Below are 144,179 nucleotides of genomic sequence, written 5' to 3' on the forward strand. Positions count from 1 at the left end.
CACACTGCATATCCCGTTCTTTTCCCAATATATTAACTAGTATCAGTTTCACTCTAGCTTTAGGATATCTTAACTTTAGATCCACCGTGGTTTAATAACAAAATTCAGAAAAAGCTGGGGAAACGGAAATTGTTGCACTCTCGGTTCAGAAAAGGACGCAGAAATGCCGACTGGCAAAATTTAGTAGAAGGTGGGCTGTCTATGAAGATATCTATGTGCGAAGCATACGGTAACTTCCACAGTCATACATTGTCGAAAACCTCGAAAATTTTGGTCTTACGTAAAATCGCTAGAGGATCGAGGGCTTCTATCCAGTCACCTGTCGACCAGTATGATTTCGCAATAGAAAACATCAAATGGAATGCTGTATCTTCAATTTTTGCGTTTAAAATAAACATCCACACATTAGGATCGTATAGAAGTGCCATCGTCTAACCGTCGCACGGGCTACCGTATGGAGGACATAGAAATAGGCATCCCAGGCATTGAGAAGCAACTGAAAGAGTTGAAAATAAGTAAACTGCCAGGTCAATACAGAATCCCAATTCGGTTTTACAGAGAGAACTCTTCGGCTTTGGCCCCTTACGTAGCTTGCAATTATCGCGAATCTCCCGCCCAGCGCCACGTTCGAAGCGACTGGTAAAAAGCGCAGGTAACTGCCCGATATAAGAAGGGTAAAAGAACTGATCCACAGAATTACAGACCAATATTCCTTAAGACATCGGACAGAAGCATGTCTTACTGTGGATGGACCACTGAACATCTCCTTTAGCAACGTGTCGCAAGTGCAGGTTGCATTAAAAGCTCTGCTATTTGACAGTAGCAGAGAAATACGTTCTCACTTATTTACTGCATTCCTTAGGTCGTTCGTAACAGCAAAGAGGAGTAGAAGAGATGTGTTTCACAGTAGCGAAGAGAAAAAAGTGCTTGTAGCTTTTAAGGTACGCATTTTAGAGTCCATATCTGCTGGACGTTTTTTTTTTCTTTTTTTGGTCCATACGACCACCTTTAAAAATATGGAACGCTTTTATTTAACATCCTGTATACATAAAAGATCTGACGAATAAGGTGAGCAGCACTCTGCGACTGTTTGCTGATACAGGTGTAGGGTACGGGAAAGTGTCGTTGTTGAATTATTGAAGGAGGACACATGATGATTAAACAGAATTTTTGTTTGGTGGATGAATGGCAGTTTGTTCTAAGGTAAAAAAATGCAAGTTAACGCAAATGAGTTGCAAAAATGTTCGAACAGTGGTGCGCTGCTTGTTACAGTCACGTTGATTAAAAATCTAGGCGTAACGTTGCAAAGCGATATGAAATGAAAAGAGCACGTAAGGTCAGTAGTAGGGAAGCGAACAGTCGACTTCGGTTTGTTGGGGGTATTACAGCAAAGTGTAATTCAAGTATAAAGTAGAAGGCGTACAGAACACTTGTGCTACCCGCCCTTGAGTACTGTTCGGTTGTTTGGGATCCCCACTACGTCAGATTGAAGGAAGACATAGACGCAATTCAGAGGCGCGCTGCTACATTTGTTACCTGTAGGTTCGATCAAAAAGCGAGTAGCGCGGAAGTGTTCCTTGAACTCAAATTAGAATCACTGGAGGGAATACTACATTATTTTCACGAAACGTTAGTGTGAAATTAAATTCTTCATTTGTGTGGTCATATTGTCTGTAGTTGCTTTAAAATTCCTGAGGATAGTTTCGTTCTGTCGTTGCAACTACAAGAAAATGCTTGTGAGTATTTTTTTTTTTTTTTACCAGATGCGTTTAGATTTATTGAGGTAAAGCATCATCAGGGGACTGTAATTACAGATATTTACAATCTGATTTGTTTTTAACATCGAAAAACAGTTCGTTAACAATATGTTGCTTTTTATTTACAGTGATTTGCGCTTGTTTTTTCGCCTATATTGGGGAAATGCCGTCTGCTAGCACATCTATGGTGTGTTTCTACATTAGACTCTGATACGTGTAGACTAAGTTTTAGTTTGTCTGCAGAACTATGCACTTCTTATGTGTTACACAGCGCACTTATTCACACACCACTGTTTTCTGTTTATTTTCATACTTATATGTGTGTATTGTGGTTTGTGTTTTGCAGTGTTGCCAACATAGCACTGTCACTAGTTTGTGTTTGACCTATACCGTTTCTTATTTTAGTTAATTTTATTCTACTTAACTATGTTGCTGTGTTGTCATATGCAGTGTAAGAGTAGAGACGGAATACTGATGGATTGTTTCTTTTTTTTTTTCCAAGTTGAGGAGGGAGAAACCACGATGAGTGGTCATATATATACAATTGAAGAAATAAAATGAAAAAGAAAAGAGCCTATTCCATCCATCACCCTCTCCCACCCGACTTCCCGCTATCCCAATTCCAAGTCACTTCTTGCTCCTCACCATCTCCTCCAACTCACGTTCCATCATGCGTCACACTACTATACACTTACAAGCGGTGCGGTTGAAGGCGCCATGTCACCGGATGTTCGAGTTCTCCCTCGGGCATGTGTGTGTGTGTGTGTGTGTGTGTGTGTGTGTGTGTGTGTGTGTGTTGTCCTTAGCGTAAGTTAGTTGAAGATAAATTAAGTAGTGTGTAAGACTAGGGACCGATGACGTCAGTAGTTTGGTCCGTTAGGATTTAACACACATTTGAACATTGATACACTTATGACCAGTCATCTTGGCTTCGCCTTCTCCAACCTAAAAAAAAACACTCCATCACTGTTCCTTCCCCACCCTTAAATTTTGTATAAACACACAGCTACATAGTCAAACACATACAATTAACTAAATTAAAAAAGTGTAGGTCAAGCACAAACTAATGGCAATGTTATGTTGGCATCACTACAAAACGCAAACCACAATGCACACTTATAAATTAAAAATAAACAGAAAACAGTGGTGTGCGAAAAAATGTGCTGTGTAAAACATAAGAAATGCGTAGTTCTGCAGAGAAACTAAGAATTAGACAAGAAGTATGTGTGTCTAATGATAAAAAAAAAACACCAAAGATGTGCTAGCGGACAGCATTTCCCGATGTAGGCGAGAAAGCAAGCACAAATCACAGTAAGTAAAAAGCAACATATTATTAACGAACTGTTTTTCGATATTAAAAACAAATGAAATTGTAAATATCTTTAATTACAAGTTACTGATGACGCTCTACCTCAATAAAGCGGCTGGTGAAAAAAAAAAAAAAACACGCATTTTCTTCTGCTTGCAACGAGAAAACGAAAATGCCCACAGGAGTTATTAAGAAAGTTTAAATTGGCATTTGCGGCTAACTGCAGAACGATTCTACCGGCACCAATGTACATTTCGCGTAAGGTCCACGAAGAAAAGATAAGATAAATCAGGCCTCGTACAGAGGCATATAACCTGGAGGTAGCCAACAGGAATATTCTCTGAATATTAAAATTTGTTCATCATCTGCAGATAACTAGAGTCAATCACATTACAGATCAGAACAAGGTATTTAGATTGTTATGTAGTCGAGAGAACGATTCTGTAACAAAGCTGTTAATACAGCATATATCTTTCTTCGAAATGAGTTCACAGGCTGTATTAAATTACTGAATGACATCATTTTCTTTTATTTGACTGTAATTCTTAGATAAAAGTCTATGCGTCTAACACAAACAGCTGATTTCGTCCCCTTTGGCCATTTTCGATTGATTGAAACGTACAGGTATCTTAGAAAAACACAGGAGAGTCAAAACTACCTATGGATTTTTAGGGAAATGTATCAACTGCCCACACACATTTTAAGGTATTTGATTGAGAATGAAAATGCTCTGTTTGCTGCAAAATTGATTTCAGGTTATGTACCGGTATCTGACATTTGTGTTCAAATGAGTGTGCGATTTGGATTTCACACCTGTTTTTCATACAAATTCGTACCTACTGATCACTTGTTGATGGCCGTGTATGAAGAAATCAGCTGGTTGTGTAAGACGGATAGATTTATCTTATAATTACAGAACCGAACGAGATGGTACAGTGGTTAGCACACTGGACTCGCATTCGGGAGGATGACGGTTCAAAGCCGCGTCCGGCCATCCTTGATTTACGTTTCCCGTGATTTCCCTTAACCGCTTCAGGCAAATGCCGGGATGGTTCCTTTCAAAGGGCACGGCCGACTTCCTTCCCCATCCTTCCCTTATCCGACGACCTCGCTGTTTGAACCCCTCCCACCAATCAACCAGCCACAATTACAGATAAATAAAAATAACTTCAGTTATTAAAATTAATTACATGTACTATATTAAGAGATGGTACAGTAACAGAAAACAATCATAAAATAAAGGGAGAGGAATGATCTTGTAGTCGTAGTTCTCGTAATTGCAATACTCTTGCGTCATTAACATAACTGTGCAATCATAGTCAGTATCTGCTGAATAATAATAATTATAATTATACTAATAATTGTTATACTAACTACATTATTGTTAATACTCTAAATAATAATTGTTTTTCAACTCAATAATAATAAAAGTAGAGTTCGGCTTTAGGGCTACATATGAATGAAGAATGACTCCAAATGGGCGATACACATCTTCAACATCTGTGACTTGATACCCTGATGCTTGAGCGTCAAGAAAAATCGAGCCATTTTCAGAACAGCTGTAATGATGTTCTGGGTTTTCAGAGACGAGGAACGGAAAACTGGAGTCAAATGGTCTGATAAACGACGTGTTACACGCATTTCATTGATGACAAACATTCAGTGTCAATCAAACAACCAAACATTAGTGCAACTGTCTTAGTGATTATAAGGTTATCGTGACTCTTAAATGACTAGTGTGATAAACATCACCATCATCATTATTATTACTATATTTTGGCCCTTTGCAACAGTATGTGCTCCTTCTTACAGCTACTGCGTCGTCATATTCATTTCTTATTTTATAGCGTATCAGCGTAGGTAGTATACTGAAAAAAATGCAACAGAAACAAGAACTCGAAACAGCAAGCAAAATTCTCATTTCTCAAGAGACCTAACCCTTAACGTAACCGTGGTACACGAAAGGTATATTGTACAGTCTTACTCCTGATGGTGATGTTTGATCTGTGGGGCGCTCAACTGCGCTGTTATCAGCGCCCGTACAAAGTCCCAATTTTTACACAGTCCAATTTTTACACAGTCCAATCTAGCCAATGTCACTAATGGTTATTATGATGAAATGATGAGGACAACACATACACCCAGTCCCCGGGCAGAGAAAATCCCTACCCGGCCGGGAATCGAACCCGGGATCCCGTGATTCAGAGGCCGCAGTCTCACTCTTAAAGAAAGCCATGTCGTGCTATTATTACGCCACAATGCGTTACAAAGAGTTACCTAAAGTGCTTATCTATAATTTTACTTTCCTAACTCTGGAAATGAATTCATCGACAGTAACCAACGCTTAAAGGTAGACAGCATTTGTTTCATCTTCGTTTAAGAGCGTATTGTTCAAATATAGAAGAAGAGATACAAGAAGTGTCATTTTAGCAGTTCCTGAATACCGACAGTATTTACCGAAAAATGTATTCCTTTGAGCCATACAGAATACTTCTGTAATGTACTCACCTTTGTTTGCCTGTGGTATTCTGCAAGTATTTCCCCCAAGAAGAGTAGCCATTATGTTTGCAGACTTCCAGCTACTAACAGGTTGGCCTGCAGGTTATTGTTGGAGAAACTATAAAAGTCGGCATAAATTTCTCGTTTCTCGAGTAATTATGGCTCACAGGAGAGTCGGCATATCTTCCGAAAACAAAACTTCCTTCACGTATAAGCAACGCTAAACCGAATTTAGGTGAGTTATTAAGCGTAAATCTCTAGCTTGAGAGCTTTCAACAAAGTGCAGATAATAAAAGCGATAGGCAGAAATTGGTCTCGTCCTTTTATGAAGCATATTTCTGTCTCAACAGCACCAGTCTGATGCGTGCTTTGATTTAAGTAAAGTTTATGCTGGCAATTTTCCCGAATACGCGACTCGAGCGTGAATATACAAGTTCCTATCTTTAGATCGTGTGTGCCATAATTTTCTGTGGACGCTGAAGGTAAAGACAAAACTAGACGAAAAGCATTACTTGAGGGAACGCTGAAATATCGTTTTGCTAAAACTTCTTTTGAAGTAAAATATATCGGCTGCCTTCCCGACATGAGACCTTTACAGCTTCGTTGCAGTACGGTGGGTTTACGGCTGAATTGTGCGTACTTGAAAGACGTTCCTCACGGAAAGGCTGACATTAAAATTAAATACCGGCGAGACAATTACTGGGAACATCGGTATGCGCATAATTCACTGTCGAACAATCGGAGTACGTGCTGGTCTCGGGGGAGAGCCCTCCGCCGACTATTCCACAAATACTCAGCGAGCGTAGGCCATATGCGCAACATTTCTGTTTTAATGCACGCTAAATCTCTTCGCAACATTTATGCCTCATCTTTAAGGCTTCCATAACGCAAGTTAAAGTACAGTCCGTTCCAGCTTAAATTCTTAGCTGTGTTTCGGCATCAGTGAACAGCGACAAATTATAGCGAATGAAGTCGTAAAATTGATTTAAGTAAGGGATGTAGTTATCATCAGCACTATATGAAGTTGTCCTATAGTTTTAAGCACTTGTCGACAGCGCTGTCCCGTAGATCATTTACTGAATAAGGTTTTGTTGTAGTGATGAAAACCAGACAATTTTATCTCTTTGTACCTTATTTGAATCGGAATTTGTCAAGGGAACTTCGAACGAAGATAGTTTTAAAAATGTGCTTAATTATCGGCACATTTTGTTGAAAGATTGGAGTAGAGGATTTCTGGAGAAAGATACTCTTGCCAAACAACTGCAACAGTGCGAGAGAGCTCAATCCATTTTCAATTTCGTAACAGTGTACTTCTCTGTTAGTGCAGAATGTTGCATGTGCAAGGATGCATCGAGCAGACGGCGAGAGTCGTAAAAAGAGCCCGAGCGCGCTCGTCTTTTTCGCTTTCTCTGCCCCTTTTAAACGCGCGGTTTTTGATTGATTTACAAGACTTTTATAGAGGAATTTACTGCGCGTGTACGCGGGTGAGTGGCTGTTTTGTTATTTTCTTGCGCAGCCCGCGGCCCACGCTGCGTGCAGTACGCGCCGCCGGCGGACAGCCGGTGCAGCAGCCGTAAAACCTGCCTGCACGCACGCCGCGTCCACACCTACTCTGCAAAAATTCACAAAATTCACCAACCATGGCTGCAACTTCTCCGTAGTCTAGACACTCATCTGATAATCCGGTTATTCTCGTGTAGTCTCCAGTCACTGAAACCACTTTACGAGGGCACGACGGAAAGTAAGCCTCCGAATTTTTTATTCTGTTCTCAATATCGGTTGAGGCAGTATATGTCATACATATTACTCTGTCACTTTCTCACTTCGATGACACAAGTTTTAACCCTGTGCAGCTAGTTGTTGTTGTTGTGGTCTTCAGTCCTGACACTGGTTTGATGCAGCTCTCCACGCTACTGTATCCGGTGCAAGGTTCTTCATCTCCCAGTACCTAATGCAGCCTACATCCTTCTGAATCTACTAAGTGTATTCATCTCTTGGTCTCCCTCTACGATTTTTACCCTCCACGCTGCCCTCCAATACTAAATTTGTGATCCCTTGATGCCTCAGAACATGTCCTACCAACCGATCGCGTCTTCTAGTCAAGTTGTTCCACAAGCTCCTCTTCTCCCCAATTCCATTCAATACCTCCTCATTAGTTATGTGATCTACACATCTAATCTTCAGCATTCTTCTGTAGCACCACATTTCGAAAGCTTCTATTTTCTTCTTGTCCAAACTAGTTATCTTCCACGTTTCACTTCCATACATGGCTACACTCCATACATATACTTTCAGAAACGACTTCCTGACACTTACATATATACTCGATGTTAACAAATTTCTCTTCTTCAGAAACGCTTTCCTTGCCATTGCCAGTCTACATTTCATATCCTCTCTACTTCGACCATCATCAGTTATTTTGCTCCCCAAATAGCAAAACTCCTTTACTACTTTAAGTGTCTCATTTCCTAATCTAATTCCCTCAGCATCACCCGACTTAATTCGACTGCATTCCATTATCCTCGTTTTGCTTTAGTTGATGTTCATCTTACGAGGGCTATCTACAAAGTACATTACGTTTTGGAATTAAAAATAAATAAAGTATTGGAAATTTTTTTTATTATATACAGATGAAAGCCACACTTAAATACTACTTTTCTACATAGTTGCCATTTAAATTAAGGCACTTATCGTAGCGATGGACGAGATTGGAAATTACTTCAACCACGTGGCGGCTGTCTTTCTGGACAGAAAAGGTGTGATTTTTGTGGATTTCCTGGAAAGAGGCACTACAATAAACTCTCAAAGGTATTTCCAAACTCTGCACAACCTCAGAAGAGCAATACAAAATAAGCGCAGGGGAAAGTTGGGCCCAAAGATCTTGCTGATTCACGACAACGCCCGGGCCCACACGGCAAATGCCACTCGTGAAGTTCTCGAATCTTTTAAGTGGGAGTTGTTTCCTCATCCGCCGTACAGTCCCGACCTGGCACCGAGCGACTTCCACTTATTCCCAGCAATGAAGAAGCGGTTGGCTATGCAGCGTTTTGATGACGACGCACAGCTTCAAGAAGAGGTAACCACGTGGTTGAAGGCGCAGGCGGCCGAATTTTACGAGGAAGGAATTTCCAAGCTCGTCCATCGCTACGATAAGTGCCTTGATTTAAATGCCAACTATGTAGAAAAGTATTATTTGAGTGTGGCTTTCATCTGTATATAATAAAAAAAATTTCCAATACTTTATTTATTTTTAATTCCAAAACGTAATGTACTTTGTGGATAGCCCTCGTATATCCACCTTTCAAGGCACTGTCCATTCCGTTCAACTGCTCTTCCAAGTCCTTTGCTGTCTCTGACAGAATTACAATGTCATCGGCGAACCTCAAAGTTTTTATTTCTTCTCCATGGATTTTAATACCTATTCCGAATTTTTCTTTTGTTTCCTTTACTGCTTGCTCAATATACATATTGAACAACATCGGGGAGAGGCTGCAACCCTGTCTCACTCCCTTCCCAACCACTGCTTCCCTTTCGTGTTCCTCGACTCTTATAAGTGCCATCTGGTTTCTGTACAAATTGTAAATAGCCTTTCGCTCCCTGTATTTTACTCCTGCCACCTTCAGAATTTGAAGGAGAGTATTCCAGTCAACATTGTCAAAAGCTATCTCTAAGTCTACAATTATATTCTTCTTGAAGTGTGAGGGTATTTCGCCTGTCTCATACGTCTTGCTGACCAGATGTTAGAGTTTTGTCAGGACTGGCTCTACCAAGGCTGTCAGTAGTTCTAATGGAATGTTGTCTATTTCCGGGGCCTTGTTTCGACTTAGGTCTTTCAGTGCTCTGTCAAACTCTTCACGCAGTATCATATCTCCCATTTCATCTTCATCTACATCCTCTTCCATTTCCATAATATTGTCCTCAAGTACATCGCCCTTGTATAGACCCTCTATATACTCCTTCCACCTTTCTGCTTTCCCTTCTTTGCTTAGAACTGGGTTTCCATCTGAGCTCTTGATATTCATACAAGTGGCTCTCTTTTCTCCAAAGGTCTCTTTAAATTTCCTGTAGGCAGTATCTATCTTACCCCTAGTGAGATAAGCCTCTACATCCTTACATTTGTCCTCTAGCCATGTCTGCTTAGCCGTTTTGCACTTCCTGTTGATATCATTTTTGAGACGTTTGTATTCCTTTCTGCCTGCTTCATTTACTGCATTTTTATATTTTCTCCTTTCGTCAATTAGATTCAATATTTCTTCTGTCACCCAAGGATTTCTATTAGCCCTCGTCTTTTTACCTACTTGATCCTCTGCTGTCTTCACTACTTCATCCCTCAAAGCTACCCATTCTTCTGCTAATGTATTATTTTCCCCAATTATTGTCAATTGTTCCCTTATGGTCTCCCTGAAACTCTGTACAACCTCTGGTTTAGTCAGTTTATCCAGGTCCCATCCCCTTAAATTCCCACCTAGAGCTAGAGATCTCCTAATTGTAGTGTGTAACCGCGTGTTGTAATCGACTTTGGAATTCAAAGAGTTCGTTCACACACGGAGCACCCCATGCTTCATAATGAAGATGCCACACCGCACACGAGTGCTGCGACAGCAACCCGACGCCTTAGGTTCACTGTCATCGATCATCCTTCATGCAGTCTCGACTTGGTTCAAATGGCTCTGAGCACTATGGGATTTAACATCTGAGGTCATCAGTCCCCTAGAACTTAGAACTACTTAAACCTAACTAACCTAAGGACATCACACACATCCATGCCCGAGGCAGGATTCGAACCTGCGACCATAGCGGTCGCGCGATTCCAGACTGTAGCGCCTAGAACCGCTCGGCCACACCAGCCGGCGGTCTCGATTTGGCTCCATTCGATATTTACCTCTTTCTGAAACTTAAATAGGATCGTCTAGGATCTCACTTTTACGACGATGAATCGGTGCAAGCAGAAGTGAGTTTGTGGCTGCGTCAACAAAGTCAAACATTGTACAGTAACGGTGTCAACAAACTGGTCTCTCGTTTGGAGAAATGTGTTAGTGGCCATTGTGACTACGTTGAGATATAAATATATCGATCAGAAGAATAAAAATGTAGAATGTTAGTAACGTTTCAACATAGGATTAAGCCAACCGGTTTCAAATAACTGTTAGGTACACTGACCTAGATTTCAACTCCTACTAATGGTGTCTTCACCAGAATGAAATTTTGATGAATCGTAAAATTACATTGCTAAAAAGCAATGGGCAGAATTTAGAGCAGCTATGCTCAAGTCAAAAGACTGGGCCGATCAGTCTAATGTTACTCCCAGCTGGGCACCCGTGGCAGAGGTTGGAACGTTTTATTTCACTTCTGACTTGAGCATAGCTCTCTAAATTCTGACCATTGCTTTTTAGCAGTGTAGTTTTACGATTTATGAAAATTTCGTTCTGATGAAGACGCGCTTAGTAGGTGTCGAAACTAAGGTCATTGTACCTAACAGTTGTTTGAAACCGGTCGGCTCTATAGTCCTATGTTGAAACTAGTATACGACTGCTGAATAACACGCATGTTCAAAACGGTTAGTAACGTTTGTTTTACTAATTAAAAGGATTTAAAAGTTTTGAAGCAAAAAGTTTCGGAGGGATCTTTTTTAGCACGACCTCGTGAGTTCCGTTAAACTGGACAATTTTGTGACACACTGAGCACTTTTTCTAACGTAGCCTTATATAATTACCTACTGCGACATTTACATTCAACATATACAGAATTTTATAACCTTTATCCTTTAATTTTGATAATAATAATTTTTTATATTTAATGAGGTACTCAGAATATGCCACAAAGGTATCTCCCAGCTCAGGACAAACCTTTGACATACTGTCTAAGACAAAGGAAGAAGGGTTAAATTCAAACGTCAAAGACTGCCTGACCTAGTGTTTCTTTATAGCACGCTGTTATAACTTTGTTCATTTTGTGTTTTGTCTTATCAGTACAAAGAACAATATTTCTTCGAACATAGTTAAGTAATATTTATTTTTCTAATTTTCTTAAAATCCAAATAATTATAGGCTTGTCCTCACTGAAAAATGTAAGAATGGAAAAAGAGTAAAATGCATTAAGCAACATAATTAAACAAAATCTTTATTCATGTATTTGCCCATCTGTTCAGTGGAACCGTGTGAAAAAAATAATAAATCACTGCACGTATATTTGACACAATATCCTCTAAGCAAAGTAATTACTCCAGACTGTTAGACACTTACAAGGTCAGTGATATCGCAAAAACAAAGCCTTAAAAAATGTTCAAATGCGTGTGAAATCTTATGAGACTTAACTGCTAAGGTCATCAGTCCCTAAGCTTACACACTACTTAACCTAAATTATCCTAAGGACAAACACACACACCCATGCCCGAGGGAGGACTCGAACCTCCGCCGGGACCAGCCGCGAACAAAGCCTTAGATTTGTGGCGTAAATCTGCTAAAGAGTTGTCTGTCGTCTTGTGGAGTACATTGAGCGTTACCAGATATGATTGACAGAAGACTTGGAAAAAGTTCAAAGAAGGGCTGTTCATTTTGTGTTGTTGCGAAGTAGGTTAATGAGTTTCACGTGTATGATAAGTGAGCTGTGCTGGCAATCATTAAAACAAATGCGTTTTTCGTTGCGGCGAGATCTTTTCAGGGAATTTCAATCGCCACCTTTCGCATCTAATTGCCAAAACATTTTATTGACTACCAACTACACGGGGAGAATTTACCATCGTAACAAAATCTGTGCTCACCTATTACGGAGCGCAGAGTTCGCTCGTAAATATTTAGGTGTTAATTTTTCCCGCGAACTATTCGAAAGTGGAACGGTCGAGTAATAGTCCGAAAGTGGTTCTGCGAAAGACTGAAGCGTGCACTGCGGAGAAGTAACGTAGATGTTGATGGTTTACAAGTTTTTGGATTTTCAGCCGAGATATCATTCTGTTACCTAAGTACTCTGTTTGGACTTCAAACAGTAAACGGAACACGATGCGCTCTGTCGTGTCGATTGTTTCCAGGCGCCACCAAACAGTAATACGATCTCACAGGAATTTAAGACACGCCAACAAAGACTTTTTAAGTGCTGAAAATTTCGCAAGACAATTCCCTTCACCGAAAAGGTCTGAACAGGTACTTGCACATGAGAAGAGGGAGAGCACTGATATTGTTCCGAAGTGGTTCGAACGAACTAATCGCCGAATCCCGGGCCTCACTTCAATTTAAGCTTGTGGCGTTATCGATTAAATTATCAACCACTCAAATATCGATAGCCTGCTTCATTGCATTGTCTCAGAACCTCGTCACCTCCACCACAATTCTGGTATCTTCAAATGTCATTTCACGTTTGGAGATGAGCCAGTGTTCGGAGACAACTGATTTTATTGGTGCTTGAGGCTGGTACAACTCTTGTGTTCTTTGCACCTTCGTCCTATAGTTCTTACAGTATGCCCAACACGGGACATTCCACATACGCAAGGTGCCAAACACCCGATATTCGGCGTCCTGGTTTATCTTTCACACTACGTGGTAGAATTAATTTCATGCGACTAATCGGTATAAAGGATAGTTATAATTCAACTTTTGGTACCTCAAAAGGCCCACATGAAAAACGAATGATCGTATAGCAGGGAAACTTCGTGTAAACATTTGTAACGACGTGCAGAAGACAAATAACGAGTAAGCCATTGAAAGAAACGTATTTTAAAATCCAAATGCGATGGTAACATTTGTTATTTGCGTACCATATTTACGTTCCAGGTTACAAAGGTTGCTCAGTGTTAAGACCAACTGCATTTATGACAGCTTGGAAGTTTGCACTGATACCATTTCACAACTGTTCGTGGCACTTTTCGAGTGGTGGACCAAGGAATGTCCCGATGTCGTGACACAGCTCGTCCACTGTCCGAAGATCGCATATTGCGTCCAGCGTTCTCAACCATGGCAACAGTACTTCTCTAAAATTTTGTGTCGCCATTGGTCGTCGGCCTCTACCAGGAGCAGTCCCCAAATATCAAGTTAATTCGATCTTCCAAGGCATGTTCATCAACTCCGGTGCGCAAATAGGACTTCTCCGTATTCCTTTAATCCGTCGATACTGGAAAAGAGCAGTAGTACTACTGCTGTTGTTTTCATAAAACAGCTTTACGAGTAAAGCACTGCTCACCATGTCAAGACCTATGTTGACTGTCTACAACTGTAATGCACACTGATACACGTGTTTCAGTACCGGACAGCGCTAGGAGAGACAGATGGATAAAGACTGGTGAAAATTTAAACTTCAGTCATTCCAGCAGGAAGGCATGGTCACTGTTACGGAAACTAGATTCTGCTTCCATACCATCGAAGAAGACCACACCTGTCAATGTTAATGCAGTATCTAACCATCCTGTTGATACCTCTAGAACGCCAAACGATAAGAAGCTCAACAGACTAGTAGAATCCGAACTCAGGCAAACCAAGCAGACAACTCAACCTCACGACGTATATTCACGACCTTTCTCCGTACAAGAAGTTGAACAAGGTTTACACTCCCTTCAGAATGGAAAAGTAGCAGGATCAGATGGGATTTATCGGGAACTACTAAAGAACTGCGGCCCGGCTACAAAACAATGGTTTGCATTGTTTTTTAGTAGCATATTGGAATCAAGAAAGTTACCCGCAATATTCAAGAAGACCAAAATCATTGCTATCTTGAAGCTACGAAAAGATCCAGGCTTACCTCAAAGTTATCGACCAGTAGCCTTGCTTTCTGTCACGTACAAGCTTTTGGAAAGGCTGATACTGAATAGAATAGCACCAGCAGTCGAAGAGTTAGTTCCAGTTGAACAAGCGGGATTCCGCCCCTGTCGTGATTGCAGTGCTCAAGTCCTCTCACTGACCACTTTTGTGGAAGCTGGTGTTGAGAAGAAGTTGAAGAGCGTCTCTGTCTTTCTTGATTTCATGGCAGCTTACGACACCACTTGGAAGGAAGGTCTTTTACTAAAACTGATCAAGTTGGCCACCTCTGTGAAGATATCAACTTTAATCGAAAATATGCTAAGTAACGCCGGCCGGTGTGGCCGAGCGGTTCTAGGCGCTTCAGTCTGGAACCGCGCGACCGCTACGGTCGCAGGTTCGAATCGTGCCTCGGGCATGGATGTGTGTGATGTCCTTAGGTTAGTTAGGTTTAAGTAGTTCTAAGTTCTAGGGGACTGATGACCTCAGATGTTAAGTCCCATAGCGCTCAGAGCCATTTGAAACTTTGTTTGTTTTTTTTCCTACGTAACAGACTAATTCAAGTTTACTCAGAAAACACTAGAAGCCGATTCCGTAAATTGAGTAATGGTTTACCGCAAGGTTCGGTCCTCTCTCCAGCACTTTTCAATTTATACACTCATGATCTGCCTAACACACTCTCCCGCAAATTTATATATGCGGATGATATCAACCTCACTGTTCAACGCACTAATTTTGCAGAAGCAGAGAATGTCCTCAACCAAGACCTTGTACTCCTGGATGAATACTTTAAGAAATGGCATTTGAAACCGAACCCTCACAAAAGTGAGGTATCTGCTTTCCACCTGGACAATAGGCTCTCAAATTACCAACCAAGTGTCAGTTTTAGAGGGGAAGTATTACGGTTCAATGGCACGCCTACATATCTGGGTATGACTTTGGAAAGGACCTTAACATAAAAAGCCCAATTACGTAAATCTACTGCAAAACTGAAGAGCCGCAATAACCTTCTTCAGCGGCTACCTGGTACATCATGGGGAGCTGACGCCAACACAATGAGAACATCTGCTCTAGCACTCGTCTATTCCTCAGCAGAGTACTGCTCTGCAGTATGGTTTAATAGCTGCCATACCCACCTCGTGGACACTCAACTTCCTCACACTATGCGTATCATATCTGGAACATTACTTGCTACTCCAGTCCAATGGCTGCCGGTGTTGTGTAACATACCACCTCCTCACATCAGAAGACAAAAACATCTTGGTCATCTGTGGTCAAGAATACTGAATAACTCGTCACTCCCAATTCTCGAAGACGTGAGACAGCTAGAATCATCCAGGTTGAAGTCCCATGTAAAACGGCCATGGAACTGTTAAGCAACTATTTCGACCCCAAAGACAGCTGGCGGAAAGAATGGACTTCTAGTCCACAGGGCATCTTGAAAGTTGAAGATCCAACAGTAAGGCTCAATGGTTTCAGCTTGCCAAGATACACTTGGAGCAGTCTTAACGCTTTCAGATATGGTGTGGGAAGAAGTGCTTCGATTCTTCATAAATGGGGTTGGGTGGACACCCCATACTGTGACTCTGATGACGTTCCACAAAACAATGAAGCATATAACAGTGGAATACCCCCTCCGTGCCTTCCCTGGAAATCTAGTGAATTCGAACCTGGTTACTTCCGAAGTGGTGGATTGGATCAATGGCTTAGATATAAAGATCTAAACTGTATTTTAATGTGTCTGTGGTACTGTATTTAATGTGTTATTGTGATTTTTATGTATAATATGCTAAATAAATAAGAACTATGTCGCACCGAGCGAGGTGGCCCAGTGGTTAGCATACCGACCTCGCATTCGGGAGGACGACGCTTCAAACCCGAACCCGGCCATCCTGATTTAGGTTTCCCGTGATTTCCCTAAATCGTTTCAGGCAAATGCCGGGATGGTTACTCTGAAAGGGCACTACCGACTTCCTTCCCCATCCTTTCCTAATCTGATGACCTCGCTGTTTGGACCCCTCCCCGAAATCACCCAACTGACCCATGTCACCGTATCAGTTATACACTACCACTACTAGCAAGGCAATTTCTGCAGCGAACAGTCTGAAACATCATTCCTATGTGTATAATTTCAGGTTGACATGAATGTTAAACAGATCGTGCGCTACAGGAATACCAGGAAACATGTATATAAAGTTTGAGAATGAAAAGAATGTTAAATAGACCGTGCCCTACAGAAATTCCAGGAGAACAGACTGGGACTCATAGAGAAATATCTCAATTCCTGCTTATATGAAGTCAGAACTTCGGTAAGAAAAACCAGCAGATTTCGTGTGACATCTGCCATTATGACCTCGTATTTAGAAAACTACCCAATCACCAAGAAGTGCACAAACAGGAACGTACCTTGGTGGAACAATAATGTGGGATGACAAAGAAAGCGGTTAAGAAGACTGTTCAACGTTGCGAGAAGGAAAGAACAATGGATATAGTATCGAGACGCCCCTGCCATACACAAACTTGCGATTAAGCAAGCTAAACAGTCATGCTGGAAGGTATTGTGTGAGGAAGTGGAAGGAACAGCTACTTGCGCCAGGCTCCACAAAATCCTCACCAGAATAACAACTAATTCAGGAGCTATTCTAAGGAAAGAGGATAGTGAGTACACAAGGACAGAGAATGAGAGGCTGGATGTGCTCCTCAAGACTCACGTCGCTCATTGCACTCTGGTAGACAAAATAGACGAAGATTGAGTCCCTGAAAGGCGCTTGTTTACAGGAACTTAGAGGGAGAACTGGGAATCTGCCGCAGATGGAGTCAATTAAAAAAAAAAAAAAAAAAAAAAAAAAAAAAAAAAAAAAAAAAAAAAAAAAGAAGAAGAAGGAAAAGTCCAGTGGGCGGTGGGAACGTTTCAGCCGCCCAAGTCACTAGGCCCAGATAGAATCTTTCCAGCCTTATTGCAACAAGCAGGAAAGAGTTTAATTAGACTCCTACGTAGGCTGTTTACGGTTAGCCTAGCAGCAGGACTCATTCGCAATGCTTGGAGAACAGCGAGAGTTGTTTTCATTCCGAAGCCAGGGAGAATAGATCATACCACAGTGAAGGCTATGAGACCGATCTGTCTGTCCTCCTTTCTTCCGTGGATATTAGAAACACTGGTTAATATGCACTTTAGAAACAGGAGGCTAACTAAGGTTCTTCTACATGTAAACCTACACATATACCAAACGGGCAAATCATGTGAAACAGTACTTCACGTACTTGTTGGGAAGCTTGAGAAAGCTCTACACTTTCAGAAAATCACTCTCTGCAGCTTCCCGGATATCGAGGGGGCTTTTAGCAAACATGCCCTTCGAATCCATGGTTAGAACAGCTGAAGACCAGGGCAATTAGACCACCATATTCAGGTGGATTAAGCCTATGCTGCGTAGAAGAAATGTAGAAGCCACCATGACTGATGAGAAAATGGTAATCAACGCCACCACAGAGTGTCCGCAAGGAGGGGGTTTTTCCCCCACTGCTGTGGCATCTAGTGGCTAAAAAACTCAGTGAAGAGCTAAATACTAGAGGCTAAGTATGCCAAGGGTACTCAGACGTCTTAGTTATAGTAATTCTTGGCAAATTTGCTAGTACTGGTAGCACAATGGCACAAAGTGCACTGAATATTTTGAAAAACTGGTGCAGGAAACAAAATCTAAGGGTCAGTCCCATGAAAACTGTTGTAGTGCCGTTTACGATGAAGCATTTCCAGCACCTTTCGTGGAATCATATGCTTCTCAATGTAACTCTACCTATACAGGGGTAATGAAGTATTTACGGATAACCCCGCATGCGGAATTATTATGGACCCCTCACATCAGGAATATATGTTCCAAGGCGAAAGATACTCTTACGAGCACTAGAAGAGCCTTTGGAAAAAACTGGCTTCTAAACCTCAAGAGTATGTACTGGATATACGTCGCTGCAATAAGACCTAAGATAATTTACGGGGCTTCAGCATGGTGGAGAAAAGTAGAACAGAAGGTGGCTCCGAAGGAGCTTGGTGAGGCTTAGAGACCGGCCTGCTTAGCCATAACAGCCGTCATTTGAAGCACACTCACTGCCAGGATGCAGACCATATGCTCCTTATTACACCTGTGCGTTAAAATGGAGGCAGCGGCGGGGGTACACAGGCTAAAAACTGGAAATAACTGGATACCTTTAAGATATCCCGAATCACACAGCAGAATATGAGACTGGTCGGGGAAATGCCGGCTGGCCATACAATAACTTCCAGCTGTTTCAATAAAACTTTCAGTGTAACAATTGGAAGTTGGGAGGAGTGAAAGAACGAACCACGACACCATGCAGAAACGATAATCTGGTTTACTGACGGGCCGAAAACAGGCAAAGGCGCTCGGGTTGGGATGTACGGTGTACAGCCTAGACTAGAGAGCGCAGTCTCTCTAGGTAAGCTGGCCACGGTATTCCAGGCGGAAGTATCCGCTTTCAGAAAGTGCGCAGAGGGGAATTTGTGCAGGCACAACAAAGATCGTAGTATCTACATACACTCAGGCATCCAAGCAGCTCTGAACTCTCCATGAGCCCGTGCAACGAAATCAATGATGGTTGCAGAATCCCACGAAGCCTTTGTGGGACTAGGGGATAGCAACAAGGTAAATCTGATGTGGGTCAATGGTCACTCAGGAACCTGGTGAGGACACGTGCGATGACTCCGTTTATTAGACCGTAATCTGTCCTAACCATAACACCTATACACGAGAGGTATAGAGAAAGAAGCCCCTAGGTGTAGACTAATCTTCCAGTGCCAAGCGTTGGAGATCGAAAAGCACAGATGATTCAGGTCATCAAGTCCTGAAGAAATTGTGTCCAATAAGTAACTAGTAAACGGCCTTCTACTGCTATTTAAGGGTACTGGTAGGGTTTAGTAGAATCACAAGGAGTGAAACCGCACAATAAACCCCGTTTTTATGTGACTACGACCGCTGTTGTTTTTATCTCCCTGCTCAAATCAAATCACATCAAATCCTATCATTACAATACGTCTCATGTAGCTACTCGCTGTCGGTGTCTGTGAATTGCACCTTATAAGTGTAACTCGTGCGATGAAAATGTGTTTGCACTCTATATCCTACAATATCTCTTAAACTGAACATATTTAAGCCAGTTTGATAGCAAAGTATCTAAGACTCCGTCGCTGGAACTACGTGTCTTGAAGTTCTACTACATCTACATCTACATCTACTTGGATAGTCTGCAAATAACATTTAAGTGCCTGCCAGAAGGGTCATCGAAACACCTTAACAATTCTCTATTATTCCAATCTGTTACAGCGCGGAAAGAACGAACGCCTATAGCTTTCCGTACGAGCTCTGATTTCCCTTATTTTATCATGGTGATCGTTTCTCCTTATGTATGTCGGCGTCAACAAAATATTTTCGCATTCGGAGGAGAAAGTGGGTGATTGGATTTTCGAGAGAAGATTGTTCAGCAACGAAAAACGCCTTTGTTTTAATGTTGCCCATCCCAAATCCTATATCATTTCACTGTCACTCTCTCCCTTACTTTGCGATAATACAAAACGTGCTGCCCTTCTTTGAACTTTTTTGATGTACTCCGTCAATAATATCTGGTAAGGATCCCACACTGCGCAGCAGTATTCTAAAAGTGGACGGCAGTCTTCTTAGTAGATCTGTTACATTTTCTAAGTGTCCTGCCAATAATACACAGTCTTCAGTTAGCTTCCCCATAATATATTTTTTGTGTTCCTTCCAATTTAAGTTGTTCGTAATTTTAATTCCTAAGTATATAGATGAATTTACCGCCTTTAGATTTGGCTGATTTATCGTGTAACCGAAGTTTAACTGATTCCTTTTAGCACTAATGTGGATGACCTCACACCTTTCGTTATTTAAGGTCAATTGTCAATTTTCACACCACACAAATTACTTTTCTAAATCGTTTTGCGATTTGTTTTGATCTTCTGATGACTTTATCTGTCGATAAACGACAACGTCATCTGCAAAACAACTTAAGACGGCTGCTCAGATTGTCTCTCAAATCGTTTATATAGATAAGGAATAGCAAAGGGTCTATAACACTACCTTGAGGAATTACAGAAATCACTTCTGTTTTACTCAATGATTTTCCGTCAGTTACTACGAACTTTGACTTCTCTGGCAGGAAATCACGAATCCAGTAACATAACTGAGACGATATTCCATAAGCACGCAATTTCACTACAAGCCGCTTGTGTGGTACAGTATCAAAAGCCTTGCGGAAATCCAGAAATTCTGATTCAATTTGCAATCCCTTGTCGATAGCACTCAACACTTCGTGCTAGTAAAGAGCTATTTGTGTTTCAGAAGAGCGATGTTTTCTAAATCTGTGTTGCCTGTGTGTCAATAGACCGATTTCTTCGAGGTAAATCATAATGTTCGAACACAATACATGTTCCAAAATCCTGCTGCATATCGGCGTTAATGACATGGGCCTGTAATTTAGCAGATTACTCTTACTACCGTTCGTGAATACTGGAGTGATCTGTGCAACTTTCCAGTCTTTGGGTATGGATCTTTCGTGGAGCGAAAGGTTGCACATGATTGTACTGCAGCACGAACTTACCTGGATAGCTGGAAATTTCATGTGAAAATAAGACAATGCCATCACTGCTGAAGACAGTTTCTTCTTCCTGTAATTGAAATACAGTAAAAGCGAAATCCAGTTGTTAAGTGAGCATACGTAAAGATTTGCACAAAGCTCAGAGGAGTGAAAAGTAAGTCCGAAATAATCCCAAATTATATGGATGTTGAATACATATTATTCAGAAAATGAATACAAGATCTCATGTTTCACATACAAGTGCCCTTCAACAGACTCGTGACTTCTCTCGTGCATGACCATACATACAAGTACACAAAAGAAAAGGTAAATCGGTCTATTTTCGTATCAACGTCCGTGATGTTATTTAATGAGTGGAAAAGCAATGAGATAATAAAACTGCCAGTTCATATGACTGAACAGAAACTGGATATTTAGTCCAATGTGCTCTAAAGAAACTATGAGCTCGAATGAAGAACCAATATTGCCCACGCTCAATACAGCTGCAAAACAACTCTCGTAAATACATTCTGATGTTCCACAAAGCACGACTGCGCAAAGACAGAGCAAGCAAGCAGCTAGCTCGCCATAATCTCGAACTCTGTCGCTTCAACATTACCATTTCTTTGTAACAATACAAAGCGTCTGCCCAAAACAGATCGGCACTTTCTCACAGACCAAGTGGAAAAACAACGTTCGTCGTTTAGTCCACTGACCATACGGCCCTGGCTAACAGATTCTGCCTGCTAAGTATTTCTATTGGCTGGTTCACCTCAGAGTTTAGGCGACTTGCTTAAGACATGCCTTGCAGTTCTTATCAAAAGATAAGCTACTCAGCGTACGGATAAGTGACTAGCGTTCCTTGAGACGGACAAGTGCTTATTTACATGTATAAGACTACTCTGCAATTCACTCTTACGTGTCTGATAGAGGGTTCAGCGAGCCATTTTCACATTATTTCTCTACCGTTCCACTCTATAATGGCGCGCGGGAAAAATGAACACTTAAACCTTTCCGTGCGATCTCTGATTTCTCTCATTTTATCACTATGATCATTTCTCCCCACGTAGGCGAGTGTCAATAAAATATTTTCGCCTTCAGAGGAGAAAGTTGGAGATTGAAATTTCGTGAAAAGATCTCACCGCAACGAAAAACGCCTTTGTCAAAATGACTGCCACCGTAACTCCCGTATTTTATTCCTGACACCCTCTTCTCGATTTCGCAACAATACAAAACAAGCTCCCTTCTTTGGAACTTTCCGATGTCCTCCCCCAATCCCATCTGTAAGGATCCCGAAGCGCACCGCAATAGTCTAGCAGAGGATGGACAAGCGTAGTGTAGGCGGCCTCTTTTGTGGATCTGTTGCATCTTTTAAGTGTTCTGCCAATAAATCTCAGTCTTTGATTCACCTTCCCCACAACGCAAACAGTCTAAGGTGGCTGCTCAAATTGTCTCCTGTACCATTTATATAGATGAGAGCGGAGGGCCTGTAACACTTCCATCGGAAGGCAAAATATCACTTTTGTTTTAGACGATATTTCAGTGCGTTTGTTGTTAAGTAATACGATGCAATGTACCTTCGGACACGCATGCATGTCCGAAGGATCATTGCTTAATACTTCTTAACAACACAGGCACTGCAATATAGTATTTATCCGTCGATATAATGATATAAACGTTTCTACATTATTAATGGAAAGTAAACAAATTTACTTGTATAATAATATTTGGTTCTCTGGATGTTCTGGAAAACTATTGCAGATACGCGTCTGGGACATGTTTTACTGAGAAATGTTCAATTGTGTGTGAAATCTTATGGGACTTAACTGCTAAGGTCATCAGTCCCTAAGCTTACACACTACTTAACCGAAATTATCCTAAGGACAAACACACACGCCCATGTCCGAGGGAGGACTCGAACCTCCGCCGGGACCAGCCGCCCAGTCCTTGACTGCAGCGCCTAAGACCGCTCGGCTAATCCCGCGCGGCATGTTTTACTATATTTACCAGACCAATAACAACTAAATAATTCGAAATCGTGCTTTACTTTAACCTCGTACAGTTTTGTGATGGCTTCGTATTAGCGAAATTGCTAATTTCAGGCAAAATCTTTTCTTAGCCGTAACTCTGTAGCTAAACATTTGCGGACCAATGTTTATATGAACTTTATTCTTTAGTTTTACTTTTAGAATAATATATTAAAATACTTGCATATCTTTGTGGATCACCCTGTACATGTGTTTGCGGTATCACACAAATAAATTTCAAATACTGTAAGTAATTTCGCAACAATAGCTGCAGGGCTGTGCTGCACTGAGGCCTGCCAGCGATGTTGCCAGATTTCCTTCTCCCCTTCCCCCCTGTGCGTCATGCAACATCGCCAGATTTCCTACTCCACCACAGACCACACTTTTGGGGGTCAGTCTCCCTCCCCCAGACACCTTGTAAGGTTCACTAGTACATACTTTAATTTTTAGCAATTAAATTTCACAAAGTTTTTGTGCTTCTACTAATTAACTAATAAGTCCAACAACAGCTGAAAAGTATTTGAACTGCTAAGTCTCCCACTCTCTCTGACACTGCATCAGTCAAAATGTTCAGTTTCATCTCGTGTAAAAATGTGCCAAGTCTCTTTGGCATATCAATAACTGGACTGTAAAGTCATGTTCCCTGATATCAAGAACTGTTCCACCAGATTCGTATGTATCCTGTGTATGAACAATTATTCATCAGATTTGAGTTACAGTTCTTCTAATGCTCTGAACCATAAGTAAATATTTCCAGTTCAGCATTGAGATATCTCTCAACTACTTCTTTATCTAGATTACTGAACATGTAAAACATTCTAGTTGCAGTCTGCACTATAGTAATCTTAGCTACATATTCTATTCAACATGTTTGAGGTATTTGGTGAAATGAAACACAGTTTAGAGACATAAATATTCATTTATTTTCAATTTTTTGATTTGAGCTAATGTAGTATGGTACACAGATAAGTACAAATGTGAACATAATTCTGCACCACTGTCAGGTAATGATGCTGAAGCATCATCATTATTGTGCACTGAAGTACAACATGCATCAAAATTCATAGTAAACTCTTCTGAAGTTATCTAATGGGTAATATTTATCAACACATGCCATACGTTTTCATAAAAAGCACACACATAAGACCACCACCCAAACCCTCATACACCACACACTGGATGGCTGACCTAGCACACATCAAATTTCTGCATATAGGTTCTTTTAAGTCATGACACAGCGTGGAATTCTTCTTGTATATTTCCACTGTTCTTGTGTAGTCCCCAACATATTGATTATGCGATCCAGTAATACTTCAGGCATTTGAGCATGTGATTTGAGAATGAGCCTACAATAACACGTTTACTGTCACTTGCATTCAGCCTGTATGTTGCAGAGAGTAACACCACATTCATATGTGCACTATGAAATCCTAGCAGCTTGTTGAGTGGTGCATATGTTGGTGATAGTGGAAACTCAAAGTCTGGAAACAATTCTGTATGCTGACTTCATTTCTGCTCCAATGTCTCAGGTGCCCTATGCGATGCTGGTGGTTTGATGAACAGTACAACTCGAAGTCGGGAAACCGTTTTGTGTCCTGCACCAATATATCAGACATTGCATGAAATAGTCAGTCTGCATGCTGAGCTGACTTGTGCTGCCGTTCAAATGAGTCATTCACTGTATCATCCACATCAAGGGACTTTCACGGCAAGGGAAAAATTATAAATGAAAAGCATGAAACGTATATACAGGGCTATGACAAATGATTGAAGCGATTTCATAAATTCACTGTAGCTCCATTCATTGACATATGGTCACGACACACTACAGATACCTAGAAAAACTCATAAAGTTTTGTTCGGCTGAAGCCGCACTTCAGGTTTCTGCCGCCAGAGCGCTCGAGAGCGCAGTGAGACAAAATGGCGACAGGAGACGAGAAAGCGTATGTCGTGATTGAATTGCACTCACATCAGTCAGTCATAACAGTGCAACGACACTTCAGGACGAAGTTCAACAAAGATCCACCAACTGCTAACTCCATTCGGCGATGGTATGCGCAGTTAAAAGCATCTGGATGCCTCTGTAAGGCGAAATCAACGGGTCGGCCTGCAGTGAGCGAAGAAACGGTTGAACGCGTGAGGGCAAGTTTCACGCGTAGCCCGCGGAATTCGACGAATAAAGCAAGCAGGGAGCTAAAGGTACCACAGCCGACGGTTTGGAAAATCTTACGGAAAAGGCTAAAGCAGAAGCCTTACCGTTTCGAACTCATTGATGGGGACATGCTGCGCCGAGTGTGGGAGGAACTTGATTATCGGCTTGATGTCTGCCGAATCACTAAAGGGGCACATATCGAACATTTGTGAATGCCTAAAAAAACTTTTTGAGTTTTTGTATGTGTGTGCAAAGCATTGTGAAAATATCTCAAATAATAAAGTTATTGTAGAGCTGTGAAATCGCTTCAATCATTTGTAATAACCCTGTACATAGATACATTGAATAATAATAATAAACATTGAGAGTGGTTAATACTCACATTTCACTGTGTGATCCTGTTCTACATTCGATCTTGAGGGCTGTGGATCTCTGACGACTCACTGAGATAATTAACCAAAAAATGGTTCAAATGGCTATGAGCACTATGGGACTTATCTTCTGAGGTCATCAGTCCCCTAGAACTTAGAACTACTTAAACCTAACAAACCTAAGGACATCACACACATCCATGCCCGAGGCATGATTCGAACCTGCGACGATAGCGGTCGCGCGGTTCCAGACTGTAGCGCCTAGAACCGCTCGGCCACCTCGGCCGACAATAATTAACCTTTCACTGTGGTGGAAAGAGCGTGAGTGTCGAGTCCACCTGATGGCTACTAAGCCTTGAGGCTGCAAATGAGAGGTGGGGTGTTCCATTGAAACGTCACGGTTATTGGAACAATTGTTTTCGAATGGTAACGATGGAACCTGGGCCCGTGTCCTCAGTTCAGCTAATATGGATCGCCTTCTGGGGCTATGATCTCACTGATGATGTTCTGGATGGCCATCTTGTTGTGACTTTATATGGCTATTCTAAGATCAGGCTTCTTAGATTGCCATCTTGGAAATTTACAAGTGTACGCTTGGATTCTGTAGTTAGCATGTGTGACTTATTTCCACTGTGACATCATGGGGAAACCCAGCAGCACAAGTGAGATCTGTCAAGCACGCAGACTTACAGAATTTCCCAAAGTCCGCACGCATGATTATTTCACTGCTCATATCCTGACACTTGTAGCTTCGATCGGCAGAAGATACCTTGCACAAGCATCCTCGTTGAAGGAACCATGCAGATATTCATCAGAAAATTGTTTAGAAATACTGCGGAAAAGTGTAAGCTCAAGAAGAAACAACTTGATGTCAAACAGAGGTCCCATTCCTCCCAATAATTGATTATGATCACGAAAACTTTAGCAAATCGGTTCCGCTTTTAGATTCCTCAACTGTCTCCACTTGGCAAGACGCTGAAAATGGTAGATGTTATATGTAAAACGCTTACAGTTTATGTGTAAAAATGAATTAAAAATACAATCCTAGCCTGAACATTAGATCGCTTTCTTTTTATAAACTGGATGACTGGGTTTTGGAATCTCTAATTTAGGGGAGTTTGCAAGGTTTTATATGGACTCAGATGTATGCGTACTTGCATCCATTTTCGAACGATTCCAGAGTGTATGTTTCGTATCATACACCCTGCACACTGTATTCTCCTACTCCGTACCATGGCTGTCGTGGGATGCCATGTTCAAACTCACACGTGACAAAATTGAACCCTTAACTCATGTTGACGTGCTGTTGTTTTTCGAGGGACGGTTTTAAATGGTTCAGATGGCTCTGAGCACTATGGGACTTAACATCTGAGGTCATCAGTCCCCTAGAACTCAGAACTACTTAAATCTAACTAATCTAAGGACACCACACACATCCATGCCCGAGGCAGGATTCGAACCTGCGCCCGTAGCGGTCGCGTGGTTCCAGAGGGACGGTTTCATGTGGGACTTTCTCAGTGTACCCGTAGGCTTGGCAAGGCAAATAACCTGCGAATGTGTGAACAGTTCTGTAAAAAATCCGACGATCTACATTACATCATGTACTTGGATGTCACAAACTTGCAGCAACCTACTGTAGGGTTTTGATGGCTGTCTCATGATGTGATCGTCGGATTGGGTAATTTCTCATCTATGGCTGCAGACTCTGAAATGGGATACGTTTTAGAGGTAGATTTATCGTATCCTAACAGTTTGCATGATGATCATAGCGATTTGCCATTATATCAAGAGCGCCAGGTTCTGTGAAACGCTTCCCACCCCAAGCTGCTGACAATGCTGGAGGTAAGAAAAGATACTATGCATTAAAGTACTATCTCAAGTTGAGATTGAAAGTGAATGAAGTCGTCCACGATATTTCCTTCGAGCAGCGCTCCTGATACAAGGAATGTGGCCGTGAGGTTCTAGGCGCTGCAGTCTGGAGCCGAACGACCGCTACGGTCGCAGGTTCGAATCCCGCCTCGGGCATGGATGTGTGTGATGTCCTTAGGTTAGTTAGGTTTAAGTAGTTCTACGTTATAGGCGACTGATGACCTCAGAAGATAAGTCGCATAGTGGTCAGAGCCATTTGAACCATTCGATACAAGGAATACATTGACGTAAACAGCGAAAAATGGTTTCTGTGACGTGTTCATTTAAGAAAGATAATTATAAACTTACGAATAATGCAATTTTTGGAAAAACTATGGAGAATATTAGAGACCACAGTGAAATTCATTTAGTCACGCACTGGGAGGAGATTTATGGCAAAGAAAATTATATCGGAAGGTCAAAACTTTAACCATTCCAGAATCTTCAATAATGCATTAGTCGCTCTGGACATGACGAAGATTTCAGTAGAGTTCAGGAAACCGTTTATTTAGGTATGTATGTATTAGACCCATCTCAACTCCACATGCACCATTTCCATTACGAGTTTGCAAAAAACCATTTAGCAGACCATAAGTTACTCTACATAGAAACAGACAGATTCATCTGTTGTGTGAAGGATTGTGATCTGTATGAAGTGATAATGTGCCACCCCAATGCATTCGACATATATGCATATGTAGCTGATTATCCCCATGGCATAACGCTAGCTAACAATAACGTTATAGGTTTAATGGTATAGAAGTGCCTGTGCGATGGCATTGGCAATGCTCCACCTCCTCTTCCACATATGGTACACAGAGTTAGTATTTAGCCACGAAGACATGATTTACACAGTGTATCGCAACTGTGATTAAGTCTATTGCGTCATGACAATAAGTATATCATTTGTGCTAATGTAACGAGAACGATGGTTCACACACTATTCATTTAAGTGATACAGTGTATGCATGTACATTGAGTAACAAGTCATGTGATAGCGATATGCACATGTACAGATGGTGGGAGTATCGCGTACACAAGCTATAGAAGTGCGGTACATTGGCAGAGTTGTCATTTGCATCCATGTGTTTCATGTGGAAAGGTTTCCGACGTGATTATGGCCACTCGACAAGAATTAACAGACTCTAAACGCAGAATGGTAGTAGGAGCTAGACACATGGGACATTCCATTTCGTAAATCGTTAGGGAATTCAGTATTCCGAGATCCACAATGTCAAGAGTGTGTCAAGAATGGCAAATTACAGGTATTACTTCTCACCATGGACAACTCATTGGGCGTCGGCCTTCACTTAACAACTGAGAGCATCCGAGTTTGCGTAGATTTGGCAGTGCTAACAGACAAGCAACATTACTTGGAATGACCGTAAAAATCAACTTGGAACGTACGACGAATGTATCCGTTAGGACAGTGCGGCGAAATATGGCGTTCATGGGCTATGGCAGCAGACACCGACGTGTCTTAACTAACAGCACGACATTAACTGTGGAGCCTGTCCTGGGCTCGTGAACATATTTGTTGGACACTAGACGACTGCAAAACTATGGCCTGGTCTGCTGAGTCCCGATTTCAGTTGGTCAGAGCTGATGGAAAGCTTCAAGTATGCCGCAGACCGCACGAAGGCGTGTACCCTAGTTATCAACAAGACGTTGTGCAAGCTGGTGGTGGCTTCATAATGGTGAGGGCTATGTTTACATGGAATGGACTGGATCCTCTAGTCCATCAAACCGATGGTTGACTGGAAATGGTATGTTCGGCTACCTGAATACCATTTTCAACTATTCATGGGCTTCATGTCCTGAAACAACGATGAATTTTATATGGATGACAATGCCCATTTCACCGGACCACAATGATTCTGGACAATTCGTGTGAATGATTTCTCCAATCAGATCGCCCGGCATGAATAATGTTGAACATTTATGGGACATAATCGAGAGTTCAATTTGGGCACAAAATCTTGCACTGGCTACACTTCCGCAATTATGGGCAGCTGTAGAGACAGCATGCAGGGGACTTCCATCGACTTGCTGAGTCCACGTCACATCGACTTGCTACACCATGCTGGGCAAAAGGAGGTCCGACACGACGTTAGAAGGTGTCCCATGACTCTTGTCGCCTCGGTGTATGTATGAGTTGTATATATAGCAAAAATGTGTTTATGTGTGTTGAATAGTATGGCCCACCTACCATAGTGTATTTGTATATATGCATGTATGTTCCGGTACATGTGTGAGGAGTACATATGTGTGTATGTGAAAGTGTGTGCTGTACACACCATCCATGCAGATTATATTATTTTCACAGCGTGTGTGTGAGTTAGGTTGTACATATTGTTTGCACAAACCATGATTGTATTCCGTTTATTTTAATGTCATGTTCCACAGGCGAACTGTAAACACGCAGTATGAAGTTTGGTTTAAGTGTCAACTTTTGGAGAACGTGAACTACATTTTAAATTGTGCAACAACTATTCCAAGTTGTTGAGAACCACGTAAGTGCTTCGACATCAATTGTAAAGTGTATTCTGAAAACGTATACAGGGAGTTACAAAAAGGTACGGCCAAACTTTCAGGGAACATTCCTCACACACAAAGAAAGAAAATATGTTATGTGGACATGCGTCCGGAAACGCTTACTTTCCATGTTAGAGCTCATTTTATTACTTCTCTTCAAATCACATTAATCGTGGAACGGAAACACACAGCAACAGAACGTACCAGCGTGACTTCAAGCACTTTGTTACAGGAAATGTTCAAAATGTCCTCCGTTAGCGAGGATACAGGCATCCACCCTCCGTCGCATGGAATCCCTGATGCGCTGATGCAGCCCTGGAGAATGGCGTATTGTATCACAGCCGTCCACAATACGAGCACAAAGAGTCTCTACATTTTGTACCGGGATTGCGTAGACAAGAGCTTTCAAATGCCCCCATAAATGAAAGTCAAGAGGGTTGAGGTCAGGAGAGCGTGGAGGCCATGGAATTGGTCCGCCTCTACCTATCCATCGGTCACCGAATCTATTGTTGAGAAGCGTACGAACACTTCGACTGAAATGTGCGGGAGCTCCATCGTGCATGAACCACGTGTTGTGTCGTACTTGTAAAGGCACATGTTCTAACAGCACAGGTAGAGTATCCCGTATGAAATCATGATGAAACGTCCCCTTTGAAAAATTGTACCTGACTGTGGTTAAACTGACACACAATATTTTGTTAGCGCAACGCAATCTGACTTTCAAAATTCCCTACAAAAGAATGGCCCTAACTAACATTAAACTATACCTTTCACAAATCACTTACCTCACAAAAATCTTCGCTGCTCAAGCTACTGCAATACAGCGAGCGCCACTACTGCCAGCTAAATAAAAGATTCAAACTATGGAAGGCACTAACTACTGATAGGGATGGTTAGCAAATGAAAGATATTAATAGAGAACAAACAATGTATTTACCTTGATATCATCATATATAAATATAGCAGTTCATGACATATTTCAAAACTCCGCCATCTCTCTCCCCATATCCACCACTGCTGGCGGCTCACCTCCAACTGCGCAACGCCGCGCGCTGTTCGCATCCAGCTGCCCAACACTACAATGGCAGACAACAATGCAAACTAGCCACAGACTGCACACAGCACAGCCAGTGACTTTCATACAGAGCGCTACGTAACGTTACCAATAAGAAAACATAAACAGCCTACTTACATAGCCCCCATGCTCCCCACAAAAAAATTTACAAATTGTTTTGGGCAGTGACCAATAATGATTTGATAAAATTTTTCGTAATTACAATAACAAAGATATCAAATGCACACACTTATTGATACAATGTTGGTCAAAAGCTAACATTTTCTCACAGTCCATAAAGACAGTCCTGATCATTCATCACAGTAAAATTGCAGTTTCTCAAAGTCTGAGCAGTAAAAGAAAATGCACATGGAAGTAGTGGATTTCCATGCAGTCTTGAAGAAGTAGTGTTGTCCTTCCAACGGAAAGACAGTGCTGACTCTCGACAAGCAGACAGGTAATGGACCACAACAGAGCAAACCCACAGCAGAGTCAATCGAAGTTGAAGAATATTGGTAGGTAAGTCATCACAGAGTAGACCCACTGTAGTCCTGGTAGAGATTACAGTATTGGTGGGCCATCAGAGGTGCAGACCCACTGCAGTCCTGGTAGAGATTGTGGTATTGGTGGGCCACCAGAGGTGCAGACCCACTGCCGTCCTTGTAGAGATGCCAGCAGCCATCTGTTGCGACTGTGCAGATGCACAATCACCATCGAAGAGTCTTGCGGAGAATATAGCAAGTCCATAACCACCACTTGGGCACTCACAAAGTTTTTGGAATTGTCCTTAGAACCAGCAATGCTGTTATCCAGTCCCTTGCTGAATTATTAACACACGTGCAAACACTAACAGTCCCTACTTCTCACATATTGTCCATATACTATGACCAACAGAAACGTGTGCAGTGAAATGGAACTTACAAGTTAATAATATGATGAACTGGTGTCAATTACCATTTTATAACATAAGAATACAATTACAAAGGTACAAAATACATCATTAAAGAACATAACAATACAGATAACATTTGTAGTAAAACAGGCGTTACAAAAGAATAGAAATAAACATATACATCAGTGTTACAGGAATTATGGCATAAGTAAATACATAAAGATCACAAGAACTTTTGAAACATCACCATCACATGTGAGCAACAAACCAGAATAAATAATGTCTAAGCATATTTACAAGGTAAATAACATATTATTAATGCAAATTATATTTGAGGATAACAGTATTCCTCATCATAGTGAATGTAGCTTAATATTAAAAGAAGAAAAAATTCTATGAAACTACACAGAGACAGGAAGAAAACAAATACACAAGGGTACACAAACATATAGTGGGATAACACAAAAGGAAAGGACAGGGTTTGTTGTACTGCAGTATTTTGCAAACAAAACTTTCTTTACTTCTTGGAGATCTCCCTTCATTCATCATTATTCCCAAAAAGTCCTATCTATACATGCTTTCTGCATTCTATTCATATTTCTTTCAATATAATTATTTCTCAGTGTACAATACTCATTTTGGCCCAAATCTTTTTCATATTGTCCATAGTCAGTTTCTTATATAGTCTACCTCCTCTTAAGCTAACTTAAATCTACTGAGCTCAGATGCTAAACTAAGGAACGAGGCAATGCAGCGGCGCATAAAACACTAACCACTGTGTCGTCTGTTCACTATAACAATGCATTCGTAATTTCTGTTTAAAAATGTTCCCTAGGTTCTAGACTGGATATTTAACTTCAAACATTGTTGCATGTTAACAGTTTCTTAAGTCTGACACAGCATCCTAGTAATGTAAAGTGAAAAGTTATATGGCAAAGACAAAGTTAAAAAGCAGATTATCTTTCAATAAACGGTTTTGCATGTGAAATGTGGTGTAAACCTTTACTCTTCCTAGTGCACAGAGTTTCAACTTCAACGCAATTATCATGTTGTATACATCGGTAAAGAATGCTAAAATTTTTCTCAAGGCTAGCGTCTTATGTTATTTTTCTCGGAACCAGCGGGAGCACGCGGCTGCCTGCTGTGCGAGTCATTGTCTGTCTCTTTGTTGGCGCGCGTTGTTATTGGGATTAGGAGACCTAACTTCTACAAATTCACCTCCTCGAGAGGGCCCTGCTCTGTTTGAATCCCGCCAGTTCTGATGCAATTCAGGTCTGTCGTTACGAATATATCGTCTGTCGTCATGTCGGTGGATTCCGTAGTTTCTTCCTTGTCCGTCACGTGGTGGAGAGTTTCTCCCTGAATCGTAACTGTGCGCCGAACTGTTGCGTCTGAAGTTATTCTGCCTCCCTTGATAATAATTGTTTTGGTTCCCATATTGTCTGTTTCTCTGATTGTCTCTGTGATAGTCATTACTACGGAAATGCGATCTTTCTCTGTAACTATTATTACTCTGCCAGCGGTTGTCATATGGGTGGTGTCTGTTTTGGTCACGATTTGCGTTGTAAGAATAGCCTTTTCGTGTGCAGTTATTGTTTCTGTCGTAACGGAATTGTGACGTATGTGACCTGTAGTGATTGTGCTCCTGTTCCCGCGTTCCCCGATTGTCAGTGTCAATTTCCAGTTCTTGTAACAGTCCCTGAAAAGCTTCAATGTCGTCTTTGCAACGTCCTGCCAAAATAATATGCCGTAAATGTTCAGGTAATTTGATTAAGCAAATGCGGATGAGTTCTGAAGGGCTGTATGGGTTTGAAAGATATTGATTCTTGTGCAACATGTCTTCAAAATATTTCACAAGACTGGAGAATTCAGATTGTTCGAAATGTTTCATCATTATGATGCCATGTTTTACTCGGCCTTGTGTGGCTTGAGACCAATATGCTGAGAGGAAGGCATGGTAAAACTCTCCTTCACTGTGGCAATCGTGAATTACCGATCGCATTCTTACAGCTGGTTCATTCTCCAAGTAGCCACACATAAATTCTAATCTGTGTTCTAACGACCAGTTGGGAGGAAAACAATGCGAGAATTGATGGAGCCATGCTTGTGGATGAATGTCGTTGCCAGAATTCTTAAATGTTTTGAATTTACGTGTAGTAATGAACAGCTTATAGTCAAAATCATCATGTCGGCGAGTCGCATATCGGTCATTGTTAGGTTGTGTCGGCCGTTCCATCTCAAAATTCGGTGCACATTGCCAATTTCTTTCATAACTTCCGAAATGCCCTGTGTTATTATTTTGTGGCTGTTCCGTATTTTTGTGTCCCTCTTCCCGTATTGGGGCGCGAGTATCCTCTGAAATACGTAATTCTTGTATTACCTGTATCAGCTGATCTTGTACTTCCCGGATTTCTCTTTTGTACTGTGTATTGATTTGATTTTGATTCTGTTTGAATTTTCTAATTTGTTCATACTCTTCTGTGTCAGTGAAGGTTACAGGTCTTGTGTCATTCAGATCATCATCTACCTTTGTAGATAAGTTAGTAACCTGATCCGAAAGTTCGGCTACTTTCTCCGATAGTGAACACATTTCCTCAGTGTGTTTTTCTGAACCAAGTTTCAGAGTGTCCATTTGTGTTGAAATCGTATCTACTGTGTCCTTTAAGTTTTCTTGACTTTTTGCAAGTTGCGTAACCGAATCGGTAGATGCAACTGCGTCAATTTTAGCTTGCAAGGTGTTGTGATTTTCATGAACAATAGTTTGCAGTTCTTTTATGGCTGCTTCGTGATTCTGTAATGCATTTTCATGACGCGAAAAAATAGGTTGCAAGTGCTCACAAATTTGAGTTTTTACATCATTACAGACTTTTTGACATTTCGATTCAATGTTATGTAACTCAGTAGTTAAATCTTCACGCGTTTGTTCAAGAGTTTGTTCCAATGAGTCTAACTTTTGAAGCTGTTGCTGTGTTTGTCTCTGATTTTGTTCCAGTGTGTCTAACTTTTTAAGATTTTGTTCCACTGTGTCTAATTTTTGAAGCTTTTGCTGTGTTTGTCCCATTTGTTGTATTAATTGTAATAACAATGCATTGGTGTCTGAAACGTGATCCTCAGTGCTTTTCGGCAGTGAATTTGCACCGGCAACATTCACATTTTGACAAGCAGAAAATGTGTCTTGACTTATTTGAGAAAACGGTGATGACCCAAAACCTGAATCTACAGTATTTGCGAAATTGTGTCCTGTTATTTCGGATTCCTGAGGCGATCTGTTGCCGACCGATCGATCGATAATGCTTCCCTGTTCACTACATGTTTCATTGTCTACACCATTGTTTGCAGCCCGCTCCATTTCCCTATGCACAATTACCAAATTACTACTTTGAACATCAGTTAATTCATTACGCGGTGGCGCTAACACACTGCTTTCATTTTCACTGTCATTTCTCAGTTTACTTTGGAGCCTAGTATTACGTTTTTCACACGCCATTATTGTCACAGTATTTCACACGACAACACAGAAAAACACAATTTGAAGTTCAAAAATAAGAGAACACATTAACATAGCACTGAAAATAATATCTAGTTAATTGCAGCTGCGAAATACTTGGTGCAAATCTACATGCATGCCACACCTGTTTTACTGTACAACAATGAAAAACTACAACTACAAAGGAAATTCTCTCTATAATTACGCGCTAGCAATAAACAATAGCTACACTATTTACACAAACTACAAGAAAAAAATCAGAAGATTCCAGTGAGGTATCCTCGGCTAAGGGTCGACATATGAAACGTCCCCTTTGAAAAATTGTACCTGACTGTGCTTAAACTGACACACAATATTTTGTTAGCGCAACGCAATCTGACTTTCAAAATTCCCTACAAAAGAATGGCCCTGACTAACATTAAACTATACCTTTCACAAATCACTTACCTCACAAAAATCTTCGCTGCTCAAGCTACTGCAATACAGCGAGCGCCACTACTGCCAGCTAAATAAAAGATTCAAACTATGGAAGGCACTAACTACTGATAGGGATAGTTAGCAAATGAAAGATATTAATAGAGAACAAACAATGTATTTACCATGATATCATCATATATAAATATAGCAGTTCATGACAAATTTCAAAACTCCGCCATCTCTCTCCTCATATCCACCACTGCTGGCGGCTCACCTCCAACTGCGCAACGCCGCGCGCTGTTCGCATCCAGCTGCCCAACACTACAATGGCAGACAACAATGCAAACTAGCCACAGACTGCACACAGCACAGCCAGTGATTTTCATACAGAGCGCTACGTAACGTTACCAATAAGAAAACATAAACAGCCTACTTACAATGATAACGTGCTCCATTGAGCGTAGGTGGACGAAACTAAAATGAGCTCTAACATGGAAATTAAGCGTTTCCGGACACATGTCCACGTAACATCTTTTCTTTATTTGTGTGTGAGGAATGTTTCCTGAAAGTTTGGCCGTACCTTTTGTAACACCCTGTATAAGTGTGTCAACCTGTGAGACTCACCTTTAATATATATTTCTTTCGGTGCACTGTTAAATTATCTTTTTAAATGTTCTATTACAATTTCTGTTCCTTGCTTTTTCTATAAAAATCATATTACTACCTGAAATGCAAAATTATGCTTCCTGTATTGTTTGATATGTAGAGTGTATGAACTTGTGGGAAGTATATCTGACTGATTCTGAAAATTTTTTTTTGAATGCATATAATACTATTCTTTTAAACTCTAGCCGCTCGTTTTCTTTCTTTCTTCCTAAACCCCTCAAACATAATTGTCTACAAAGCGAAGTTACATCTGCATTGCACACGCGTTTTCTATAAGAACAGATGCATTTACACTTCATTAACAGTGTTCAGTTTTACAGTGGGCTGGCGTATCTGCATTGCTTGCATCTTTTCTGTAAGAGACGTATTTACACTACACTTAAAAGCAGTCATGTAGTGGCAGCTGTCCTGGTCAGTGCTTGGGCATGCCCTACCTGGTTGGCGGCTGGAGTTTTTGCAGTAGTTGGTTGCACTGGCAGATGGCACTCACAATTGCGAATACATCATAGAAAGGACTTGGCATGTGGACCACTGAAGGTACTCACCTTGCGTTTTTTATTTAAATAAATACATAAACATAACTATCCTATTCTTACCATAAGTGATTAAACTTAGGGTGAGTCAGCTCCAAACATTGGTGGTATATGTTTCAACAGGAAGAGTGGGGTGGGGGTAAATTGTTAAGCTGTGATGTCAGTGGGATGGTGGAAATTTTTTAAACTTCGGATAACTGGGCTGTCATCATTTTTAACTTAGGGCAAGCAGCATGTGATGTCATGGGAAAACCCAGTGACCACCTTGGATCACCATTTTGTATTCTTCTTATATACCCACATCCACCATCTCACATGTAAGTGACCTGGCAACCATGCAGATTGTTCCCATATCTCCATCTCACCGTCTTGGTGTGTCATGTTGAACTGTGGCATGATAGAAACTGTCCTCATATCTCCTGGTCATCTTGGATTATGATGATATAGAGGCTGTACATTATACTATTATTTCCATGTAGTCATCTTGGATTTTTTAATTTCATACCAACAGGACAAATGCCCATCTTGCATTTTTTTTTAATTTCCCATCATTTTATACATGAGGAAACTGGGTATGTCAGAGTGGTGTGGTGAGAGGAGACCTGGCAACAACGCAGGCTGGCCTCAGAGCAGCAGAGCAACACTACTAGCACTTACAGACACCATGGCTACACATGTGAAGAATTTTAAAAATTACTTGATTGGCAGCTACGACTCCACTTATCTGTGGTATTACCTTACCACACATTAATGATTAATGTGTTAGATTAATTTCTTCGTTTAATATTTTTATTATTCTTATTTTATTTCTTTACTTTTATCGTTAAGCATCAATTCACGTCATCGCCAACAATATATATTTTGATGTACTAGCTGTTATTTTAGTTCAATTTACTTCAATAGATTTTTAAAGGAGCTGTATTTTTTGTATATTATCAAGTTAATATTGTAATTGTAACACAGTAAGAGCGGCTATAGGACACTAGAGGATGTGCCAAAACAATAAAAGGAACTTAAAGTTCAACATGGACTCCAAACCATGGTAAAACCTCGCATTTCGCACATTAACGATTCTTCGTCAATGGTGGAAGAAGAGATAATTGACAGAAAAAATTACAGGGTCACTGCAGACTTAACACCCGCCCCCTTGGTTGGTAGCCTGACGCTAACGCACTTAGCCATGAAGCCATACGTATTACAGATAGACGGAAAATTAGTTCAATTTCAGCTGCGCAAAGGACATTTATTCTTCAGCTCCGTCTTTCATGTGCACCGTGATTGGATGCCGATACGAATCAGAAAATGCAGGTGAGCAAAACTACGTTGAGAGATGGAGCAAGATCTCTTCTTTCTGTTCTTCTCGCCACGCAGCATCAAACATGCGAATACTATTTTTTTAAGTTGTCGTTGACTCAACAGTGACACACGATCGGATCGTTCGCTGCGGGGCAGCCCCTGATCTACGATATTTCCCCGAACCGGGGTACAAACTTGACAGTGCCCCCCCCCCTCCCTCCCTCTCGAGCTTTCGAGATAGGACGTCAAAAATTTTAAGAAAATCGATTTTTCAAAAAATGTTCATTTTGTAGCGGACATCTTTTTGAAGAGTTTGATGTATAAAAGGTATATGTTCGAGGAAGTGTAAGACATGTTATTTAGTCTTAAGTGTGCCAAAGTTTAATGCCATGCCTCTTCACCCAGCATTCTTCTCTATCGCACGTCACTGTGTTTCGCTCTGTGAAATTCAAAATTGTATATTTTGCAATGGAAGCCGTCAAACCTATATTCAGGACAGTGGAAATTAAAATGTCCTATGCTACCTTTCCTGATCCCAGTCGGCCGATTTAAAAATAAATAAATAAACTGGGTGCTATTAGCTAATAACTTTCTATTTTGCGTGACAAAATTAAATATAGGAAACATAAAAGCAGTAAAGACAAGAGACAAGCAAGACAGTACACATTTCCTCAGTCTTTAGGTCCAAGCATTTTTTTCTCCCCAATCTTGCTACAGCTTTACACGCCGCGCTTTCCTTTCTGCGAAAGAACCTATTGCCTCATCAAAGTTGGTCAAACGTTCTGCCACATGAAAAATCAAAATGTCGTTGTCTAATACTGAAAAATCTGTCAATACGGCTGGTGCGGTTTTGCGATTTGATTACATTTGTTTTGTCACTGTCTGCTAGATAAAACGAAACAGGCCTTTCTAATATTCCAGCAATTGTAACACTTGTCAAATAAGCGAGACCGTTTTGGCACAAATGGTCATTTTTATCTACATCATTTACATGAATAACACGACAGAATATAATTCACGAAGTATCAATGTCAAATGCTTATCTGGCCTACTACAAACAAAAAGCTTTATGTTTTACTTTTCATTTATATGCTCCAGGTTCTCAAGCATGAGACCGGAAAGTAGTAGTAGTACGAAATTTTATATAAATTTGGAATCGTAACTGTTCCTGCCATTGTCAAAACTTATTCGTCGTTAACTTCACTAACGCTGCCAGAACCACCGGTTCACTTAGCCCGCCTTTGTTCTCCGGTTACGCGTTATTATGCGTTCGAAAAACGCGTTTTCCGCGCTATTCCGAGAATAGAATTAAGCGGCAGCTAACTGGGGACTGTACAACAAGCCCTTAGTAGTGTAGCTATCTGGCAAAAATTTTCTCTCAAAATTTCATTTCCTTTGATACATCGAGAAAGTTATATGTAATCTTTCTTACCTATTATTCCTGTTAGCCGTTTATTTCCACTCTGTTGATCAGAATCTATCGATTTTGCTTGTAATTATAACAACGCTTATCATCCGCACACCCAGTCAACCACAAAAACAAACAGCGATTGACATTCACCCGTTCGGGTTTATTCAGCTCAGCTCGTATAGCCCCGTCCCCTTTTATCTGCGGGAAAGTTTTTTATTTCTAGATGCGACGGGGATTCCCCTGGTAGAGACATCACGTACATTATGTACGGATTCAAAAATCGACTTATGGTTCCTTCAGAAATCAACTCAGAATGTGTTCAAAAATGTTCAAAACTTAACAAGGATGCGTTTCAAAATCATTTGAGCAATCGGTAGACCAACGTGCGCTTTGTGATACAAGGTTTTTTTCTTCAAGAATATGAATTCGGCACCCCCTGGATACGGTGCGTTCCGGAACCTCAGTGCCTTCTTCACCATTTTACGCTATGAATGTGGCCGCCTAGTACAGGGCACTGCGGCATCGCACTGCCTTATGTTAGAATGTGTACCGATGACAGCAACACGTGAATGTGTATACAACGTTGATTTCTTTCTACGCCCCACATTTGATTCACCCAGTTCCTACGTCAAGTAAGGGTGTCGTTTTTAACGGCAAACTACTGGTTATAACAGTCATTCTTCTATGAGAATAGTTCTGTTATGATTGCAACTGAATGTAAATTTGTAACTGGCCATAATCCTAGTACATTAAATTCTGTTGTCAAAAATGCATGTATATACAAAACATCCTTTCAGATTAAGAACTGCACTAATCACACGTACAATTGAAGCTTCCTGGCAGATTAAAACTGTGTGCCCGACCGAGACTCGAACTCGGGAACTTTGCCTTTCGCGGGTAAGTGGTCTACCATCTGAGCTACCGAAGCACGACTCACGCCCGGTCCTCACAGCTGTACTTCTGCAGTATCTCGTCTCCTACCTTTCAAACTTTACAGAAGCTCTCCTGCGATACTGGCAGAAGTAAAGCTGTGAGGACCGGACGTGCTTCGGTAGCTCAGATGGTAGAGCACTTTCCCGCGAAAGGCAAAGGTCCCGAGTTCGAGTCTCGGTCGGGCACACAGTTTTAATCTGTCAGGAAGTTTCATATCAGCGTACACTCCGCTGCAGAGTGAAAATCTCATTCTGGAAACATGTACAATTCTTCATCAAGCTACTACATATTAACAACACCTTTACACACAGTAATATCTTCCTGAAGTTCGAAAGGAAAATTTGCTGGCTCCGTTTGCATTATCTCCGTGGTGGTCCTTAACGAAAGTTGTGAGGGTGTTCTATCTTGGATTGTAGCGTAGTTGTAATATGTGGGTTAGTTTAGCCTTTTATACTCATGAAGAAACCAAAAACGGGGCAAATTCACAAAACACAATAGACACAATCTTACTTTAGATTCGTGCAATGTTAGAAATAGGAAAAAGTAAAACTGTTTTGAGTAGGTACACGTTGATTCAATACATAGACCTGAAAACTGAAGCAAGCGACATAAGACTTCCTGGAAATGCATCAGTAACCTTCTCACTAACTCTGATTTGAGAGGTATCAAAGATAAATGAAACGTGATTCGTGGGGCTGAAGTGCGACCCTGAAACGGGCCAAAGGGTGGCAACGTGCTGTTGTTACGCTTCGATGGGAAGAATACCTCCCACGTCGTCATGGCAGTGGCGTTCTACGACGAAACATCCAGGACATATCTTTCCAGCCTATCGACTATGAAGTACTTACGGTTGTCCAAATGAAGATCAGGCCATTACACCAAACCGAGGAGATTTCCATTTGTGACAACTCTTCCGTCACCACATTATTTGGTACATACATTATTTGTTACATACACAGACTTTTGCGTATCTACGTCTTTTTAACCTCTTTCGATGATCAATAGACCATGTCCAAATATTATTTACGAAAGGCGTTGAGCAAACTATGGAACACATTTTCTCTCTCGGCCAATTTCGGATGACAAAATGCGGCATATATTGTGGGACATCGTGGAATATTCCCTTTTCAGCTACTATAGTTTCATTAAGTATCGATAGGAGCATCAACAAAAGTAAAACGAGGATAATGGAATGTAGTCGAGTTAAGTCGGGTGATGCTGAGGGAATTATATTAGGAAATGAGACACTTAAAGTAGTAAAGGAGTTTTGCTATTTGGGGAGCAAAGTAACTGATGATGGTCGAAGTAGAGAGGACATAAAATGTAGACTGGCAATGGCAAGGAAAGCGTTTCTGAAGAAGAGGAATTTGTTAACATTGAGTATTGATTTAAGTGTCAGGAAGTCGTTTCTGAAAGTATTTATATGGAGTGTAGCCATGTATGGAAGTGAGACATGGGCGATAAATAGTTTGGACAAGAAGAGAATAGAAGCTTTCGAAATGTGGTGCTACAGAAGAATGCTGAAGATTAGATGGGTAGATCACATAACTAATGAGGAGGTATTGAATAGAATTGGGGAGAAGAGGAGTTTGTCGCACAACTTGACTAGAAGAAGGGATCGGTTAGTAGGACATGTTCTGAGGCATCAAGGGATCACCAATTTAGTATTGGAGGGCAGCGTGTAGGGTAAAAATCTTAGAGGGAGACCAAGAGAAGAATACACTAAGCAGATTCAGAAGGATATAGGCTGCAGTACGTACTGGGATATGGAGCAGCTTGCAGAGGATAGAGTAGTATGGAGAGCTGCATCAAACCAGTCTCAGGACTGTTGACCACAATAACAACAGATGGCGGCGCTATCGATACAAGTAGCGCATGTAACGGAGGTGCGTTTTAAGCAGAGAGCTGTCACTGGCGGGAAACCAGAGCATCGCAGGTATTCATAGGCGCTTGCAAAATGCCTACGGAGACCTGGAAGTCAACAAAAGCACGGCGAGTCGTTGGCTGTCATCACTGCAGCAACATCGCGCAAACCTTTTCGATCTCCGGTGTGCCGGCCGGCCGCATACAGCCGCGACTCCTGCATGTTGGAACGTGCGGTCACTCATTGGAGGTGATCGACGGATCACAATCAAAGTACTTGCTGCACAGCTAGACGGCTCTGTTGGTGGTGCTGACACGCTCGCCCACCATTTGGGGGTACTCAAAGGTGTGTGCTCGCTGTGTTCCTCGCCGACTAACAGAAGACCATGAAGAGCAACGAAGGACCATCTATGAGGAACTGCTTGCACGTTACGAGGCTGATCGTGACAATTTTCTGTCGAATATCGTCACAGGCGATGAAAAACGGGTTCATCACTTCAAACCGGAAGCGAAACCACCTTTCCTCCGAATAAATGTTCAAAGCCGCACCCTCAGCCGGTAAAGTCCAGGCGACGGTCCTCTGGGACTCACAAGAGGTTATTCATTTTCATTTCCCTCTTGGTGCAGCGATCTACTCGGAAGTGTATTGTACTTCCCTCAGGAAATTGAAGGAACGGCTTCAGCATGTTCGTCGTCACAAAAATGCAAACGAACTTTCCCTTCTCCACGACAACGCAAGGCCTCACACAAGTCTGCGCACCCTAGAGGAGCTCAAAAATCTTTGCTGGACTGTTCTTCCTCGTCCACCCTTCAGGCCGGATCTCGCATTTTCCGACTTCCATCTGTTTTGCCCAGTCCGCGGGAAGCAGGGTGTGGATGATGGGGAGAATATTGATGCGGTAATACGTTGGCTCCGACATCGACCAGTAGAGTGGTACCATGCGTGCATACAGGTCCTCCCATTAAGGTGGCCTAAGGCCACTGCGTTAAAAGGAGATTGTTTTGAAAAACAGTTTATTGCGGCCAAAAGAGTGGGGGATAAAACGGTGTATTAGAATCCTGAATGAAACCAACCTGCTTTCAGAAAAAAATGTTACACTACTTATTAAACGCCTCTCCTACATTATTTCTCTGTATCCACTTAAAATACACTGCTATTTTACTTTGGATGTATCAATAATTGTAGAGAAATAGAAAAAAAGACATGTCCTTAGACCACAATACTTTTTGCCGAAACATTTTCTTCACAATATAATTTCACACTCTCTTTTCTAATCAGAACAGCTGTACATTTTACATAAATGATTTCTTCACAACACACATCCATAACCAGAATGTCTCAATATGTACATATATGTCACCCTACAATTACAAAATAAGTAGGTGTTTTTACTAAGAAGATGGAAGGAAGGAAGAAGAATAGGGAAAATGACGACATTTGTTAAATCTGTATCCACAAAATAATATTAAAACCCAGCATTCGGGCCGGCCGTTGTGGCCGAGCGGTTCTAGGCGCTTCAGATCGGAACCGCGCGCCTGCTACGGTCGCAGGTTAAAATCCTGCCTCGGGCATGGATGTGTGTGATGTTCTTATGTTATTTAGGTTTAAGTAGTTCTAAGTCTAGGGGACTGATGACCTCAGATGTTAAGTCCCATAGTGCTTGGAGCCACTTTGAGCGCGACATTCGGAGCACTTGTGGAAGAAAGTACTAGTCCAGCAAGGTGTCCAAGAGGACTTCTGCGATGTTTGGAAGTGGGAAGAAGATACTGACATACAAAAGCTGTAGGATTGGATAGTGAGTCCTGTCTCGATGGTACAGTCGGTAAGAACATTGCCCGCTGAAGGCAAGGTTCCGGGTTCCAGTCCCGGAACAGCATGCGGTTTTAATTTGTGGGGAAGTTTCAAAACAGCGCACATTCAGTTGTTCAGTGAAAGTTCCATGACGATGATGATACGTGATAGAGTCGTATTGACTGGTGTCGCGGAAGCGTAGGTGGTGAACGATCTGTCGGAGACTTTTGTCCATAAATTCCGGAGGTACGATTGTAGGCGAGAAGTGTCGCGACGCCATTGGCGAATAGCTCAAGGAGATAGCGCAGTTTCTTCTTTTGCACTGCGGTGGCGGTAACAGCCAGAGGTGTACAAGGAGTAGGCCGCATAAAGTCGTGTAATTTACTGTCCTGTGCAGCATGAATGTGTAATCAAATTGAAAGACGATAGGCACGCCCACTGCCCACTGCAGGTGGCTCCTTTGTTGTAACAGCTCTGGCTGCTTTTACTGCTGCTGCCCGCACATGTTGGAGACTGCAACTCTCGAGTGGCGGCCGCGCATCGCTAGCTTCATTTCCTATACTGTACAACCACGTATGATGGAAACAACGCTAAAAGGATGGAGTAGGACATACATTCCAGGAATTCACTCACGACATTTAAAGATATAGGCAGCTGTTCGAAAATTATTCATTTTTTCGGAGCAGACAACCCGAGCAGGTTCACAAATAACGCCGTAGCTACTCCCAGAAGAGAGAGCGATGATGTAATCTGCTTGAACAGACATGAAACAAAACAGCTAACCTGGATGCAAGCTACCGGCCGATGTGGCCGAGCGGTTCTAGGCGCTACAGTCTGGAACCGCGCGACCGCTACGGTCGCAGGTTCGAATCCTGCCTCGGGCATGGAAGGGTGTGATATTCTTAGCTTAGTTAGGTTTGAGTAGTTCTGAGTTCTAGGGGACTGATGACCTCAGAAGTTAAGTTTCATAGTGCTCATAAGTGCAGGCAAACTTCTCGAAAGAAGCATATGAGTTTTTACACTAAAAACGATAAAGCTTGAAGAAAACTGCAGATAAAATGCACAGAATAAGAACTAGACACTACAACATATCGAGGTACCTTGGCGTAAAAGTAGATAGAACGTTAGTCTTTCAAACACTACTATCAAGATGTTAAACAGAAAGTGAATGCAAGCGGCTACAGCACATGAAAACTCACTGGAGCTAAATGGAGCGTACAGCATCACGTCCTCCGCACATCTGTTCATCAGCTGCCGACTACGCAAAACCTGTTTGGAAACATTCTACCCACTCCAGACAAGTGGATGTTGCCGTTAATGAGGCTATACGTACTGTTGAAACCTCCCCTTAGAAAAATTTATTAATTACTGTGCTGTTAAACCTCTACGTAATTTGATTTTCAAACAGCTGAGCAAAACTGAACATACTGAGACATTACTCTCTTTGCTTATTCTGATCAACACTAAACTGACACACAATATTTTTAGCGTAACGCAATCTGACTTTCAATAATACCTACAAAAGAATGGCCCTGACTAACAATAACCTATACCTTTCATGAATCACTTACCTCACAAAAATCTTCGTTACTCGAACTACTGCAATACAGCGAGCGCCACTACTGCCAGCTAAATAAAAGATTCTACCTACTGAAGGCACTAACTACTGATAGCCATAGTCAGCAAATGAAAGATTTTGATAGAGAACAAACAATGTATTCACCTTAATAGTGTTCAAAAGTCATATATATATATATATATACACTCCTGGAAATGGAAAAAAGAACACATTGACACCGGTGTGTCAGACCCACCATACTTGCTCCGGACACTGCGAGAGGGCTGTACAAGCAATGATCACACGCACGGCACAGCGGACACACCAGGAACCGCGGTGTTGGCCGTCGAATGGCGCTAGCTGCGCAGCATTTGTGCACCGCCGCCGTCAGTGTCAGCCAGTTTGCCGTGGCATACGGAGCTCCATCGCAGTCTTTAACACTGGTAGCATGCCGCGACAGCGTGGACGTGAACCGTATGTGCAGTTGACGGACTTTGAGCGAGGGCGTATAGTGGGCATGCGGGAGGCCGGGTGGACGTACCGCCGAATTGCTCAACAAGTGGGGCGTGAGGTCTCCACAGTACATCGATGTTGTCGCCAGTGGTCGGCGGAAGGTGCACGTGCCCGTCGACCTGGGACCGGACCGCAGCGACGCACGGATGTACGCCAAGACCGTAGGATCCTACGCAGTGCCGTAGGGGGCCGCACCGCCACTTCCCAGCAAATTAGGGACACTGTTGCTCCTGGGGTATCGGCGAGGACCATTCGCAACCGTCTCCATGAAGCTGGGCTACGGTCCCGCACACCGTTAGGCCGTCTTCCGCTCACGCCCCAACATCGTGCAGCCCGCCTCCAGTGGTGTCGCGACAGGCGTGAATGGAGGGACGAATGGAGACGTGTCGTCTTCAGCGATGAGAGTCGCTTCTGCCTTGGTGCCAATGATGGTCGTATGCGTGTTTGGCGCCGTGCAGGTGAGCGCCACAATCAGGACTGCATACGACCGAGGCACACAGGGCCAACACCCGGCATCATGATGTGAGGAGCGATCTCCTACACTGGCCGTACACCGCTGGTGATCGTCGAGGGGACACTGAATAGTGCACGGTACATCCAAACCGTCATCGAACCCATCGTTGTACCATTCCTAGACCGGCAAGGGAACTTGCTGTTCCAACATGACAATGCACGTCCGCATGTATCCCGTGCCACCCAACGTGCTCTAGAAGGTGTAAGTCAACTACCCTGGCCAGCAAGATCTCCGGATCTGTCCCCCATTGAGCATGTTTGGGACTGGATGAAGCGTCATCTCACGCGGTCTGGACGTCCAGCACGAACGCTGATCCAACTGAGGCGCCAGGTGGAAATGGCATGGCAGCCGTTCCACAGGACTACATCCAGCATCTCTACGATCGTCTCCATGGGAGAATAGCAGCCTGCATTGCTGCGAAAGGTGGATATACACTGTACTAGTGCCGACATTGTGCATGTTCTGTTGCCTGTGTCTATGTGCCTGTGGTTCTGTCAGTGTGATCATGTGATGTATCTGACCCCAGGAATGTGTCAATAAAGTTTCCCCTTCCTGGGACAATGAATTCACGGTGTTCTTATTTCAATTTCCAGGAGTATATATATATATATATATATATATATATATATATATATATATATATATATATATATATATATCAGTTCATGACATCCAGTCTTACAAATTTACTGTCTCTGATGGACACACGTCCAGGTCGTCCACTCTCAAAACTCCGCCATCTCTCTCCCCACATCCACCACCGCTGGCGGCTCACCTCCAACTGCCCAACGCTACGCGCTGTTCACATCCAACTGCCCAACACTACAATAGCGAATATACCAACAATGCCAACCAGCCACAGACTGCACACAGCACAGCCAGTGATTTTCATACAGAGTGCTACGTGGCGTTACCAACATAAAAACTTAAACAGCCTACTTACACTGTGTCACAGTGTTTGAGACTAACAATTCCGAAGTAAATTTATCCTATTATAGGAATTACTCCATCTCATATAAGATGGGCCGTGACAGTTTAGTGAGAAAAGTAAATTACTGTCCTTCGTCATCCGCTGTATGATCGTCAATGCCTAGCTGAATGAAGAGCTTTTTAAGAACAATGTGATACTGAAGCCGTGGTGGACCAGCATCTGTTTTGTCAACGTTAATTGGACTATTACTTGAAATTCTGCCTTTACCAGTGATGCTCGCTATGAACGTTGGGTTGTTTCTGTTCTAAAATACATTAAATACAGATTGCTACAGAATTAATTTACTATATTTTTAAAATGTCTTTTTTGTGATTAGTTTTACGCGTAAGTTCAATACAGTACGTCTTCCTATTCGTTAGATGTCACTATTCTAATAACATGTATTTCGGATAAAGTGTGTCATCTGCACCATGAGCACCTGTTGTCATTCACATTTATTCTCGACTTTAAATACTTTCTGTATTATGAAACGGTGAGTTTATGACTATGATCTGACGATTTTCCGAGTCTTAAGTGTGTATAATATGCATTACTCACTTGTTGGTCTCGATTTACTAAGCGATTGTTATGAAAAATTAGTATTTGTCCACATGAGCTTATGAGCGCAGTTAACCAGACCATTGTCATTTCGTGATAGCGTAACTGTTGAGCTGCCGAGATCTGTCTTTTTTTAAAATATATACTGAAAAATTTTTATTCTGAGGCGCCGTTGACCAGTAAATACAGTAACGGGAGATTAAGAGTAAAGGGGATGTGTACAAAAAGCTGGTAAGTTTTGATCGATGTGTGTTGAAGGGTGGTTCTCGTTTATTCCCTGTGAAAGAACAGCATGAACTGTTGCTATTTACAGCTCTCACACGATCCGTGTGCCCAGTTACGAAAATCCTTCATTTTTGTCCTTTGTAATGGGGTTGGCATGTACTGCTGATGTGCTGCAATTTTTTTAAGAATTAACGAACCATTTACTGGCACTGCAGACACTCGTAGAATCGTGTCGGGAGCAAGTATCAGACCCAGTATTGGAGCTTAACGACTGTCACCTTCCATATGTGGCATGCAAGAACCTTAATCGACTAACGACGGGAATCTCAAAATTTAAAACTGTTTTGTTAGATGGAGGAACCTAAATGGAAAGGATAAGAGTGACTGGACTTATACGAACTGAAGACCCTCACCTAGTCTGCCAGAATTTGAACAGAGCCTGTGCTAACCGCCAGCTTTTAATGTGCAATGACGATGCTACCTCTGTGGCTATATGCTGGCAAAATCAAATCTGAAATATGGATTCATCACTATGCGATGTTTTATTATTCTTATTATCCATTCTTGAAATTGTTTCTGGACACGGAAAAAATAAATAACGGCAAAGCAGATCGAGCTTTGTGCTTCACGTATTGCCCCGTTACGATCTGACACGCCAAAGCATTTATTAATGTTCTCACAAGCAGAATATTACATCCACTACTTTTTTCTTCAACGTATTCGAGGAAATCTACAAGGGATGTTTCTCTTTTTCTCTATGAGGTTGGGTAATTCCTGAGACGCGCCCTGTTTTCCTGCGAACGCCAACAATAGTGGACCGGCAAGAATACAATACCAGAGAATATTCGCTGCTGATTGGTTTTAATCAGTGAACCTTAGGTGGGCCGCAGAGCGACGCAAAGGAATCCCGATATTCATCTGACGGTGCCGCTGACAAGCTATAGTGGCACTCAATTAATATTCAGCATTCGTACAAAGGAGTGCGGCTAATTCCCGGCCTGATCCATTACTCCAGCTTCTCCTCTGTTCTCGTCCCGTGCTGCGATCTTCCGCCCCAACGCTATACAATCCCGCGATAGCACCGCAGTAATTAAGCCTTCGGCGTTCAGTGTCTCTACCTTCCTCATTCACACTGTCCTCATACTGGTGCTGTGCATATTCAGCATATACAAGAGGAACGGACAACATACGGGGATATAATAGGAACAATCATTGGAAACAAAAAATTCTAGTAAATATGGGCTCTAAAATGCATACCTTAAGAGCTATAAGCACTTGCTCATCGTCGCTATTATGAAACACGTATCTTCTACTGAAGGTACGCATTTTAGATCCCGTTTTTACTAGACTTTTTGATTCGAATGCTCGTTCCCATCACATCCCTGAGAATAGCCATTCCTCCTCTGACATCCTGAATAGAGTATTCTTCCAAATTATTATTGTGGTGTCACCGCCAGACACCACACTTGCTAGGTGGTAGCCTTTAAATCGGCCGCGGTCCGGTAGTATACGTCGGACCCGCGTGTCGCCACTGTCAGTGATTGCAGACCGAGCGCCGCCACACGGCAGGTCTAGAGAGACGTCCTAGCACTCGCCCCAGTTGGACAGCCGACTTTGGTAGCGATGGTTCACTGACAAATTACGCTCTCAATTGCCGAGACGATAGTTAGCATAGCCTTCAGCTACGTCATTTGCTACGACCTAGCAAGGCGCCATTATCAATTGCTATTTATCTTGTGATGCATGTACCGTCAGAGCGATGTTCACCAATTGTGGATTAAAGTTAAGTATTCCAGAAGCTACGTACTTTTTTTACTAGACTCAACTCCTTTAAATTTTATAGACCTCACGCCAGCCCGCGTGAGCTTTAACGCGTGCCTTTCGGCTTCACCTCGTAGTGGCTTGGCTGTCTTGCCAAGTCACAACAATTATTACTCTGTTTGAGAGCTTATAATGTGGACACATTATTTATTAGTTTGAATAGAAACGCATGTACGGAAACGCAACCTTTGCGTGCTTGAGGAACGAGCTGATAGGATACTTAATTGCATTCCTCCCCGTATTGGGAGTAAAATAACGGTTTAGACTTCCTTTTATTTTGGTAAGAGACAAATGGAGAGTACGGCATTCCTGTCTCTCTTCCTCTACTGATGATCCGGATCCCATTCCAGTACATAGGGCAGTACACTGAGGTGACAAAGTCATGGGAAAGCGATACGCACATATACACATAACGGTAGCATGACGTACACAATCTATAAAAGGGCAGTACATTGCGGGAGCTGTCACTTGCACTCAGGTGATCCATGTGAAAAGGTTTTCGACATGATTATGGCCGCACAATGGGAATTAACAGACTCTCAATGCGGGAGCTAGATGCATGGAGCATTCCATTTCGGAAATCGTTACGGAATTCAGCATTCCGAGATCCAGAGTGTCAAGGGTGTGCCGAGAATACCAAAGTTCAGGCATTACCTCTCACTACGGACAACTCATTGGCCCACAGCCTTCGCCTAACGACCGAGAGCAGTGGTGTTCGTGCAGAGTTGTCAGTGCTAACAGACAAGCAACACAGCGTGAAATAACCGCAGAAGTCAATGTGGGACATACGACGAACGTTTCCATTAGGATAGTGCAGTGAAACGTGGCGTTAATGGGCTATGGCAGCAGATGGCCAACACGAGTGTCTTTGCTAATAACAGGACATGGCCTGCAGTCCCTCTCTCGGGCTCGTAACCACGTCTGTTGGGTACTAGACGACTGGAAAAAAGTGGCCTGGTCCGATGAGTCCCTATTTCAGTTGGTAAGAGCTGATGGAATCAAGTGTGTCGCAGTCCCCACGAAGCAGTGGACCCAGCTTGTCAACAAGTCACTGTGCAAGCTGGTGGTGGCTCCATTATGGCGTGGGCTGTGTTTTCATGGAATGGGCTTGGCCCTCTTGTCCAAATGAACCGTTCATTGACCTGAAATGGTCATTTGCAGCCATATAACAATGGGATTTTTATGGATGACAATGCGCCATGTCACCAGTCCACAACTGTTCGTGATTGGTTTGAAGAACGTTCTGGGCAGTTCGAGCGAATGAATTGGCGACGAAGATCGCCCGATATGAATCCCATCGGGCATTTATGAGACTTAATCGAGAGTTCAGTTCGGTCACAAAATTCTACACTGGTAACACTTTGGCAATTATGGACAGCTATAGAAGCAGCGTCGCTCAATATTTCCGCAGTGGGCTTCCAAAAACTTGTGTTCATGCCAAGTGTAGCTGCTGCACTACTCCTGGCAAAAGGAGGTCCGACACAATATAAGGAGGTATCCCATGACCTTCATGTTTCTTTCTTTCACTTGCGCCTTTGTCCCACAGTCTGCGCAGGGTTGGTGTGGTTACAACGGATTTGGCAAGGTTAATTTAAAGGGGTGGCTGGATGCCCTTCCTGCCGCCACCCCATACCCCCCAAGACGGAATCAGTGTACCCCCGCTGTCTGCGTCTAGTGTAAACCATGAAATAGTGCGGAAGTGTTACAAATGTCTGCGTGTCGTGTAACTGAGGCGGGATGTGGGGACCAGCCCGGTATTCACCTAGCGGGATGTGGAAAACCGCCTAAAAACCACATCCAGGCTGGCCGACACACCGGCCCACGTCGGTAATCCGCCAGGCGGATTCGATCCGGAGCCGGCGCGCCTACCCGAGTCCAGGAAGCAACACATTAGCGCTCTCGGCTAACCTGATGGGTTATCGCATGACCTTCATCATTTCAGTGTATTACCGCATTAGTTGTAGTTGTTATTGTTTCGGTCTTTAGCCCTAACACTGGTTGAATGCAGTTCTCCAATCCTGTCGCTTTCCACATATTCTCTTCATTTAAAGATAAATCATCCCACATCATCGATGATCTGTCGTTTATACGAAGGGGCCTCAAAAAGTAAGTTACATATTATTATGGTAGGCGAAGTAACTGAATGCTGCACTGCATTTCAAAGTGACATAGGCACATGACACTATTTTTTTCAAAATAATGACGAGGTGTCTGTAAACAATGGTCGGAACGTTCTGCCAGTCACTCAATTCTGCGATGATAGAACTCAACCACTTGGCCACGAAGCTACTCGAGAACCGCTGTCGGAACACCCTCATCGTTGGAAAAATCTGTGATTGTTGCGAATCAGTTCATCGATTGCCTGGACACTGTCGTCTATGAACGACGTCGACGACTTTTCTTCCTGAACAGTATCACCAACGTCTAAGCTGCACGGGTCAAATTGTTGGCACCATTTCTCTACGACTGGACGCAACATCGCATTTGGTCCTCATGCCAACAGAATTTCAAGGTGACTCCGTATGCAGTTTAGACGTTTCGTCCAGGAGAACGTACATCAGCTTTCGGGAATGTTTTCAGTTGATGCACTCGCACACTGTGATTCAGCCATTAACCATACTGCAGCAGGGAACCCGGAACAAGTAATGTCTTCTGAAAATGTGCCACTCTTGTGAAATGCTCTTGGTGCAGGACGATAAACGTGACTTTCTGAACTCACTACGTACTTTTATCTATACTTGCCGCTGTGATTCTTTCATCCCACCCTCTCTTCAGCTACATTTTTCGGCAACGACTCGTGTCGTAATGTGTACCCAGCCTTTCCATCTCTTCCGTTCATTATTATCTTCATTAGACACATTTTTTTCTCACTGACTCGTCGGAGAGCGTTCTCATTACTTACTGGATCAATCCATCTGTTCTTGAACAGTATTCTGTTACATAATATTTCAAAGGCTTATTGTTTCATTTCTCCCTCTCCCATTATCCACGTTTAGGACCCACATCTGTGCTCCAAAGATAGATTTTCATTACATTTTTCTAACCGTCGTTTTAAAGCAATCCCTTTTGTCTTAGACAAATCTTTTTACTATGTTTCTTACATCTTCCTTCTTTATCTGTGCCACTTACGAGATAGAAAAATTGGTATACCTCATCAGGACTCTTGGCAATGATTAAGTCAGTGACCCAGCCTAACACCTGCTATACACATCATTGCCGTAGTTACATTTTTTTTTTTTTTTTTTTTTTAATGTGCATATTACAGCAGTCAGCCAGCACTCGCTCTGTTTCATTCAGTACTCGGTTCTGTTCATGGGTGACTGCCTCTATATCGTCAGCGGAACGCATGATACTGATGTTTGACGGTGACAAATCGATACTACTCAGAATAGTCCTTTACTTCCATCATTGCTTCTTCAGCATTTGGACTAAAACAATGAACCACACTGCTTTATACCTGTCTTGATTTGGGCGTTTTCTATGGTCTTCTACAGTTCAGATGGCTCTAAGCACTATTTGACTTAACATCTGAGATCATCAGTCCCATAGACTTAGAACTACTTAAACCTAACTAACCTAAGGACATCACACACATCCATGCCTCCGGACTGAAGCGCCTAGAACCGCTCGCTCACAGCGGCTGGCGGCGTCTTCTGTCATTCATGCCATCAGTAGTGACTACTTCAGTCTGCTTCGCATACAAAAATGAACTGCCCCAACAAGGGATGCACAGAAGAAGCCTCTCCAAGACTATATAAATTACACCATGAAAAACCTGTACATTCGGGTGCACTCTGGGCATCGTTACTTACTAGCAGCGGTTGATTCTTTCAACATCGGTCAACACGGAATTAGTAATCGCCCTTAGGATTCCTTTTCAAGACCGTTTGTTATTGTCTCGATAAACATAGAAAGGAATTCACGTCCTGAGGAGGTCTTATTCGCTGATTTGTTTGAGGGCTGTAAATGTGATATTCCTCCAGTTCAAGAGACTCACAGGGGTTACAACAATCACCGGCCCAAAGTCGCAGGCACGGAACTTTTTCTGGAGAGGACGCACGGTAAATCTGGCAGCGCCGTCTTCACCAGGCCAAAATTGACTGTCACACCAACCTCACTAACTGAAGAGATAACATCGACATTCTTTCAGGGTATGCGCCACTTGTTTGCGCAGATCCTGCGTTAGTATGGGAAACGTGAGGACGAAAGTAGCTTCCGCATGATGTGTCACTTTCAGGGAACATAGCTCGATGAAACTTGGGGCATACGTAGAAAGGACCGCTACAATATATGGGGATCACTCCAAAAGAAATGCACACTACTTTTTTAAAAATCCATCTTTTATTCTACATGTTTGAAGGTTTTACAGTGTGTAGATAGGCCTACATCCTTTAGGAACAATATTTTCATTTCTCTACATAATTTCCATCCCGCTCAACTGCATTACGCCATCTTGGAACCAGCGCCTGTATACCCGCACGGTAAAATTCTGGACCAACCTGTTGCAGTCACTGTTTGGTAGCGTGCACAAGGGAGTCATCATCTTCAAACCTTGTTCCGCGAAGAGAGCCCTTCAGTTTCCCAAAGAGACGATAGTCACATGGAGCCACATCAGGCGAATGTTTCAGTGTTGTCCGACCGAGTTTTGCGATCGCTTCCATGGTTTTTTGACTGACTTGTGGCCGTGCACTGTCGTGCAACAGCAAAACATCCTGCTTTTGCCATTGTGGTCGAACACTACTCAGTCGAGCTTGAAGTTTCTTCAGTGTCGTCACATATGCATCAGAATTTATGGTGATTCCACTTGGCATGATGTCCACAAGCAAGAGTCCTTCGGAATCGAAAAACACCGTAGCCATAACTTTTCCAGCAGAAGGTGCGGTTTTGAATTTTTTTTTCTTCAGTGAATTTGCATGATGCCACTCCATTGATTGCCTCTTCGTCTCTGGTGAAAAATGACGGAGCCATGTTTCATCACCTGTCACAATTCTTCCAAGAAATTCATCTCCACCATTCTCGTACTGTTCCAAAAGTTCGCTGCACACCGTTTTTCTTGTTTCTTTCTGAGCCACTGTCAACATCCCGAGAACCCACCTGGCACAAACCTTTTTTAACGCCAACACTTTCGGTATTCTGCAAACACTTCCTTCCCCTATCCCGATGTAGCGTGACAATTCGTTCACTGTGATGCGTCTGTCAACAGTCACCAATTCGTTAACTCTCTGCACATTGTCTAGAGTGTGTGCGGTACGAGGACTGCCGCTGCGAGGACAATCCTCAATACTGCCGTGCCCGCTTTCATCACGTAACCTGCTTGCCCACCGACTAACTGTACTGCGATCGACAGCAGCATCTCCATACACCTTTTTCAACCTCTTATGGATGTTTCCCACTGTCTCGTTTTCACAGGACAGGAATTCTATGACAGCATGTTGCTTCTGACGAACGTCAGATGTAGCAGCCATCTTGAAGACATGCTGTGACGGCGCCACTCATGGGAAAAGGTTGAACTAAGTTTGAAAACAATGTATCTACGCACTATAAAACTTTCACACATGCAGAATGAAAACTGTATTTTTACAAAAATATTGTGCATTTCTTTTTGAGTGACCCTCGTAGTACAGATGGTAACTGAAAGAAAGACAATAATACAAACAGAAATAACAGTTTTATTTAATGACAATAATAACATCGAAGTCACTTAGCTTCATGATAGCCCTGTAGAAATTACAAACGATGGAACATGGTTCTTAATAAAGTGCATGACACAACAAACGGCAATGCATGCTTCGCAACGTACTTCCATGCTAGTCACAAAGTTGGTCAGGAGTTCTTCTGGTAGGGTGTTCGATTCCTACTCCAGACAAGTTGACACCTGCTGGCTGGTCGTTGGTGCACGTGGACTTGATGCAATCGTTTCCTCAACGCACCCTACACGCACTCAGTGGATTTAAGGCGGGGAAATGGGCAGACCAGTCCGTGTGTTCAATATCTTCTCATTCCGAGAGCTCCAGCAGCTGTGCTGTTCGATTCGGTCACGAATTATCATCCATAAAAATGAAATCATGAGCGAATGCACCCGTAGAAAAATTCACGTGGGAAAGGAGTACAGAGTCACAATAACGTCTGGAACTCGTCCGTCATCTTCTGGCTGACTTGTTTCCAGCATTTAAGATTTATTCTGCCAGTAATTCGATGCAATAACAAGTTCATAGCAGTGGTAGCAGAAATAATTGAGGCTTAGCAAGTAGATTGCGCCCTCATTCCAACCTTTTCTGGACATGGTATGCAGGAGGAATATTAATTTCAGTTAAGTAATGGAAATTCTCACTTTGAACCGAGGTTAGGTTTGGTATGTTAATTTTAGGGCTCTTGGACTGTGGGAGTCCTTTAGTCGCCGTGTCCACCAACGCCGTGGGGACCCGCAGACGCGGCGTCTCGCGTTTGTATGAGCAAGAATTTGGGAACAAAAGCGAGCTTCCAAAGGGGTACTCTCCACTAACACTGTTTACTCGACGACTGAAAGGTGCCGTACCTGGACGCAACACGATGGAAATGCGTTTGTGTCAGTCGCACTCGAGAATTTCTCTCCAGCACGATTTTGGGACCGGCCGGCTGTTTTGAAATTATCTTAAGAAGGGAAAAAATGGTTCAAATGGCTGTGAGCAATATGGGACTTAACGTCTGAGGTCATCAGTCCCCTAGACTTAGAAATACTTAAACCTAATTAATCTAAGGACAGCACACACATCCATGCCCGAGGCAATATTCGAACCTGCGACCATAGCAGCAGCGCGGTTCCGGACTAAAGTGCCTATAAACCGCTCGGCCACAACGGCCAGCTTAAGAATGGGAAAAGGCGAGCACGATTTCCTCTGTTCACACTGGTGGACAAAGGAATCATGCACCTTCATCGGCCGCTACTGTTTTTGGCGGGTACTTCACTGGAAGGTAATCGAGGAGAAGGGATATCGGATGACAATTTCTATAGTCTGATAGATCGACAACTAGATACTGGCTGTGACTGGGTGGTGTGAGTGTTAGGCGCGCATTTTCTTTCGCGTGGACGCCAGCAGGAGGGTTAAGCAAAGTTTTTGGACACTTTACGGCAGACCGGGGAGAGATTCGGACGAGCAACTTTATGGCCGTAGGTGTCAGAGGGGGGGGGGGGGGGGGGGGGGGGGAGTGGGGTGAAGCGAGATGCAGGAACGGTACGGTCGAAGGAAGGTGATCCAGACGGTTCAACTCTGACGCTGGAGCTGAACAGACTATCTTCACGGACACGGCTCACGTGGTAGGTAAACACTGCTTCGCCTCGGTATTTCGTTTGAATCGAAAGTGGGAACGACGTAGTTCGATCAGGGATCGACTCAATCTCAGCTTCTCACAGCGAGGTTCGATTTGGTTAGTGTCGTTTTAAAGCTATGCTTAATTTTTTGTGATTCTCGAGTAGATTTTACTTTAGTGAATCACAGTGCGAGACAGCTCATTACACTGCCAAGTGGGTAACATTAGCTCCTTTGCATGCCTGATTAGTCCCTAGCTACAAACGTCTAGGTGACTAATGTGTGATCGGTATAACCCCAACGTGTCCTGATGGCTTTCGGATGTGCATTTATCTTCTGCAAGGTTTCTTATGTGTGTGACTGTGTTAATAAATAAGGGGTATTACTAGATTCTAGTTTTTATCGGTTCTGCAGGTGCACTTTGCGACTTAGTGATTTTGCAAAACCGACATCCGTTTATTCATCTACTAGGGCCTATTTTCCTACATCCGTTTTGCGATCTTTAATTTACGTATCTAAATAAATAGGGGCCTGTTTGACTGCCGGAACATCCAGCTGGCATCGGACATTAATTCGATAAGAAACGTCGAGGCTCGCCGGCCGTTGTGACCGAGCGGCTCTAGGCGCTTCAGTCCGGAACCGCGCTGCTGCTACGGTGCCTCGGGCATGGATGTGTGTGATGTCCTTAGGTTAGTTATGTTTAAGTAGTTCTAAGTGTAGGGGACTGATGACCTCAGATGTTAAGTCCCATAGTGCTTAGTGCCATTTGAACCATTTTTTCGTCGAGGCTCGAAGCCGGCAACTTGGACGTTTACCAGTGAGTGTACAGTGTTCCAAGATTTGGAGGCCAGTACACTCATGCAACACTATGCCTCCTCACACCGTAACACCTGGACTACCTAAACTATCATGTTCGACAGTGTTCCCTAGTGCATTACGTGTTCCCAACTCTTGCCATATGAGGGTCCGTCGAGCATTGTCGAGCATGATCGTGATCTGCAGAGTGAATGAAATGGTAGAGACAAAGGAAATGCCTTTCGACGGATGTTTAATTTTCTGAAGGCTAACTGGGAAAGGTTCACTAAAGGGCTCGACAAGGAAGTTGTCAAGATCCCACTACAGCATCACTCATCAACCTCATGTTTCAAGAAGGACCATCCCAAGAGGTTGTAAAACAATCTGTATGGCAAGACTGATTGACTGTACCAAGTCGCTGATTGAGTGCTGCAGCCCGCATCTCGTGGTCGTGCGGTAGCGTTCTCGCTTCCCACGCCCGGGTTCCCGGGTTCGATTCCCGGCGGGGTCAGGGATTTTCTCTGCCTCGTGATGGCTGGGTGTTGTGTGCTGTCCTTAGGTTAGTTAGGTTTAAGTAGTTCTAAGTTCTAGGGGACTTATGACCACAGTAGTTGAGTCCCATAGTGCTCAGAGCCATTTGAACCATTTTTTTGACTGCTACAAGGAATTTTTTTGGGAGACCCATTTGCTAATGACACTACCCAGATTGTTGAGAAATTGTTACAAACCATCTCAACAGATCTTACGTACAGTTAAGCGAATTTCGCTGGTAGAGAATCTTGCCATGAAGGAAGTTGGCGGACCTGAAATACCTTGACGCCAGGATGTGACAGCCTTCTCCTCCTAGAGCCCTTCTCCTTAAATGAATTGGAATCTGCCACCTATGCTTTAAAACTGAATAAAGCTCTTGGCATAGAGGACCTCTGAGTAGAACAGATCAAGAAGTTAAGCCGGGCCACACTCGAATGGCTACTTAAGTTGATGATTAAGTCTGTAGCTGAGCTTTACTATTGCAAGCTCTGGAGGAAAGCTCGAGTAGTTACATTGCTTGAGCCGGTATGCAACCAAACAACCCTAAAACCTTTCCTCCAGTATCATTGTTGGGCCGCAGTGGCAAGATCTTTGAACGTCTTATTCTTAAACGAATTGACCCTATAATAGAAGGGAAGTTCATTCCTCAACAAGCTGGTTTTTTATCTGGAAAATCGTGCTGCATTCAGATATTGAACACACTGAACACATTGAGGATGGCTTCGAACAGGAGTTGCCTTTGAGCATGTAACAGCTGCCTATGACATAATCAACTACAGAAAGTTGCTGAACAAAAGTTACCAACTAACCTGTGATCAACAATTAACATCCCTCATAGGCACTATACTGCAGAAAAAAATGTTCCAGTACTTTCCCCGGGCACATGCAAAAGAACGACATACCTCAGGATTCTGTCCTCGTCCCTGTACTCTTTAATATTTGTACTAATGATAAGTCCATTACAGAACACTCCAGACACTTCATCTGTCCAAGGAAAGAGGTTTGAAGAGGAGGAAGAAAAGCTGGCTTCGTGACTGGATTCGATTGGACGTTACTACGAAGTCAGTCTTCTAAGGCCAACAAGACTCTGGTGTTCGCATATTGTACGTGGCAAGGCAAGTAAGTTCAACGTTGCCCAACAACTGTATATCTGGGTGTTAGTCCTGACCGTAAACTGTCCTTGCTTTAACACCAGGCTGAAGGTCAGTGCAAGGAACAATATTTGTAGGAAGCTCACAGCCACCACCTGTGGAGTTATTCTTCACACTCTGAGGACTTCAGCTCCTGCTTTTTGTGTGCCAGCAGCAGAGTACGCTTCACCTGTATGACATGTATCTGCTCACACGAAGCAAGTTGACACTGCAGTAAATAAGATTGTCTGAATCTTGTTGGAATTTATGAAGCTAACTCCAGTCGACAAACACTACCAGATTGCTGGAATAGCTGCTGCCACTGTGAGAAGGGTCGTCGCTGCCGATGCTGAGAGGACAAAGCGGATCAATGATCGACGTCATCGACTCCAGGATCGTCAAACCGTAGTCCGTCGACTGGAATCTAGAAAGAATTTCATCGCTTGAACTCAACCACGTGGGGTATACTGAAGTCTAACCGCGTGACCGAGCCAGCAGGCACATTGATTAGCACAGAAGTCTTGCTTTCAGGTGGAGGGTGGTTCCAACCCGCTTCCGCCCACTCATATTTTGGTTTCTCATGATTTTCCTAAATTGCTCCAAGCAAATGACTGGATGATTCCTTTGAAAGGGTGTGGCCGATTTCTATACTCATACTTAACAAAAACCGAGCGAGGTGGCGCAGTGGTTAGCACACTGGACTCGCATTCGGAAGGACGACGGTTCAATCCCGTCTCCAGCCATCCTGATTTGGGTTTTCCGTGATTTCCCTAAATCGCTTCAGGCAAATGCCGGGATGGTTCCTTTGAAAGGGCACGGCCGATTTCCTTCCCAATCTTTCCCTAACCCGAGCATGAGCTCCGTCTCTAATGACCTCGTTGTCGACGGGACGTTAAACACTAACCACCACCACCACCACCACCACCACTTAACAAAAAATCGAAACTTGTGCTCTGCCTCTAACGACCTTGATATCGACGGGACATTAAACCCGTATTTTCCTTCCTTCCTTTCTTCCTTCCTTCCTTTCTTCCTTCCTTCTAACCGTGTCTCCAGGTGGGAGAGTAAGCTAACGTCGGATATCCGTGCAAAGGAAGAGCTATCCCCAGGAAACGATCTGCTCTACCGTGTTTGGAGATCACTCAGTCGTCTTAGAGTGGACGTCCACTGTTGGAAGACCAACATGAAGAAACTGTGGCATCCTTCCATCTGACTGAGACGTGTCTCGCGAAAGCGAAGCAACGTAATACTGGGATGACATGCCCTCTGCTGGAACAACTCTTGCACAACACAGGTCTTGATCGAGGCAAATAACAACGCCATCGGAGTTGTTACGCTCTAGGAATGTTGACCAGACACGGAAATGAATGAAATGAATGACCCCGTATTATTTATTTGGTTGTAAATGTAATAATTACCAGAGACAGAGAGAATGTCAACTTTGGAATACATTCCCGGTTGTCAAGTCATTTCTCTCGTACATCGTGATGCACCTGTTATCCGTATCGCAGCCCCACTTTGCAAGAAACCCGGAACATGTACTCTCTTCTGACAACGTGCCACTCTTGTAGTGCAATGGTCTTAGCGTGGGACGACGTGTAACTTTCTTTCAGAAGTCCCTACGAACCTGGGAGGATGATTTGTCCAAATTCATTTGTGTACTTGAAAATGAGTACATTATCAAAATTGGCTACTGGAGTTCGATAAAGTACTCATTTAAACCAACAGCTGGGTGTAAATGACGTTTTATGAACTTCGAACCGGTAGTATTCTTTCACGTTCGGGTGACGAGAGGACGCGCACAGTTACGAATAAACAATCCAGATGTTTGGGCAGCAAGCACCACAAAGGTTTTCCAAGTTCCCGCTGTTTGCAGCAGCAAACGTCGGAGAATGCCACTAGTTGTCTCATCAGCCTCTGACAATCTATCTTGCAAGAGGTTACGAAACATTAGAAGTATATTCATTATAACGCGACTAAAATCCCCGAAATCAGAAGTCAGCGAGGAAATAAACAGTGGCTGTGTAGGCCGACATTTTATGGTCAAGAGTAATACGACTTTTGTCCCTGTCATTTTTGTCTTACGCGCTTTAGGCTGTGGTCCATGCCATAAGTCAACGGGGCACTAAAACGCTAATTTTCCTTCCTTCCTTTTCCATGACATTTTCTCTGCCTAACGTTTCGTCTCTCGGTGCTAGGAACATTATCAGAGGTTACATGAACTCAGATAGCAATCTCGAACTTAAACAAGCTCACCAAGCCTAATTGTTTGTAAGTGTATAAACAATTCGGTTTGCTGAACTTGTTTAAGTTCGATGTTGCTTTTGGAGACCACAACGCTTCTAGCGACGCCTCTAACGCTCAGAGACAAAACGTTAGACAGAGAAATGTGCCTTGACCATCGACAGTAAAAATCACTTAGGACGAAAGTACTAACCCCAACACCTCTTTTTCTGTAATTTCGGCATCTTACGTAATAACGTTTGGCAGTAACATATACAATTATTGTAGTCTACTGAAGATAGTCAAGGACTATCAGAACACGCAAAAAGATAAACGGAAAAGAAGGAGTTTAGGGTTTAACGTCCCATCAGCGGCGAGATCAGTAGGGACAGAGTAAAACTTTGATTGTGGAGTGGCGATCAAAGACATCGGCAGTGCTCTATCAAAGGAATCATCCTGGAATTGGTCTTAATCGGTTGACGGATATCACAGAAAATCTAAATCCAGATGGCCGAACGGGTATTTGAAACGTTGATCTCGAATACGAATAGACTACCTTACCACTGCCACACCCTCGTCGAGAAACTGGTTGTTTGCCACTCTGAGGTTATGCAAAATTAAGTGAACGGATAGTGATAATATTCGTACAGGAAATTATTCAAGCTCTTTTTTGTCCCCAATAACTTATTTTCACTTGATATTGATGATGGGCGTATTTGCTGTATCCAAATGCCAACGTCTGGGAAATAAACAGAATTCTGTCAAGTTTGGAAGGTAGGAGACGAGGTACTGGCGGAATTAAAGCTGTGAGGACGGGGCGTGAGTCGTGCTTGGGTAGCTCAGTTGGTAGAGCACTTGTCCGCGAAAGGCAAAGGTCCTGATCTCGAGTCTCGGTCCGGCGCACAGTTTTAATCTGCGAGGAAGTTTCAAAATACATCGTTTCCCTATATAATTTCCGAAGTTTTCCATTAGTCACCTGACTTTTTCAGAATGTATCTGCTAAGCACAATCAGCCACGTCGCCGAATAGATGGAGTACAACGTACTGCTTTTGGCCTGCAAAGGGGGAAATAAACAGTTGGATACACACTGCTTAGTCACATTAATGTGACCACCTGTCAAAAGGCTGAATAACCACCTACTGCATCGCGGTCGGTTGCGAGACACGCAAGAAGACAGTCATTGATGTTCTGGAAGGTACCAGTAGTGATGTGGAGCCATGCCGACTCAAGTGGCGCGGCCGGACGCGCTGTTTCTCGGTTGAGGATCCGTGGCGCGTACAGCCCGATCGAGGTGGTCCCATAGATTCTCGATTGGTTTTACATTCGGGGAGTTTGGCGGCCATAGGAGTAGGGTAAACTCATCTGGTGCTCTTCCTACCACGCACGTACCCTACAAACTGTGTGACACGTTGCATTGTCCTGTTGGTAGATGCAATCCTGCCGAGGAAAAACAAACTGCATGAAGGGGTGGACATGGTCCCCAAGGATAGATACATACTTGTGTCGATCCATGGTGCCTTCGAGAATGATCACGGAATGCCACGAAAACATTTCCCAGACTATAGCGCATGCACGGTGTTTGTTTTTAGACGTTTCACACCGTAACCGCCAACGGCCATCTGTACGATGGAACATAAGATCTGTTTTATTTGAAAAGGCCGCCTATCGCCACTTAGTGGAGCTCTAGTTGCGGTACTGGCGTGGAAATTCCAGCCAACGTCGCCGAGGAACAGCATGGGTGCATGAACCAGTCGCCTGCTGCGGACGCCCATACGCAGTAACTTTCGCTGAACTGTCGTTGAGGAGACACTGTTGGTAGCCTCTTGGTTCTGGGCGGTCAGCTGCTCGACAGTTGCCCGTCTGTTTGCCCGTAAACATCTCCGCATCCGTCCTCCGTGGTCCGTGGTGCACCGTACCCTGCAACAACCGTCAGAAGGATGGCATCTACCAAGAGGACAATGCAACTATCACACTGCTCGCATTGTACGTGCGTAGTGCAGTAGCTTTGGATCCGGTTTTGGATAGGGCCATTTTGTCATCCACGGTTTGTTTTAACCACGGTGGCACGCGAACAGTTCACAAACTTAGCCGTTTCGAAACTTCTACTTTCCCTTAAATCCTTTAATGCAGGCTTCAACATATTTCGTTCACAAAATAACTGTCTTTCCCCGTTGTTTTTATGTGAACAGCCACTGCCACACATGGAGTCCAGTTCAGAAAGCTTCGAGAATGGATAGAAATGGTTCAAATGGCTCTGAGCACTATGGGACGTAACATCTGCGGTCATCAGTCCCCTAGAACTTAGAACTACTTAAACCTAACTAACCTAAGGACATCAGAAGACACATCCATGCCACGAGGCAGGATTCGAACCTGCGACCGTAGCAGTCGCTCGGTTCCAGACTGAAGCGTGAAGCGGCTAGAACCGCGGCCGGCGAATGGATAGAGAAAAGTTAAGATGGTTGTTTCAATGCTTCACGTATTCTACATCGTCTTCCACCCCCCCCCCCCCCGGTATAATGCACAGGACATGCACATAACCATGTGAAACTGTCAGGCAAGTCCTTCTTCAGGTGGTTGTTCACGCCGCGCATCTTATTCGCAACTTCTTCGGTCTTGGCGAAGCATAGCAGGCCCATTCTGCACTTTATCCAAGTCTCGTCATCCGCGATGATTATTTCCAGAAAAGACTTGTCTGTGTTTTTTATTTAGATGCAGTCTTAGCAGCTCTCCGCGCGTCATTGTTTCTCTTCGGGAGTCAAGGTGTGAGGGACGAACTCTGCACACTTCTTCAAAGCATTCTAGACTACACTCCTGGAAATTGAAATAAGAACACCGTGAATTCATTGTCCCAGGAAGGGGAAACTTTATTGACACATTCCTGGGGTCAGATACATCACATGATCACACTGACAGAACCACAGGCACATAGACACAGGCAACAGAGCATGCACAATGTCGGCAATAGTACAGTGTATATCCACCTTTCGCAGCAATGCAGGCTGCTATTCTCCCATGGAGACGATCGTAGAGATGCTGGATGTAGTCCTGTGGAACGGCTTGCCATGCCATTTCCACCTGGCGCCTCAGTTGGACCAGCGTTCGTGCTGGACGTGCAGACCGCGTGAGACGACGCTTGATCCAGTCCCAAACATGCTCAATGGGGGACAGATCCGGAGATCTTGCTGGCCAGGGTAGTTGACTTACACCTTCTAGAGCACGTTGGGTGGCACGGGATACATGCGGACGTGCATTGTCCTGTTGGAACAGCAAGTTCCCTTGCCGGTCTAGGAATGGTAGAACGATGGGTTCGATGACGGTTTGGATGTACCGTGCACTATTCAGTGTCCCCTCGACGATCACCAGTGGTGTACGGCCAGTGTAGGAGATCGCTCCCCACACCATGATGCCGGGTGTTGGCCCTGTGTGCCTCGGTCGTATGCAGTCCTGATTGTGGCGCTCACCTGCACGGCGCCAAACACGCATAAGACCATCATTGGCACTAAGGCAGAAGCGACTCTCATCGCTGAAGACGACACGTCTCCATTCGTCCCTCCATTCACGCCTGTCGCGACACGACTGGAGGCGGGCTGCACGATGTTGGGGCGTGAGCGGAAGACGGCCTAACGGTGTGCGGGACCGTAGCCCAGCTTCATGGAGACGGTTGCGAATGGTCCTCGCCGATACCCCAGGAGCAACAGTGTCCCTAATTTGCTGGGAAGTGGCGGTGCGGTCCCCTACGGCACTGCGTAGGATCCTACGGTCTTGGCGTGCATCCGTGCGTCGCTGCGGTCCGGTCCCAGGTCGACGGGCACGTGCACCTTCCGCCGACCACTGGCGACAACATCGATGTACTGTGGAGACCTCACGCCCCACGTGTTGAGCAATTCGGCGGTACGTCCACCCGGCCTCCCGCATGCCCACTATACGCCCTCGCTCAAAGTCCGTCAACTGCACATACGGTTCACGTCCACGCTGTCGCGGCATGCTACCAGTGTTAAAGACTGCGATGGAGCTCCTTATGCCACGGCAAACTGGCTGACACTGACGGCGGCTGTGCACAAATGCTGCGCAGCTAGCGCCATTCGACGGCCAACACCGCGGTTCCTGGTGTGTCCGGTGTGCCGTGCGTGTGATCATTGCTTGTACAGCCCTCTCGCAGTGTCCGGAGCAAGTATGGTGGGTCTGACACACCGGTGTCAATGTGTTCTTTTTTCCATTTCCAGGAGTGTATGTCTTCAGTACTTGATTTACAGTCATTACCTCATTGCGATTTGCGTCTGAAAAACTTTGAAACACAACTGTCTCACGACCTCTGCTCCACACTGCCTGCTCAGAACTGACTGGTGTAATGCACATCTGCTGCTTACCATTGTTAGTTCAAGCTGCCCCCGTAGTTCCTGCGCTGAAGTCGCTTGCACGCCTGAAATAAAATCAGACTAGGACCTTTTTGGACAGACGGTGTATGCTGAACGAAAAATAAGATGGAGAATGTTTGGGCCACACAAAATTTCTAGACCTCTGCATACGAGAACATGTCTTGGATGGTATACATTCCGTTTGTTGACTTTAAGGGTGGCCGCTTTGTTCTCACAGTATTTGAATTATAATTCCTACAGAAAATGTGTGATACTGATTTAACCGATCTATCGACGGATCCTTTCATCTTGCGTCAGATATTTACATTTGAAATGTTGACCATTCGTGTTAACAGTGTAATTCGTTCCAGAGTTTTCGTAAATGTTTGACCTAAGGATTACAGTTTCGTTTATCCGTTATCGGCTCAAAGGATTTACGAATCTGTAAACGTACAGTGTGATGGCAGCAGAGCAAAAACCTCTTGGGATAAATCAGAAATAATATAAGCGAATACACAGTAGTTGTTGCGGTCATCAATCCTACCGTTGCTTTGGTGCAGTTCTCCAGTCCTGTCTTTTCCAGCTATCCACTCCATTTCGGCGTAACTGCTGCATTCCACCCATGATATTAAACGCAATAACTGCCAGAAGAGGCAGGAATCAACAAAATAATATTTACATGTACAAACGAAACTGTATATTATTCGAGAAAAACCTTCTGAAGATACCTTTAGTACTGGCAATTTAGTATTGCAACCGCAGCAAGGAACTGGAATTTAATTAATAAAATGATTATTTGTGTACGTGCTGCGGAAAATTACCACGTCAACAAATTTTTGGCAGATGGCTCTTGAAAGACGCACTCTTACTGACACTCAGAAGGAGACCACACAGCAATCTGGTTTTTCTATTTTTTTATATTTATGATACGTCACGTTCAGTACTAAAATATAAATCAGCCACAGCAGTTTGATGCACGTCCAAAAAATTCTCGAAAAAATCGACTTCGAAGTTTTCCGAGCGAATTTAGTACCCAAAAGTAAGGTCGGTTTTTTGACGGTCTGCTTAGCTCTTTCATGTAGGGAGACTAGGTTAGTTTCCCAGCCACGGAAACTTTTTAAACAAAGGTACACGTTCCACGAGCATTTCTGTTCTGAGACTCAAACCAGAGATCCGACGATTACCGGTCTCGAGCGGCTATTGATTTTTCCCCCTCTTTATATACACTACTGGCCATTAAAATTGGTAAACCAAGAATAAATGCAGATGGTAAACGGGTATTCATTGGACAAATATATTATACTAGAACTGACATGTGATTACATTTTCACGCAATTTGGGTGCATAGATACTGAGAAATCAGTACCCAAACAACCACCTCTGGCGGTAATAACGACCATGATACGCCTGGACATTGAGTCAAACAGAGCTTGGATGGCGTGTATAGGTACAGTTGCCCATGCAGCTTCAACACGATACCACAGTTCATCAAGAGTAGTTTCTGGCGTATTGTGACGAGCCAGTTGCTCGGCCACCATTGTCCAGACGTTTTCAATTGGTGAGAGATCTGGAGAATGTGCTGGCCAGGCCAGCAGTCGAACATTTCCTGTATCCAGAAGGGCCCGCACAGGACCTGCAACATGCGGTCGTGCATTATCCTGCTGAAATGTAGGGTTTCGCAGGGATCGAATGAAGGGTAGAGCCAGGGGTCGTAGCACATCTGAAATATAACGTCCACTGTTCAATGCGAACAAGAGGTGACCGAGATGTGTAAACATTGGCACCCCATACCATCACTCCGGGTGTTACGCCAGTATGGCGATGACGAATACACGCTTCCAATGTGCGTTCACCGCGATGTCGCCAAACACGGATGCGACCATCATGATGCTGTAAACAGAACCTGGATTCATCCGAAACAATGCAGTTTTGCCATTTGTGCATCCAGGTTCGTCGTTGAGTACACCATCGCAGGCGCTCCTGTCTGTGATGCAGCGTTAAGGGTAACCGCAGCCACGGTCTCCGAGCTGATAGTCCATGCTGCTGCAAACGTTGTCGAACTGTTCGTGCAGATGGTTGTTGCCTTGCAAACGTCCCCATCTGTTGACTCAGGGATCGAGACGTGGCTGCACGATCCGTTACAGCCATGAGGATAAGATGCCTGTCATCTCGACTGCTAGCGATACGAGGCCGTTGGGATCCAGCACGGTGTTCCGTATTGCCCTCCTGAACCCACAGATTCGATATTCTGCTAACAGTCATTGGATCTCGACCAACGCGAGCAGCAATGTCGCGATACGATAAACCGCAATCGCGATAGGCTACAATCCGACCTTTATCAATGTCGTAAGCGTGATGGTACGCATTTCTGCTGCTTACACGAGGCATCACAACAACGTTTCACCAGGCAACGCCAGTAAACGGCAGTGTGTGTATGAGAAATCGGTTGGAAACTTTCCTAAAGTCAGCACGTTGTAGGTGTCGCCACCGGCGCCAACCTTGTGTGTATACTCTGAAAAGCTAATCATTTGCATATCACAGCATCATCTTCCTTTCGGTTAAATTACACGTCTGTAGCACGTCATCTTCGTAGTGTAGCAACTTTAATGGCCAGTAGTGTACATTTAAACAGGCCACCAGCGCGCCACCAACAGCCACGCTATCTCTGGCGATGGAGCTACGGATGCGCCGTCTTCACTTCTACTCACTGCATAGAAATGTATTCTTTGGCGATTCTTTTTAAGACGCCGCAGTCAGCTCCGCCGCAGATCTCTGAAGACTTGCAATGAGACAACTACGTACTAGTCGATGTTATTGGTATTCAGTGATTCAAAATGTCTGCAAGTGATCAACATTATTGAACAAATAATCCGGTAATTAGTATATGAGCAACAGTGTGGAACGACGAAGTAATATAAGTTATGTACGGCATCCTTTACTATGGACATAGTGTAAATAAATACATTGATGTTCTACTCATTTATTAAATGTTTTGATATTCTATGCCATCTCGTGTCAACGACGGACACAAAACTAATGACTATTCCATCAAGAACTCGTATCCTATACGACGCCATGTTCCCATAGGTAACTTCCAGTAAAATTTCTAGTAGGAAGAGAGAGGAAGGAAATAAACAATTAATGGATCAGATTCGTTACTTCTTTCTCTCGGCTACGCGTTGTCGGCATTTTGGCAAGTCACATTTAAACATAACTGAACATAAGCGTACCTGTATCACGTACTCTTTAATCAGAGAAATATTTTTTAATAATTTTTTCATGATGCGGGGCCACAGTCATAATATATTTCTTTAAAGTCAGTACCTCCATTAGACTGTTGTTTATTTACAGTGTTACATTTACACTTACACAATCATGATTTCGACTTCAAAGTGCCACTATCAATTGTTTTAAGTGTTATAAATTGCCTAAGATGGCATACTGTCGTATTAAAATACACTATTAGACACATTGTTTAAGAGTCGATATTTCTGGCAGAGACTACTGCTTTGTTTCATTAGTGAGTACACCATCTTGACTGAATGACAGTCGGCTAAGTGTCAGTCTGGACACTTAGCCAACTGTCATTCAGTCAGTCAGTTGGTCGACAACTCCAGCGTCATCCACAAACAGCGTTAACCGTCCATGTATAGACCGACCAAGTCCAACAGGCATGGAACTCCATCCCACAAACAGACGTCCGGCACCTGTGCAACACAGCGCGTGCACGTTTGCATGCTTGCGTTCAACATTCTGGCAGTTACAGTGGTTATTAATGTACTAGAATTTCACATCTGCGATGATTTATCTTGTGCTCACACTAACCTCTGATCTTACAAATGTTAATCACTTACATAGGTTTCCAAGTCAAAAGTATTCCTGAACGATCATTAATCAGCATTAATTATTTTTTGGTGTTGCGATGTTTTTCCCTTCAGTGTAGTCTGACTGCCGAAATAACCTCAAGAAGAAACTATCTGATACTCTTGCAGTTATTTTTTAACCTTAATTATCACGGTAATCTTAGTATTGTTACATATTTCTAAATTTCTGTTCGCGATGTGTGTTGCGGAAGGAAACATTTCTTATCAGGTGAAGATACTGCGTAATCTGAGAAGGAATACGTTCTCCTCGAGCTTCATAGTTGTCTACAGCCGGAAACGACCATAAACACCGTTATTTTCTTCCAATAGTGATAGAGTTTGGTCACTTCGCTTCGGGGGAGTATATTGGGAAAGGAAACAGTACTGCCATTTATGTTTCGACAAGGCACACAGTTAAATTCTTTGAATACTTCACAGCGTAATAGATGTCCATTTTCCACTCTGGTCGATCACTTTAATTAGTAGAAAAGGAAACAAAAGTACATTGATTTAAAAATCTAGCCCCGATAACAATAATTTCTACATGATTAACATGTTCTTCAGAAGTAACGCAAGATAATTTGTTTCGCGCTATTTGTTATTAACGTCAATTAAACTGAATTACGAGATCAACATGTGTTGAGGAATTGAGAAACACGAATCATTCCCCGAAACAAGCCTTACGTCATTACCCGTTGTCTCAGAGTCTCTCGTGAAACAGTAGCTTCAGTTTCTTTCTGCAGAATTGTCTATATCCACTGAACATTCAGATCTTGGGAAATTGTTTCTTCAATACGAAGAGACTTTGCAACTCTTGCTAACAGCAGTCATTAACGGATCAGTATATATCTCCGCTGTGGCCTGGAGCATAAGGAACACAAAGAAGCGGTACTGGACTTCTTGGAACCATTAAGCGGTTCCAGCGCAACTACATTATCTTTACGAAAGAAGTTTCCCGTCTGGTGTTAATAATGTTTACCATTTTTGTGCTTCCTTTCACAGCAGGAACGGTATCTTTTCTTTGAGACAACATGGGCGGTACGGGCGACTGCGTATTGGACTAGCATTAGGTGGCTGCACAAAAAAAAAAAAAAAAAAAAGTTCATCAGCTGCTTCGTCAATGGACTCAGTCAAGCCTCGCAAGCTTCTTGGAAGACCAAATTAAGAACGAACATTTAATGACCGTGAGCATCAAAGCCCGCGAATCGCCGGCTGCCTTTTGGAGAGGGGTACATTGTGTCTTATCTTCACCGAGAAGTTCTGAACTGGTTGTTCGGACAGAAATGAAAGAAGTAAATAAGTCTTAAGTTACTCATGGAAGAGTTTCATCTAACTTGCACATAGTATAATGCGCAAAGAGTTAACTTTGACGATAAGGAGTTCTAAGGTTTCTAATCCGTGTACTGGATCAGCGACCGTCGGTATGGAAGACGGAGCATGCTAATTGTGATTCTGGTGCTGTTTCCCGCGTCTGGTCAAATGCTGTGCACGTTCCCTGTTTCCGCCTCAGAAACACCACGCAGACTGTTTGAAAACAAATATTCACAGAGCGCATCGACATTTTACAATATTACTATATCCAGTGTTCATTCACCTACATGAACAGGAGAAGGAAAATTATGGTTTAATGTTCTGTCATCACAGAGGTCACTAGAGCGGAGTACAGTAGAAGAACGGGGAAGAAAAAAGGACGCGTCGTTTTCAAAGAACCCTTTCTGGCATCTACTTCAATCTATTTAGGACAGCCACTCATCTACATGTCCGCAGCTCGAGGTCTACTGGCTAGCGTTGCTACCTCTGGATCACGAGGTCCCGGGTTCGTTTCCCGGCCAGGTCGGGGATTTTCTCCGCCCAGGGACTGGGTGTTTGTGTTGTTTTCATCATCATTCGCGGAGTGCCGAGACTGGAAATGGAAATATTTGGAACTTGTACAGGCGCTGATTACCACGATGTTGAACGCCCCACAAACCAACATCATCTCATCTACATAATGTCAATGGAAGCTCTGTATTCTTATGTATGATAGCGTATATCAAAGAAGTACAAAAAAATACTACTAGCATGTCAAAATCGCGAGGTAACTAGTTCATTTATTTTCTACTTTTAAATAAATACTCTAAAACTCATGCAAAAAATCGTCATCAGTTATCTTCGGATTACGTCCAGTCTCTATTTTCATATTCGGACGAGAAAATTATGACCGCAGGTGGAAACGTTTGATTGCTTTTAGCTGTTACAGACTGTTTCAATGGCTAGAGAAATGAAGTCTCATTAAGGCTAGTCTATCTTGCCTGTTCACTTGTACACTGAGATGTCTTGTGCTATTTCACAGTAGGAGAAAACGAAGAGTAGCAACCAATAAATCGTAACCATTTCAAATTTCTTGTGGAGTTCCATGTCTACGAGTTTTTCTACGACTCATTTCCTTAATAAAGAAGTTTATATTTCTGAAATATTTGTAGATATGCATTTGAAAAAAACTCACTACAATAATTCATCGGAAAAAATAAGGACGTATTAACTCGGAGACTGAATTTCTGAAACGGACAACACTGCGTAACGAAGTCATCCTGTTTGCTGGATGAATAATACAGTCCAATAACCCTGGCAACGCTGCAATGAGCACCCGTCGTAATAAAAGCGAACTCTGTCCTTTATTTAACCCGGAGCTTCAAATGGTTCCGAACGGTGGGAGGAATTCTACTAAATCACAAACAGTTGAAAAGCAGAAATATGTCAGCTAGTCAGAAATGCAGAAATGACGTAATGTAGCTACTGCGTAATGTGCAAGGACGTGTTCGCGGAACTGCGGGCTGGCGTGTCACGCCGCACGGGCAATCGGTGGCAACAGCAATTTTAACGTGCGCACTCATTCCAAGCATTAGCGCCGAATTTTCAGTCACGATTTTGACGCTCACCTTTTACATTGAACAGCTTTTGACAAGATAATTATCTAACTAATTAGTGTGCTGTTCATTCTTTTAATTCCGACACAAGAAAGTAGTTTTGTTTTGTGCTTGGTATCCCTAACCACTCGAATCCTTAGCATAGCGAATAGTTCCGTTTAACATTCCAAAGACAGCTTACGTGATGTATCCACAATGCTACGGAACGTCTCAGTCCTACAAGAGCTGTTAATACACACCTCTAGAGACATCTAGACATATTTTTAAAACAACACAAATGCAGCTGACACACAGTTTGTTTCTAGTGAAATATCCGTCTATGGAGTATAAAGACAATATGTCATCCGTTATACAAAAAAAAAAAAGACCGAAAGGAAATATCTTTAAATTCGTGGAGGAGTTTTACTAATTTGGTAGAGCGTCTTTTCTTGTAAAGTTCACTCTTTTTGAGAACAAATACTAATTTAATTAAGGATACTGATGATCCCATATCTTCAGTAGATTCTTAAAATTACGAGAGGTATTACTGTTTCTAAGGACCAAAAGTGTTAGCGACAAATTTCATTATAGCATAAATTCGAAGTTTTTGTTAATACGCCCAAAATATTAAAGAATCATTTGAAACATTATTCTTTTGTAAACTCCCCTTATTATTCTTGATACACGATTTTATACTTAGATTTTTTTTACGCTTTTATCATGGATTATTATTTATAGTGAAATACTGAGAGAAACAGCAATAGCAAAAGGTTACTCATAAATCATTTCACCGGAAAATTGATAGAAAATATGAAGACTTAGAATTAATTAACTTGATTATTTGACTAGATTTGCTATATATTAATACCTATCAAACTTCAGTTTAAGGTTAACATCTACTCAAATGCATTTTGCATCTTCCATGTTGGATAATAACATCAAGTTCACTACATAGTGAACTTGTCAGTAGTACTGGACTCTCTGCGATTCATTCTATGTCATATTTTTCAGTGTTAAGGGTAATCCGCTTTTTAGGTTGCTCCCTCCTTTTTTCAAATGGCGCTTATAACTTTAATTTTTATTGCTACCGTATTTATATGGCACACAAGTATTTCTGCTTCATCTTGGACAGAATTAAAAACAATACATCTACAAGAGGTAGGTACAGATACTTTACTTCATATTAAAGTGTAAAATAAAACGAGATCACACCAAAAACAGCCTCATCTTCATATATAACACAGTGGCAATCGACAATTGCCATAAAAATGTATCCATTATCCAGTCGAAAATATGAAAATAAATTTGCTGTTTTATTAAAAAAAGCTGTTATTATTAAAGAGTACATTTCAGTTTTCATATTCTTGTATTTATATTTCCACATCATCAGTCAGGCTACTTGCGTCGTTATTAATCGTCTCTAATGTCCCAGTTAGCAAGATGCTGTCGCAGGTTTCTTTGGATACACATCGTTGCCAGTCTCTTCGTAAGAATATTTGACAACTTATATTCCAGCAATGTTTACCTAATTCATCGACAAGAGATACTATGAGAGGTTTCAGCCCGTACATGATAGTAAAAAACGTTATTTTGTCTCAAAGCACCTTTATGAAACTTGAGATCACCGGAAAAGAGATAACATTTTTACACTGGTACAAGAAGTAGCTGTAATGTTTCCAGTGATCATTAAACCAAGTTTTCAAGTCATCTTAGTCTCAATCCTTGGCACCATTCAGACGATATAAAGTAATATCGTGATAGAATTAGGAGGCTGTGGCATTGAGCAAACATCATATACAAGTTTTATTGAAGTATGATTAGATGATCATTTCATACTGGAAAAGAATGTTGCACAACTGAACAGAAGACTGAGTACATATTATTATGTCTTAGGAGAGCTTTATACTACCAGAAATCACAAATAGAATTCTTAACATTAAACACTGTAGATCACTACAAGCAGCATTATTTTCATAGTGTAGTTAATAGCAAGACCCCCTACCACAAAACAGAGTTGTACTAAACTAAAACAATCTTCAGTACATTTTCTGGAGGAAAAAATAACATGAAAACATTAGTATGCGTAGGCTTCCGCGGCCAGAGTCAGTTGACATAAAAGTTTTCTGGGTATGGTACCGTGTCATAATGTATAAAACTACTATAAAACTAATGACCTAGAAGAAGGCCGCAGCAACCGTGGCCGAAACGTTGGTTTTTCTCCAGCAGCAGTAGTTCTATACAGTATGACGCGGTAAAACCCAGAGAAGGCCGCTGCAACCGTGGCCAAAACGCTGGTTTTTCTCCAGCAGTAGTAGTTTTATACATTATGATGCGGTACCATACCCAGAAAACTTTTATTTCAAATGAAAACAATAGGTTTATTTATTTAATATACAGCTGTAAAAGATGCAAGTAGACAATACATATTTTGGTCGACGACGCTTATATTTAGGATTTCCGTAATTACTATAAAACACTTAAGATGAACGCCAGGATCTTTCCTTCTAAAAGGTACTGCTGATGTCCTCATTTATCCCTCCTCAGTCCGAAACTATGCTTCATCTCTAATGCCATCGTCGTCGGTGGAGCGTTAAACTCTAATCTTCTTCGTTTCTAACATCTAAAAGTTTGTACAGAATTGAGGAACACACAGTTCATTCACGTTGAAGCATATTTGCCACTTCGTCGAAGAATATGTATGATGTCGTTTACTATGCCTTTTATACAAGCAATATTTCTGCCGCACCTGTCTCTATTTTAGTTGTTATATGGCTGTCGAGTACCTAGCAAGCTATTAACGTGAGCCATGCGTGTGTGTGTGTGTGTGTGTGGGTGGGTGGGTGGGTGGGTGGGTGGGTGTGAGTGAGAGAGAGAGAAAGAGATAAAGAAATATTACTTTCCAAATGATATTTCCATTCTGTGTGCCAGGTTGTAAACGTCATTAGAAAGTGACTTATCTTATTGAACAATATTATCTAAGTTTTATTATTATTATTATTATTATACCGATTTTCTTAACGCCTTGAATGTGTCAGAATGATGTGACTCTGGAAAGAGAAGCGTACTGGGTGGAGGATAAGCAGAATTTATCCCGATTACCACTAGCGCGTACTAGCTTAAATTAACTTCGGAATTCAGAGTTTCACGTCGCTGGGGCAACGCAGTGCAGTTAAGTCTAATAACAACAAGTCGCTCCCGAGGGCGAGACAATAAGCTAAAGTGGGCACATCTGTTGGCCACAATCTGGGCCCCGCATCAGCCGCGCCGAGATAACGATTCTGATTCCGGAGACGCGGACCGGCCCAGTCCGGGTATTACAATAACGAGCCTGTCTTTTATTCTACGGCTCACACGAGGTGATTCAGAAACCGAAAGCCCCTCGCCGCTGAACGCTTCCCGGCGCTCAATGTAATCTTGCAGCAGAATCACTCGAACTAACGAAACAGAACGGTATAATATTTAATGGCGCTATCCCGGAATGCTGACATTTTATTGCGCGATATCTTTGAGCATTCCGTTTCATATATTTAGCAAATTATTGAAGTAAATCAAAAATGAATCCTTCCCCGGCGCTCTCGGGTGGGGGCTCGCGTGAGGGGAGCGCGGCCGACATGCTTTTCTCAGTTATGCATTTGAGATAATTAAAGCAGCACGGCGGGCATGTCTACAAAACGAATAGAAGCGCATTGTTCCTCGCAGCATGGAACTCGTTAAGTTATGAATTCCCGTGTATTGTCGGATGGGAAAAAAGAAGGCCGCATTAACGAAGTGCGCCGCGTACACGATGCCCCGTCCCGGAGATATCGAACGCCGAGGGCTTCGACAAACGGTTCCATCATTTGATACGCCAAACAGGGAACGCGCTCGCAATACGACAGCTTTGTGTACGGGTCCTCTTACACGTTCAGCTGCCAACGCCAAGCGTGGGAGACCGCCTGCAGCACTTGCCTCGAGAAATGCACTCGAGCTAATCACCCATTGTAGAATACGAACATCTCATCTACGACGGTAAAGATAACGTTCCCATTTCGGTGCAAACTGTTAGTACCCATTAAATAATAATTTTATTCTATTTATTAAATAAAATGAAGATGGTTTCCCGCGACTCGAAAAGGACGCTTACGTAATAATAATTCACCATAATCGGCCTATTCTTGCATGAGGTCTATAAAAAAAAAGATTATTTACTTAGCACTTTTTTAAACTTGTAGCATGGTTTCTTGAACGGCTGTAAGACGGGAACAAATTTTCACATTTCTTACACTAGTGCCGAAAACGTTAACTGTAATCGTTCCGACAGATTTGCTCACAATGGTTATTATTACATATTTTCAAAATACCTTTTGATTGTGACAAACGAAACTCTCACAGCCAAAAATCTGATCTCAAAGTTTGCCCGCAACAAGGAGCATTGTGACTGCGCAGAAGTTTGCTCGCATGTGAAAAATTCTTTTTACGTCTCTGGTAATGATGGAAGTAGTTAAGAGGCCAGTTTTATGGACAGTATCTTGGCATTCAAAGATTTCAATTTTGGTATCGTTATTCTCTCACTTTTAGTCTCTCGAACATACTCAACTTTCCAAGTAGCAAAAGAATATTCGATTACTCCGATGTGTACGTTTTAACCTTCGAGGTTCCACTCGTATGCTTCAATATTCTATCCAAAAATTTCTTGAACTACTACCAAATACCTTACGATATTGAAACATGACTGATCTCGTATTTCAGACCTATCACACCACTATTTCTACTGCTAGTCAATGATCAAACGGTACAAACTCACTAACGTCAAATTTCTTCTAGGTCACAAATTATAAAAAGGAATATTATGTTTACCGTTTCGTTGACGACTGAATCATTAGAATGGCTCTGAGCACTATGCGACTTAACTTCTGAGGTCATCAGTCGCCTAGAACTTAGAACTAATTAAACCTAACTAACCTAAGGACATCACACACATCCATGCCCGAGGCAGGATTCGAACCTGCGACCGTAGTGGTCGCTCGGCTCCAGACTGTAGCGCCTAGAACCGCACGGCCACACCGGCCGGCTGAATCATTAGAGACGGATGACATAGATGGATTGCGGGAAGGCTGTGTTCTTCTCAAAGGGAGCATGCCGGAATTTCCCTTATGCGATCTATTTACAAATTTTTATGGTCCCAGAACAACTTTCTTGTTCTGAGATATTTTTAGCTGAAAGTTTTAGCATGATTTTACTCAAGTCTTACACAAAACTTGACCACACATTAAATTTATTGTGGTGTCGCTAGCCTTTCCTGTCTCGTTCCGTTCTAGTAAAATCGAGTAATATGCACATATATACTTCATTTTATGTAGATATGTGTTCAAAAACTCTTTCGTTCGAGGAATTAGTATACGATTCGTCTTTCCATTTTAATAGCCTTATGAAGTACATTTAATGTAGTATGTTTTAGCAATGCTCCTTCTTGATAAAAATCTATATCCACATTTTCCCAGCACCTATGCTGACACACTACTTGAGATGTCTTAAGTCTTACTTCCTCGCGATTTCAGTCTGGTAACAGAATGCGATAGCATGTTTCTAAAATGAAAGTAGGAGCTTTATGAGTGTTCTTCCAGTTACTATCTTTTACGTTCTCCTCTGTTGTGCTCATAGTCACAACCGCAACATGTGATGTCACTTCTATTTACACCAGCTTGCGAACCGGTTACATTGCATTCCTTATAAACCGCTGTCAGAACACGCACTAGCTACACTATCTGATCAAAAGTATCCGGACACCTGTTAGTGGACATTAACCCCTTGCTGTACCATTTAGTTTACGAAATCCGCGCCCAAGCGATTGGAGACGAAGCGTGCGAAATGGGCCAGCGCGATGTGTGAAAAAATCGCTATACAAGCCGACGTGCGGATTCATGTTAAGTAGCTACACGCGTATTTCTTCCACGTCATACTGCTCTCGTAAACGGTAACACTATAATATTTGAAAAAATGGCTCTGAGCACTATGGGACTTAACTACTGAGGTCATCAGTCCCCTAGAACTTAGAACTACTGAAACCTAACCAACCTAAGGACATCACACACATCCATGCCCGAGACAGGATTCGAACCTGCGACCGTAGCGGTCACGCGGTTCCAAACTGAAGCGCTTAGAACCGCACGGCCACACCGGCCGGCATAAAATTTGAATCAATACTTCAAAATACAAATATAACTTCTCACTCATAATCAATACTCTAATAGAAATTATATTCGTGAGTGTGTTCAAGTATGACTTCTCAAGAAGGAATAACACGATCCCTAAACGAAGATACTGTCAACAAAAAGTGTAATTACAAGAAGAAATGCTCCCCTTGCACGAATTTCTAATAGGAAAATCCCTACAACATTAAAATTAGTAGCCTGTAGTTTCGACAGCACTGTGGTAAATGTAACGCCTCTTTACACCGTGTGCATTCCCACGTCGTTTCGCTTCGTACTTCGCGTTTCCTGCAAACTTTGCACGTCCTTGTTGGTTCTTTTTAGGCGTCGGACAGGTATATTTTGGGAAATGGGGCCAATATTGGACTTGGAGTCGAAGTGGTGTTTCACTAGCTGGTGGTATTCCACGCTTTTCGTATTCCGGCATTTTTTTTTAAACTGCCTCTAATATATTTATTTGGTTCAAATGGCTCTGAGCACTATGGGACTCAACTGCTGAGGTCATTAGTCCCCTAGAACTTAGAACTAGTTAAACCTAACTAACCTAAGGACATCACAAACATCCATGCCCGAGGCAGGATTCGAACCTGCGACCGTAGCGGTCTTGCGGTTCCAGACTGCAGCGCCTTTAACCGCACGGCCACTTCGGCCGGCTATATTTATTTGGATATCAACATATGTTTTCTTTCTCTGACTGTACATTGTTTTTTGGTTAATTTACGTACTGCATAGAACCATGTCCGAAACAAAAAAAGTTTGACCCTACTTTCGCTCCCAAGAGTGTGACTCATAATGTTTACGTTTGGTCCGCTGACACTTTCAATAAGGTCTGAATGTCTGTGGACAAATGGCAGTCCAGTCTACCTCAAGAGAAGAAACCAGTGAAGGTAATGGTATTGGACGCTGGGGTCTGGAGCGAAGTCGACCTTCTAACAGATTCCAAACCTGTTTCATTTTTCAGGTTGAGACATTCCATTTCAGGAATGTTGCACTCAACAAACCATTACCTCACAATTGCTACTCTATGGCAGGGTGTATTGTCATGCAGATGCAAACAATCACCGTCTTCGAATTGTTCCTCTACTTTACGCAGTGCACAGTGCTGTAAACTATGCTCATATCCTTGCACATTCGGCGTATATTAAGCGTAATAAGCGACCACACCGCAACCATGAAAACACCCCAATACCACACCACCACCTCCTCTGTACTTCAGTGTTGGCACTGTACATGATGGCAGGTAACGTTCTCCAGGTACCAGAAGTACACAAACCATCGGACTGCCACAGGGTATAGAGTGACTGATCACTCGTTTCCAGCCATCGACTACCCAGTCACCTCAAGTGTCACATAGTCTGACTAAAAAAGTGTGTAGCTTACGTGGAGCTACACATTCAGTGTACTCCATTCTTTTTAACTTCCTGCACACAGTCCAGTTGGACTGCTAGTAAGGATTTGTAGCTGACAAGTGATTCCTTCCGCTTATTTCATGCGACTCTTTCCATACACAACCTTAATGTTCGACAGCCCCTGTCTTCAAGCACCGATGGTCTGCCTTCTTTTGGTTTAGCTGTGGTTGTTCCGTCACGTTTCCATTTGACAGTCACATCACCAAAGACTGTTTGGACAGCTTTAGAAGGGTTGAAATATCGATGATGGATTTGTTACTCGTTTGATAACTGATGACTTGTCCACGTTCGAAGTCACTGACCCCTCTCGAGCGACTCATTCTGTTGTTACTGCTTCTATATCGATAACACAGTATTCGCGGCCTTTTTTCACACTGGCGTGATCGCCTCTTGTGACATCTTGTGGTCATTTCCGCATTATACAGAGTGTCCGGATACCTTTTATCAGAGAGTGTACATACACTGAAGAGCCAAAGAAACTGATACATCTGCCTAATATCGTGTAGGGCCCCCGCAAACACGCAGAAGTGACGCAACAAGACGTGACATGGACTCGACTGATATCTCAAGTAGTGCTGGAGGGACTTGGCATGATGAATCCTGCAGAGCTGTTCATGAATCTGTAAGAGTACAGGGGAGTGGAGATCTCTTCCGAACAGCGTGTTGCATGGAATCTCAGATATGCTCAATAATGTTCATGTTTAGGGAGTTTGGTGGCCAGCGGAAGTGTTTAAACTCAGAATATTTCTGGAGCCACTCTGTAACAATTCTGAGCGTGTAGGGTTTCGCATTGTTCTGCTGGAATTGCCCAAGTCCGTCGGAATGCACAATGGACATGAATGGATGCAGGTGATCGTACAATATTTTTACGTACGTGTCACTTGTCAGAGTCGTATCTGGACGTATCAGGGGTCCCATACGACTCCAACAGCGCGATCTCCACACCATTACAAAGCCTCCACCAGTTTGAACAGTCCCCTGTTGACATGCAGGGTCCATGGATTCATGCGGTTGTCTCCATACCCGTACTCGAACATCCGCTCGATACAATCTGAAACGAGACTCGCCCGATCAGGCAATAAGTTTCCAATTAACAACAGTCCAATGTCGATTCTGACGGACCCAGGTGAGGCGTAAAGTTTTGTTTCGTGCCGTCATCAAGGGTACACGAGCGGGCCTTCAGCTCTGATAGCTCATATCGATGATGTTTCGTTGAATGGTTCACACAATGACACTTGCTGCTGCCACAGCAATGAAATCTGCAACTATTTGCGGAAGGATTGCACTTCTGTCACGCTGAATGATTCTCTTCAGTCGTCGTTGGTCCCGTTCTTGCAGGATCTTTTTCCGGCCGCAGTGATGTCGGAGATTTGATGTTTTACCGGATTTCTGATGTTCACGGTACACTCGTGAAATGGTCGTACGGGAAAATCCCCGTTTCATCGCTACCTCCGAGATGCTGTGCCCCATCGCTCGTGCGCCGACTATAACACCACTTTCAAACTCACTTAAATCTCGATAACCTGTCATTGTAGCAGCAGCAATTAATCCAACAACTGCGGCTGACTCTTGTGGTGTTATATAGGCGTGCCCGACCGCAGCGTGAGTTTGATACCGGATCGGAATATTCTATCAGCACTCATCAAAGTGCGGGAAAGCTTCAGAAAATTTTTGTCGATGTCTACAGGTCAGTCAAACTACACCAAAACATTATAAAAAAGTTTGGCACACAAATACAAACAAGCCACAGCTCAGGACTAGTCAGATATTACAGTGATAAGACCAAAACCGAGTATATGCCACTATTTTTATAGGAAGATATATTTTAATGGCTAGATTATAAATACAAATTCAATGCAGGCTATATCCTAACATTCCTCATGTTTGCAGATTGCTTGGTGTACTAATTTAGACCTGTGCCTGATTTAAGTTGGCAACCACAGGACACATACCATGCAAAATAAAAGGTAAAGTGCATATATAATATAAATAACAACTAAATACGATAAAAATGAATGTGAACAGTCACAACAGCAATAATTTTTTTTCTTTATAAGAGGTTACCGGATTCGGTCTGATTTAGACAATCTGCAGACCTTACACCATGATGGTAGGTGGACGCTGTGAACGAAGCAGTCAGCGTTCATGGAAGCGTAGCACCTGCTACGTTCACAGCCACCATCTACCATCATGGTGTAAGGTTTGAAGGTGGTCTAAATCAGTCCGAATCTGGTAAGCCTCATATACAGAAAAAAGTTTATTGCGGTTGTGACTGTTCATATTTATTTTTAAGTAATAAATAAACCTCTGTACTCCAGAGAGGTATGTTCTCAAAAATTACTAAATCCGATGTAACGTATTTCCTAACCTAAACATAATCTGTACGTACAGCATGTATTTCAGAAAAACGAATGCCACAACTGTCGTGAAACATGTTTTAGTGTTAAAGCAAAACTAATTTGTGTACCCGCAAAAAGTCCGACCCATCCTTAAGACATTATTAGATCTTTATTCTTCATGTCTGCACCCTGGCGACGCACCCACGTCCCCCAACGACTGACCAGTTTGTTGATACTGTCTCTGTAGAATGTTTGAACTTGTTGATGGATTCACATCCTCATGTCTGTATCCACTGCTTCATCACTATCAAAGTTCTTTAAGTTCTGGAAACAGCTGAAAATCGGATGGGACCAAGTCGGGACTGCGTGGAGGATTATCGATGACAGTGACGTCGGATTGTTGTAAATGTCACACCGCTCGTGTGTGGTCGTGTGATTAGCGCCTCCCGTCGGGTAGACCGTTCGCAGGGTGCAAGTCTTTCGAGTTGACGCCACTTCGGCGACTTGCGCGTTGATGGGCTCATATGAAATGATGATGATTAGGACAACACAACACCTAGTCCCTGAGCGGGTGGTGGTGGTGGTTAGTGTTTAACGTCCCGTCGACAACGAGGTCATTAGAGACGGAGCGCAAGCTCGGGTTAGGGAAGGATTGGGAAGGAAATCGGCCGTGCCCTTTCAAACGAACCATCCCGGCATTTGCCTGAAACGATTTAGGGAAATCACGGAAAACCTAAATCAGGATGGCTGGAGACGGGATTGAACCGTCGTCCTCCCGAATGCGAGTCCAGTGTGCTAACCACTGCGCCACCTCGCTCGGTCCCTGAGCGGGGATTGACATTCTGTCGCGCTGTACACTCAGCTACCGGCGGCGGATTCGTGTGTGGTCTGGCACGTCATGCTGAATGAGAGGGTGTCCTCGATGTGGACGGGAAGAAAAATGATTGCAACACAGTGGCACCGATGTAGTTACGTTACACACCGCCATGTTAAACGCTACAATGCGGAGCCCTCTAGCGGCAGAGGGTTACAATTTACGTCAGCGGAACGGGATAGTCGACCGAGTAATATGCATGATACATAATACTTCATCCGATATTGAGAACAGAATTAAAAATTCTGAGAATTACTTTTCAGCGCGGCCTCGTATTACGTACCGTTGTAATGCACTGAGAGGGGCGATAGTCACTTTGAACACATGTTTAGAGTTTAATTTACTTCTACAAGGTGTAAGTTGTTTTTGTTAATAGGAAACTAATAACTCCTCACTGATCATTACTGAGGGCGTGCAGCAGTAGTTGTTACTGTAGCCGGATCTTGCTCCAGCTACCGCCGGGTCTGGGTTGTTACTATGTATTTTTGGCAAAGTTAGTTTCAGAGGGTGGCCCTTCCTGTCACCAGTGCAGCAGTAGTTGGGTTGGTTGGGTTGTTTTTTTGGGGGGGGGGGGGGGGGGAGACCAGACAGCGAGGTCATCGGTCTCATCGGAGTAGGGAAGGACGGGGAAGGTAGTCGGCCGTGCCCTTTCAAAGGAACCATCCTGGCCTTTGTCTGGAGCGATTTGGGGAAATCACGAGCAGTAGTAAGGTAATTAATTTGCTTCCGGGATAGCGGTGGTTCACATACGCGTTCGGTCATCCAGATTTAGGCTCAAAATGGCTCAAATGGCTCTGAGCACTATGGGACTTAACATCTGTGGTCATCAGTCCCCTAGAACTTAGAACTACTTAACTAACCTAAGGACATCACACACATCCATGCCCGAGGCAGGATTCGAACCTGCGACCGTAGCGGTCACACGGTCGGCACTGAAGCACCTAGAACCGCACGGCCACATCGGCCGGCCAGATTTAGGTTTCCATGATACCCTCGTCGTTAGCGGGTGTTTAAACTCTGCCCTTCCTTCCTTCATTCGTAGTATCATTTTAGGATGCCCTACCGTCTGTATAATTTCATTGCTAAAAGTTTGTGGGAACACTGTAGTCGCATTTCAGAACACTCACAAAGATTACTTTTGTTCCGTTTGTAAAAAAAATGGGCGGAATAAACATGTCTGAAATAAAATTAAAGTAAGCGCGCATGAGAATTTGCTTTTCTTTGCCGACGTCCTTTGATCGCAGAACCCTTTTTCAGCTGACGTACTAATACGACTGATGGAAATGTCAGATGCGTGAATGTTGTCAGTACGGCGTGCTTCGTGAACTGGTTTAAGTGTAAGCCGAATGTGACGGTTAGATTTAGAAGGTGAGAATATGTTGTAAGACTTGCCTGCAAGGACGAACCGAGGCAGTTTCGTCACAGAATGACAGACAGTTTTGCGTTGTTAATCACGAGGCGCGGTAAGTAGAAAGTAGTGAGGCAGCTGGTATTCAGGCCGTGTAGGATGCGAGTTATTGCTGGTGTGTCGCTACGCGCTGCGACAGAATTGTCGCCGAGCCGATCGTATCCTCCGTTGTGTAAGGAAGCACGACGTCACAAATAAAGCACACCTCTAGAGGGCCCCTCCCCAGCCAAGTGTCTCGCGTCACGGTTTCCTGCGGGAACAATGGCTCTGCTCCAAGAAACAATGACGAGTTTGTTGGTGAAGTCCAAATGCAGAAAGAGGCCGAAGGGAAACATACTGGGCGCTTATAACAATTAAAGTGCAACTACTCACAGAGGTCCAGTGCGAGCAGTAATTATCGTATGACAGCGAGATTTGATAGATATCCAAATGCGTTAATTTGGAACACATTTATGCTGGAAAAAAATTAGTACCAATTTTGGCCACCAGGTGCTAATCTGGCGCTGTGAATGCAAATGTTTTCAAACGTAATGGATTCAGGACAGAACGGGAACAGAAAAGGTCAAACAAGTGAAAAGGCATAATCTTTATTTCATTATTAACCGCCGCTTACACAGTTTGTTCAATATGAGCATCGGAGACTTCCACGAGATCTTGCATCCGTAAAACGAAGTGATCAATTGCTCGCAGCAAATCCGATAGAATCCGAGAAACGTGTTCTTGTATACTGGCCTTCAGATTAGGTAAAGGGCGAACATATTCCTGGTAAACACATTATTTTAGATATGCCCAGGGCCAAAAGTCGCATAGATTCCAATCAGATAATCTTGCATGCCGTGCATCTGAAAAACCTCTGGAGATAACACGTTAGTGGAAGTTTGAATTAAGAAGATCTTTCATTCGGCGAGCGACCCGAGATGTTACCCCATCTTCCATGAAAACAGTGGTTTCCACACAGCTGCTCTCTTCCACAGCAGGAATCACATCCTATACAAGGAGGTCTCTGTAACACGCAGACGTCACGTTACACCTGGCAGGTCCTCTGGGTGTATTCTCTTCAAAGAAAAACGGACCGAGAGTAAAGGTGCTTGTGAATCCGAAAAACTCAATCACGTAAGGCGAGTGCAATGGCTCTTCGTGCACAAAACGTGGTTTAACACTATCCCACATTCGGCAGTTCTGTGTATTCGCTGCACCCTGTAGTGTAAGATGTGCCTCATGCCTGCCGAGAATGTTTCCCAGCCACACGTCATCAACTTCGTTCCATGCCGGAAACCGAAGAGCAAAATCAGGGCGTTACTTCAGATCATGAGGTTTCAGCTGCACCGTCTGGACCTTGTACGGGCACCACTGTAAAATAGACCGCAAAACTTTCCGTGCTGTTGACCAGGGAATGGATAACTCGCGTGACACTGCGCGAGCACTGGCAATACCCGGGGCACGCGCTGTATGTTCACTTACGGCAACAACAACCTCGACAATAACTTCCACTGGGATAGGACGCCACCCTCTTTCAGGTACCACACGAAGCTGACACGTGCTTTCGAATTTCATTATTATCTTCCTTCAACCATTAAATGACATCGGGCTTTTGCTCAGGCATTTCAGTCGGCGATATTCTCTCACTGTAGCACTGTAATTGCTGTCGTTCACAAAAAACAGTCTCTCTTCTCTATAGCCATACTGTACACTCACTCTATGGTCTGTCAAATGACAGCCTGGATATCACACCGTCGTACAAATAGTATGCAGCTCCAGATTTGTAGCCCGCATCTCGTGGTCGTGCGGTAGCGTTCTCGCTTCCCACGCCCGGGTTCCCGGGTTCGATTCCCGGCGGGGTCAGGGATTTTCTCTGCCTCGTGATGGCTGGGTGTTGTGTGCTGTCCTTAGGTTAGTTAGGTTTAAGTAGTTCTAAGTTCTAGGGGACTGATGACCATAGATGTTAAGTCCCATAGTGCTCAGAGCCATTTTTGAACCAGATTTGTACCTGGAGCCGATAATTGGAATTAATTTGTTTTCCAGTGGAATCGGTTCCGCATTAACGCGTTATCATATCTACCAAGTTCCGCTGCCATACGATAATTACAGCCCACAACTACCTCCGAGAGTAGCTTCACCTCAATTATAACCACCCGGTAGTTTCGTCTCAAATATAATGGACTATAGACCTCCATGTTGACCTGCAGCAGAAATATTCAGAAGTAATATATTAGGCCTAGTGAGAATAAAAATTGGCCGGCCGGTGTGGCCGAGCGGTTCTAGGCGCTACAGTCTGGAACCGCGCAACCGCTACGGTCGCAGGTTCGAATCCTGCCTCGGGAATGGATGTGTGTGATGTCCTTAGGTTAGTTAGGTTTAAGTAGTTCTAAGTTCTAGGGCACTGATGACCTCAGCAGTTAAGTCCCATAGTGCTCAGAGCCATTTGAACCATTTTGAGAATAAAATTATGAATAGAATCGAACCTCTATGCGCTCCAGAAACATTAATTTTGAAGAGGAAAGCAGATATCGATACCATTAACCAAAGAACGAAAAATTACAGGAAAAATCCTGGCCCAAAAATCCATAAATGATCAGCTCAGCCTAAGGAGTAACCAAGCGGTTCACTAACATTGTAGCATTAGAAACTACAAATAAAAAATTTACAGACAAATCAAGAGGAGAACTTACAAGACAAAAAATTAAATTCTACATTTAAGAATTTATTCACCCTTGAGCATAAAGCCATACCAATGTTTGACTGCCGCAGACACGCACAGATAATAGATACTGAAACTAGCAACCATAATCATAGAAAAACAGCTAAGATTTTTCAAAAGAATAAAGCAACTGGCCCGAGTGTAATTTCTATAAGTTTTTAAGCTGAAAATACTGCGAATTAGCCCGTTTCATGCCCAATATTTATCGGGAATCTCCCGTGCAGAAAACATCCCTACGTGACTGGGAAAGAACCTTTCACGAAAGTAGGAAAGCGAACGGATGCACAGCATTACCGAGCAGTTGTGTCCAACATGGTATTTGCAAGATTCTTAAGCACGTTTTAAGCTCTGACGTTATGACATTCATGGAAGAACAGAAGCTTCTCTAAAACAATCACCACTAAAGTTGTAAAACAACGTTAAGCTACTGTAGACTACGGAAGTTTTACTAGTAGCTTTGCTCAGTCACTGTCGTACACGCGTTACCTGTAAGTTGGATGTGTTGTATACCTATGATAAGTTACCTCATAACGATCGCTTTCTTTACATATGTGATCAGTGTCTTACTCCACTCCCCTGAAAACCGAAAGCGGTGAGCCGTCCACAAACTAAGGATATATAAAGGGCTGTGTAACCTATAAAACATTTTTGTTCTACGCAGTTATCCTCCTGTCTGTTACTTAAGAATAAACAGTATTTAAAGCAAAACTGAAATTCTCGATGTTTAAGTCAGGTTTTATTCTAAAATTGTTAATTTTTAACGAGAGACACAGGAATGTTGTAGTAAAAATAAAGAAAACAATACAGTTTTCTCATACAGCGCTAGAAAATTCGGTTTCTCAACATAAATGTAAAAAAAAAAAAAAAAAAAAAAAAGTGAAATCAAAATGTATCAAACATCGCTTCAATAATTCATCAAACTGATATGAAACATGTTTCTGTTATTCATAAACAACATTAGATTTTGTCAATAAGAACTATTGCCTTTGACCATGATGAAGAACGTTCTATTGAGCACAAGATAACAATATATATGTTTGTGCATGTAAACTGAGTTTGCATCAAAAGTAATTGCTTTGCTTACAGAAAAGCGGAGAAGCTATGCGATCAACTAATTTTTATTAATTATAAAATGCAGTTTATATTCCACAGGGATATAAAATACACGATGGACTAAGAATGAATTGTGTAAGATTCCAGTTACATGAAAAATAGACAACCAAACAAACAAAAAAACAAAGAGAAGTCGTCGGCTCACTTTTTCTCTCTTACACATTCATTTATGTTTCTTTCCCTACTAATTCGACCAGTACTACCGGTAATTCTACCATTTACTACGTCATTTATGTAGTGTACCAAAACTACAGAATCGTAGTTTTGGTTGAGCGTAACTCTAGTCAACACGGATCTGGAAAAAAAAAACAGTCGTATGAAAAACAGTCTGCTTCATTCACCCACGATATCTTGTGATTGCTAGATACAGATAAACAGGTGCAACGTCTTCTTTGATGTTCGAAAGGCGTTTTACACAGTACCATATTATCCACTAATGAAAAAGAAAGAATCATACTGAGCATCCTGACAGTTATGTGATTGTCTCGATTAGTTTTGGATAGTAGAACCCGGTACGCTATACTGGGCGGCGAATGTTTATCTGAAACGAAAGGACGCGTAATGAAACCGCTAAAGTTCTCGGTATACCCTACATAAACCATTTATCAGATATACTAGCTGATAATAACCGCATCGATGGGATTTTAGTTTTCTGTTAGTAGTTCTATAAAGGTAACAATGGACAATAATTATTGCTGTTACTCCAAATGATGTCATTTGTGTTATAGCGTCTTTTTTTTTCCAAGAAGTCCTTCGATGTCAGTGTTTCATCTTTCATGTATTTAAAGAATTCAGGTGGAGTCAATGTAATTTTACCATTTGATCAACACTAAAGTTGTAAAACAACGTTAAGCTACTGTAGCCTTACAAAGTTTATCCATTTCCCGATTGCTGTACTTAGATATGCATTATGTTTTATAGTTGTATCGTAATGAAATGTCTCCTTTTTAAGACAGTGACGTCCTTGCTTCCTTGCGATCGAGCATTTAAAGATGTCTTCTATGATTGCGTCGCGACCTGATTTCGTAAGCGAAGATTATTTCTTACTTCTGTATTCTGTTCATCGCTTTTATTGCTATCCGATCTTTTTACGTTTTGCTATATGACTGCTTTCTTCTCCCAACTGTCTCCCTAATATTTTCACGTTGCTCTTCTTCGTTGAGAATTTTTTCGTAACACTGTTAAACGTGATTCTTTATCTTGATTAATTTCGTTGTTCAGCGCCATCTTTTGTCTTTTCCACACTATACGGGGACGCGAAAAGTTGCTTTCACGTTTGGAAGCTTTGGGGTATTTTGCTCCAATATTCACATTCTTTATTATTACACACGGATATTAATTACTCGTCCTTGAAATGTCTAACTGTACCTGAATCACAGTTCTCGCTAGCAGTTTCCCATTTTTTATTTTTTTCCCTGCGTTTGTTATAAATAATACTGAGAAGCACTAGGCAGAGATTACACCACGCTATTTGTGTTGGCAACGCCGAGACGTAATTACGTTAGAATTACAATTTTTGCCACTGATAACCGCCCACTTCCACTCACAGCGACCAAAACATCATAGGGCGCAATGCGAGACATACGGCTACCCCCATGCATAAACGCGATTGGTCTGCAGTGAATAGTTTTGGCTGCAAAGTGAAATATACGGACACACGTCCCATTGTTAAGCAGCACTATATGACTGCACACTGAGAATACTGTTTTCGTCGTTGGGATAGCCTAAGGAAATGCATACACGCGTGGAAAAAATGTCCACTTGTTGCAGTAAATGGCAGTTCTCTTTAAATAATGATAAGTGCAAGATAATGCCCGTAAACGACAGAAAGAGTCGGTTAAAAGATTAGTGCTGAGCATCTGGAGTGCATTAAATTTTTAGCATTTAGTAGTAATACTGTCAAGCGATATAAAATGAGGATACAAAGTATGTAGTAGGAAATGCGAGTGGTAGACTTAGATTTGTAAGGGTTCTGGGGAACACCGGACAAATTGAAAGACGCGTTGCTGTGCTTGTAACAGGTCGGTGGAGCTCATATGAACATGTGCCATAGGTAGTCGGCTAAGTTATAAGGTTTGTAGTACGCACGACGCTGTTCTCGAAAAACCCAACCGGTAATATTCAGGGAACCAGTATGCGAGAACGACAGCGAGCTAGTTCTACTGCCTGAATTATATTTCTTGCGTATGGTCCATGAAATTTTGGCAAAATAGATTAAGGTGCTCACAGAGGCCTCTGGACCTTTTTACAATGACTCAGTACGTGAACGACATATAGCAGAAAATTGTTGATATTCGTACGAAGTACTCTTTGTGACGCGTTGCACAGAGGTTCCAGGAGTAAATACGTAGCTGCAGATGTATATCAAAATTTCTCCGCGTTTAGGATTTCAAGTAAACGTAAATGCGTATACCTGCTTGTACCTGCCACTAATAAAAAAAATAAGTGTAAACTGTGTCCGTCCCTGGCTTGTCTAATCCACAAAGGCGGATACCGGAAATGGCTAGCTCTGCTCAACAAATGCCTGCGACTTTTATTAATTTAAGTAACTAACGTAGCAACAGAAAATCAACCTCTACTCCTCGACTGCCAGTTGTGTGATAGTAATTCGAGTTTCCAGACAATAAGAGAGACACTCACAAGAGAGTGTGACGCAAGAGGTCGTAACGTGTCAAAGAACCCTCCGACTGAGGCGACGCGTAGGCCGCTTCACTTCACACAGTCAACGAGCGGACCAATCTGTTGTGTAGAATTCCTGCAGCGAGTGGGGTACGTCAGTACGCGAGCGACCAATGGGGACGCGGCCAGGTCGAGTAGGTGGCCGGCGAGATTCACGGAAGCTGCTCGTCAGCAGCACAGCCTCCTGCCCATTCACTCCTAATCTGTATCTGTCTTCTCTCCGTCCCACTTCTCCACATTCTCCGGGCCTGCGCGCGACCCCGGCTTTCGACGTACGGCGGGCACACTGCAGGACCACGCGAGAATGCTCGTTGCCGACGCGAATCAGCGCAGGTGCACGCAAAGTACACAGTCTGAAATAAGGCGTATCACTAGAAAGCTGACAAGGTAATGCAGTACGTGTACCACGTTTGAATCAAGTTCACTCAGCAGTCTGTCCACTATTATTTCTTTTTCCTGTGTTAATCGGTCCAGCTTGCCGCTTAAAGCTCCGAAAAGTAAATGCAATGCTTTCAGCATCATATTTGCATACATATGCAACAGCAAAAAACTGTTTGTCGAAAAGCATTGACTTGCAGTTCAGCACTGTGGAAGCTACCGTTCCCCAGGTGTGATACCCATGATTTCAGGAGAATATTTTTTTCCATTGTTTATCGCTTTTGCCGATAGCCTGCACGCATTTGTCATTTTTTTACAAGCACCATCTGTGACAAGTTCAGAGCTATCCTAGAATGCGACGTGACGCTATAAACATCTTCTCAATCGAAACTGGCTCCATATGTGTTTCAATTCCTTTTAAATACGAGTATGTGCCGTGTGAACTAATATTCTGTTGCTATAATGTTCTGTAGGTCTCCAATTAACAATTATGTCGCATACTCATTAATTTGAATAAAAAACTCGAAATACAAGAAACAAAACAACGGCTGCATCACAAGCCCATGCAGAGTATTAAAAACTCATTAGGAATTATATGTTCAATGTTTTTTTTATTTCACGTTCTTTAAAGCTAAATCTGTAGCAAATTATTTATTGCTTAAGCGAAAAAAATAGAGCTTAATGCGTCGTCATCATCAGAAATGAACTACTCCTTGAACTGTACAGCATTTGCTTCATAAACAATTCGACGGTTTTTAAATCCACGTCCATTGCATTAAATTCAGGAGAAGACGATGTCCGTGTTCTTAAAATTGATAACTTTAATCTACGTGTTTAGCGTACTTGTCTGGGGTGCAGTTTTATAGAATAATCTGAAAACCAATTCGTAAGTCGCAGACTTATGTGTAAAAATATATATCATTGCAGACCAAGACGTAAGTTTTTCCCTGATTACACAAATTTACAAATCACTTGGTGAGTGGGGCAGCTACAATCGTAGAAATCTATTTGAATAAATAAATAACCGCAACAGCCGCTGCCAGAAGACTTATCCTTACGTGCCAAACATTTGACTTCTTTAGACATGGAAGCCTCCTTTCAATAAAACGTAGATAGCCCTAATCCTCATGCAGATCATAGCGTAAAAGCACAACTGTCAGAAAACTTGACCGTGGACTACATGAAGATGTAACACAAGCAGGGGTGAGAGAACGTGTGCAGAGCTTTGCTAGGTGCAAGGAAGGTCGGGGTACGTTCTCTCACCGCTGCTTGTGTTACATCTTCATGTAGACCACTGTCAAGTTTTGTGACAGTTGTGCTTTCACGCTGTGATCTGTATGAGGATTGGGGATATCTACGTTTTATTGAGAGACGGCTTCCATGTCTAAAAGGGTCAGCTGTTTGGCACCCGAGGATGTGGTTTTATAGTCACGAAACGAGTTGTGAACCGACAGAAGATCAATAGATCTTTTTACGGCAGCTGTTGAGGGTCCAACAATTTATTTCTAAATTACTATGCTAGATACAGATACGCGGTTTGTTGCAAACTGTAGCGTAGCTCATAAAGTTTGTTGTACATAAACTTCCACATGCGCTCCCTTTGTTTCCCGTAGAACGTCCATCGTCTAGGCGATGCTGATTTTCTCTCCATGTATTTATCATCATTTTTCCTTCATCGTCTCTACAGCATCTCGTATTCGTGCCGTAAGAGTCTGCCCATCAGGAACTTGCGTACCGAACGCCTTATCCTTAGAGTAACCTCACAAAAAAGAAGTCAAAAGTAGTTTTGTCTGGTGAATGTGGTGGTCATGATGTTGGAGCGTGTCTACCGATCCACCTGCTGGGAAATGTTTCATCCAAGAGCTGTAGACCAAATAACCGCCAGCGTGTTGATGGAACACCTTGTTGGAACACTACCAGCTATTGAAATTCGTGTAACTGATGTTCTCACAGCACACGTAGAAGTGTATACATAAAAATTTCATGTGTTAAGCTACCGTTTGCAACACACCGCTTAGCTGTATCTACTATAGTTCCTTAGAAGTATATTTCTGCAATAAGTGGAATATTGTATGCTCACCTCCCGTATTTGTTTACATATTGGCCACCAATACAAAGCATTACATCTATATTTATGTCATCCTGCCACTTGAACACTGCGATACTGATATATCTATCGAAAATGAAATAAACTAAAAAATGAAATTTTAGTTTAAAAAATAGAAAAGAACATAAAGTCTCTGCAGATGATCAGTTATTACAGTTAAAGCATATGCAGTGTCCGTAACAGCTGTTTTTGTCCGAAATTGAAATCATACTGCTGAAAGAGTCTGCTTCTGTTACTTCTGCCACAAATAATATAACATTATTACTCGTAGTTGTTCATGTGTGTGTGTGACTACTGTCACTGAGCTACTACTATTTCCACCACCACTGATACTTGTGCTCATTGAGAAAAGATTGTAGTAAAACTTAGTCTCGTGCTTTTGCACTTCTTTGTATTCTTTGTGCGTTCCGCACGACCCGTATATGGTGTTTTGGGGTGCCACTCGCCTCGGTCTGTTACAGACGTCCGCAAATGCAGGTTAATGGCATAGCATGCTATTGGCGTACTCTGCGTCTACAGCTATTCTACGTACGCCATCTTGTGATGTGTGGCAGAGGGTACTTCTAGTCGCACCAAATATTTCCCAAATTTCCTGTTCCCTTCTTGAATGGTGCACGGGAGAAACTACTTTCAGGAGCCCTTAGTATGAGATATGATATCACTGATTTTACCATCGTCCTCATTTGGCGAAATGTAAAGTGGAGGTAGTAATCTGTGGCCTGATTGTTACTGGAAATACGTTCTCCAAATTTTTAAACTAAGTCTCGTATCTAGTAGAGTCTGCCACTGGAATTTGTTGAACATTTCCGTGAGGCTCTCGCATTTACCAAACTTATTCACGACGAAACGCGCTGTTCTCCTTTGGGCGTTTGAATCCTTCTTCGCATCTATTGAAGTTACCTGGTAATGGCTCCGGGTTGATCAACACTCCAGATTATGACTAATGAACAATATGCCATCTCCCTCTTTCGGGTGTAAATTAAATTTCCTTAGCATTGTTTCAAAAAAGTTCAGTCTGGCATCTGCTTTTCCTCTGATCAGTGTTACGTGGTCGTTCCACTTTAAATCGCTTAGAATGGTTTAGATATACCTTTCCTTCCAGGAGATTAATAGTGAGGAGATCCTCCAGGATACAGGGACAGGGAATCGTGTTAGATTGTTTCAATTGCCTTAATCGAAAATTAGCTTCAGCAATTAATCAGAGAACCGACTCGTGGAGGTAACATATTAGATCTGCTGGTGACAAACAGACCCGAACTTATCGCCGAGTTAGCATAGAACAGGGAATCAGTGATTACGGGGCCGTTACAGCATCACTAAATACGATAGTAAATATGACTACAGAGAAAAGGTTAGAAGAGCTTTCTACTTAGCAAGAGCGACAAGCAACAGGTTTCATATACGTGAGAGCTCAGTACGAAAATTTCATCTCCTGCAGTAACAACGCTGAGTATCAATGCACAAAGTTCAAGAGAGCTGTACAGTGCACTTTAGACAGGTATTTGCCGAGCAAAGTTATGATGGATGGAAAAGACCCGCCGTGATTTGACAGCCACGTTACAAAGCTACTACGAAAGCAGCGAGAGATTCACTGCAAATTTAAACGTAGCCAAAGCCTCAGAGACAAACAAAAACTAAACGAAGCTAAAATTAGCGAAAGGATGTCTGATGCGTTCAGCAACTGACTTGACAGAATATCCTAAGAAGTTTTGCTCTTATGTTAAATCAGTAAACGGATCCCAACCATCTGCCCCAGAAATCTGTGACCATAATGGCGCAGAAATGGAGGGCAACAGAGAAAAGGCCGAATTACTAAACGTCTTTTTCCAAAATAATTTTTACATAGGAAGACCGCACTTCAGTGCCTCCTTTAAGTCGTTGCACGAACTACAAAATTGCTGGTATCGAAATAAGTGACCATGGGATAGAAAAGCAACTGAAATAGCTCCACAGAAGGATGTCACTGAACCAGACAGGACACCGGTACGATTCTACAAAGATTACGCAAAAAAGAACTTGCCCCTCCTCTAAAAGCAGTTTACGGTAGTTCTTTGGAGGAACGAAGTGTTTCTGATGACTGGAAAAAAGCTCAAGACATTCACGTTTCCGAGAAGGGTCGCCAAACAGGCGAACAAAACATTAGACGTATATCTCCAGCGTCGGTCAGTTATAGAGTTTTGGAACATGTTTTATGCTCGCGTATTATGACGATTCTGGAGATCAAAAATCGGCTGTGTACGAGTCAATATGGGATCTGAAAACAGTTATCGTATGTAAACCGGGTCGCTCTGTTCGGCTACGAGACCGAAAAAGCAGCAGATAACGGCGCCGAGATGATGCCGCGTTCCTTAACTTCCGCGAGGCATTCGATACAGCTCCGCACTGCCGCCTAATGAACAAAATATGATCGTGCGGAATATTAGACCAATCGTGTGATTGGATTGAAGAGTATCTAACAAACGCAACACAGCATGTCATTAGCAATGGGGAGAAGTCTTTGGACGTAAAAGTGACTTTGGGCGTATCCCAAGGGAATGTTATAGGTCAATTACTTTACGCAATATATGTGTAAATGACATAGTAGTGAAATGCAAGAAGACCTGCAGAGAACAGACACTTCTAGCACGAAATAGCAAGTGAACCTCAACATAAACAAAAGTACCATATTAGGTACACATATGTAAGGTGTCAGGCAAATCCAACACCTTCCATGAAAACGCTGACATGATAAGCAAATCCAGTAGTATGTCACATAGCTCCGAATAAATCGTGACATTAAATTAACCAAAGTAATACGAGTAACGAGTGAGCAAATGAAATACCACAGTCTAACACAAGAACGCCTAAATGCATGTCATACCTTCCCACCGTGAGACAGACGCAGTTCCGAGGGGAGAAAGGAGAAGCCGAGAGCAGAACCGTGTTAAGCGAGAAGGCCCTACGATAAGGGACGGACACCCACGTCGCCAGCTAACCGCTACGACCACACCACCCGCAAGTTTTTAGCGTGAGACTTTTTCACGTCTCTGTTACGTTAGGACCACCCCCCAGCCCATGTTAAAAGCTAGAGCCCTCCAGAAGAACAGTATAGATCTTACGATAACACAAAAAGGGCCACACCACCCGCAAGTTTTAGCGTGAGACTTTTTCGCGTTTCTGTTACGTTAGGACCACCCCCCAGCCCATGTTAAAAGCTAGAGCCCTCCAGAAGAACAGTATAGATCTTACGATAACACAAAAAGGGCCACACCACCAGCAAGTTTTAGCGTCTCTGTTACGTTGCAAACTTTAAAAACATTGCCCCACCACGATAAGTATAACGTTTCTCATTAGATAGACAGAATTTTTGTAGGCGGAGCTTAAGGTTACCATTGAGACCCTGATTGGTCAGATGAAAACACAGCCAGATAGTTTTTTTTAAACCAACTTCGGTAAATTGTAGTAAGGAGAAGTTAGAACAGAGTTGCTTCCGAGACGGCGAGGTGAGTGGAGCTGTGCTGTCCGCCGCCCCCTGACGAACACCGACAAGGTAATGAACGCACGTGATGCTGCATTTTTGAGCGCATATGGCTTCACTCAGAACTGCAGAAGTCTCATCTGTTACATCCCCTTTTTGCGTAATACTAGTGTCGATCGTCAATTAAAGCTGATGGTGTTCACATTTGGCACTTGAAGTAAAAATCTGAAACGCGATGATTTTTCTGTTATATAGTTATTGAGAAGCCATATTAGCCACTGTAATTTACGACAAGTTAGATAAGTAATTAAAGATAATTGAGGGTCACTGTAGACCATTTTGATAGTTTTCTCTTTTGTGAAACTTAAATTAAACCTAGATTATAGATGTGATAAGGCATAGGTCATCCTTCGATCCATTGTAGAACTTGGAAACCCATTCAGGGAATATTCGTTCACATTTTTGTTGAACGCAGTCGGTTTTTCCCATCCTATATTAAAACATTTCCTTTTATCAATAGTGCAATTTATAAACAATGTTTTGTGAGTAGAATAAAATTTCCAATGATAAACTTAACTGCTTTTTCGACGTTATTATACCAGCTAACTAAAAATAGGAAAGCATTCAACCACTTCCATTAAATTTAGTTAGTATTAAGATTCTTTTACAGAGAGTGCAGTGGAGCTGACGCTGAATTCATTAAGTATTTGGTTATATCATCGCCAGTCTCACTGAACTCTTCTGAATTCTACATGTCATGTGTGGTCTGGCATCTCCTTACCAGCAACAGGTCCCAGGTTCAAACTAGTCAATTCCCTAAAAAACACGCTCAGAGCGTCGTTGCGCGAAAGTGGTAGGGAGACACGATATAGAACAAACAGACACCACGCAGCATGTTTAGACATAGACTAACAGATTCTGTGATCCGCCAAGTTAGACGAGAGCGCTAATGCGCTGCTTCCCGGACTCGGGTAGGCGCGCCGGCCCCGGATCGAATCCGCCCGCCGCATTAACGACTGCTGGCCAGCCTGGATGTGGTTTTTAGGCGGTTTTCCACATCCCTCTAGGTGAATACCTGGTTGGTCCCCACGTCCCGCCTCAGTTACACGACTCACTGACATTTGAAACACATCCGCACTTTTCTATGGTTTACACTAGACGCAGACAGATGGGATACTCTGATTCCATCCCAGGGAGGTATGGGGTGGCGGCAGGAAGGGCATCCAGCCACCCCTTCAAATTAACATGCCAAATCCGATTTAACCACGCCAACCCCGCGTGAAATGCGGGACAACGGCCGAAGCGATAGCGATAGACAAAAAGACTCTGTATTGTATGATTACAGGATTACAGAACAGTCACCGGAAGAAGTTACTTCTATAAAATTTTTAGGAGTGTACGCACGGATCGGTTTAAAGTGGAACGATCGCATAAAATCAGTCGCAGGAATGTCCTGCCTCGGGCATGGATGCGTGAGATGTCCTTAGGTTAGTTAGGTTTAAGTAGTTCTAAGTCTAGGGGACTGATGACCTCAGATGTTAAGTCCCATAGTGCTCAGAGCCATTTGAAACATTTGAAAGCCTGATGCCAGACTGAGATCCATTGGAAGAAGCTTCAGGAAATGCAGCCCAACATTAAAGGAGGTAGCTTACAAAATCCTCGTTCGACGACTACTTGAATATTACTCGTCAGTGTGGGATCGGTAACAGCTGGTACTGATAGAGGGAATAGAGAAGATCCAGTGACGAGCATAGCATTTCTTTACAGGTTCATTCAGTAAGCACGAAAACGTGGTAGCGATGATCAACCACTTTCAGTGACAGACGCTGTAGGAGAGGCGTTCTGCGTCACGGTGTGGTCTTCTGTTAAAGTTCCGAGAGCGTACGTTCCTAGAAGAGTCAACAAATATATTGCTTCCTCCTCCGCGGAAAGACCGTGAAGATAAAATCAGAAAAATTAGAGTTCACTCGAAGGCTTAGCCGCTGTCGGTCGTCCCGCGAACTATTCGCGACTGGAACAAGAAAGGGGGGAAGTACTTTCCACCACACACTGCAAATATATACAAATATGCAAATGTACTTTCCACGGATCAGATGTGGAAAGTTCCTTGTGGAAACGGAGCACGTCAAAAATTGGTTAACACATTTTCATTTAAAATGCAATAGCAAACGTGTCGCAAAACACGTAAATATTCAATACACTGAGGTATATATGATGAAAATGAGCGTTTGGTGTCATTGGCCGGGAGGCCCCTTGCGGGGCAGGACCGGCCGCTTTGGTGCAGGTCTTATTACATTCGACGCCACACCAAGCGACCTGCGTGCCGGATTGGGATGAAATAATAATGAAGACAACACAACATCCAGTCCCTGAGCGAAGAAAATCCCCGACCCAGCCGGGAATCGAACTCGGGCCCGCAGGACGGCAATCCGTCACGCTGACCACTCATATATCGGGGCGGAGAGGTACACATGATAATTTTTAGGCCATTGTAGCTATGCTTCATCAAATAGGAAAATCATTTTACAACACTTATTTACAATTATCGTATTTCTGTCAGCTTCAGTTTTGATAAATCCATACAGCGTCTGCGGCACGGCTCTTTAGGGATACACGACTGGTTGGTAGACGAGATCAAGGTTGCTACAAATTCAAATGGCTCTGAGCACTATGGGACTTAACATCTGTGGTCATCAGTCCCCTAGAACTTAGAACTACTTAAACCTAACTAACCTAAGGACATCACACACATCCATGCCCGAGGCAGGATTCGAACCTGCGACCGTAGCGGTCACGCGGTTCCAGACTGAAGCGCCTAGAACCGCAAGGCCACACCGGCCGGCAAGGTTGCTACAGATCAAGTGGATACTGCGTACTTTGAGTCGGGATTATATGTGTTTTGGTTGACAGGATATTATTACGACACGGTACTCAGGTCCTCTTTATTCATCGTGATGGTTCCACTAGCTTGGCTCTTTTGGCGAATGCAGAACTGGTCTGTTCAAATATTCGGGTTTTTAATCTTCCGCCCGTTCTGAGGTCCGTCCTGTTCCCTTATGGGGATATACGTCACATTCGAAGGGAACGCTGTTGTATTCAGCACCACTTATGTCTATGGTGGTGTTTGGTCGCTACAAATGGTGATTAAAAAATATTCGCTCTCACTTGTAGGCATGTGGTTATAGAGTTCATATTACTTATACCATCCAGGAAGGAACCTGCATTATTTGTAATCAGAGCGACCACCTCCGTATCAATTGTCCGTGTCGTCTGCTGGTATTGTTCAAATGTGTGTGAAATCTTATGGGACTTAACTATTAAGGTCATCAGTCCCTAAGCCTACACACTACTTAACCCAAATTATCCTAAGGACAAACACACACACCCATGCCCGAGGAAGGACTCGAACCTCCGCCGCGATCAGCCGCATAGTCCATGACTGCAGCGCCTTAGACCGCTCGGCTAATCAAGCGCGGCGTCTGCTGGTATTATAGCCCGTTTACGAACAGAGTAAAAAATTGACTTTAGCGGATCTTTTCGCAAAGGATTCTGCAGCTGAACCAACGCCGATCAAAGCGGTTATTTGAGGGCTAACGCTCGCGATTTTACCCTGCTGCCCACGCTTATGAACATCAGCACTGTGACTCACGCGGTGCCGATCCCGATTAATCAAAACAAGCGTCGCAGAACGCAGGACGGTGATGCATTTGAGAAACCTTTTCCTTTGGCTCGCCCTTCAAGTAACCTTCTATTGAAGGACCCTCTTCTCCAGCCTGAGTTTGTCAACGAGGAAGCTATGGGTGCTTTTGCACCAGTCCAGATGGTTATTGAAAAGTTATCCCGCGATTCTCCCGTTATCCAGGCCGTGTCGTCGGTGCCACCTGTTAAGGAATCTGTTTCAGGATCCCACTTGTCTCCCCTTTGTTTTGTTCACTTTTTTCGTGCACACAAATAAAAAATCAGAAAAGAACACAAAATAAAAAATTAAGACACGTGATTGGTTCTGAGATAGTTTCCTGATTACTTTGAATATTTTTCTCTTGTTTTGTTACTAATAATTATTTGTTTTCTCAGTTAAAAAAAATTAGTCAACGCGTCTGCCTGTCATGCAACTGGTCGGGGTTCGATTCCCGGCCGGGTAGGAGATTTTCTCCGCCCGAGGACTGGATTTTGTGTTTCCTCATTTCATCATCATCGACAAGCAACTCGCCCATTCTGGCGTCAACCAAAAAGACTTGCAACTCGGTGGCCCAACTTCTCCAGGTGGCAACTCACGGCCATCAATGCCATACGATCATATCGTATTTCATTTCACGAGAGAAAACTAAAACAAACTTCTATAATGCTCCTTTTTATAAACTGCAGGGAACAGTAGAGCCCAAATGTGAATGATGATAAAGAAATTAATAAATTTAAACATATATGAACTAATTAATGCACAGAGTTCTGGCGTGAAATAACATTAAAAAATATTTATTTCGGGCTGTACAAGGAAAATCTGTTCGCTTCGGGAGTGAATAAAAATTACAATAACTGAATTCAATTTGCTATTTCGTAGAAAATTTCCATGGTGAGACCATGGCTGTATAAAAATACAGTTTCTTTCGGACATAAAAGTAAAAACAGCAACCCGCCACGGTTTTACAATCGGTAATTTTTTCCCTTTTTGTGAAAATTAACCTGAAATGAAATTTCTTACTCCGACAAAGGGTTCAGATGTCGATAAATAATGTAGATGTAAGTAAGGAACTTATGAATTAAAAAAGATAACTGTATAATATAAAGTTATTTTGCGAAATTATCAGGCAAGAATGAAATGCCGACCGCTGTGGCGTAGTGGTTCTAGGCGCTTCAGTCCGGAACCGCGCTGCTGCTTCAGTCGCAGGTTCGAATCCTGCCTCGGGCATCGATGTGTGTGATGTCCTTAGGTTAGTTAGGTTGAAGTAGTTCTAAGTCTAGGGGACTGATGACCTCAGATGTTAAGTCTCATAGTAGTTAGAGTCATTTGAACCATTTTTTTTAAAGAATGAAATAAGACCACCTGCCCCATATCAATATGAATTTCAAGCTCTGAAGCTATCACAGTGTGGGGCGTGGGAGTACAAAAAGTTCATGGGAGAGTGCATTTCGAATAGCTGTTTTTGGCTTCCTTTCCTGTTCCACTCCCGAACGGGGCACGAGGAATGTGACTGCACGCTTCTGTACACGCCTTAAACTCTCCTTCTTCTTATAGCTCTTATGCGACATGAACGACAGAAGCAGTGTGCTACTCCAAACTCGCCGAACAGTGTTTTGTGTCTGTTTCTTAAAATATTCTCACGGACCTTCCCCGAGGTCCACCGAAAACGTGCCAGACTGACTGAACTGGTCAGTTACAAAACTAGCATCACACTTCGATGTACCCCTTAATCGAACCTAGTGAAATAAGTCTCGAGCTGTACTCGAAAGTACATCGCAACAGACTCTCGAATGCGTCTCCTTTAAAAGCATACTACAGTTTCCTAAATGCATCCAGCGAAATAAAGTAGTCCGCATAGAAACAGTATCTATACTTTAAGAGACCAGTGGTAAACCAATACTATTCAGCTCAGAAACTACCTGAAATGATTCCCTTACTTGTCTTCATTATCTTACAATTGTTCATATGTAAGGCAAGCTGTCATTCACTGCGCCAACAGGATCTCTTGTCTCAGGCTTCTTGATTTCTGTGTACACCGAGCGAAATGGTTAAGAAAGAGTACTTGCGCTCTGGTGAACGACGTTTCAAAAACCTGTCTGATAATCCGGATTTAGTTTTACCGTTGCCTACCTAAACCGTTTAAGGCATATACCAGGCTGGTTCCTTTCAGCGCACGATCAGTTTCCTACGATACCCTTCTCCAGTCCTAGATCCATTTCTTTCTTTAGTGACCTAGACGTTTGCGTGGTGTTAAACCTAATAGTCCTTCAATTTCACAATAGTTACTGGACTATGTTATCTTCCTGTACAAAAGTTCAAACAAGCTACGTGTTCTGCTTTTACGTGTATCAAGAACACGAGCGCCCTTAATCGTATTTCCTTCGGGCGCTGCCGTTACTATGTTTCTTCACGAGCACTCGCCGTGTGAGATAACTTACTCGGTTCTTTCGCTCAAACATTCCTCGGATCGACCACATATTTATGGAGATACTCCGTACCCACACATGTTTTTTGTCAACCGATCGAATGGCACGGCGGCATAGCATTTCGGAAGTTGTTAAAGGACAGATGAGATGAACATGTTGGAAACAAGCTGCGACAGAAGTTCGGATTCATATCTTTGAGGAGTAACGGAAATATAGGCGTGGAGCCAGCGGCTGCGGGGCCGTAACGTGAGACGCGTTCCGCTTCACGGTTCATCGAACCCTCCCACAACGTTTCTGTCCCAGAACCTCGTCTCCGACTTACAGCGGCGAGTCTACAGCTGTCTCCGTATAGGGGATTGTTAATCTCGTATGTAGCACTCTGATCTCTGGACCCAACTAATCGCTTGTTTGTGAGGTCCCCGCCGTTTTCTGTAAGGCTTTTGCTTATCTTTGTGCTGTAGCTTCAATTCTTTGTCTTAGTCACATGATCTGCTAAGAAAGAGTTATCCAGTACATCAGTGCGTTCTGGCCTCCTCTACAAGCTGATTCGAGAATTGAATGACTGTGCAGCAGCATACATGCACGAGATGAAATGCCACACTCATATAGGGGGAGGGGAGAAGCAGTCATTTAGCCCATTCTCAGTCAGTCACAAGCCGATTTTTCTCGCTTTGACGTTAACGAGGAATACTGGAGCTAATATCATGATTACACTTCGTTGGACAATTCGCCACTGTCTGAGCCTGGAGCAGCACTGATCTCCCTGGTCGCTGTGGATGTACTCGTGCATGTGCGAAGACTGATTTGCAGGCTTCTCCTGTTTGATAAAACTGTTGTATTCAGCAAATACTTTTGGCCTTAAACACAAATGTGGTAGAAGAGAAACCCCTACCATCAAAAATAGTTGCTGTTATTGAGGTGGTTTGCTTGCACGCAGCAGCTAAGCAGTCTCGTCACGGGGCCAAATAGCGTTAAGCAAATTGCGGCAGAACTGAAATACAGATTAGCAACAATTAACAATAATTTGTTAAAATAAATTTTACACGGTGTCCCAGGAGGAATGGTCAATATTCATGGATCTGACAGGCACGACCATTCGAAGCAAAAATATCTAGTAAACATAGGCTTTAAAATGCATACTTTAAGATCTATGAGCAAAACTTCATCTTTGGTACTGTGGAACAAATCTCTTTTGCTGCAAGCTCTTTACTTTTCATAGTTTGAGAGATGGTTGTATGAACCAAAACAAGAAAAAAATGTGTAGTGAACATGGGCTGTAAAGTGTATACCTTCAGAGCTCTGAGCATTTGTTCATCTTCGCTACTGCAAAACATATCCTTTCCAATGAACAAGTGCTCACAGCTCTGAAAGTATTCATTTTAGAGCCCATATTTACTAGACTTTTTTGATTGAATGATTGTTCCTGTCATACCCCTGAATACTGACCAACCGTCCTGTAGCTCCCTGTATGTTACGTACCTTGAGTGTGTTGATGGTATGTGGCAATGTAATTCAAAGTTCACTCTCACTGACCAATTTTCTAACATTTGTCTATTCCTGAATCCAGTGAACGATGAGTAATATAACTTGTGGAATATCCAGTTGGGCCCTTTTTGGCGGTGAATATAGGCCTGGTCCGAATGCCGTCTTGAGATAGTGTTGATACTGTCGCTTATACTGAGTAATACTGTTGAGCTAACTGTTGATACACTCTGAGTGAAGCCGTGCGTCCGCTTATATCTGAGTTTGCCGGATACATCTCCACTTCCGAAGTATTTTAGTGGCGTACGGAAAAATGGTTCAAATGGCTCTAAGCACAATGGGACTTAACATCTGACGTCATCAGTACCCTAGACTTAGAACTACTTAAACCTAACTAACCTAAGGACATCGCACACATCCATGCCCGAGGCAGGATTCGAACCTGCGACCGTAGCAGTCATGCGGTTCCGGACGGAAGCGTCTAGAACCGCTCGGCCACAGCTGCCAGCTATGGCAAAAGCATGACATAGTCAGCGTTGTGTGTGCCCTTTATGGCGTCTCATCATAAACGAAATTTTACAAATTTTTTTAATTTATTTTTTTTATTTATTTATTTATTGTTCCGTGGGACCAAATTAAGGAGAAGTCTCCATGGTCATGGAACTAGTCAATGCATTGAATTATAACACGATATTAGAAACAGATAAAATGAAATATAAAAAAAACATATTCAGGTGACAAGTCGTAAGTTTAAATGAAGAAAATCAACAATGTAACACTGGAATTTGCTTAATTTTTTAGCTCTTCCAAGAGCTCCTCGACAGAATAGAAGGAGTGAGCCAAGAGGAAACTCTTCAGTTTAGACTTAAAAGAGTTTGGGCTACTGCTAAGATTTTTGAGTTCTTGTGGTAGCTTATTGAAAATGGATGCAGCAGAATACTGCACTCCTTTCTGCACAAGAGTCATGGAAGTGCATTCTACATGCAGATTTGATTTCTGCCTAGTATTAACTGAGTGAAAGCTGCTAACTCTTGGGAATAGGCTAATATTGCTAACAAAAAACGACATTAAAGAAAATATATACTGTGAGGCAATGTCAGAATTCCCAGATTTTTGAATAGGGGTCAACAAGAGGTTCTCGAACTTACACCACATATAGCTCGAACAGCCCGTTTTTGAGCCAAAAATACCCTTTTTGAATCAGAAGAATTACCCCAAAAAATAATACCATACGACATAAGCGTATGAAAATATGCGAAGTAGACTACTTTTCGTGTTGAAGTGTCACTTATTTCAGATACTGTTCTAATGGTAAATAAAGCAACATTTAGCTTCTGAACAAGATCCTGGACATGGGCTTTCCACAACAGCTTACTATCTATCCGAACGCCTAGGAACTTGAACTGTTCCGTCTCGCTTATAATATGCCTATTCTGTCTGATCAAAATATCGGTTCTTGTTGAATTGTGAGTTAGAAACTGTAAAAACTGAGTCTTACTGTGATTTAGCATCAAATTATTTTCCTCAAGCCACGAACTTATTTCATGAACTACATTATTTGTTACTGTTTCAATATTACACACAAGATCCTTCACTATCAAGCTGGCGTCATCAGCAAACAGAAATATTTTTGAATCACCTGCAATACTAGAAGGCATATCATTTATATACGTAACAAACAGCAGTGGCCCCAGCACCGACCCTTGGGGAACGCCACACTTAACAGTGTCCCATTGGGACTGAACATCACTACCACTCTCAATATTGCGGAGAATTACCCTCTGCTCTCATGTGATGGACCTCGCACTTTTGATTGTTCAGGGTCAACTGAAACTTCTCGCACCATGCAGATGTCTTGTCTAAATCGTTTGTAATTCGTAAATCTCTTGTCGGAATAGTCATTTTGCAAGCAATCACTTTCCATGTCCATAGACATACAATTATATCAGAGGGCAGAGAACTTTTCTGATCATGCTGTCTGCAGTGTGGGTTGGTGAGCATATGTGTTTCTCATTAAGTGATTGAACAATATTGTACCTAATGGATACTAACAGCTGTACCGTGTGGAATTCTGGGTTGGACATTGGAATGTAATTTGTTTACACTTGAACCGCTCAGTCCTCTCAGTTCGTAGCAGTAACATTTTGCACTATAATATATTGTATTATACAGGGAGAGTCACCTAACATTACCGCTGGATATATTTCGTAAACCACATCAAATACTGACGAATCGATTCCACAGACCGAACGTGAGGAGAGGGGCTAGTGTAATTGGTTAATACAAACCATAAAAAAATGCACGGAAGTATGTTTTTTAACACAAACCTACGTTTTTTAAAATGGAACCCCGCTCGTTTTGTTAGCACATCTGAACATATAAACAAATACGCAATCAGTGCCGTTTGTTGCATTGTAAAATGTTAATTACATCCGGAGATATTGTAACCTAAAGTTGACGCTTGAGTACCACTCCTCCGCTGTTCGATCGTGTGTATCGGAGAGCACCGGAGTACATAGGGATCCAAAGGGAACGGTGATGGACCTTTGGTACAGAAGAGACTGGAACAGCACATTACGTCCACATGCTAACACCTTTTTATTGGTCTTTTTCACTGATGCACATGTACATTACCATGAGGGGTGAGATACACGTACACATGTGGTTTCCGTTTTCAATTACGGAGTGGAATAGAGTGTGTCCCAACATGTCAGGCCAATAGATGTTCAATGTGGTGGCCAACATTTGCTGCACACAATTGCAATCTCTGGCGTAATGAATGTCGTACACGCCGCAGTACATCTGGTGTAATGTCGCCGCAGGCTGCCACAATACGTTGTTTCATATCCTCTGGGGTTGTAGGCACATCATGGTACACATTCTCCTTTAACGTACCCCACAGAAAGAAGTCCAGAGGTGTAAGATCAGGAGAACGGGCTGGCCAATTTATGCGTCCTCCACGTCATGGTAATGTACATGTGCGTCAGTGAAAAAGACCAATAAAAAGGTGTTAGCATGTGGACGTAATATGCTGTTCCAGTCTCTTCTGTACCTAAGGTCCATTACCGTTCCCTTTGGATCCCTACGTAATTCGGTGCTCTCCGATACACACGATCGAACAGCGGAGGAATGGTACTCAAGCGTCAACTTTAGGTTACAATATCTCAGGATGTAATTAACATTTTACAATGCAACAAACGGCACTGATTACGTATTTGTTTATACACTCCTGGAAATTGAAATAAGAACACCGTGAATTCATTGTCCCAGGAAGGGGAAACTTTATTGACACATTCCTGGGGTCACATACATCACATGATCACACTGACAGAACCACAGGCAAATAGACACAGGCAACAGAGCATGCACAATGTCGGCACTAGTACAGTGTATATCCACCTTTCGCAGCAATGCAGGCTGCTATTCTCCCATGGAGACGATCGTAGAGATGCTGGATGTAGTCCTGTGGAACGGCTTGCCATGCCATTTCCACCTGGCGCCTCAGTTGGACCAGCGTTCGTGCTGGACGTGCAGACCGCGTGAGACGACGCTTCGTCCAGTCCCAAACATGCTCAATGGGGGACAGATCCGGAGATCTTGCTGGCCAGGGTAGTTGACTTACACCTTCTAGAGCACGTTGGGTGGCACGGGATACATGCGGCCGTGCATTGTCCTGTTGGAACAGCAAGTTCCCTTGCCGGTCTAGGAATGGTAGAACGATGGGTTCGATGACGGTTTGGATGTACCGTGCACTATTCAGTGTCCCCTCGACGATCACCAGTGGTGTACGGCCAGTGTAGGAGATCGCTCCCCACACCATGATGCCGGGTGTTGGCCCTGTGTGCCTCGGTCGTATGCAGTCCTGATTGTGGCGCTCACCTGCACGGCGCCAAACACGCATACGACCATCATTGGCACCAAGGCAGAAGCGACTCTCATCGCTGAAGACGACACGTCTCCATTCGTCCCTCCATTCACGCCTGTCGCGACACCACTGGAGGCGGGCTGCACGATGTTGGGGCGTTAGCGGAAGACGGCCTAACGGTGTGCGGGACAGTAGCCGAGCTTCATGGAGACGGTTGCGAATGGTCCTCGCCGATACCCCAGGAGCAACAGTGTCCCTAATTTGCTGGGAAGTGGCGGTGCGGTCCCCTACGGGACTGCGTAGGATCCTACGGTCTTGGCGTGCATCCGGTCGACGGGCACGTGCACCTTCCGCCGACCATTGGCGACAACATCGATGTACTGTGGAGACCTCACGCCCCACGTGTTGAGCAATTCGGCGGTACGTCCACCCGGCCTCCCGCATGCCCACTATACGCCCTCGCTCAAAGTCCGTCAACTGCACATACGGTTCACGTCCACGCTGTCGCGGCATGCTACCAGTGTTAAAGACTGCGATGGAGCTCCGTATGCCACGGCAAACTTGCTGACACTGACGGCGGCGGTGCACAAATGCTGCGCAGCTAGCGCCATTCGACGGCCAACACCGCGGTTCCTGGTGTGTCCGCTGTGCCGTGCGTGTGATCATTGCTTGTACAGCCCTCTCGCAGTGTCCGGAGCAAGTATGGTGGGTCTGACACACCGGTGTCAATGTGTTCTTTTTTCCATTTCCAGAAGTGTATGTTCAGATGTGCTAACAAAACTAACGGGGCTACATTTAAAAAAACGTAGGTTTGTGATAAAAAAACGTACTTCCGTGCATTTTTTTATGGTTTGTATTCACCAATTACACTAGCCCCTCTCCTCACGTTCGGTCTGTGGAATCGGTTCGTCAGTATTTGATGTGGTTTACGAAATATATCCAGCGGTAACGTTAGGTGACTCACCCTGTATAGGTCGGCATCATATTAATAATAGTAATAGCAAAAGTAATTTTAATAACAATAATCACAACAGTAGTAATAATTTCTGTACAGTCTTTAATGCTCAGGCTGTTTTAACAGAATTGGAACGATAGTAAATTTGTCAGTTGATACAGGCTGAAACGAGTGATACGCAATATCAGGAACAAGAGTATCGTTTCAGTGTAGGGAGGAGAGCAGTGAGGATGGCCACGCTTTAGGAATGAGTTTATGAGGCCCAGTCAATGGTTTAGCTATAAGAAATCAGTCTTTATAGCTCAAGTTGAAATTGCCTAAAACCATTTAATGTTTAGCAAGCGAAGTATATTCAAGTGCAAGAATAGTGACATCAAACAGCATTAAAAAGTGCACTTAGCTTTCCAAGATGGCTTCGGTGTCTAGAGGGGTTACATGTTGCGTAATAAGCTATTTGAGGTCCACGATGTTAAATGACACGGCATGGAGATAACAGTTATTCTGTTAGAAAATGTGGTTTATTTTTAATTCCACATAAAGTTTCACACTTATTTTCATATTTTCGCATGAACGTCTCCACACATAAAACAAAGAGCAACTTTCATTGTCTATCTGCCGCACACAATGCAAAGAGCTTTCCAGGTCTTCCCTTAATCCACACCAAAACCAGTGTGAAATTGATATGATATGAACTGAACTGAACTTCGTTTGACCTGAACTGGCTGATTTGGTGCCAAGCCAACATAACATAAGACGTGTTATTGTTTCTCGAAACTTACAGAACATTCCACAAGTTAAAATAATACTAAGACGGCTTCCATTTTTTAAATTATACATCAGATTTAGTTTATTGAATTCCCCTGATGATATATATTTATTTGAAGATTTTTAGTAATAATAGCTGATAACAGAGATAACAAAATTTTCAAATACGAAAATTGGAAACTTTCAGGTACGTTCCAACATCAATTACATATCGATAGTGCAAAAACAAAAAAAATACGTAGATACATATTCTTTGTCTGTATTTAAAACTGAATGGTAAGAATAGCAAGAATAATGTAGTTTTGTTTTTAGAGCATTTGCTGTTAATTATTTGCAAAAAAAAAAAAATGGTTCAAATGGCTCTGAGCACTATGGGACTCAACTGCTGAGGTCATTAGTCCCCTAGAACTTAGAACTAGTTAAACCTAACTAACCTAAGGACATCACAAACATCCATGCCCGAGGCAGGATTCGAACCTGCGACCGTAGCGGTCTTGCGGTTCCAGACTGCAGCGCCTTTAACCGCACGGCCACTTCGGCCGGCTAATTATTTGCAACTAATTTTCATAGTGTAAGATCGAAGTGTGAGAACATATCGACACATAAATGAAAAATTATATTTGCGGAAAAATTACATCCGACGACTAGAAAACTCTTTGAACATCCGCGGGTATGGAATATATAATATACGAATGAAAACTAATCAAAATATCCATATCATTAGACTGTTAGTTCGTGCATCAGATCCTCTAATTCTTCTTCACTTTCACTGAGAATAACAATACCATCAGTGAATCTTGACGTTTATATCTTTTCACCTTGAATTTAGTTCCACTATTGAACATTTCTTTTATTTCCGTAATTGTTTCTTCGATGTGTAGGTTGAATAACAGATGCGAAAGACTACATCCCTCTCTTACACCCTTTTTAAACCGAGCACTTCGTTCTTGGTCTTCAGCTCTTATTGTTCCCTCTTGGTTCTTGTACATACTGTATATTGCCCGTCTTTCCCTATAGCGGACCCGCATTTTTCTCAGAATTTCAAACGTCTTTCATAATTCTATCGAGCGCCTTTTCCAAGCCGAAAAATCCTATGAACGTACCTTGATTTCTCTTCAGCCTTGCTTCCATTATTAACCGCAACGTCAGAACTGCCTCTCTAGTGCCTTTACCTCTCCTAAAGTCAAACTTATCGTCATCTAACACATCCCGAATTGTCTATTCCATTCTTCTGTATATTATTTTTGTCAGCAACTTGGAGGCATGAGCTGTTAGGCTGACTGTACGATAATTATGGCAATTATCAGCTCTTGCAATCTTTGGAATTGTGTGGATGATGTTTTTCCGAGAGTCAGATGTTATATCGCCAGACTCATACATTGTACACAACAACGTGAATAGTCGTTTTGTTGCTACTTCCTCCTAGGATTTTAGAAATTCTGTGGAATGTTAACTATCCTTTCTGCCTTATTTGATTTTAAGTCTTCCAAAGTCCTTTTAAATTCTTATTGTAGTAGTGGATCCCCTGTCTCTGCTATGTGGTATCGTATAGTTCATTAACTGAGCAAAAGTTTCATCAAATCCTGATTTATTACAAGTTACCTTATTATGAAACTGGGCAGATGTTCATTTGTTTACAGCGTGTGAATTATGGCTCCTGATCTAGAGAAAGATTACGAAAAACTTTTTTATGTTATCTGACTCAGAAGCTTTTCTCTGTTTAGAAAGAATATTCCCCATTCTAAGAGATAACGGACAGTCATTTTTTATGTACATCATTCTATAGTGCATCAGGAAAGGGGGAAATTCTGGTGCAACAAGAAGTATCCTTCACCACTCAAACTCCACTGTAGGCGTACAAACCTCTTTTCAAAATATGCAAGAATCAGATTGACGGAATCCAGGTCAATCAGTTTTTTGGTTAAGTTCTTTGTAGCAGGCAATAATTATTTGAAAAATTTGTAGTCGTCTGACTGAAAGAAGTTTCTATTCACTTTAAGGAGTTATCAAGTGGTACTAGCAATTTCAATGTCTTCGCTTGCAACATTCTGCCCCTTTCTAATTTAAATGCCTCCTCCTGATTGCTTTTATTTACGATATGACTATTTTATAATACAATATTCTAAGATACTTCATAAATTTTCAACGTGATTTTTTTAAAAAAAAGACTTTGGAGATGTCTTCGTTTATTTTGGAACGTTATCCACGAACCACATCTTGGTATTACGGTCAGGATACTCTTCCTATGAGATTGAAACACGGAAGTTTTCCCGAAGAACCTTCACCGCACTGGAATGAATACAATTCCGTTCTGTGACTGAACTAACAAAAAAAAAGTTCAAGTGTGTGAAATCTTATGGGACTTACCTGATAAGGTCATCAGTCCCTAAGCTTACACACCACTTAACCTAAATTATCCTAAGCACAAACACACACACCCATGCCCGAGGGAGGACTCGAACTTCGCCGGGATCAGCGGACTGCACTAACACTACAGAAGGTGACATCAGTGACATCGTCTTTGTGTGTCCAAAACAGGAGAGGCACAGACAACCATTTTTGCAAAAATTACGCACATCTGAAAATAAAGCTCCCAGCAGCAGCCACTATTCTACTTTCTTTGAATAATTTCATATATAATAAAAAGGTTTTCATATTTTTACACGTTGCCGAGATACCTTTGTAGTAATAACGTGGCACTGACAGGCTATGGTAACAGTCTTTTCCGATTACAGTAATATGTATTTTATATTTCAACTTAGGAATTGAATATTTATATCTCTGCTTTTTCTATTCTTTTAGTTTTATTTCTTAAATATGTGGTGCCAGAAGGATAAACTCTGTTAAACTACCTTGTAAAATTTTACACAGCATGTAAGGCATCTTTGTTAAGCGCGTGCCTGTATATTTATATTTGTGGCATAATACGATTGTTAATCGTTAAAATTGTCATATTATTCCTCCGTCTTTTCCTTTAATTAACCAAAACCTTTTGTTCAATATTTTACATGTATGTCAATCAGAAGCGGGCTTCTAAATCCCAGGGTTAAACTCGTATCTGCATGCTCTCTTATTATGTCATCAGTATATGCTTTGTACTGTGTATCAGTTATTTACCTTTTAGCTGGTTAAATGATCGTTAGATGGCGAAAGCCAATAAATAAACAAATAATAAAGCGTCCTATTGATAGAGGAAATTGGTTTACAACTCTAGTGTTTTCCCACTTGACTGCATTTTTGCGTTTCTTTTATCGGTACAAGCGTATTATTTATTCAGAAAGATGCTACTTTCCAACTCCGGCTGAACCTGCAAATCCCTCACAAGCATTTACCCACCTCCGTGTTTTATGGTTGGGTCTAGTTGTTAATGTTGCAGTTGTGTATTCTGCTAGCGACTCGTAGTGTCCAACTTACTTTCCCCTGTCAATGTTGACCGACAATTATGTACATGAAGCCTTTAATGCGATTTCGATATTCAGCGTCGAATGCCTGCCTTTCTTCCAGTAGGCATCAGTAAGGTATGGTTTCTTCCAAGTTATCGCTGATCATGGCCTTCTAATTTCACGCAGACCTAACTTTACTTATCGGTATTTTCATTACTCCTTCAAGTATTTCAGTAGCTACTTCCCGGGTACTGAAACTGGCTGTTGAGCCGCAGAATCAACCACTTGTCTCTTTATCCGGAAAAGACGAAAGCCGCTCTCTCTCGGCTATTGTACAGAGTTAAGAGAGGCCTTCCGACAGCCTGTGAAACTGCTCGATGCGTATGCATTCATTGCGAACGCGGATAAACACTTTCTCTCTACTTCAGTTCCTATTAAACTCCTAAGAGTCATTTTTCCGTTAATGCAGCTCCCACTGACAGGTCTATCAAATTGTCTGCGTATTTTGTTGTGTGTCCAGATGATGTTTCGCATGTGAAACAAAGAATTACACATATTTTTGTTAGTAAATATTGTAAGTGAGCTGCTTCTGTGTTGGCAGCGTTGTGTAGCACTTCGCATTGGATCTCTGACTGCGCTTTCTTTGTAAGAGACTCTGTGGCTGGTCGGACTCGTTGGAAGTTAATTGCCAGTAGTGTTGGGCAGTTGGAAGTTAGTCGCCAGCAGTGATGGAAATACTGTTGGGTAGGTGGAGGTGAACAGCCAGCAGTGATGGATGTTAAATGTGAGAAGATAGCATCGATGGAGGGTAGAGGTCTGAAGTGTTAGCGAAGGCTAACGATCTGGAAGTATCGAACTTGGAGATTGAAATTTATTCATGATTTTATATCTTTGTTCTGGATGTCAATGACGATTTGTATTCGTGTTTGAACTGGATGTCACATTGTTAAGGTAAAAAATCCGTTATTTGGTTTGCAACAAAATCTTTCCTTTGCTAACCACATGCCTATTAGTAGTTAGTGGCTTTAGTAGTTAGAATCTTTTTTAGCTGGCGGTATTGACGCTCGCTGTATTGCAGCAGTTCGGGTAATGAAGATTTTTGTGAGGTAAGTGCTTAATGAAATGTATTGGTTATTGTTAAGATTTATTTTTAGTCAGGGCCATTCTTTTGAATTAATTATTTGAAGTCAGGTTGTAATTTTTTTGAGCAGTCAGATTGCGTTGGGCTAGAATATTGTGGGTCAGTGTTGATATGATAAGAAAAAGTAAAGATAAAGTAGGCTCAGTTCGTTCGGTTTTACTCAGCTGTTTCAGAATCAGATAACGTAGAAGTTTCACCTTTTCAGTCATTTGACTACAGTTTCACACATTCAAATAAAGAAGTTTCAGTATCATCATAACCTTCTTCTTTTCGTTAGCGTTACGGGTTCCGCTGTACCCAAATTAGCAAATTTATTTTATTTGACTTTACAGCTTGATGCGCTCCCTGTATTCATAGTCGTCAGTTAGCTAAGGGAGGAAGTCGTGTGCTCTACCTGTCAGTGTAAACTTCGTTCTGTGTGTGATCGTCTTTTAATTGCCCTACTCCTTCTTCCTCTTCCCCTCCTTCTTCTTCTTCTTTTTCTTCACTTCACGTATTAGGTAAATTGCCTGTTACGGTACTCCATTTCTTGCATGGTCTTCCTACATTTCTTTTTCCAGTGCACTGCTAATCTTTCTCCACTCATACTGCCTATGTGTTCCTTCCATTTTCTCCTATTTTCTTTTATTCTTTTCGTTTAGGTTGTATATTCCTAAATATTTCTTTATATTTATTTTTCGATCTTCCCTTGTACATCCTTCAACACTTCTTAGAAATCTAATTTTTCGTACCTATATTCTACTTTCTTGGTGTCTTAGTGTTAACCATGCTTCAGTTCCGTAAGTAAGGGTTGGTACTGCTATTCTTTTACACAAATTTAGCTGCGTGTCTTTTCTGGTTTTTCTCTGCAAACGTTTACGATGGTGCGAGATATGCAAGTAAATTTATTTAATTTTTGGTCTACGTCATGGCCATATTCGTAAGTGATGTCGCATCCTAGATATTTAAATGTTTTACTTGATCCAGGATGATGGCGCGAATATGCAGCCTCTCTCATCAACTATCATCCTCACCTGGCAGTGGTGTACCCTGCCAAGCAGTCGAGTCTCTGACGACCGAGTACTGGCGGTATAGCAATAACAGAGGAAATGCTGTACAGTACTCCTTCATGTGAGTTACGAGCTGTGGCTAGTAAAGCTCGGAGGTGGCAGTCTCTTCACCAGTCTTACCAACAATAGGCCAGCATCCTATTTACGGACTTGCAGTACTCAATCTAGCCTCGGATTTTTACTGTTTGTATCTCGTATTATCTTAGGCGGAAAATGGGACCAGTCAGAATTTTGCTAAACAAGCGTGGGAAACCGCCTAAAAACCACGCACTGGCTGGCTGGTTCACGAGCCCGGTAGTTAATCCGCGTGCAGATTCGACCCGGGTCTGGGTTACGTTCCAGTGTCACAAGCTAGCGCGCTGCGTGTTACTTTATACGTGTTGCTTGTTAATAAGTATGATACCAACACAAATTTTCATTCCTTCTTCTCTGTCTACTGATACTGGCTTAGTTGTATATCCCTGCGCACTCCTTAAAAACTGCTATTGATGTGTGTGTGGGTCGGATGTATAGGACAGTACGACACATCTACTAAATTTTACAGGAGAGCAGTTTGAAGGTGTTTTACTGTGTTCTCCCTCAAATATCTTGCCTACTAATAGCATTACCGTAACGAAATTTGGTCAGTTTACACTCTGAACAATACGTATCATGTTGCTTCGTATGTAATAGCCTTTTTTTTTCGTTTTGTACCAGTTTTATAGATATATAATGTACATGGTGTTGTATACCTCTTATAAACAACTTGCACTGTGTGTCATCGTGCTATTGGTATTCAACGAATAACATTACTCAATCACATTAATTTCATATTAAGAATATATTAAATGAACGGAACATTACTCACATTGTGGTACAACTTGCTGTACGAACATAAATGTCACATTTGGTCCTAAATCACATCTATGTCTTCTTCTGGATAGTCTATTATGTTTGTATTACGTGTATGTTCTAGGTTCTTATAAAATGCATTACAAACTGAAGGGATATATGGCAACAGTGCCGTTAAATCATATTTCTGTAGTGGAATAGGTCTTGGGACATCTGAGAGTTGGTTCAAATCTGCTGGAAATGTAAGTCCATTCTGCGTAACCTAACGAAGTCGTCCTGTTTGTTGTCACCATCAAAAGATGTTTCGAAGTACAGAATTTCCATGTTTTCCTGGTTCACTTGTAATTGCACACACTTTGATAACAAAAAGGCCGCTTCTCCATATCCGATTTCCTCTGAACAAGGGGAGGCCTTTCACAGTCTTTTGTGGAATACCGTGAATTAAAACTTTTGAAATCTTGAAGTTCCATTTTATGAACAATGTACTTGGTGGAAGTGTGTCTTACCACTTGTTGCCAGTCCCAGGGTGTTAAAATGTTCATATTATTCAATTTCTTCCGTTTCCTCTCTATCGACGCATGAACACTGTCAGCCTCCATATGGGTATGGCCTTTTACTAGGAACTACTGAGTTATGGTCTTCATTTGTGGATACTTATGCAGTAACCAGAAAAAACACATTATAATATTCACATTCTTATTTTGTCCATAGCAGTTGCCTGTCCAAAGAGTGATTTCTTCCACGTCACTGTCAGATATGACACTATCTCCCCACTTCAAAACTGCTGATGCAGTTTCGTTTCCGCCTCGCCCTCCTTTTGACTCATCCCACATCACACAGTGAACTGAGGAATCTGATGCATCATAGAAGGTAAAATTTAAGGCCCAAAGATTCCTTTTATAGAAACTAATAGTATTTGATATGAGTGAGGATGGCAAACATTTCTGCAGGTCTCTGGTTAACACTTTGTGTGTTAGTGTTCCTCTTGTCTTGTTAGTGTCATTACTTTTTAGAAGATACCTGTTTTTTGATTCATTCAGATGAGCAATGCATATTCCTTCCCACCAGCTTCCCGTCGTTCTTTTCAGTTCTGAGCACACAGTGAGCACGTGAAGTTGCCTACAAAATAATGTCTCCCGCCAAATATGAGGGCCTAGTGAGAGTTCTCCTGATTTCATGAGCCCACATAACATGTCATGCGTTTCCTTCTTCATGACAATTCTCGGCTAAACTCTGCTAGGGCAGTGGAGATACACCTGCAGCGTTTTCGATAAGAAATGTCTGATGACCAACAATATAGCCGATAATTAGCTGCAAAGAAACGGCTCTGAGCACTATGGGACTTCACATCTGTGGTGGTCATCAGTCCCCTAGAACTTAGAACTACTTAAACCTACTTAACCTAAGGACATCACACACATCCATGCCTGAGGCAGGATTCGAACCTGCGACCGTAGCAGTCGCACGGTTCCGGACTGAGCGCCTAGAACCGCGAGACCACCGCGGCCGGCTAATTAGCTGCACCTGAGTTTCATCTCCGCTCACCTGAACCACTGGCTATGAAGACCTTATTTTGGCTCAGCTAACGAGATGTAGACCGGCGTAGAAAATTAGCAGCAAGCACTGGCGGCTCCATTCTATGATGAGAGTATTGAAAAGTTGGTACAACGCTGCGACAAATGTCTAAATGTGAGGGCTGACTATGTAGAGAAGCAGCTGGATGATGTATAGCTGCTGCAAATAAAACATTTTGCGTCCGACTGGACCTTACTTTCCGAATAGCCCTCGAAAGTCCATTTTTAATTTTCTCGTCGCTCTAAGTCATTTAAGTAATTCGTTTACAGTAGCCGAGTTTTATTAACGCACGAGCGGCATTAACGACATTGAACGCACCATTACCTGATAGCGTCGCAATGATTGCAGTCATCTCCAATTGCGTGACACTCGAGGCACGGCGAAAATGTGGCTCCCCTTCACGCGATCGCTCCCCCCCCCCCCCCCTCCCGCTGGCAGACGACGCAGCCGAGCATTCGTCGAGCACTACGTACAGTGACGCCATGCGCGAAACGAGAAATTTCGCTTCAGTTCCCGACGGCCGGGGGCCCGTGTGACGGCGGATTAACGAAGTGAGCGTTCCAGCGCGTGCGGCCAGAGTGGGGGCGTGGGAGCGGGCCGAGCTGACCGCAGCGGCGACAGACGGCCAACAGCCGCGCCGCCACCCACCCTCGGCCACAAAGCGCCCCTTCTCCGCTAAAACAAACACGCGCCCGCCTGTCAAAATAACTCAACCAATTTTATTAACACTTGACAGATACTACTTGCCTGTGTGAGTCGACATACGAAACACCGAGCGATTCTTCGCTTATCTGGAAGATAGGAAGACCGTCGGGGTATCACAACGAAACGCGCTTCGCTGGCGTACTGACCCCCCGGAGCATACAACCACAATAAAAACCACATACGAGGGTGAGTCAAATGAAAACCTTTTTTTAAATATTATTTATTGTGGAGAAGTGGTACAAACCTGTATCACTTTTCAACATAATCTCCCCCACGCTCAATGCAAGTCCTCCAGCGCTTACGAAGTGCATAAATTCCTTTAGAAAAAAATTCTTTTGGTAATCCGCGCAACTACTCATGCACCACGTGGCGTACCTCTTCATTAGAACGGAACTTCTTTCCTCCCATTGCGTCTCTGAGTGGGCCAAACATACGAAAATCACTTCGGGCAAGGTCTGGTAAGTATGGTGGATGAAAAAGACACTAAACACGCAAGTTTTGTGATTGATGCAACTGTTGTATGAGCAGTGTGGGGCCTTACATTGCCATGTTGCATGACAGCAATCCACGTCGCTGTGATTTGATTGCAGGTGGCAGATGATTTTGTAGGACATCTGTGTATGATTCACTGGTGACAGTGGTCTATCTAGGCATGTAATGCTCCAAAATGACGCCTTTTTCGTACCAAAAGAGAGTCAGCATAACCTTCCCTACCGATGATTCTGTTCGAAACTTCCTTGGTTTTGGAGATAAGGAATGGCGCCATTCCTTGCTCGCTCTCTTCGTTTCCGGTTGCTGGAAATGAACTCAGGTTTCGTAGCCAGTAACGATTCTTGCAAGGAAGCCATCACCTTCTCGTTCAGAGCGCCGAAGAAGTTCTTCACAAGCATCAACACGTCGTTCTCTCATTCCAAGAGTCAGCTGTCGTGGCACCCATCTTGCAGACACTTTGTGAAACTGGAGCACATCATGAACAATGTGGTGTGCTGACCCATGACTAATCTGTCAACACGCTGCATTGTCATTCAGTGTCACTCACTATGGCTTCAACTGCTGCAATGTTCTGTGGAGTCACAACTCGTTGTGCCTCATCTGGACGAGGAGCATCTTCCACTAAAGTCATACAATTTGCGAACTTTGTACTCCATTCGTAGACTTGCTGCTCTGACAAACATGCATCACCGTACCGAATCTTCACTCGTCGATGAATTTCAATAGGTTCGACACCTTCACTACGCAAAATCCCAATAACAGACGCTGTTCTTCCCTGGTGCAAGTCGCAAGTGGGGCGGCCATCTTTATACTGATACTGCGACGGTATGTGTGCATCTGCACTATGCTCCCACCTACAGGCCATTCTGCACGCTGTTTGTAGCACGCTTACCAACTTACAGGATAATGGCCGCGAAATTTCAGTTTGTTATTACAAATTTGTTTTCATTTGACTCACCCTCGTATTTTAAAGGCACAGTGTCCCTAAGCCAGTGTTTGTGCGAGGAGACACAAACGGTAAGAGTTTTGCGTCCAGTCCATATGACGGTAAATAGGGACGAAGTGCAAGATTGGGCGCAGAATGATGTCGTGGGTAGCCCGTCGAGATCATTTTGAAAGAATCTCATTCTCATTGCCTGAAAATGATTTGAGGAGGAAATTGAGAGAGCTAATGTCTTCCATATTTGCACTGAAACACAAAAGAAACAGGTATAGGCATGCCAAATATAGAGATATTTAAACATGCAGAACACCGCTTTGCGGTCGGTAACGTCTATATAAGACTTCAAGTGTTACTGTTGCTGCAATGGCAGGTTATCAAGATTTACGTGAGTTTAAACGTGGTGTTATAGCCGGCGCACGAGCGAAGGGACACAGCATCTACGAGGTAGCAATGAAGTGGGAATTTTCCCATTCGAACATTTCACCACTGTACCGTGAATCTCAGGAAATCTCCGACATCGCTTTGGCCGGAAAAAGATCCTGCAAGTACGGGACCAACGACGACTGAAGAGAGTAGTTCAACGTGACAGAAGTGCAACCCATCCGCAAACTGCTGCAGATTTAAATGCAGGCCCTTCAACAAGTGTCAACGTGCGATCCATTCAACGAAACATCATCGATATGAGTTTTCAGGGCAGAAGCCCCGCTCGTGTACCCTTCATGTCTACACGACACAAAGCTTTACGCATCGCCTGGGCCCGTCAACACCGACATTGGACTGTTGATGGCTGGAAAGTAGTTGCCTGGTCGGACGAGTCTCGTTTCAAATTGTATCTAGCAGATGGATCAGTACGGGTATGACGACAACTGCATGATTCCATGGACCCTTCATGTCCGCAGGGGACTGTTGAAACTGGTGGAGGCTCCGTAATGGTGTGCAGTTGGAGTGATATGTGACTACCAATACGTCCAGATACGACTGTGACAGGTAACACGTACGTAAGCATCCTGTCTGAACAACTGCATCCATTCATGTCCATTGTGGTTCCGACGGACTTGGGCAATTCCAGCAGGGCAATGCGACACCCCACACGTCCAGAAATGCTACAGAGTGGCTCCAGGAACACTCTTCTGAGTTTAAACACTTCCACTGGCCACCAAACTCCACATACATGAATATTATTGAGCATATCTGGTATGCCTTGTAACGTGCTGTTCAGAAGAGATCTCCACCTCCTCGTACTCTTATGGATTTATGGACAGAACTGCAGGTCTCATGGTGTCAATTCCCTCCAGCACTAATTCGTCGAGTAGTCGAGTCCATGCCACGTCGCGCTGCGGCACTTTCGCTTCCTCGTGGGATCCTTACCTGATATTAGGCTGGTGTACCAGTTTCTTTGGCTCTTCAGTGAACGGTATAAAATACCAGAAACCATGTGTCTACACTATAAAGTAAGTAAATTTCACCTAATTCATCATTGGGATGGATTGGCAGGATGGTGCTCAGGTTTTCCTCCAAGCATACTCATTTAATTGTATGTGAATGTATGGTGTGTGTTCTTCCGGACACTCGCAAAGAACACGCACCACGTATTCATATGTAATCGATTCGCCTCGATGTGCCCCAAGGCACTCCTAGGCATCTACGCTGAACATCCCACTAAAGCTCTACAAGAACGACCTAGACAGAGAAATACATACATACCTACTGGAACATTATGTATAAACAAACAGAAAAAAATCAAAGGTATCAACATACCTACAGCAGCCGTACTCACCTCATTCGCCGTCACATCCGTGTACACGAATATCCCCACTACTGAAACCATCAACATCATCAAACAACAATTAGAACAACAGAATGTCATTCCCAAACCCTACGTAAAAGAAATACCTAGCATTCTAAAACTGATCACAGAGCAAAATTATTTCTCGTTTGAAAACTAATTCTTCTCACGACAGGGTGGACTTCCCATGGGGTCACCATTCAGTGGACTCCTACCCAACATCTTCCACAGCCACATTGAAAACAAAGTATTTGAGACACCAGTAAGATCCAAACAATACAATACTAGTATCGCTATGTAAATGACATCATACGTCTTTCAGATGAAACAGTCACATCCAACAACTCCACAATGATATGAACACAGTACGCCCAAAAATAAAATTCACCATAGAAACAGAAAATGACAAAACGTTAAATTTCCTTGAGCTCACAGAGACAACAATCAACACCAATTCTCCATACTGCAGAAAGTCAGAACCACCAGTACGGCCTTACAGAAATTCTCTAATAATCCGACTGCACACAAACTAGCCCGTTTGCAGTACATGATGCAGAGACTGAACATACCTCCACTCAGTGAAGACAATTACAAATATGAATTGCAATCAGAAAAACAGCCCTAGAGAATGGATATAATACAAACATGATAGAGAAACTGAATCACAACATTAAAATAAAAATAAAGGGTACACTCAGCATACAATACCAAACAACCTGGTACCAACTTACAATCACACACATACACACTGGACATAAACACACATAACACAAACACGGACACACAAGTGGACATGGACAAGAAACATCCCTAACAACAAGCAAATGGTACACTCTCACTTACAACAACACTATCTCCCCTACTTCGCGATAATACTAAACGAGCTACCCTTCTTTGTACTTTTTCGATGTCATCCGTCAGTCCCACCTGATGCAGATCCCACACTGCACACCAATACTCCAGAATCGGGCGGACAAGCGTGGTGTAAGCAGTCTCTTTAGTAGACCTGTTGCACCTTCTAAGTGTTTTGCCAAAGAATCGCAGTCTTTGGTTTTCTCTACCCACAAAACTATCTGCGTGATCGTTCCAGTTTAGGTTATTTGTAATCGTAATCCCTAAGTATTTAATTGAATTTAAAGCCTTCAGGTTTGAGTGACTTACCGTGTAATAGAAATTTAGCGTATTTCTTTTAGTGCTCATGTGAATAACTTCACACTTTTCTTTATTCAGGGTCAATTACCACTTTTCGCACCATACAGGTATCTTACCTAAATCATTTTGCAATTCGTTTTGGTCATCTGATGACTTTACAAGATGGTAAATGACAGAATCATCTGCAAACAATCTAAGATGGCTACTGAGATTGTCTCCTATATCGTTAATATAGATCAGGAACCATAGAGGGCCTATAACACTTCCTTATGGAACTCTGGCTATTATTTCTGTTTTAGTCGATGACTTTCCGTCTATTACTACAAACCGTGACCTTTCTGACAGCAAATCACGAATCCAGTCGCAGAACTGAGGCGATATTCCATAGGCACGCAGTTTGGTTAGAAGACGCTTGTGAGGAATAGTGTCGAAAGTCTTCTGGAAATCTAAAAATATGGAATCAATTTGACATCCCCTGTCTATAGATTACTTCATGAGTATAAAGAGCTAGTTGTGTTGCGCAGGAAAGGTTTTTTCTGAATCCGTGCTGACTACGTGTCAATAAATCGTTTTCTTCGAGGTAATTCATAATGTTCGAATACAGTATATGTTCCAAAACCCTACTGCAAATCGACGTTAGTGATATGGTCCTGTCATACTCTCAGAAGAACAATCTGGATGGGAAGCCTTGCTTTTATTAAGTGATTTAAGCTGCTTTGCGACACCAAGAATATCTATTTCTATGTTTCTCATCTTGGTAGTTGTTCTTGATTGGAATTCAGGAATATTCACTTCTTCTTTGGTGAAGGAGTTTCGGAAGATCTTGTTTAATAACTCTGCTTTAGTGACATTGTCATCAGTGACTTCACCGTCGTTATCACGCAGTGAAGCTATTGATTGCGTCTTGCCACTGGTGTGCTTTATGTATGACTAGAATCTCTTTGGGTTTTCTGTCAGATTTCGAGACAGAGTTTCGTTTTGGAAATTACTGAAAGTGTTTCGCATTAAAGTGCGCACTATATTTCGAACTTCTGCAAAACTTTGCCAGACTTGGGAATTTTATCAGCGTATTTTAACTTTTTTCGTTTCATATTTTCTGAGATTAAAATGGGAGATGAGCGCAGCATATGCCTAAACGGGCGTAGATAACACCTGAAATCCACTCCTAGGTTGATCGGTGTATCTGACCAACGGTCGTTAAACCGCCACTGGGTCGCATTCCTGTTTCGGGAGCTAGGACGCTGTGCGTTTAAGCTATACACGAAGGCTTGTTGAACTTAAGAAATGTCCTTGAACTTTTTATGGAGAGACATCGAATATGGCGAAATAATTAGTCCGAGATACAGGGTAGCAATTATTGAACTATATGAAAAAACACGTAAATTAGTTACACTTTATTCGATATGTAAACGTCAATAAAGATATTCGGATTTCGGTTATGACAGGTTCCTATGCCTGCCATCATTGGCGATGATGTGACGCAGACGAATAGCGAAATTATGCATAACCAGCTGAAGTATCGGAACATCAATGCTGTCGATGACCTGCTAAATGGCTGTTTTCAGCTCAGCAATGGCTTTAGAGTTATTGATGTCCACCTTGTCTTTACTACAGGCCCACAAAAAGGTGTCGCATGTGTTCAGATCCGAGGAATATGGCGCCTACCCAAGAGCCAGAATGTGGTCCCCAAAGTGCACCTCCAGGACATCCAACACTCTCCTGCTTTGATGGCGTCGAGCTCCGTCTTGCATGAACCACACCTTGTCGTAGTGAGAGCCACTTTGGATAATGAGGATGAAATCACCTTCCAAAACTTCATGTGCCGTTCGGTAATCACAGTGCCACTAAGGAATATAACACCGATTATTCCATGACTGGACGTTGCACGCGACACAGTCACCTGTTGAGGGTGAAGAGACATCTCAGACCGGCCGCTGTGGCCGAGCGGTTCTAGGCGCTTCAGTCTGAAACCGCGCGATCGTTACGGTCGCAGGTTCGAATCCTGCCTCGGGCATGGATGTGTGTGATGTCCTTAGGTTAGTTAGGTTTAAGCAGTTCTAAGTCTATAGGACTGATGACCTCAGATGTTGAGTCCCATAGTGCGCAGAGCCATTTGAACCACTTTTGAGACTTCTCGATAGCGAAATCCGGATTCTTAGTCCCCAAAATGCGCCAATTTTGCTTATTGACGAACCCATCCAAATGAAAGTTGGCTTCGTCGCTAAACCAAACCATATTCACGTCAAAGTCCTGTTCGTCAGTTCTGCGGACAATAGCGTTGGCGAAACACAACCGCTCTTCCGTGGCCCTGTGACTTAATGGCTGATGGGTTCGAATTTTGTATGCGAAGAGATGCAAATCTACAACAACAATTTGTCGCGGTGTTCAAATGGCTCAAATGGTTCTGAGCAGTATGGGACTTAACTTCTGAGGTCATCAGTCCCATAGAACTCAGAACTACGTAATCCTAACTAACCTCAGGACATCACACACATCCATGCCCGAGGCAGGACTCGAACCTCCGACCGCAGCGGTCGCGCGGTTCCAGACTGTAGCGCCTAGAACCGCTCGGCCAGTCCGGCCGGCAGTCGCGGTGTCTCCCGGTTGATTCCCCCTGTTGTAAAGCTCGTCTGATCAATTTCCTGGGGCTGGTTTGAAACACAGCGCGTGTTTTCTCGATGTTTTCAGGCGTTTTCACCCTTTTTGGACGACAGACATTGCCAACACTGTCATCACGAACACTACCCGTTCTCTCATACTTGCGAATCAAATTCTTTATTGTTAGCTTGAACTCGGTCGCAAACTTCCTGTGAGCCGCAGTTGGGCTGTTATTGCTCCCATTGTAGGTCTTGGCAAGCGCTGTACGCTCAGGCACGCTGTATCGTGACGTTTTCACGTGCAAATGACCGACAACAACAAGCCACGTGCGCATGCGCATATTAATTCCTATCATGCACCGCGGCAACCGTGCAGTTTGAACGTCCTAATGCAAACTGTTCGGAAGTTATGACGATTTTATTTCATATAGTCAAGAACTGTTACACTGCACGTACTCGTTGTAAATTCCGAACGAGAAGTTATGCTTTAAAAAAGTAGGAAATGAGTGTTACGTGTTATCTTCGTTTCTCTCACGTTTGTTCTAATAGCGTTTCTTTCCCCAGAGTGCGGTGAAACGTGGAGTGTTGTTCATACCTCAGGAGTGCGGCGCAGTAGAGACGCAGCCGATTGACCGATGGATGAGTGAGCGTATGGATACGCTTGTAGGCTCGTGCTGCACACCAAGAAAGGAGGCATGAAACGCAGGAAGAGCGTACGACAGCTGCATGTTTTATGCATCCTGCGCCGTTGGAACACAGCACAGGCCTCTGGTCGTGACGTCGCGCGCGGGATTCGCCAGCGTCTGGCTGCCCCTCTTCCTGCCCACTGGCACCATTTCTTTTTTCTTCGATACTCCCGTGCGTAGCCTCTGCTGTTTACGAATAACGGCACCGCAGATGAACGGACATTGTGAGTTACGCCCGGCACGACAAACCGGTTCCGCAAGTCGCACTTGAGATACTTAATAATTTCTTGCAGCGCAGGACTGCATTTAAACGCAGGCGCTGTGGCACAAGTTGGGTGAATCTGATTTCGCGGTGGCGCATTCTGTATAAGAAAACCGTTGTTTAGAAGCAGGTCCTACATAAAATAACTCAATTTCTGTAGCCACCCACAGCAGTTAGTCCTTCGAATGGCGAGGTTGGGAAAATCGTCTGCAAGATACAAGAAGATATCAAAAATTAAATTACACCGTATTATAGCAGGCCAAGTAACTTTCATTGAACGCTGCAGTACACTTCAAAGTAACACAGACACATGGCGCTATCTTTCAACATATGTATTACAAAGGGACTAACCATAACTAATTGCAATTGTCTAGCTGACGGGTCGCAGTAGAAACAAAAATTTGATTTTCAATATTTCGCGTAATCATTCACCGAATTTAAAAATTTAAATTGCTATCATAATCTACTCATTGAAAGATATAATCTTGTGTTGAAATTTTAACACAATGAGACAAGTATTACAGATAAAAATTGTGTGTTTGTCTTGAGGCAGCGTAAATGAGGGCTCGCAAATACCGGCATCTTTTATTCATGCAGTATTTAAGAATGAGAGCAGTTAGAGACTTCCAACAAACTTTATATATAATTTTAAATTTTTATAAAACTATTTCTCCCTGACAACCCCCACAAAACGATGGAACACTTACGACACTTTCACTGTTCATGTACTCACACTTCAGCTTCAGGCATAACGTTTTAATTTATTACGTCGTTACTACAGGCTCTGTTCGCAGCACAGCTTGCAGACAGTACCAATGTATTCCACTGAATGTAATGCGAAATTACATCATTTAGCGACACATAATTCAGGAAATATGACGTCAGAAACATTGAAGAGCGTGATAAAGTAGCTTTTGCTTAAACTGAAGAGCGAATTACCCATTATATTCTTCCAGTGTTTTATAAAGAGAGCACTTAGCAAGTTCCAAAAAACTTTAAATTTTCTAAGCTTTTCCTCAGATGTTTGGAGCTGCTTTGTTCATGGGAATTCGATTCTCTAAAGCAGTGATCGACAAACTGCGGCCAGCGGACCGATTCAGGTATTCATGTGGCACTCTGTTCTTAGTCGTATTTTATAATGATATACGTACATCTTGCAACTAACAGTCGAATCCAAAAAAGTCAAGAAAATTTAAGACATAGTTTTCCTGCCCAGAAACAAACAAATACTAAAAGAGACACTCATATTTTAAGGTGTGCTTATCATTAATTGAGACTGGCCAATTCGGCTGTGAGCAGAGTGAAGTTGATCTCATACCTCACAGGCAGAGCGTTAGGTAGCGCGTCTACTGTGGAGTTACAGGATGTGAAACAGGGCATGTTGTATTGTTCGTACTCCAGTACTGACGACGCATGGGCGTGAGCCCTCTTATCTATCAGCTGGTGTGGTATAAATTTCAAGCAACAAATATGGATTCGTGAATGCACATTATAGAGACGGTCATCTTAAAATGCGGTACTTTTTTGTAGCAAGATATATGAAATTAAATTAATGCCGTTGTAATACAACACGATGAGTAGAAGAAAAATTACATTCAAAACATTTAGTAAACATTTCTGATCTTGTCCCATAAAGTGTAACCCATTTACGAAAATAGTGCAATTACTGCTATTAATCAATTATCCGCCCACACAAACAACCCAATAACACTTCGTCGGCTAATTACAGTGTCGCAACTACGGGGTCTCTGAGGGTGGCAGCAATCTGAAACAGTAAACAGTCGACAAGAAGATTTCCGAATGGTGCCGACTTTTAACGATCAGTACCTAGGAGTCAGAGGTCAACCTTTCGCATCCTTACTATGGCTAGTCTACGGAGGACTCAAAACATACTAATTTATGTAGGTTGTTAATTAATAAAAATATCAAACTTATTTCTGTAGGTTACCAATTAATAATCTGATCGCTACATATTCGGCGCAAGGTGCCGTGCCACAGCGTCAGTATTGGCTCTTGAGCAAAAACGTTTCACGACCACTGCTCTAAAAATCCAGGGTTAACTGGTAGTCACTAAGTCCTTGTAAACAACGATCGAACGCTGATGAAATCTTCTCGGACTTCCCTCCGGGTAGCTGCGTCGAAAGTCCGCAACGTTTCGATGAGTGTCATTCTCATCATCTTCTGGCGAAGTGGCGCGGATTTTAGACGCAGCTACCCGGATGGAAGCCCGAGAAGATTTCATCAGCAGTATACACCGGGATATCCTACATTCACAAACGATCGAACATTCTACCAATTGTTGAGTTCCTTAAGGATATAAATCCACTCCTTCATCAAGAAGGAATTCGAGAATCGCTATGTGAACGTCCACACCGTTGGAAGATTTCTTTCCCCCAGATGTCTTTGAGCTTGCCGAAAAGATGGAAATGAAATGGTAGAATGGAAAGCGAATGGACTTCCCAGTCAGCAACCCAACGAGGTGGCGCAGTGGTTTACCACTGCACTCTCATCCGGCAGGACGAACGTTCAAATCAGCGTCCGACCTTCCAGATTTAGGTTTTCAGTGATTTCCTTGAATCACTCAGGGCAAATGTCGGCACGGTTCCTTTCAGAGGGCACTGCCGATTTTCTTCTTCATTCGTGGTACAGTCCGAGCTTGTGCTCCGCCTCAGTATCGGCGGAACACTACAGTCTATTCATTCTTCCTTCTTTCCGGTCAGCATCACCCACGGCTCTGCGGCGCTGGTCAAATTGTTGGCACCATTTCACTAAGGCTGGAAGAGGCATTGCATTTGGGCCATTTATGACAAGAATTTCACGATGAATCTCTGTGAAATTCCGCCATTTTGCCCGCTAGAATTGTACTATCCCACGTTCTTCAGCTTTTGTAATAGGTTTCCAGTTGCCGAATCATTGCATCTACATCTACATCTACATCTACATGATTACTCAGCAATTCACATTTAAGTGCTTGGCAGAGGGTTCATCGAACCACTATCATACTATCTCCCTATCATTCCACTCCCGAACAGCGCGCGGGAAAAACGAACACCTAAACCTTTCTGTTCGAGCTCTGATTTCTCTTATTTTATTTTGATGATCATTCCTACCTATGTAGGTTGGGCTCAACAAAATATTCTCGCATTCGGAAGAGAAAGTTGGTGACTGAAATTTCGTAAATAGATCTCGCCGCGACGAAAAACGTCTTTGCTTTAATGACTTCCATCCCAACTCGCGTATCATATCTGCCACACTCTCTTCCCTATTACGTGATAATACAAAACGAGCTGCCCTTTTTTGCACCCTTTCGATACCCTCCGTCAATCCCACCTGGTAAGGATCCCACACCGCGCAGCAATATTCTAACAGAGGACGAACGAGTGTAGTGTAAGCTGTCTCTTTAGTGGACTTGTTGCATCTTCTAAGTGTCCTGCCAATGGAACGCAACCTTTGGCTCGCCTTCTCCACAATATTATCTATGTGGTCTTTCCAACTGAAGTTGTTCGTAATTTTAACACCCAGGTACTTAGTTGAATTGACAGCCTTGAGAATTGTACTATTTATTGAGTAATCGAATTCCAACGGATTTCTTTTGGAACTCATGTGGATCACCTCACACTTTTCGTTATTTAGCGTCAACTGCCACCTGCCACAACATACAGCAATCTTTTCTAAATCGCTTTGCAACTGATATTGGTCTTCGGATGACCTTACTGGACGGTAAATTACAGCATCATCTGCGAACAACCTAAGAGAACTGCTCAGATTGTCACCCAGGTCATTTATATAGATCAGGAACAGCAGAGGTCCGAGGACGCTTCCCTGGGGAACGTATGCTGTACCTGTTATCTGCAACGCAGTAGAAAAGTGTCTGCAGCAAAACCGGAAAATATTCTCTCTTCTGATTATGCACCACTCTTGTTACTCTGTAGTCTTAGCGTTTGAGGCGCTACAGTCTGGAGCCGCGCGACCGCTGCGGTCGCAGGTTCGAATCCAGCCTAGGGGCATGGATGTGTGTGATGTCCTTAGGTTAGTTAGGTTTAATTAGTTCTAAGTTCTAGGGGACTGATGACCTCAGAAGTTAAGTCCCATAGTGCTCAGAGCCATTTGAACCATTTTCGTGTGACACTTCTGAGTATTTAGGTATAAGGGACCCACAGTCTCCGGTGGCTCGTTATGGAGTTATTGCATTTATCTTGGATATTAATAACCGCTTCGGCTGTATTTCTGTCCTTTATTACTGTACCACTACTGGTTTCGTGGCGTTAAAGCCACATCTTCACCTGACATATGATTAAAACATTAGAGTGGAAAAGCTCGGAATATTTTTTCCCAAGATTCGTTGTCCGTCAGATATAAAACACCGCTAAAATGCGGTATGTCATGGATTAAAAACAGCCGAATTCCAATATAGTGGATGAGTCCAAAACAAATCGTATCATAGTGATCGCTTCTCCAATCCATATGGAGTCGCGTACAGGGGACGCGGCCGCGTGCTCTGTCATACTGCATTATTGCATTTGGTTTAGTTTCTTTCCTAAGTTAGCTTTGTATCTGCATTGCACCGAGAGTAGTGCAGAACCGTATGCTCTGTGTGTCTTCTTTTCACTCGCCCACAGCAGCTGGTATTGACAGTAGTAGAACCCGTTTTACTCTTCGCCTTCAAGCTTGCGTTCGGTAGAGCTCGGTTCTGTCTTGGGTCTTTTTCCGTCAGTGTTAGCTGTCAGTTAACAGTAATATTCAGCTGCATGGATAAATTTGTTGATGAAAAGTTGGTCGATATGCATCACGTGTATGACTTCACAGTGCTTTTAAACTGCAAATTGCACATGGGCGCCTACTAGAAATCCAGTCTTCCCGTGTTAGAATGAGAGGTATTGGCTGTGTGAGGCGTGCTAGAAAACCTAATACGGAAGAGAATCTCTTACACGTGATTTGTGAAAATCCCGTATCTAGTGGTCGGCGCGTTGCACGAGCTCTGAACATAAGGCAGTAAACTGTTCTGAGAGTTATGCAGAAAACTGGTAAACTGTATGATGCTTGATATTTTATTTTAGTATATAAGCTTATTTCGGCTTTATTGCCTTCATCAATACATTTCCTGACGTTGTCGATGGACATACGGCAACATTGAGTATTGCTGTCTGTAGTTATAGGTTGTAACATTACTTTCAAATGGCTCTGAGCACTACGGGACGTTACTTATGAGTTCTTCAGTCCCCGAGAACTTAGAACCGCTTAAACCTAACTAACCTAAGGCCATCACACACATCCATGCCCGAGGCAGGATTCGAACCTGCGACCGTAGCAGCAGTGCGGTTCCGGACTGAAGCGCTTTTATTTTTTATGTATTTTTTTAACCTCACTTTGTTCACTTATGTTTGTTGCATCTGCTCGGGGCGGACGTCGTAAGACACCCGTTTAAATTCGTCGTTGATCGATTAACACAGTTTTTTCTTTTTTTTTTTTTTACCGAGGGCATGTAAGTCTCTGACCGAACACGCTGAGCTACCGTGCCGGCTGCCTAGAACCGCTCGGTCACAAAGCTCCTTGTTTTACTGTCCCTGTTAATACATGACGGTAAAACGAATATCGCACTAGGCTAGTCTAGGACCGCCCTGTCAAATAGGTACGTAAAATTCCGCTTGAAAAATCTTTTTTCTTGTAAAAGGAAACAAACCGAATCTTTGCGTCGACACTGGGCGTCGAATGCAAGATGTGATGAGCAGTATTGGTTTGGGCTGACAGCAGCTACAAATTTCAATAAGTAGTTGCAGATATCTGCCGAAACACAAGATAAAATGCGCCTGACGACTCATAGGAGACACACACCGTGTATACATGGTGTCGCAGGAAAACACCAACAGACTTCAGGGACAGGTTTCTTGCACCAAAACAAGGAAAAAATGTCTAGTAAACAAGGGCTCTACGGTGCTTACCTTAAGAGATATGAGCACTTGTTCATCTTCGATACTATGAAATACATCTCTTCTACTGCAAGCTCTTTGTTTTAAATATATTAGGAGGAGGTGGTAAGGGACAGAACTAGAAAAAAATGTGTAGTAAACATGGGCTCTTTCATGCGTATCTTCGAGCTACGAGCACTTGTTCAGTGGAAGAGATGTGTTTCACACTAGCGAAGATGAACAAGTGCTCAAACCTCTTCAGGCAGGGTCGGCCATGGTGTGGCAAACTTCACGAGTGCCGGGTGTGCGGGTCGCGGGAGTTCCAAGACATGGTCTGTCGCCGGCCGGAGGGGCCGAGCGGTTCTAGGCGCTACAGTCTGGAACCGCGCGACCGCTACGGTCACAGGTTCGAATCCTGCCTCGGGAATGGATGTGTGTGATGTCCTTAGGTTAGTTAGGTTTAAGTAGTTCTAAGTTCTAGGGGACTGATGACCATAGCAGTTAAGTCCCATAGCGCTCAGAGCCATTTGAACCATGGCTTTCTCGGTCCTTCTCGGAAGCAGCCGGAAAAGAGCAATATTTTCATTCAGTACTGCGGTACGGCATTTTTTGGCCGGCACAACTCTCTTAACTTCAGCAGAATCGTGGTCTCAATTTGGTATTTGTTTCTGGTATGGAGAACGTTCACAGGTCCAGCTAAAAAAAAAAAAAAAAAAAAAAGAAAAAAACCGCTTATCGATCTATTGTCACAAACCTCTGAAAATAGATGGGAATGACAGAAGACATGGGTGACAATTCTCAATGTACATTATGCAGTCGCATAAGCGACGGGTACTGCAAATTTGCTAGGAAACGACATTACAACATCACGCAGAAAGAATTTAAATATTTAGTTGACAATGAAAGAACCAAAATTTACAACAATCTCGACAGATGGGATTCATTGTTCTCTACATCAAGAAGCACTTTGTGCTAAATTTGCAGCCATGGAGCACGTGAAAAAGTTGGTGGTACGAACACTAAAATTTCTGGAGTCGCACGCATTATTCCACTGTCTGCTGCTGCAGTTTTCGGTAGAAATGAACGAAGAGTATGGATACCTTATATGATACTGCAAAGTACCGTTGGTCAAGTAAACGGGCATGCCTGGAACGATATTTCGATTTAAAACTCGCCATTGTTGAATTTATGAAGGAAAAACGAGTGCAGAAACGAAAATTAGAACATCTGGAATGGATTGGATACCTCGCATTTTAAGTGGACTTTACTTCACACTGTCCACAGTAGGAGATTGCTAGGAGAGAAACAACGTGTTTCAGATTTGGTGGAGGATGAATTTAAAACCAAAATCGTGTTGTAGAAGGGACACATTCTGACAAACATAGCCCAGTTACGTAAGCTCACTCCCGTTAAAGAGAAGGCAAGGTTTGAGGATTTCTCTGTGGTCTTGAAAGAATAACAAGTTAAGTTCCCTACACCTTTTGAGGAAACTACCCATTTTACATTTGTTTTCGAGCTGTTTTCCAGACCATTTGCTTTTTCGGTTGAAAGTACCCCTGTGCATGTGCAAATGTAACTGACTGATCAGCAAGGTTCGTACCGTTCTAAAGACAAATCACTTTGATGTTAACAGCGTCCAGGTTGTCTGCATTCCTTGCCTCAGGTAGAGTTCTCATGGTTCCATTTTGAGATTGCAAAAATACTACAGTATTTCGGGACCGATGACCGTCGCAGTCTGGTCCCTTGAATCCCCCAAACCAACCAACCAACTACAGTATTTCGACCAACGTATGTATGAAAGAGGTTTTTTCGATTATGAAACTAAATAAGTCACAATTACGTGGCAACCTGACTGCAAAAATCTATGAAATTGTCTGCGTCTGTCCGTATGCTGACAGGTTGTACCAGATAAACATTACTTCTTCAGAGAATCAAAAATAATTAAATAATGCTGATTTTTTTGTTTTTATCTGTGTTGTTGAGAAACATGAAATATAAAACTAAGTCTTACCCAGTGCGACTGCATTGCAATTTAAATGCGGCTCGTTCGCAGTTTCCCCCTCCTCAAGCTTCGCCAGCGTAGCGTGGCGGTGGGGGAACCGTGCCAGCCAGGTCGGGCTCTATGGCACTCGCCCCAGGGCATGGCCTGTGGGCAGAATTCTTGACCACCCCTGTCTGAAGTTGATGCATTTTAGACTCCATGTTTACCAGATTTTTTTACCTGTTTTTATATAGGGAACCTGTCCCTAAAGTTTGTTGGTGTTCTTTTGGGACATTCTGTACATTTGTTTGTATATCGATTTAGCGAGGTTATTAGGAAGCGTGCCAAAATAAACTGAAACAAATGTAATCACAACAAGGAACGTTAAAAATGCTTAACATATAACTTCACTTACAATCACAATCACTCTGAGGAAGCTGTTACATTTGCAGCATTCTGCAGTTGGCCTAAAAGTATCAGTGTGATCCTATATATTTAGTTAGTTTCAGCATATCATCGACGGTGAAGCCTCTGATGGCAAATCGATTTAGCAGGAAGGGCTGCGGTAGCGAGTATATTTACCTTCAAAATGTTGTATGTGTGTGATTTTTTTCCCAGAGTAAATAGTGGAATATCCTTTTTTCCCGTTTGAGTCCTGCATTTGAGACTTGAATGAACATTTTTAACGTTTTAGTCCAAGTATGTGGGATGCAAAATAACTCCTTTAGAAGACAATGTCTAGACGCCTATTTCTACAAATCTAATTGTGGAACGTCGTTTTACATCTGCATTTATACATGTAAATATAAAGTTGCAAGAATGGCGAAGATTAATTCTAGTGCAACTATATAAACTAGATAATTTTTTTGTTCTGTTGTGCACAATAAGCAATGGAAAGTACCATTTGTCATAAAATGCATCCAAGTATCAGCCTATACCAGAAAAAAGACTAATATTACTACGTTCATCATTGACAGTTCTGGAATTGTAGATTTTAATTCAGTTACCAGCGGAGGTTGAGATAATAAATTTAATATAGGTAACTTCTACTGTTTTGACAGAGTCATATACGGCATTGAAATTGAAAAGAAAGGATGCAAGCGCATAACACTTTTACATGAAGACGAGAGCTCTGAATAACCAAATATTTCAGTGTTGAAACGAGGAAACAGTTCGTCAGCTTCGTTCTGCGTGTCTACGAAATGTAGACAGCGATAACAGCAGTCATAAAACCATAAGCGGCTCTGCCACGCCGAGGAGCAGTACAAGCAAAGAGCAGCTCCGAAGAGAGCACAATCCTGTGAAGAAATTAGAGAAATATGACAGGCACCTGGAGATACCGCTTCAAACGAGAGAAACAGACTATTTAAACAAAATATCAGCTTACTAAATATTTTTGAAAGGTGAATTTTGGACAATGAAGGGAAGAGGAGAGTTCAACAGAAGATACAAGATTGGCTGGAAGCAACCAAAAGTAAAAATAATGAGAAATGAGAAGAATGGTTTCAAAGATAACGGTTGACCTTTAGAAGGTCGTTCTCATACCTGTTGTTTTCCAGACAAATGAGCAGTATCTGACTGTGGGATGCTCTTCCTCTTCTTCTTCTTCTTCTTCTTCTTCTTCCTCCTCCTCATCCTCCACCACCACCTCCTCTTGCACTTTCCCATTTCTGTACGGGGTTGGAGTTTATACTATGAGTTTGGCAATGTTGGTAACATTTGGTGGCCGGATGCCTTTCCAGACACTAGCATTGCCCCCGGAATGGAATCTGTGTACCCCTCTGTCTGTGTTTACAGCGAATCTCATGTTCAAGTGAGAGAACATTTTCTAAATGTTTGCTAGCGTGTATCTGAGGTGTGACGTGGGTACCAGCCCGGTATTTACCTAGTTGGATGTGGAAAACTGCCAAAAAGCCACACCCAGGATGGCCGATTCACCAGTTCTCGTCGTTAATTTGTGAGGCAGATTCTAACCGGTCCAGTTTCGCCTCCCCGAATGCCGAAAGCGACCCGCTAAAGCCTTCGGCTACCCAATATGTGAATCGCATGTTAAAAAGAGCGCGAATATGTTCCAATGCCAAAAATTTTTGGGAAAAACTTTAAAGGTACATAGAAAGGTAGAATGAGGCAGCTCTCAGTCAGTTTTTTTTTTTTTTTTTTTTTAGGAAGAGACATATTTGCCTTTTTTGTCCTCAGTTAGGAGCATTTATCCGTTGGTATTTATTAAAGTATGTTGTACGTAGCGCACACTTTCCTGATAAAGGAACTTGTGTAGCTTCCGCTGTCTTCCATTGACTGAAACATGCAGTTGTAATTATAAAATATGATTTCTACAAAAAGTACTCCAAATTAAAACATCACTGATTAAAGACGTCGGAGACTGCATCAGGCCAGTCGAGACGTCACACACAAAAATTCAGTGAATTGTAAAGTAGTTCAATACATAATATTTTGCTTAGTATTGATCAAACAAATGTAAATACCACCACTGAGCAATTTTAAGTGAGGTCACGCATTAAATATGGCGGAAATTGAAAAATGATAAGATGCTTGTGTTTTGTCATTCTAAAACATCTCGATTGAATTGTTTCTTATTAATTACAGCGCGCCGGTCGTGGTGGCCGAGCGGTTCTAGGCGCTTCAGTCCGGATCCGCGCGACTGCTACGGTCGCAGGTTCGAATCCTGCCTCGGGTATGGATGTGTGTGATGTCCTTAGGTTAGTTAGGTTTAAGTAGTTCTAAGTTATAGGGCATTGATGACCTCAGATGTTAAGTCCCATAGTGCTCAGAGTCATTTGAACCATTTCTGAATTAAAGCGCATTCATCAATATGCACTGATGAGCCAGGACATGATGATGAATCCGAGACTGAATGCGGGAAATCCACTGGCGTAAGCGACTTTCACAGTGTTTGTTCCAGCGCCTGGGCACGAGTGTCTCGGAAACGGCGCAGCTGGTGGGCAGTTGGCGTGCTACTGTCGTGAGGACCTGTGGAAAGTGTGTGAAGGACGGCATTACCACGAATAGCCACGTGATGAATGTCCACAACTTATCACGGAACGTGGAGGTCGAAACTTGCCCGCTTTGTAAAGCAATAAAAGCACCAATCTGTGGCAGGTCTCCTGATTCAGACACAAGTGTGTCGGTTCACACCGTTCAGCGTGCATTGTTGAACACAGGACTTCGCAACAGATGACCTTTGCGTTTTCCCACGTTGATCCAACAACATCATCAGTTACGCTTGCAGTGAGTATTACATCTTGAAGGTTGGGCCGTGGTTGAATATAAACGTGTCGCTTGGTCAGATGAATCACGTCTCTGTTACACCAGGCCGATGCTCGTGGCTCAAATGACTCTGAGCACTATGCGACTTAACTTCTCAGGTCATCAGTCGCCTAGAACTTAGAACTAATTAAACCTAACTAACCTAAGGACATCACACACATCCATACCCGAGGCAGGATTCGAACCGGCGACCTTAGCAGTCGCTCGGTTCCAGACTGTAGCGCCTAGAACCGCACGGCCACTCCGGCCGGCCCGATGCTCGTGTCCGGATACGCCGTCATAAAGGCGAACGGCTGCTAAAAACATTTACCGCTCCACGTACGCAAGCAGGTAGGGTCAGTATTACACTATGAGGGACCCTTACCTCGTCTTCCATGGTACCTGCAGTAGTAATCTAAGGCACCACGGCAACTGTAGAATACGTGAAAATTACTGCAAACTACCAGAATCCCTTCGATTTCTACCCGAAGGTAATGTTATCTTCCAGCAGGATAACTCTTATTGTGATACATTGGCATGTGAAACATATCAGCGAAGTTACGTTGACATCTCGGCCACCAGATTTCCCTGATGGGAACCCGATGGAACGCATGTGGAGCGATATCGGCTGCCAGTTTGGTGCCCACAAACCACCGATCCGCAGTTTACGGGAACTGCGCGACCTGTGCGTAGACAGTTGCCAAGGGCTTCTTGAACCCATTGCACGCGTGATCGCTGCGGTACTTCGCTCCAAAAGGTGGTCTAACGCGCTGTTTAGCAGGTAGTCATAATGCTCTGCCTCATCACTCCTATCTCACAAATGTTTTGAGACACGGAAAGAGCACGAAGCTAACAAACTCAAATGACAGAGTAAAGTATTAATTTCCAAGAGAGGTGTTGCAGTGATTAGCTCACAGGCTTTGCATTCAGGAGGATCGGGGCTCAATCCAGCGTCCGCTCATCTTAATTTACGCTCCCTGCGGTTTCCTAAATCACTTAACTTAAATGCTAGTACGTCCCCTCTCTAAAGGACACGCCCGATTTCCTTCTCCATCATTCACTTACTCGAACCTACGTTCCGTCTCTAATGACCTCGTCGTCGACGTGCCATAAAACCTCACAATTACCGAAAGTATTAATTATCAATGTAAACGGAACTGGATTTGGCAGACATTGCAAGTGTGTGGCGCGGGGAACCGGTTGGGAAGGCGCCGGCCGGCTTTGGGGACGGCTTGCAGTCGCGGCCAGTCACCGCCGCCCACGCAGCGCCGGGGTCCTTAGTGAAGGTCACGACGGGCCGGCGTTTGCTTCCTACTGTCAATCCCCGGCCTGCCTCAGAGGCAAGTGACAATTCGTGGCCCGCAGCTGGCCTCGTAGTGACGCTGCCGTCCTCAAGTAAAAACTCGAATATGTACATGAAATAAAGCATGGGGAGGGAAAGGGAAAGGATGGGTGGGAAACTCGTGCCTTCCAGCGACCGGGACTCGAACCCGCATGCTCCGCTTCTGTGGAGTGGTTCCCTTGACCACCTTTTCTTTTGCGCTAGCAGTTGGCTTAATCGCTTTCTTTTTAAACAGATCATGTTAGAAGTTTATTCCACACTTCTCACAAAGAATCACACAAATCATTACAAAATGTAGTATAAGGCAGAAAATTGTAACAAAATATTCAGGTACACACTCCAGCAATAAATGAAAATAATTGACTTACGACATTATGCCAAATAAAAAAGACATTCCAATCTCCAGCAGAGGAGGACAACAGTCCGTAACGGTTCGTTCGTGTATCCAATCGAAATTAATTATGCTGCAAAACTTCTCAGAACTGGTAAGATCCATGAATACTCTTCTGAATGAACTGCGTAATGTGTTCCACACTTTGGTCGGCGCTTATCCGGACCCGCTTGCCGTACTACCCAAATCCTTAGCTTGTAGCGTCCCTCGTCCATTATCCCCTCACTCGCAAATTATTGATTCCCCGTAGGATTTCGGACGATACTAGTGTATCCGCAGTAAAACAAACAAATGGTTCAAATGGCTCTGAGCACGGTTCACGCGGCTCCTTCCGTCAGAGGTTCGAGTCCTCCCTCGGGCATGAGTGTGTGTGTTGTCGTTAGTGTAAGTTAGTTGAAGTTAGATTACGTAGTGTGTAAGCTCAGGGACAGATGACTTCAGCAGTTTAGTCCCATAAGACCTTACCACAAATTTCCCGAAAATTTGAGAAAATGGTTCAAATGGCTCTGAGCACTATGGGACTTAACTTCTGAGGTCATCAGTCCCCTAGAACTTAGAACTACTTAAACCTAACTAACCTAAGGACATCACACACATCCATGCCCGAGGCATGATTGGAACCTGTGACCGTAGCAGTCGCGCGGTTGCGGACTGAACCGCCTAGAACCGCTCGGCCATGGCGGCCGGTGTGAAATAAGAAGCCCTTGCGCTCATGCAGATATATAAAAAATCGAATTTTAAATGTTCGAGGTGTAAAAGTGAAGATTTGTATTTTGAAACGAGTGCTGTCCAACCGTGCTTCTCAAATTTTTGCCGGCCGTGGTGGCCGAGCGGTTCTAGGCGCTACAGTCTGGAACTGCGCGACCGCTACGATCGCAGGTTCGAATCCTGCCTCGGGCATGGGTGTGTGTGATGTCCGTAGGTTAGTTAGGTTTAAGTAGTTCTAACTTCTAGGGAACTGATGACCTCAGAAGTTAAGTCCCATAGTGCTCAGAGCCATTTGAACCATTTTCTCAAATTTTCGGGAAATTTGTGGTAAGGTCTTATGGGACTAAACTGCTGAAGTCATCTGTCCCTGAGCTTACACACTACGTAATCTAACTTCAACTAACTTACACTAACGACAACACACACACTCATGCCCGAGGGAGGACTCGAACCTCTGACGGAAGGAGCCGCGTGAACCGTGACAAGGCGCCCACGACCGCTCGGCTACTCCGCGCGACTTGCTTCTCAGCGGACCGTAGCTTACTGCTTTTGAATCTAATATTTACTGACGTATGGTATGACTGACAACTGCCGGATGATCGAGGGCATAGGGAAAACATTCTCCTTGCTAGCGTACCTGAACACATATGTCTAAAATTTAGCCACTCCCGGGAGATACTACGTCAATGTTTTGCAACACAGCCTATCGAACTCATAATGGCCTCAGTCCAGCGAGGAAGAGAGTTCGTAAGTTTATTCTGGTATGCCACAACCAGATGAAACCACTCACTGACAGTAAGATCTCGTAGAGTTACCAACTTGCGTGGATGTATATTGCTGCGTTTCATTCGCTGTGCCGAACAGCCTAAGGTGCTTTCTGTGAGATTAAGGTCTGGTGATTTAGTGGGACATTCTAGGTGCGATAGGGCGCCTGAGTGTTGGTCAAACCAGAAAAGTATGTACGCTGCCTTGGGAACACAGTTGTTACCATCTTCAAAGACGGGAGTGTTAGCAGCGCGAAGATGTACAAGGAAAGGAAACACTTGGTCACCGAGAATGTTGAAATAACCATCCTGGTGGTTATTCCCGGTAATATGAATGAGTGGGACCAGGCATTGTGTAAGGGGCGATCATAAAGTTTCCGTTTGAGGGCGCTGCTGCCGCGTATATGCAAAGTAGCGCGACTCCGATGCGGGTACATAAGCACCGACATTAAGCAAGGGATAAATGTGGCATTCGAGTCTTTCCAAAGTGCGTGCGATAAATGAGGTGACGTAAACTATAGCGACGTCTTTACCAATGAGTCCAAACAGGACCAACGTACTGTTATTCTTTTCCTGGGTGCCGAAAGACAAATACTTGCAGACATGCATCGCTGAACGAAGAATGTGTATGGGGCAACCTGTCAATCGAAAACAATCGTCGTGGAATGGTGCACGACAAGGTTTGCTGCTGCTTCATGATAGCGTGAGTCCCCACGTCACAAATGTCGTAAGGCAGAAGTTAGGCCAGCTCAAGCGGGAGACACTCGAGCGCCCGCCCTATGGTACTCATCTCTCCTCATCCGATTAGCACACCTTCTGTCCCTTAAAAGAGGCTTCAAGTGTCCACAATTCCTGTCGGACGAGAGTGTCCAGCAGGCAGTTACGGACTCCTTCGCGCAGTAGGACACGTTGTTTTACCAAACGGATATCTTCAGCCTGGTGCGTCGGTGAGATGATTGTCTCCTGATTTGCACATAGATTCTGGACCGTACGGCCTCCGAACGGAAACGTTTTGATCGCCGCTTGAATGAAAACGCCCTGGAAACATCACAGAACTACCTCCAGCCCGAACTACGACCTCCATATAGGCCTACTGCGAATTAAACCCCTCTATGAGTCGTCGGTGTACTGAACGACTCGCATCATTCGCAAAAGAGGTAAAATTCTGACTCACTGGATAACGCACGTATCTCCATGGTGTAGCCACTTTGCTCGCTCATCCATTACCCAGTGTCACTCTGGTCGAAATGCCGATAACACAGCAACAAAAGCTATTTTTGTGTTCTCCGTTTCTATAAGTCCACCTAGATATAATAGCATTTCTTAACAAGGATCTACCTCAACGATGGATCAGTCGTAAGAGGCGTACGTACAAGGGCAGTCTGAAAAGTTCTCGGAATTGAATAGAAAATGACGACTTATATCAGTGAAACTTTTTTATTTTACAGTGTTGTCTCCCTGTACAAGAATATACTTGGTCCAGCTATGTTCCAGTGGCTTGATCCCAACTCGAAAATTAGATTCCTCCAGGCCTGCAAAATACCAATCAACTTCGGATGTTATTTCACGTTTGAATAGAATCTCCGTCCATCGACGAAAATTTTGAGATTTGGGAAGAGTCTGAAGTCTGATGGAGCTAAATTACGCAAATAAAGCGGATATGGCAACAACTTGTATCTTCGCTCATGTATTTTTGCAATGGCGACGACACATGTGTGTGGGAGCTAATTGTATTGATGAAAGATGACTTTCTTCCTTGTCAAAACCACGCCTTTTTCAACTATCTTTTGCTGTAGTTCGTTCAAGAGGCTAGAGTAGTACTGTCCCGTAAGTCATCGACCAGTGGGAAGGTAATAGTCAATACTGTCCCTGCGCGATAGCGATGGAAATGTTACCGATGATGGTGCCACTAAAGTGGAATTACTAAATACAGTTTTCCATAATTC

The sequence above is a fragment of the Schistocerca serialis genome, chromosome 3, assembly GCF_023864345.2.
Source record: "Schistocerca serialis cubense isolate TAMUIC-IGC-003099 chromosome 3, iqSchSeri2.2, whole genome shotgun sequence".
NCBI classification, from domain to species: domain Eukaryota; kingdom Metazoa; phylum Arthropoda; class Insecta; order Orthoptera; family Acrididae; genus Schistocerca; species Schistocerca serialis.